This window comes from Dermochelys coriacea, chromosome 28, assembly GCF_009764565.3.
Source record: "Dermochelys coriacea isolate rDerCor1 chromosome 28, rDerCor1.pri.v4, whole genome shotgun sequence".
In the NCBI taxonomy this organism is placed as follows: domain Eukaryota; kingdom Metazoa; phylum Chordata; order Testudines; family Dermochelyidae; genus Dermochelys; species Dermochelys coriacea.
In genome coordinates, this window is record NC_050095.1 from 6,191,802 (window position 1) to 6,317,711 (window position 125,910).

General features: G+C 49.1%; 4 protein-coding genes, 6 non-coding genes and 1 pseudogene across 14 annotated transcripts in view; 5 read left to right on the forward strand and 6 right to left on the reverse strand.

The window, feature by feature from the left end:
* LOC119849388 (zinc finger protein OZF-like) overlaps positions 1–22,563 on the reverse strand; it is an 875,044-nt gene extending 852,481 nt beyond the window's left edge. The window contains exons 1-5 of the mRNA XM_043503847.1: positions 22,553–22,563; positions 21,124–21,239; positions 20,790–20,822; positions 18,643–18,725; positions 17,969–17,989 (exon numbers count right to left, since the gene is read on the reverse strand). Coding sequence (XP_043359782.1) covers positions 17,969–17,989; positions 18,643–18,666 — 45 coding nt within the window. The 5' untranslated portion in view covers positions 18,667–18,725; positions 20,790–20,822; positions 21,124–21,239; positions 22,553–22,563. The remainder of the gene's footprint in view (positions 1–17,968; positions 17,990–18,642; positions 18,726–20,789; positions 20,823–21,123; positions 21,240–22,552) is intronic.
* On the reverse strand, positions 5,867–21,350 carry LOC119849406 (zinc finger protein 551-like). The gene is made up of 4 exons (XM_038386490.2): positions 21,124–21,350; positions 20,790–20,822; positions 11,796–11,909; positions 5,867–7,129 (listed from the first exon to the last, which is right to left on the reverse strand). Exon 4 carries the CDS (start codon positions 6,876–6,878, stop codon positions 5,940–5,942), a length of 939 nt encoding a protein of 312 aa, XP_038242418.1. The 5' UTR covers positions 6,879–7,129; positions 11,796–11,909; positions 20,790–20,822; positions 21,124–21,350; the 3' UTR covers positions 5,867–5,939.
* A 20,489-nt stretch (positions 22,564–43,052) lies between the features above and the next one.
* Positions 43,053–43,134, reverse strand: TRNAS-GCU. Its single transcript has one exon. It is a non-coding gene; the product is annotated as a tRNA-Ser (tRNA).
* A 388-nt stretch (positions 43,135–43,522) lies between these two features.
* On the forward strand, positions 43,523–43,604 carry TRNAS-AGA. Its single transcript has one exon. It is a non-coding gene; the product is annotated as a tRNA-Ser (tRNA).
* Positions 43,605–52,520: 8,916 nt separating this feature from the next.
* On the reverse strand, positions 52,521–119,470 carry LOC119849409 (zinc finger protein 436-like). Of its 4 annotated transcripts, none has more exons than XM_043503864.1 (3): positions 119,432–119,470; positions 59,605–59,731; positions 52,521–54,371 (listed from the first exon to the last, which is right to left on the reverse strand). In XM_043503864.1, the coding sequence occupies exons 1-3, from the start codon at positions 119,453–119,455 to the stop codon at positions 53,158–53,160; spliced, it is 1,365 nt and encodes a 454-aa protein (XP_043359799.1). In that variant the 5' UTR covers positions 119,456–119,470; the 3' UTR covers positions 52,521–53,157. The 4 variants fall into 4 exon arrangements, with proteins under 4 accessions (XP_043359799.1, XP_043359801.1, XP_043359800.1 ...); XM_043503866.1 differs by lacking the exons at positions 59,605–59,731; positions 119,432–119,470 and adding an exon at positions 54,739–54,952 and having other exon boundaries at positions 52,521–54,133; positions 54,308–54,371; XM_043503865.1 differs by lacking the exons at positions 59,605–59,731; positions 119,432–119,470 and adding an exon at positions 59,920–60,702.
* LOC119849259 (zinc finger protein 251-like) lies at positions 70,382–82,321 on the forward strand. Of its 2 annotated transcripts, none has more exons than XM_043503885.1 (5): positions 70,382–70,482; positions 74,968–75,056; positions 77,193–77,319; positions 79,940–80,053; positions 80,384–82,321. In XM_043503885.1, the coding sequence occupies exons 2-5, from the start codon at positions 74,985–74,987 to the stop codon at positions 80,965–80,967; spliced, it is 897 nt and encodes a 298-aa protein (XP_043359820.1). In that variant the 5' UTR covers positions 70,382–70,482; positions 74,968–74,984; the 3' UTR covers positions 80,968–82,321. The 2 variants fall into 2 exon arrangements, with proteins under 2 accessions (XP_043359820.1, XP_043359821.1); XM_043503886.1 differs by having other exon boundaries at positions 80,387–82,321.
* Positions 82,094–82,228, reverse strand: LOC119849450 (annotated as a pseudogene).
* On the reverse strand, positions 84,126–84,207 carry TRNAS-GCU. Its single transcript has one exon. It is a non-coding gene; the product is annotated as a tRNA-Ser (tRNA).
* Positions 92,363–92,444, forward strand: TRNAS-GCU. Its single transcript has one exon. It is a non-coding gene; the product is annotated as a tRNA-Ser (tRNA).
* On the forward strand, positions 97,051–97,132 carry TRNAS-GCU. The gene has a single exon. It is a non-coding gene; the product is annotated as a tRNA-Ser (tRNA).
* TRNAS-GCU lies at positions 99,686–99,767 on the forward strand. The gene has a single exon. It is a non-coding gene; the product is annotated as a tRNA-Ser (tRNA).
* Positions 119,471–125,910: the final 6,440 nt, after the last annotated feature.

The window sequence follows — 125,910 nt, forward strand, 5'->3', positions numbered from 1 at the left end:
TCACTTTAAGTAAAATAAAAGGGTACAGCTTGTTTTTAGATTTACACAACCCCAGGTTGGTTCCTAATCCATTACACCCCATCCTTGACAGTCACTTAATTGTTCGTTTATCTGTGCGACGTCTTTTACGTTCACCTTGTCCGCTGGTGACTCCCACAAGATCCGGTCGCCTTCCTCCATAGGGGTACACAATGAGAGGCCATCATGCTCATCGGTCATCCTCATGAGCGCTTGGGTTTCAGGGTCTGGTTCTGGAGTATCCATCAACAGTTGAGCCAACGGGCTCCCTTTAGCTGCTCCCTCTTCGTCTCCTCCTCAGGACTGTCGCCGATGTAGCACTTTCTCCTCAGGCAATCCAAGGCCCTTGGAGTTAAAACAAATTCTGAACTTCTCATGGAGGTGGTGAAGGAATCCATGTTTCCCCTCACCGTTTCCATAAGTTTCTAAAACACGCCTTCTTGGAATGAGATGGCCTCTTCCACGCAGCACTGGGATGTACAGGGTGGTGGTGCTGTGCTCTGATTGGTAGAGGGCAGTAGGGGGAGCTTTTAGAGGGGTCACACGACCCCCTTCTGGGCAGGTTATCCCACCCCGAACCTGCCTTATTTGGTCAAATCTGCTCTCAGGGAGGTCCTCTGTAGCTGAAACCCATTCTGATTGGTAAAGGGCGGTGGGAGGAGTTCTTAGAGGGGTCACATGACTCACTACCAGATGGATTGCCCTGCCCTGGAACCTACCCCAGTTGGTGAAATCTGTCAGGGTGGTCCTACGGGGGCAAAACCCACCCTGATTGGCAGAGGGTGATGGGGGAAGTTCTTAGTAGGGTCACATGCTACCCCTTGCTTCTGGTCATGTGTCCATTTTGACCCCAGAAATAATACCCTATGGGGAGAATCTTGGGGACACAGGTAGGCAGGACCTGATAGGTCAGAAGGTGGGAGCAACGTTAGTTATTGGTAGACCCCTTGTACTACTTCTGTGCCTTGCTGTATTTTCCCTACAGATGTCTTGGGTAGTTGAAGTCCCCCATCACCACCAAGTCGTGTGCTTTGGATGATTTTTGGACCATCATGATCATCTCCTCTTTCTCCACATTGCAGGCCAAAGGACCCCACCCCTGTAGTAGACCCCAACCTCTGGCTGAGTTACTGAAGTCCTCAAATCATGCTTTACAGACTTCAAGCTACAGAGAATCCACCATTTACACTAGTTTAACCAGCAACTGACCCATGCCCCATGCTGCAGAGGAAGGTGAAACCCCTCCCAGGGTGTCTGACAATCTGATCCAGGGAAAAATTCCTTTGCAGCCCCAAATCTGGCCATCAGTTAGACCCTGAGCACATGAGCAAGACCCAACAGCTAGACACCTGGGACAGAATTGTGTGTAATAACTCAAAGCCCTGTGCATTTAGTGTTGAATCACAGGCCATTGGAGATATTTGGTACTAACAGTTGCAGATTGCCTACATGCCATTGTAGGCAACAACTTCATCATACTATCCCTTCCATAAACATATCAAACTTGAATCCACTTAGGTTTTTTCCCCCACTGCTCCCCCTGGGAGGCCAGTTGTTTCAGAAGAACTTCATCCTCTGATGGTTAGAAACCTTTATCTAATTTCAGGCCCAAACTTGTTGATAGCCAGTTTATAGCCATTTGTTCTTCTCTCCCCATTGCACTTAACTTAAATAACTCCTCTCCCGCCTTGGTATTTATCTCACTGATATATTGAGAGCAATCATATCTCCCCTCAGCCTGCATGTGGTTGGGTTAAACAAGACAAACTCTTTGAGTCTCCTCTCATAAGACAGGTTTTCTATTCCTCTGATCCTCCTAGTAGCCCTTCTCTGCACCTGTTCCAGGTTGAATTCATCTTTCTTAAACCTGGGAGAGAACTGAGCACAGTATTTCAGATGAGGCCTCACCAGTGCCTTGTATAACAGTATTAACACTTCCCTGTGTCTACTCAAAATACCTCACCTGATGCATCCTAGGGCTGCATTAGCGTTTTCCACAGTCACCTCACATTAGCGGCTCATAGATCAACCAATATGGTCCTGTAACAGGATGTGGCAGGGCTCCTTCACTCCTGCCTCTGCTCCAAAAACCACTCAGGTTCAGCAATCACCGGTGCAGTTTATTCACAGGGTGCAATCCCACCATCTACAGCTTGGGGGTTTCAGCCTTAAGGGCTTCTTGGGCTTTGCAGCCAGGAGGGAAGAGCTAGCACTCTCCTTCCCCTCTCTGGCTTCCCCCGTTTCCTTCCTCTGGGCCTGTCTATAACCCCAGGCTAATTAGGCTGGCAGCTGTTTCCCAATCAGCCAGGTTTTTCTAGCCAGCTCTATTTTACTTCCCTTAATTGGAGCTGGTGGGACAGAGAGTTGTTTTCAGGAGTCCCAGCCCCGATCTCTGTCACAGATCCCTACCTCTCTATTGTTTATCTGTCTGGTCTCTGATTGTTTCTCTCTGTGGTGTAACTAATTTTGCAAGATTTAAATTCACTAAGGTGTTGGGATATGATTGGTTAAAGAGCTGTTTTGTTATGGGCTAGGATTGGTAAAAAATACGGTGTTGTAGGACTTTAGTTTAAAGTGATTGGTTAAGGGACAGCTAAGCAGGACTCAAGTTTAACTATATAAACTGGGGTCCAAAAAGAAATTCTTTGGAACCTAACTCAGGACACAGCCCAAGATCAGAGCTGCCTCAACACCCTGCCAAGAATATCATGGAGGAGCCCCGCATGACCTGATCCTGACTGGCCACCAGGAAAAGTTAATCTGCCTTATTGGGAGTGGTGAGCATTTTATGCTTAGTGGGTTGTAACGATGCTGCCCTTGGTGGGACACAATTGAGAGTATCAATTCAGGACAAATTGCTTAGAGAAGAGCAGTTACAGCCCAAGGCTTGGGTTTCTCCACTTCTAAGGCACACCAAACCAGCCAGACAGAGAGGACTTCGGTTTTACCCCACTGGCTAACCATATGTCACACAAGTCATTCCCTTAGACACTCCAGTTTCCCAGTATCCCCAAAAGTGCCACTCATTATGGGGATGACGGGTTATGAAAATCAATACCCCTGTAAAAGAAAAAAAAGATTCTTTCGATCCCAAAGGACCAAGCCCCAGACCAAGGTCAATATACAAATCAGATCTTACCCACAAATCATGCTGTTGCCAATCCTTTAGAATCTAACATCTAAAGGTTTAGTCATAAAAGGAAAAAGATATAGATGAGAGCTAGAATTGGTTAATTGGAATCAATTACATACAGTATTTGCAAAATTCTTGGTTCAGGCTTGTAGCAGTGATAGAATAAACTGCAAGTTCAAATCAAGGCTCTGGAGAACATCCACAGCTGGGATGGGTCATTCAGCCCTTTGTTCAGAGCTTCAGTTTGTAGCAAAGTTCCTCCAAAGGTCAGAAGCAGGACTGAAGAAAAGATGAAGGGGTTTCCAGGGCCTTTTATATTCTCTGCCTGTGGAAGGACACCCCTTTGTTCTTACTGTGGAAAATCACAGCAGCAAGATGGAGTCTGAAGTCACATGGGCAAGTCACATGTCCATGCATGACTCGGTTTGCAGGCCGACACCATTGTTTATGTTAGTTTGAACGATCCCAGGAAAGCTCAGATGTGGATTGGCATCTCCCAAAGTTCATTGTCAGTTAAGTGTTTCTTGATTGGGCACTTACTGAGAATAGTCCCTCCTCAAGCAGCTGACCAAATGCTTCACTGAGGCTACTTGGAATCAAATACATTTGAGATACAAGTACATAGCCCATATTCATAATTTCAAATACAAAAATGATACATACAGCTAGCATAATTATAACCTGCAAATCATAATCTCTTCAGAGACACTGCACACAACAACCTTTGTATACTATTTGCTGCAAATATATAACAGTGGTTGCAACAATGATCTATACGGTCACAGTTTATGTCAATAAGGTCACACGCACAGTTTTAGATCCATTAAAAATTCTCCTTCCAGGTCTGTGACTCCTTCACATCCAGATGTAATGATTCTGATTTAGGATCAAAGAAATCAAACCATGATTCCCAAGCACTGAGAACTCAGAACACTGTGTTATGGGAAACTATGGTGGCGAAGGTATAAATGTGAAGAAGATAAACTCTATACAGCTGAGACAGAAGCTAACACAGTTGGGATGATGGGTGTGACGAAATGGGAATGTTCTTAATGTTTTCTCTGAAGACTGTGTGTGCCTCAGTTTCCCCTATGCATTTCTTAGGTATCTAGGTGGTAGGATAAGGGGGTGTGACTGTTGCAGAGCCCTAGAGGGCCAGTGTGAAGGTGTCTGCGCAGAGAATGGCCGACACCCTGTCTCCTGGCGATTGATGGCCTGGGCCCCTCCCCTACAAGGTGCCAACTGAAGGTGTTGGAGAGCAACGAGATCAGGTGACCTCCTGGCCCGGGAAAGAGACAAAGGCCAGAGGAGGGGCTAGAGAGTTTCAGTTTACAGCTGGCTGGGGAAATGGAGAGAGGCCCAGAACAGGGGTCTGGGTTCCCTACCCCCCCAAGATGCACCTGACTGAGGGATCCTTTTCTCTTTACCTACAAGCTCTGTTTTAGACCAGGTTCCTGTCATCTAATAAACCTTCTGTTGTCCCGGCTGGCTGAGAGTCACGTCTGACTGTGGAGTTGGGGGGCAGGGCCCTCTGGCTCCCCAGGACGCCGCCTGGGTGGACTCGCTGCAGGAAGCGCATGGTGTGGAAGGGGATGCTGAGTGGTCCGAGGTCAGACCCAGGAAGGTGGAAGCTGTGTAAGCATCTTGCCCTGGAGACAGTCTGCTCAGAGAAAAAAGAAAAGGAGTACTTGTGGCACCTTAGAGACTAACAAATTTATTAGAGCATAAGCTTTCGTGAGCTACAGTTCACTTCATCAGATGCATCCGATGAAGTGAGCTGTAGCTCACGAAAGCTTATGCTCTAATAAATTTGTTAGTCTCTAAGGTGCCACAAGTACTCCTTTTCTTTTTGCGAATACAGACTAACACGGCTGCTACTCTGAAACCTGCTCAGAGAGAGGAGGCTCCCCGAGGGTCCTGACTGGCTTTGTAGGGAGCAGTTCCAGAGCATCGCCCTGGGGACTCCATGACAATCCTTCTGACACACCCCATTGTCTTTGGGTGTCACAGAATTTGCTACAATTAAATATATTTTAAAGTGAGAAAATGGTACAAAAAATAACCGATGTTCAGTTCAACACACGGCAATGTGAGAACAAATGAGAATGAGGGAATTTGTGCCCAAAGGGGAAGTTGGTGACTCTAACAATCACTTTGCTATGGGAGAATGGTAGAAATGTGATGCTCCAGGATTGTTTAGACAAGGAAAACTGATGGAGCATAGGTGAAGTTATGAATAAACATGCTAGACAACTCCAACTACTCTACATAAGCCATGTCTTCACTGCAAGATAGTTGTGGTTTTACATCAAGCTAGCTAACGACACAGAAAATCCTAGGGGGGATGAGGCCCAGCTAATTTTACTTTGATGGAGCTAGTTGGGGTCACTCCTGTCCCCCTGCACCTGAACCTCATGGACATTCCTGGTAGGAGGGACTAGGGTGACCAGACAGCAAGTGTAAAAAATCAGGATGGGGGTGGGAGGTAATAGGAGCCTATATAAGAAAAAGACCCAAAAATTGGGACTGTCCCTATAACATCAGGACATCTGGTCACCCTACACGATTCACCCTAAAGAATGGTGTGCAAGCAACCCACCTGAGAGAGACCATGTGACACAAATAGTTCAACGAGCTTTTAAGAGGGAACTAGCCAAAAATAAATAAAACTTTGTCAGCCCCAGAGAAGGTTTTTGTGGTGTTTCTTTCCCTTGAAAAGTCTCTGATGATACGTTAGGGCTGAGTTCTGATACAATCTTTCCCCACATTTAGAGCTTCTAGAGTGTCTCTATGAGCTATGGAGCCTCTGATGTGTAATAAGGTTTGAGCTCCAAGTAAAGTTTTTCCCACACTCTCTGCATTCATAAGGTCTGGCTCCCGTGTGGATTCTCTGATGGCTCCGAAGTGATGAGCTGTCAATGAATTTTTTCCCACACTCGGAGCACGCATAGGGTCTTTCTCCTGTGTGGATTCGCTGATGTGAAATAAGGGATGAGCTCTGAGTGAAGCTTTTCCCGCACTCACTGCATTCATGGGGTCTTTCTCCCGTGTGGATTTTCTGATGTTTCCTAAGTGCTGAGCTGTAAGTGAAGTTTTTCCCACAGTCAGAACATCCATAGGGTCTCTCTCCTGTGTGGATTCTCTGATGCTTTATAAGGTCTGGGCTGTTGGTAAAGTTCTTCTTGCACTCACCGCATTCATAGGGTCTCTCTCCTGTGTGGATTCTCAGATGTGCAATGAGCTTTGAGCTGCTAATGAAGGTTTTCTGGCACTCACAGCATTCATGGGGTTTTTCTCCTGTGTGGATTCTCCGATGTGCCATAAGTGCTGAGCTGTTAGTGAAGTTTTTCCCACACTCACAGCATTCATAGGGTCTGTCCCCTGTGTGGATTCGTTGATGTGTAGTCAGGGAAAATCTCTGAGTGAAGCTTGTCCCACACTCACAGCATTTGTAGGGTCTTTCTCCTGTATGGATTCTCTGGTGCGTAATGAGGTTTGAGTGCCGAGTGAAGCTTTCTCCACACTCACGGCATTCATAGGGTCTCTCTCCTGTGTGGATTCTATGATGTCTAATAAAGGCTGACCTCCGAGTGAAGCTTTTCCCGCACTCACAGCATTCGTAGGGTCTTTCTCCCGTGTGGATTCTCTGATGTAATATAAGGGCAGAGCGGCTACTGAATTTTTTCCCACACTCAGCGCATGTCTTGTTTCTCTCTCCTGCCTGCATTTTCTGCCGGGCTGCAGTTTCTTTGAGGTGTGTGTGCGGTCCACAACTGTTAATGGGTTTATTCGTTTTCTCACTTGGTTTGTTTCTCTGTCTCCTCTCCAGCCTGTGCTGACTCTCACAACTTTTCCTCTGCTCATGACTCCTGGAAACATCCTCTGGAGATATTTTCAGTAATACCCCATGTGGTTTCACTTGCTCAGCATCTTTCTGCTGAGGTTTCTGCTCCTCATTCTCACTCAGCAACACACCTCCTGTTGGCAGAAACAGGAGTGGAGAAGGGGAGATGAACCCATGTTGGACACTGGCTGCAGTGAAGGGGTAATGGCAGAAGCTCCTCGTGTCCTGGGAATCCCTAAACCCTAGGGCTTCAATGACACCACTCACATGCTTTAAATTAAACTAGGGCTGTCAATTAATTGCAGTTCACTCACGCGATTAACTCAAAAAACCTAATCGTGATTAAAAAAATTAACGGCAATTAGTTACACTGTTAAACAACAGAATATCAGCTGATATGTATTGAACATTTTTGGATGCTTTTCTACATTTTCAAATATGTTGGTTTCAATTACAATACAGAATACAAAGTGTACACATGTCCTCTGGAATGGTGTTTGAAGCATGAAGGGAACATATGAATCTTTAGCGCATCTGGCACATAAATATCTTGTGATGCTGCCTACAACAGTGCCATGCGAACACCTGTTCTCACTTTCAGATGACACTGTAAACAAGAAGTGGGCAGCATTATCTCCTGTAAAAGTAAACAAACTTATTTGTCTGAGCGACTGGCAGAAGTAGGACTGAGTGGACTTGCAGGCTCTAAAATTTTACATTGTTTTATTTTTGAATGCAGTTCTTTTGATACATAATTCTACATTTGTAAGTTCAACTTTCATGATAAAGAGATTGCACTACAGTACTTGTATGAGGTGAATTGAAAAATACTACTTTTGGTTTTTTACAGTGCAAATACTTGTAATAAAAAATAAATAAAAAGCGAGCACTGTACACTTTGTATTCTGTGTTGTAATTGAAATAAATATATTTGAAAATATAGAAAACACCCAAAATATTTAAATAAATGGTATTCTATTATTGTTTAACAGTGTGATTAATCACATGATTAATCATGATTAATTTTTTTAATCTCACAATTAATTGCGATTAAATTTTTTAATCACTTGACAGCCCTAAATTAAACACATACTTTGATTGATTCAGATTGGTAGGCTTGAGAGGATGAGATTTTTATTGGTAAATATCAATTTCACCGTAAACACAGAAACAAACAAAAAATATTTCCATCAATAATCAGAATTTCAGACGGGCAAACTACGAAAAAGGCTACTTAGAACGTAGAGTTTGCTTTAAGAGTTCTTACTTTGTATATTTTGACATGTGATATTAACGGTTTGTTTTAACAGTTATAAAGTTTTAACTGGTTTCAGAGTAGCAGCAGTGTTAGTCTGTATTCGCAAAAAGAAAAGGAGTACTTGTGGCACCTTAGAGACTAACAAATTTATTAGAGCATAAGCTTTCGTGAGCTACAGCTGACTTCATCGGATGCACCTGAAACTTTAGCACATTTGTTAAGGGTGCTTCTGGGCTTCTTATCTCTTTATTTAAATTTCCTGCAGCAACAAAAAAAATAAAAATTGCCCCTCACAAGAGCATGAGTATGTTGCTCATTCTGGGCTTCTTTTGGGTCCAGAAGAAACCATCAGCACTTGGTTTCTTCTGGACCCAAAGGAAGCCCAGAATGAGAAACATACTCACGCTCTTGTGAGGGGCAATTTTTATTTTTTTTGTTGCTGCAGGAAGTTTAAATAAAGAGATAAGAAGCCCAGAAACACCCTTAACAAATGTGCTAAAGTTTCAGGTGCATCCGATGAAGTCAGCTGTAGCTCACGAAAGCTTATGCTCTAAAAAATTGGTTAGTCTCTAAGGTGCCACAGGTACTCCTTTTCTTTTTGAAAGTTTTAACTGTTCGAGTCTCAACAACTATGGCCGTTCAATAATTATTGTCTGATACCGCCCCCCGCCAGCATTTCCTGCAATTGAAAATTTAAATGGCTGAAAATTGAAAGCACGCTTAAAACCTGTAATTTCCCACAATTCTGAACACTGAAATCAATAAAAATGGGGGGAATCTAAAAAATACGTTGAAAGCATAAAATAAAATTTGAATTCTGCCAAGCCTACAAGCTGGTGACCTAAAGGTTAAGTGCCCTTACTCAATTTCTCTTCGTCTCAGCTGTCTAGCCCTGTACCATAAAAGGTTTTCCTCCTTTCCCCCCCCCGCTGCTGGTGATGGCTCATCTTAAGTGATCACTCTCCTTACAGTGTGTATGATAAAATCCATTGTTTCATGTTCTCTGTGTGTGTATATAAATCTTCCCTCTGTATTTTCCACCAAATGCATCCGATGAAGTGAGCTGTAGCTCACGAAAGTTTATGCTCTAATAAATTTGTTAGTCTCTAAGGTGCCACAAGTACTCCTTTTCTTTTTGCAAATACAGACTAACACGGCTGCTACTCTGAAATTTTAATACATTGTAATATGTGTTTTGTTCATCACATTAGAGACCAGACCCCACAGCTTACACGTATAAGGGAAGTGTGTGATTGTGACCAAAGAGACTCTCAATGCCATTTAGAATATCCTAAATCTGGTATGTACGTTCTGGTTCAACAGAGAACTGATGCAAGGTTGTAATGGGTGGACTAGGCCCAACAGCCCCCCGCTGGAAGCCTAAGGGTTCTACCACACCCATCCCAGGAAAGGAGCAGTGGAGAGGTCCTCCAATTGGCCTAGAGTGGTTGCAAGGAAGCCCAGAGGGGCTGCTGGAACAGCCAATCAGGGGCCAGGAGGGCCATATAAAAGGAGCTGCAGAATAGAGCAGCAGTTAGTTGCTGCTTGGAGCTGGAGAAGAAAGGATTGTGTGCCTGGGTGGAAGAGCAGCAGGATGACAGACAGGTAAATCTGCTTGCGGGGACCAGGGGAGCGAGAGGTGTTCCTGGCTGGCTGCTAGAACTAAGCCAAAAACAGTTCGCTAGCAGGGAGCGGGGGAGCAATGAAGCGCTATCATAGGCTAGTTTAATTAGCATCTAAATTTTAGGGTCACAGACCAGGGGAGTGAGAGTCTCCTGGCTGGCTGCTGGGAGTGAGTAGGGACTGAGCCTGGGGAAGGCCACAGGAAGATAATGTCTCCAGGGAGGAAGGTCTGGGGATACAGCCCCATACCAGGGCTGGACTGGTTTAAAGAATGCAGACAAGCCGAACCAGCGGGGGCGCTTGCGAGAGGTGGGTGCCGATCCCATTACAGAGCTCCTAAATGAAGCCGGGGTAATAAAAGCGGCCACACTGGATCAGAGAAAAATGGTCCATCTAGCCCAGTGTCCTGTCTTCCGACAGTGGCCAATGCCAGGTGCCCAGAGGCAATGACCAGAACAGGGAATCATCAAGTGATCCATCCCCTGTCGCCCATTGCCGGCTTCTGGCCGTCAGAGGCTAGGGACACCCAGGGCATTGGGTTGCATCCCTGCCCATCCTGGCTAATAACCATTGGTGGACCTATCCGCCATGAACTTATCTAGTTCTTTTTTGAACCCTGTTATGGTCTTGGCCTTCACAACATCCTCTGGCAAAGAGTTCCACAGGTTGACTGTGTGTTGTTTGTTTTAAACCTGATACCTATTAATTTCATTGGCTAACCCCTAGTTCTTGTGTCATGTGAAGGATTAAACAACATTTCTGTATTCACTTTCTACACTCCAGTCATGATTTTATAGACCTCTACAATATTCTTGCTTAGTCGTCTCTTTTCGAAGCTGAAAATTCCCAGTCTTTATAATCTCTCCTCATACAGAAGCCGTTCCATACTACTAATAATTTTTGTTGCCCTACTGTGCATCTCTTCCAATTCAAATGTATTTTTTTTGAGATGAGGGTAACAAGAACTGCACGCAGTATTCAAGATGTAGGCCTACCATGGATTTGTATAGAGGCAATATATTTTCTGTCCTATCATCTATCCCGTTCCTAATAAATCCCAACATTCTGTCAGCTTTTTTGGCTACTGCTGCACATTGACCAGATCTTTTCAGAGAACTATCCATAATGACTCCAAGACTTCCTTCTTGAGTTCATTTAAAAAGTTTCCATGCAGCTTGCAGGCATTTCACTTTTGAGATTGTACCTTTTAATTTTTGTTTAACTAATGTCCTCAGTTTTGTGTAGATCCCCTTTTGAAATGAAATGCTATGGTGGTGGGCTTCTTTGATATCACCAGGGATGTTAAATTTAATTCTATTATGGTCGCTATTACCAAGTGATTCAGCTATAGTCATCTCTTGGACCAGATCCTGTACTCCATTTAGGAGTAAATCAAGAATTGCCTCGCCTCTTTTGTGGGTTCAAGGATTAATTGCTCTAAGAAACAGTCATTCAGGTGTCCAGAAACTTTCTCTGGATCCTGTCCTGAAGTGACATGTTCCCAGACAATATGGATATAGTTGAAATCTCCCATTATTGTTGATTATTCATTTTTATGGCCTCTCTCATCTCCCTGAGAATTTCATGGTCACTATTCCCATCCTGGTCAACCAAAGAAGTGCTAGAGAGATGGAAATAAATAAGGGACTGAGTTTCCCCAAATCCTTTCCCACAGTTAGGAGGGGATCAATTCTGCCTGTAAATCCCATCCAATCACTCACAGGGAAGGGAGGTCAAGGAGGAAGCTACTGCCAGATGTCTCTCACAATGGGCAGGAAGTCATGAGCGACATCTGCCCTGAGGATACAAACCTGCTGGGGACAATCCTGAACTCTGAGAACTCACAAGGTCTCTGTCAGGAATCCCAGCTGTGTCCTTCAGACGCCGACAGCTTTTGAATTGATTTAATGATTCCTCACCTGTGCTGGCACCGCTCAGGATCTCTCTTTCCTCTGAATCATGGAGATCTGGGACCCATGGCTCTTTGTCTTGTTCCAGATGGGAGATCACATCAGGTGTGACAACTGGAAACTCTTCACAGGGAAAGGAAATCCAGTGGGTTCATGGGAGATTTCTCACACAAACAATTCTACTATTTTTAACCCCAACCCATTTTGAAACAGCAATAGGCTGGGGCTAGCTCCCCAGATACTCAAATAAGTAGGACACTCTGCTTAAAGAAGGATTGAACTAAGCCCATCTCTGCTGGGAAAACACACCACCTGACAATCCTCATCAAAGGGGGGCCTAAAACACAGACTGTAACTCCATGTCCTAGAAAGTGAAAATTGCAGCTGGCAAGGAAAAAACTATAGTCCAGGAGCAACAGACTCTAGGTCCTCTGGAAAAGGAGACTATGAAGAACAGGAATTGGGCCAGGTGACCTCAGGAGGGACTGACTCCAAGAAGCCTGCAGGGAAGAGAGATTGTGGATGCTGCAGATAGGGAGGCAAAAATATGATTTTTCTGAATCCCCAGGCTCACTCCCATCCCCAAGAAAGTCCACTTTTTGCCAGGGAAGGAGTCATCTTGTGGCTGGGAGGAAGGTGAGGAGGAGAAATCGTGGCTGGGGCCACGGTAGGCAGGGTGACGGTGGTGGTGGGGCACTCGGCAAGGGAGAGAGAGCAGTGAAAATGAGAATATTTGAAAAAAATTACAAAAAATAAAGAGCAAGTAGACAGTCCTAAGAGCGGAAACATGGAGTGCAGCCCCTAAATCAGCGACGGCTGTGTGGGGAGACTGTGATAATGGGGTGGGATCCAGGCAGCTCCAGATCCCCCAAATCTCCCCGCTGCTTCCTGCCAATGAACCTCCCCGCTTTCTCACTGTGACGGAGATGGAGCTGCTGTGTAACACTGAATCCTTTATGTTGACCTGGCCATTGGGATGTTTACTGTATGAATACATTGGGTACGTTTAATAGGGGGCTATAAGGAAAACAAGCAGGAAGGGAAGAGGAATAGCTCAAAATGAGCCACGCTTTGGCAAACATTTAAAAATGGTTGAGACAATGCCCGGACTGTCAGCATTTAATATTCTCTCCCCTAGCTCCAGCTAACACACAGGTGAGCAGGGCCAAAGTCTGGGCCAAACTGGAGCGGCGTAAAGACAAACCCCATCTCAAGAGGAGGATGGCTGCTCAGGTGATTGGTAAGGGGAGAGAGACAGACATCCGGGGGGCCCAATGGGGTGTCTGAAGAAGTTAGGTCTGCTCTCAGGGACGCACAGGGTCTGGTGTATGTCCCAGCCTGTAACCAGTCCCCTAGGAGTGACCCCTTTAACAGGCCATGTGCTGGAGATCCACAAATTTCCACTGGGGCAGGCCTCTGGCAGTTAAGTCTGTGAAATGGGAGCCTTTGTACACCAGCTAACCCTGTTTTGCCTCATGGCTTCCTGCAGTGACTCCAGCCTGCCCGCACTCCTGCTGGAGACCTGGACTGGACCCCTTCAGGGTGCAATGCTTTCCTTGAGTATTTGGGGTGACACCAGGCAGCCTTTCAAAACAGAGCAGGGTTTACACTTCAACTGGAGCGCCGCATCGGGCAGCCTTGCGTAGTTTAGCGCAGAGCAGCAAAAGTTATGGCAGGGTCCGTCCTGGCCGGGCCCATGCAAGCAGCCAGCCAGGCTGGGTCGGAACCCCGTTCAGTCTGTCTCTGTCAGTCCCCGGAGACAGCCGTGTGCCCATCCAAGGGGCAGCCCTTATTCCAGCCACCCTCCCTCGACTGCCACCAACAACCGCCCACCTGGGCCTCGCCCCGCCCCCTCCACCACCACGTGCAATTCACACAGGGGACCGGGAAGCACAAACAGTGAAATGTGCATTTTCAATGGAAGTTTGACTAGAAACTCGTATTCTTGCTACGATGCTTTGGGGTGTTAAAAAAAAAAAAAATTAAAACCTGATATTCGGCACTAGTGAGGCCACACCTGGAGTATTGCGTCCAGTTTTGGGGCCCCCACTACAGAAGGGATGTGGACAAATTGGAGAGAGTCCAGTGAAGGGCAACGAAAATGATTAGGGGGATGGGGCACATGACTTGCAAAGAGAGGCTGAGGGAACTGGGTTTATTTAATCTCCAGAAGAGAAGAATGAGGGAGGATTTGATAGCTGCTTTCAGCTACCTGAAAGGGGGTTCCAAAGAGGATGGACTTAGACTGTTCTCAGTGGTGGCAGATGACAGAACAAGGAGCAATGGTCTAGAGTTGCAGTGGGGGAGATTTAGGTTGGATATTAGGAAAAACTTTTTCACTAGGAGGGTGGTGAAGCACTGGAACGGAGGTGGTGGAATCTCCTTCCTTAGAGGTTTTTAAGTCCCGGCTTGACAAAGCCCTGGCTGGGATGATTTAGTTGGGAATTGGTCCTGCTTTGAGCAGGGGATTGAACTAGATACTTCCTGAGGTCTCTTCCAACCCTAATCTTTTATGATTGCCTTCTCTGTCAGTACACTGCTCAATCATTTGTCTGAAATATGGCTGTGTTAGGGTGCAGTCCAACAATAGAAACGACTGATTTCTGTCTAGTTCCTCATGAGTCCCCAGGATCTTGTATATTTGCAAGTAGTCATAAAAGCCTGTATCTGAAACCATGGGAAGGCCATACAGCAGTGGCTCTCACCATTTCCAGATTACCGTACCCCTTTCAGGAGTCTGATTTGTCTTGCGTACCCCCAAGTTTCAACTCACTTAAAAACGACTTGCTTACAAAATCAGAAGTAAAAATAGACAAGTATCCCAACGACACTATTACCGAAAAATGGCTGACTTTTTCATTTTTGCCATACAACTGTAAAATAAATCAATTGGAATATAAATATTGTACTCACATTTCAGGGTATAGGATGCAGAGCAGTATAAATAAATCATTATCTGTACGAAATCTTAGTTTCTACCAATTTCTGTTTTTTATGTCGCCTCTTGTAAAATTAGGCAAATATCTAGATGAGTTGATGTACCCCTTGGAAGGTCTCTGACTACCCCTAGGAGTACACGTACCCCTGGTTGAGAACCACTGCCGTAAGGCATGCGGATGCTAACACACATCCTGCTTATTCCTGCACAAAATTTTGCCCCAATCCCAGGTACTGCAAACGTTTCCAGTATCAGGAACTGAAGATAGGTAGCCACATTTCCGGGAAGGGTATATTTTTCTACAGCATCCTCAGTAGCTGATCAGCCCATTTCCCTTATAGATGTGCTGTTTGGCCCCCCTAAATTTGAATACTTTGGTGGCGTACACGGCTGGCTGGTCACCGAAGGCATGAGATGAAATCTCTCTTTGCCATTCAGGAGCCACAAGAATTGTTGTGTCCTCCAAAACGTGGAAGGCTTGAAAGGACAGAAGGCCTATGGAGTAGGTCATGGCCTTCCCCCAGAACCCACCAAGCAAAATCGTGATTTTTCACATTACCATTCTCTGTGCACCCTTTTCACCATGACTTACCCAGTTGTGTCCATGGATCTTTTGGGACCTGAAGCATTCTTCTCACAAAATAGTGAAGTTCAGTTTTGCAAAATACCCAATTTTTCTTTGAGATTCCAAAAGGCCTCTTTTTCTGAGCTTGTCCACTGAGCAGTTTTTGCATCACTGAGACAACAACGTCCTGTTTTATGTCTGCTTGCAGGTATCTCTAGACCTGTATTGGCAGTTTGTTGTACTTCAGCAGCTCGGGAACACTCCAGCAGAAGCTTGGGTCTCAGTACCGTGACAGACCAGTCCAAGAGGAAACGTTTCCACAATGAACTGATGGTTGGCATCCTGGAGAGGGCCAACAACCATGTGTAAGATCAAAGAGAAGGATTCAGGGCAAATGGAAAGGCATGGGCAGGCTGGGATGTGCTTGGTTGGACTCGGATCTGCAAAAAGCCTGGACTCAAATTCTTAACCTAGGGTCACCACTGAGTGTAGATGCTCCAGCCTGGGGTTTGAAATCCAGGATTGGAAGATTCGAGACGCACATGGCCTGGGATTACATGGCTCTGTTAAGGCTCCACTAAAAGACCGAGTGTTTCCAGCAGTCTCCTCTCAAACTAATTGAGCGGCTCAAGAGGACATATCGTGGCCCCTGCACCAGAAATTCACCGTGCATCTGAGCGTGAGCCCTCCCACTGATGGCTTTCTGACAATGTGTGTGACATGTTTTTCTTGCATTCTGCAGGAATTCCTCTTGGGAATTTTGCTCACTCATACTGGGCTACGAGCAATTTTTTTTTTTCAAGTGCTCTAATGTCCACATGCAGATTCTGGCCTGGTCTCTCTTTAAAATTTTGCAGCATGCCTCCTTCAGTCAGCACATGTCTGATGGTTGTGGGTGTGAAGAATCACACCCTTAACCAATAGAGTTATAATAGCAAAATCTCTAGTGTAGACACAGTTAATTAACTTCTTTAACACAGACTTAAGGTTGCCCCGTGATGCTGTGTGCCCTTCCAGAATGTGGACGGTGACTAAACTTAAAGCTCTGAATACCAGGAAATGACGAGTAAAAGTACATCCCACCCGTGCAAGGCAACCTTAACTCTACCCCTGCCTCCTAACCCTGGAGATACCATTAGCCACTGGCTATAGTGCAATAAGGGTGGTGCAAACATTAATAAACTCCCAAGGAAATGGGGGATTTTTCTTCTCTTGGAGTCTTCAAGTCAAGACTGGATTGTCTTTCTGGAAGCTGATTTTGTCCAATACAAGGTATTCAGCTCAACACAACAGTAACTGGATGATATTCTATGGTCTGTGATATAGGAGGTCAGAGTAGACAACCTGATAGTCCCTTCGGGTCATAAAATCCATGAATTTATAATAGAATCATAGATTATGGCTGGAAGAGACCTCAGGGGGTCATCTAGTCCAACCCCCTGCTCAAAGCAGGACCAACCCCAACTAAATCATCCCAGCCAGAACTTTGTCAAGCTGGGCCTTAAAAACCTCTAAGGATGGAGATTCCACCACCTCCCTAGGGAACCCATTCCAGTGTTTTCAAATATCCAACCTACTGCAATCCCACTGCAACTTGAGACCATTGCTCCTTGTTCTGTCATCTGCCACCACTGAAAACAGCCGACCTCCATCCTCTTTGGAACCCCCTTTCAGGTAGTTGAAAGCAGCTACCAAATCCCTCCTCACTCTTCTCTTCCGCAGACTAAATAACCCCAGTTCCCTCAGCCTCTCCTCGTAAGTCATGTGCCCCAGCCCTCTAATAATTTTCGTTGCCCTTCCTTGGACTCTCTCCAATTTGTCCACATCCCTTCTGTAGATGAGGAAGGACTAACAACATGCCATTGTTTGTGTTGTGTTTCACAGACTGGAATACCAGCATTTCTCTGCATGCCCTCCAGCTGTGTGCACTGGGTCAGCTGTAGCTGTAATCGGACGGTGGAGGGATTAGTTGGAGCAGCTTGGCAGAGCTGTGACTGTGATATGCAGAGAGTTGCAGGTGAATCTTGAAGAACCAAGTCTGCCTCACTTCAGTGCTCAGTGTTGTAGGCTGTGTCAGTGACAGCGCACCAGGGTGCGTTCTAGCCATGGGGATTGTCAGCACTCCGGTAACGAACCTGTCAGTTTGCAGGGCTCAGTGAGGGGTAAGTGAAGGCGATGATGCAGAAGGAATCTCAGGGAGAGGGTAAAGGTGTGGTAACGTTTGTACATCTGAGCTGGTTTGTGTGGAGAAGCTCAGTGTTTGAGGGCTGGCCAGGTGTAGTCAGCTTCTGTTCTTTATGCCAGACCTGAACCCAAGTTTTGCCTTAGCAAAGAGAAGACCTTAGACTTTCTGCTGTGTTGCTCCTGTGCTCTGTTCTCGCAGTGTTTAGCAGGGCAGGGCACAGTGCTGGGGTGTGTGTGTGTGTGTGTGTGTGTGTGTGTGTGTGTGTGTGTGTCACTGGCATGTCAGGGTGTTGCTGAGCCAGGGCAGTGTAAAGGTTACATTGCAGAGGAGACGTGAACCTTAACTCTGCATTTCCCCTTCTAGTAACTGTGGAGACAGGAATCCTTACCCAGCGAGGTCACATTCTCATAGGTCTCCTGCATGACATCTCTGTAGAGGGCTCTCTGAGCGGGGTCCAGCAGAGCCCACTCTTCCCTGGTGAAATACACAGCCACCTCCTCAAAGGTCACTGGCCCCTGAAAGAGCAAGAGCCCCCCACTCAGTACCTGCTACCCCAGACACAACCCCACTCTTCATGATGCAGCAAGGCCAGTTAATGAGAAGCTCTGGGAGGCCCAGAGTCTCACCCTGTTCAGAGCAGCCAGGAAGCATCAGGGTGAGGGGAGAAAGACCCTCACCCCTCCCAGCAGAGAGAGGGGGCAGGGATCTTCACTTTCATCACACACCTCCTAGTCAGAGGCTGATACAGGAGCTGGAGTCCCCAGCAAGGTCCAGGGAGAGCCCCTCCTTGTAGAAATCCCAACACCCTCCTCATGGCTAGCAGCTGGAGGGGAGGGGATGGGACATCTTCCCTAAGCCTCACTAGTGGGTGCCCCCTTCATAGCAACCTCTGCTTAGTGGGTTCACGCTCCAGAACTGGGAGTCTGGGAAGTTTTCCCAGCGCAGGCGGGTTTGTTCCCTGCCCCACAAATAGGGGAATTTCCACATGCAATGATGTATTGCTAGAATCCAGGCCCCAGATGCAGCCAGTTCATCACACCCTCCCCATTCACCACCCTGTCTACTGCCTGCACCCTCCCACCCTCGGATCGTCACTCCCACTTCCTGTGTATTCACCGTCCCTCTGGCTCCTGGGGGAACACCCCCAGCATTTCCTCAGCATCCCTACCTGAGCCAGCTCTGCCACATCCATTTCCCTTCCCCAGGCAGGCTGGGAGAATCTGGAGGGAGCCGGGGATGTTATTCTGCAGCCTGCCAGGGGGAGAAGGGTTATTGGGCGGGAGGGAGGGGGTGGATTTCAGAACAGACTTTACTTTAGGTCATTTCACATCACGTGTCTCACTGGTGCTTTCTCTGCAGAGACGTTCTAGACTCTCATGCTGGGAAAATGCAGACCCCTCCCTTCCCACCAGGACTAAACCCACTGAGACCCTTTAAACCTGCCATGGTTCCCCAGTACGGCACATTCCCCCAGCAGAGGGGGAACTACGCACAGCTAGGGACCAGGCAAAACCTGTCCAGTGCTGAGACAGGAATTGGATCTGAGCAGGTTTGGGAGCCTGTGACCTCCCTCCCCGCTTATTCCGCCTCAGTTTCTCTCTCCCCTCCTGGCTCAGAGATTTGGTTATTGTCTGTTCCTGGAGGCCTTCCCTATCCTGAAATGCCATTGTGGATCCACACGCTCTGCCTCATCCCCGTCTCTGCTAACCACTGAAGGGTTGGTCCGTATCTGCTCTAGCTGCTCCGTTCAGAGTTGGTCCATATGCAATGCTCTCTTTCCATTCATAGCCACTTGGGAGACAAAACTGTGTAGTGTTTCTCAGGTGATGGGTTGCAACACCAAGGGGTCCAGGACAGGCAATCAGATGGGCCGGGAGATATTGAAAGATTTAGAATCATAGAAGATCAGGGTTGGAAGGGACCTCAGGAGGTATCTAGTCCAACCCCCTGCTCAAAGCAGGACCAACCCCAACTAAATCATCCCAGCCAGGGCTTTGTCAAGCCTGACCTTAAAAACTTCCAAGGAAGGAGATTCCACCACCTCCCTCAGTAACCGTTCCAGTGCTTCACCACCCTCCTAGTGAAATAGTGTTTTGCTAATATCCAACCTAGACCTCCCACACTGCAACTTGAGACCATTACTCCTTCTTCTGTCATCTGCCACCACTGAGAACAGCCGAGCCCCATCCTCTTTGGAACTTCCCTTCTGGTAGTTGAAAGCAGCTATCAAATCTCCCCTCACTCTCTTCTCTTCTGCAAACTAAACAATCCCAGTTCCCTCAGCCCTTCCTCCGAAGCCATGTGCCCCAGCCCCATAATGATTTTTGGTGCCCTCCACTGGACTCTCTCCAATTTCTCCACATCCCTTCTGTAGTGGGGGGGGGATCAAAACTGGACACAGTACTCCAGATGTGGCCTCACCAATGTCGAATAGAGGGGAATAATCATGTCCCTCGATCTGCTGGCAATGCTTCTACTAATACAGCTCAATATGCTCTTAGCCTTCTTGGCAACAAGGGCACACTGACTCATATCCAGCTTCTCATCCACTGTAATCCCCAGGTCCTTTTCTGCAGAACTGCTGCCTAGCCACTCGGTCCCCAGCCTGTAGCAATGCATGAGTTTCTTCCGTCCTAAGTGCAGGACTCTGCACTTTACTAGCTTTACTGGCCTCTTAAGCAAAGAAAATCTCATTTCCCCTGACTTCCTGCACTTTTAGCCCCCAAGAACAACTGTTCTCGGTCAGCCTTCTGAAATGCACCCATGCAAGTTATATAGGATCAGCCTTGATCCGTGTTTTATTCTTGTTTCGCATTCAGCATAAGGGGATTGCAAAAAGAAGCCCGGGGTCACCAATGTGAAAAGTGTGAGAAACACGAACACGTGCAACAGCAATAATGACCATTTGCAGCCGGTCTGTATGCGATATGTATGGCTTCAGCCAGCGTTACTTTTAAATGGGGTACAGCTGGGCTCCACCCAACCTCACTCCTGAGGCTTGGCTGCCCACTTTCCCTCACTCATTAAAGCTGTCAGACTTCTTGGTGTATGGCTATTTTGTTCCTGTCTCATCCTATTTCACACCACTCAGGTTGTTGTTCCTTTCCCCAAAGGGAAACACCCCCCTGAGATCCAGATTCACTCTGAATCCCCATCAGATGTCACAGCAGGAGTGAATCAGTCACGGGGCTCACCCGGCTTCACATTGTTCCACCATTTCCAGGTGCACATGGGGACTGGAGGCGGCGCCCCCCTGCCGCTAACATGGTTATTGGTCTGAAATCTCCCCCCGGCCCGTCAGAGACAGACACGTACCTGTGTCGCTCCCCAGCTCCCGTCGCAGCGTCTCTAGGGGAAGGAGAGGACGGGAGAGGTGAGGATTCAGGCCCCCGCATCCCTGGGGAGGTTCCCACTGGTTATGAATGGAACTGCTGTTAACTACGGGACGGTGACCCAGACCGAGGCCCATAACGCAGCCGCTGCAGACGGAGCCAGCCCCACAGGACGACTCCCATGGGGAAGGGCGACGCGCGGAGCTGGGGCTGTGAGATGGAGCCCGGGGTCAGTGACATCACTAGAGTCCCCGACTCCTCCCCAGGGCCAGGGTCGCTCTAACCAGAGGAGACGCCACCCCCAGACTCCAACTCACCTTTGAATCCCAGCAGCACCTGCTTCAGGACGGCACTTTTCAGAGAGAAATGGCTGAGTCTCTTCTCCAGCTCCGCAAACCCTGAATCTGGCTTCCGAAACGCCCCATCCTCCCTGCTGGGGAAAGGAGGAGGAGTGAGAAACGGGCCCGGATCCCCAATCCCTGAGCCCAGCAACCCCCAAACTCCAGCAAACCTGGATCTGAGCTTTGTAGTCTGGGATGGTTGCTGTTATGGTGAGTCACCTTCAGCCCTGTGCTATCCATGGGCCCAGAGAGATGGGACGTGGGGAAACATTGGGGCAAGGAACCAAGACAGTTTCATGGGCTTTCTCCAGGATGCTCTGGTTCTGTGGGGAGCAGATCCACCTCCCCCACTGGGATATTCCAGCAACAAGGGACAGCAGCACTGGGATTATGTGCAAAGGGAAGAGACAGACCAAAGAGGGGGTGCATCCCACATGCTCAGTGTGGACACAGAAAGGCCAGGTCTTCAGCAGGGAATGAACCTGGGGCCTTAAACACCCGGAGCCCTTCAGTAAAAGCTGTAACCCTGGGGTGTCCAACTCATCAGGCCAAGACGGCCATATTCCACTGTCTGTTGCGATCATCGGGCCAGGGTATCGATTTAGGACTCTCCACCCCACCTCCATTCACAGCAGGGCACCCACTGCTCTGTGGGACACCCAGGCACAAAGAACAAGGGGAGATGCTGCCCTTTGGATAGGAAATAAAATTTTAGTGATTATTTATTAAGTCTTTTACTATCATAATCAATATCACACTGTGGGAATATCGCCTCTTCCCCTACACCCCTGCTCTTGCTACCCTTTGTTTCCGTTCCTTTCCCACCCTCCTTTCTCTATTGATCTCTTGCTTCCTCGTGTCTCTCCTCTGCTCTCCCCCCCACCCCGTGGCAATCCCCTATTCCCACCCTGCAAAGGCTTCGCTCCTGTTCCACCTGCTCAGCTCATCGGCCAGGGACTATGGAAGTGTCGTGTGTCCGATGGGATTAACAGAGGACAGGGCCATTCACGCCTCCCTGAGCCGCTGTTTCAGGCCATTGGCCGACTCCGAAAGGGAGGGTTTCCCATTTGGGAGGATTTCTTTGTAACCAGGAGGGCTAGAAACTTACTTTTAAAACAATGCAAACGGAGACCCTGCGCCATGTGAATACGTGATGGGGCCACATAAATGCCTCAGGCAGGCCGGGTCTGGCCCCTGGCCCATATGTCTGACAGCCCAGGTGGGACCGTATCAGCTGTCAGAGAGTAACAGGCTCTTCCCCTTGCTGAGGCAGCTGCGAGGGGACACAGAATCACAGGCTCTAAGCCAGCGTGTCACGCTGCAGGGGCCGGGGGACGCCCTGTATTCAGTGCCGTTACCAGACCTAACACACCATGAGAGGGGTGAGACAGAGCCCAGCACCTACCTGCCCCCAGAGCTCCCAGCACCCTGGAGAGGGAGAGAAAGGAGAGGCCATCAGAGGGGGTGTCCCAGACTGGGAAGCCTCCTGCTCTACAGGGGAATCACCATGGGACCCTCTGATATTTAGGGGAATTTCAGACCTTCGGGTTCTGGTGCAGAGAGCAGCTGCCGTCTCCCCCCATCCCCACAAGCAGGGACAGTTGCTCTCAGCTGCCCCAGCAATCCCTGGCCGTGGGGGAAAAGTTTCTCCCCAGGCACTTTACAGGAAGAAAATTCTCTGCCTTGAGACTGAAAGTCCCACTAGGGCTGAGAGCCCCCCAAGCCCCCTGGCCCCAGTAACCCATTAACCTGGGGTGAGTGGGGCCTTAGGCATGGGGGAGGATTTCGCCCTCCAAGTGCAAATGCAGACAGACGTTGACAGGGCAGGAGTGAAGGTTTTGGGGTTGTAGCATCAGGGACCAAAGTTCCCTGCAAGCTGTATGGCCATGAATCAGCCTATTTAGCGCCGAGGGCACCCTGCCCCCTGGGAACGTGCCGTGGCCAGAGGCAGGGTGCCCCTCCCTCAGCCCCAACTCACCCTGTAGCCCGGCCCCGAGCAGAGCCGGAGCAGGCTGGCCGGAGCGGCCCTCCCCCAGCCCGGACCTGCTGGGACCAGGGGAGAGGGTGCCTATCCTGCAGCCCCAGAGCTCCCCTCTCCCTGCCGTAGTCCCGGAGCCCCTCCTGCACCCCTAACCCCTCATCCCTGGCCCCACCCCAGAGCCTGCACCCCCAGCCAGAGCCCTCACCCCCTGTACCCCAACCCAGTCCCAGCCCTGAGCCCCACATCCCCAGCCCCACCCCAGAGCCAACACCCCCAGCTGGAGCCCTCACCCCCTGCACCCCAACCCTAACCCAGCTCTGAGCCCCACATCCCCAGCCCCACCCCAGAGCCCGCACCCCAGCTGGAGCTATCACTCCCTGTACTCCAACCCTATCCCAGCCTTGAGCCCCACATCCCCGGCCCCACACCAGAGCCCGCACCCCCAGCCGGAGCCTTCACCCCCCTGCACCCCAACCCTCTGCCCCAGTCCTGAGCCCCCTCCCACAAGAACCCCTCGGCTCTACCCCCACCACGTGAGTTTTGTTATGTGCCCCAGTATGGACCTTATGTGTCACAGTCACCTCCATGTTGGGGCACATCACAAAATTCATTCTGCACATGGGTGGGAACAGCGAGAGGGAAGGCTGGTCCCCAATCCCTGGCCCTGCCGCAGACTCGCTCTGTGACCTGGGCAGGGCTCTGCCCTGTTTTCCCCCTTGTCCCATAGGGATAATGCCCCCGGCCCCGCTTTGTAAAGCGCTTTGGGGTCTGGGGCTGAGAGGCTCCTATAGAAACGCCGGGTAGGATCATTGCAAGGACAGCCTGACCTGCAGGGAGTGGCTCAGGGACTGCAGCAGCTCCCCGCTTTGGTGGCTTCTCTCTCTTTCCCAGAGGGGTCAGACGCTCCCGTGGGGGCTCCTGGAAGAAGCGGTGGGGGAGGCGGGGGTTACAAAAGGCTGCAAACAACCTCCCTGCTGGCAGATTTCGGGGCCCCACTTCCCACCGCCAGCCACCCCCTAACAATTCAGATCCAGCATTGAAATTAACACAGCTACATAGCCCCAAACTCCCAGCTCTGCCCCTCCACTGACACCCCCAAACTCCCACCTCTGCCCCCTCACACTGATGCCCCCAAAACTCCCAACTCTGCCCCCCCACCGACACCCCCAAACTCCCACCTCTGCCCCCCACCCTGACACCCCAACTCCCAGCTCTGCCCCCCACACCAACACCCCCAAACTCCCAGCTCTGCCCCCTCACACTGATGCCCCCCAAACTCCCAGCTCTGCCCCCCAACGACACCCCCAAACTTCCAGCTCTGCCCCCTCACACTGATGCCCCCCAAACTCCCAGCTCTGCCCCCCACCGACACCCCCAAACTCCCAGCTCTGCCCCCTCACACTGATGCCCCCCAAACTCCCAGCTCTGCCCCCCACCGACACCCCCAAACTTCCAGCTCTGCCCCCTCACACTGATGCCCCCCAAACTCCCAGCTCTGCCCCCCACCGACACCCCCAAACTCCCAGCTCTGCCCCCTCACACTGATGCCCCCCAAACTCCCAGCTCTGCCCCCCCACCGGCACCCCCAAACTCCCAGCTCCAAGCAGCCCCACGACCCCCACTGTCAGCCCATCCCCCCCACCCCACAGCCCGGCTCTGACCCCCAGATATACCCCCCGGCGGCCCCCATCCCCTCGCTCCCGGGGTCCAGCCCGGGCTCCGAGCTCTGCAACCGAGCCGGCTCCGGGCCGCTCCCGGCAGGATCGTGTCCGCCCCACGCTGCCCCCGGGACCCGCCCGCTCCGCGCTGGGCTCCTCCGTACACACACAAAGGGCTCCCGGCCGGGCTGGGGGGGCAGGAAGGGGCGGCTCCTACCCGGCTCTGGCCCTGCCCCGCCGGGCCCATAGCAGGGGGTTTATGACACTCCTTAGATCCGAGAAAAAACAAAAAATAAACCCCAGCATCTCTCTGCCTGTGATCCCAGCCCGGGGACCCCAGTATCCCTGCCAGCAGCAAGCCAGGGGCATTGGCACAGCTCGGGAATAGGGGTACCAGATTTCAGGTTCCCCCGAAAGAGGACACGGGGGGAGGGGGTAGAGTTGGGGGACCTGGAGAAGGTACAGGTGGCGGGGGGGGGATCCCACATCCTCCCCAGGGCTGGGAGCAGGGCCTGGGGTAGGTGGGTGGCATCTCTCTGGGAGCTCAGAGTAGCAGCCGTGTTCGTCTGTATTCGCAAAAAAGAAAAGGAGGACTTGGGGCACCTTAGAGACTAACACATTTGCATCCGATGAAGTGAGCTGTAGCTCACGAAAGCTTATGCTCTAATAAATTTGTTAGTCTCTCTAAGGTGCCCCAAGTCCTCCTTTTCTTTTTCTCTGGGAGCTGTGGCTGTAGAGGAACCGGACCAATCAAGGCAGATGCCAGGGAGGGACCCATCGAGAAGTGGACCAATCGGGGCTTTTTCTGAGCTGCAGCGTCTGCTCTGTCCAAAAATTAGACCCTGGCTCTTGGTTGAAAAATCCTCCCAGACGGGCTCAAAAAAGAGGCAATGTCCAGAAAACCCTGACGTATAATAACTCTACCCAGGAGACCCCAGCATGCCACTAAAGGCAGCTCCAGGCCCTTTCTCCCTTCCTGGGAATCAAGGTCACTTTGTTAGAGAGAGAGAAAGAAGCCTGAACCCCCCAGGTCTGACGTAATATCATGATTTCCCAAGTTTCAGAGGGGCAGCCGTGTTAGTCTGTATCTGCAAAAACAACGAGGAGGCCTTGTGGCACCTTAGAGACTAACAAACTTATTTGGGCATCAGCTTTCGTGGGCTAAAACCCCAGTGTCTCCTTGGGAGAACCCAATGTCTCTTTAATCCCAGGTGAATGGAGTAATCCAGTTCTCCAGGGAGCCATTCTGAGGCCTTTATGCTCATTCCTTAATTTATGGTGCCACCGTGGGGCTGTTTCATTTCCCTCCTCAATTTCAGGCAGAAACACAATTTTCTTTGCATGGTTGCTTGAACACCAAAAGTTCTCTGTGTCTTCTGTGATCCAGGGCAGGGCTGTCCCTAGACCAAATGATGCCTCATGTGAGAACCATCTTTGGCTACCTCCCTCCATGTGTTAAACTTTTGAATGCCTTATTATTTATTGGTTTCAGAGTAGCAGCCGTGTTAGTCTGTATCCGCAAAAAGAACAGGAGGACTTGTGGCACGTTAGAGACTAACACATTTATTTAGTGAATAAATAAATTCATTGGATGCATGCAGTGGAAAATACAGTAGAGGGATTTTATATACACAGAGAACATGAAACAATGGGTGTTACCATACACACCGTAACGAGAGTGATCAGGTAGGGTGAGCGATTATCAGCAGGAGAGCGGGGGGGGGAAAAACCTTTGTAGTGATAATCAAGGTGGGCCATTTCCAGCAGTTGACAAGAACGTCTGAGGAACAGTGGGGGGTGGAGGGGGGGAAATAAACATGGGGAATCATAGAATCATAGAATATCAGGGTTGGAAGGGACCTCAGGAGGTATCTAGTCCAAACCCCTGCTCAAAACAGGACCAATCCCCAACTAAATCATCCCAGCCAGGGCTTTGTCAAGCCGGGCCTTTAAAATAGTTTTACTTTGTGTAATGACCCATCCACTCCCAATCTCTATTCAAGCCTAAGTTAATTGTATCCAGTTTGCAAATTAATTCCAATTCAGCCGTCTCTTGTTGGAGTCTGGTTTTGAAGTTTTTTTCTTGAAGAATTGCCACTTTTAGGTCTGTAATCGAGTAACCAAAGAGATTGAGGTGTTCTCCGACTGGTTTTTGAATGTTATAATTCCACGTCACAACATTGAGGCACAATTTGCATGCATAGTTTATCCCTGTCATATAAGGTGATATGTTTGCATGATAGGATCTGTAAATCTGTATTTATTCATTCCATAGATAAGCAAATAAAAAAAATGTGTTTCTTCTAAGTGTATAGAAACTTTTAAATTATAAGAATAACTGGAATGTACTAACATCCAGAAATTGAACTGGGCACCAACACTGGGTGGACCAGTATTAAATAATGTTAGAGCAGGTGACAGGGTCAGAATGTTAACCCTAGTCCAGTGATTCTCAAACTGTGGGTTGGGACCCCAAAGTGGGTCGGGATCCCATTTTAATGGAGTCGCCAGGGCTGTCGTTAAACTTACTGGGGCCCGGGGCTCAAACCAAAATCCAAGCCCCACTGCCCGGGAATGAAGCCCTCAAGCTTCAGCACCCCCCCCCCAGGGAGAGTGGGCTCAGGCTTTGGTTCCCTTTCTGGGATCTCGTAGTAATTTTTGTAGTCAGAAGGGGGTCTCGGGGCAATGACGTTTGAAGAACCCTGCCCTAGTCCTTTAGTTCAAAAGGTCACTTTTCTCGCCTTTGCCCTCGCGAACTGAAACACAGTGTCGGAGAGCTCCAAAGACTGGCCAATGGCTTTTCCAAGCAATAAAATAGCAAGCCATGTCAGTCTCTCATCAGCCATCATCAATCAAAGATATGTTTTAAGGAGCCTGAGCTTTAAAAAGCTGCACTCACCACTTGCGACTGTGACCGGCAAAGTGAGCAGAATCCTCAAAGCTATCCACACATTAGGGAAAGTGTCCTCCAGCTCTGCATCATGAATGAAGTGGAGAACGTGGAGTGGAGAGAGCTCCCTGCGTTTCAAAATGTGACGGATGTTGTCCAGTTCGACATAGAGGTCTTTATCATTGACGTCCGAACATTCCCCATGTATCAGCATCCGGTGAAGGTCTGTACAATTATTGAAGAACGTTTTCCTGTCTGCCGGCAGGTTATTAAGGTCAGACAAAACCTCCCAGGTCCTTTTGTGGTGCTTCATTTGTCCGAACCTTTCTTCGATGGACACTTGAGCGGTGTCAACAAGAGAACAAAAAAAAATCCCTCTTGAAAATTTTTCTTCTGAGCTTTCCATCACCTCATCTCTACCCTCATAACCAAACTGTCTCTTCTTCCAATGAATACGAGTTTCCTTGAAGACAGGCTCAACTCCTAAGTTTTCCACCATTTCTTTGGCACTAGTGATGGCATCTTCAAATCCATGGTCTCTGTAGGCCACAGCGAAATCAAGGCAGCTTCTCATCAAAGTAGTAGTGGTCATGAAGTCCATCAACTGAGTTTGTAATGCCTTGCTTACAACATTTACTTGGAACAGTCTATCATGCCAGACCATAACAGAGACCAGACATTTGAAGTCAGTGATCTGCTTTGCCAGGTTTTGTGCCTCCTTTTGGATTCTGTCCTCGGCTTTACTCGACTGCACCAGTTCCATCAGGGCGTCGTAAACCTCAGTCACTTGGTACCTCACTGGCCTTTCGCTGTCAATGCGGCTTTCCCAGCGAGTGTCACTTGGCAGCTTCACAGTCAGATTTGTAACATTGTCAATGAGAATCTTCCACCTGATAGCTGATGCTGAGAACAGGACGGGAAGGGCAGTCACAAGGCATGAAGAAAGCTCTTGTATTCAGATCCTCGCCTGGATGCCACTGTTTCTTCCCGTCATGTTCGCACGGTTGTCATAGCCTTGGCCACAGCAGTCCTGAAGCTTTATTTTATTCTCCTTCAAAACATTCATAAACAGTTTTGTTAGGCCTTTCTGAGGATTTCCGTGGGAACTTCCTTTTCTGAGGAATATAATACCATATAACGGCAGCTTGCATGAGTTCATGGAACTTCTTAATGGGCTTTTCTTTCAACCTCCTCTTCACTTCATGGCAGAGGGAGTCATCCCGGAGCCCCAACACTAACTGCTCTTTCAGGACCATATCTGCATTGTGAGTCCTGGCGCTCCACCTTGCTCATTCTCTCCTGGAGGATGTATGCAGAGATCCAAATGGCCCCACCTGGATTCTGGGTCCACTCACTGAATTCCTTGAGTCTGGTTCCAAGGGGCACTTTGTCTCCATCCACTTCTAAGCGAAGCTGAAATGTCTTCTCTACTTCTGCCTTGTCAGCTGTTGCCATGAACTTCACTGTGGATCTGGCCTGGTCTTTGTGATGCTCTTCCACAAAATCCACATGATCTTCAGCTACTCTCAGCATCTATAGAGCTGCCTTCACTGACTTAATCCATTCCTCTATCGTGATGTCCCCTGGCTTTGCTGGGAAGCCGCTGAACTCAGATATCTTCCAGTCTCATGGAGCATAAATTGTAAGAGGCTTCTTAGCTGCAGCAGCTGGTCTATCACCACTTTGGCCAAAGATAAAACTTTTGCCTGCTCTGATCTAGCTTGTCATAATGCCTCAGCATTGTCCAATAATTTGAACTGAAGTTCAGCAAACTGGGCCCATAGTTTTTCAATTCCAGCCATTGTAGGGTTCTCAACCAGACATTGCTACCAGAACGCAACCAATCAACCAATCGAGTGGATCCTACGGTTAGGATCCTGTTTGTGATGCCAATTATGGAAAGGGGGCAATGGTCCCGTTATTGTGGGGGACTTTCCTGGCTTTTGCACTGCCCTGGTGGAATTGGACAGCGAAAGGATCTGAGTCCTCGCTCCAGTTCCCTTTACCCAGAGTTGTAAAAGACAACCGTCTGTAACCCACTAACTCACCATCGATGAGAGAGGTGCTCACCGGCCACATAACATGGAATGTTAACTACTTTTGATGAACAGATCTATTCCATTTGTATTTAGTCGAGGTCTCTGACTGACCGGTGACAAGCTTGAATTGGTTGTCGCTGTGTCCCCCAGCAATCTGTTCTGCACAGAATCATCCTTTCTCCCACATCTATTCTCGCGGCTCTGAAAATACTGCAGGATTGTGCGCCCTGGACTTGCAACGTTCGTAACAATAATGCAGAGCTGTGTGGGCTCCATGCTCCTCTTAGAATCTCTTAGAGATGGCAGCCAGCGAGAAAGGTCACACAGGTCTGTGGGACTTAGGAAAAAAGGTGTGAAAATGATGGCAGATGTATAAAATGATGGGACGGTGAACATTGCATTATGGGAAGTTGATCCCATGCTCCCAGTCACTCCTGTGCAACCTGTTTGGGCCCTGGCATGCGTTGCTAAAATTTTCCAAAATACAGTGCAGTGGACAGTGGGGAGTTGCACAGTGGGTTACCTAACCACAATGCACCACATTCTGCATCAGTACAAATGCTCCTGGTGAGTACACTCACAAGGAGTCAAGTAGGCACATGCACAAGTGACATACTCACTGCAGAGACTGTACGCTGACGTAACCTGAGTTAACATAAGTCTGTCGTGTAGACATGGCCTGAGGTGTATGAATTGTTCAGGAGAGGTAACAGGAAAAGTACGAGGCTAGGCCAAGACTCACTCTTGTCCCTGCCCATCCCATACTGCCAGGGGGCCTTCCTGCTCCAGACCCCCCCCCCCATGGCCTTCTTAAAACACCTTCACAAAGGGCTCCCTGCTGCCCATGGGAATGGCGGAGGTGATGTGGGGGGGGGAACCGTTACTTTCTGGTGGTTTATTGTACAATCCGATACAATCCTTTCCCCTCTAATGACTGAATTTCCCTCTGATCTTGGTGTTTTTATCTTATCTAAAACCCCTCATGTTTTTTAGCTTTTCTTTCAAATGTGTGACCATTGAGCCCAAACACCTCCGATTTCCACCCTTCTCTGTCAGTACTGGACATGAATACCAAATCTCGGATTTTGCTTTTTTCTATGTAAATATGAAATATCAGTTAAAAATCCCCTCAAGTCTGGAGGCATTCCCATGTTTAATTGCCATAACTTCTCCTTTTATTGGGGGGAACCTGTTGCTCTGTGTCAGTCTCTATATTGGAAATTACCAGGGGGATAAATTCTCCCATAATCACCTTTCCCCTCATTTGAGAATCATTTGTTTCCCCTGTCTCAGCTAAAACGTTTACTGATGAAAGTGGCTGGCCCCATATTTATTATACACCAAATCTAGATGTTGCTCCCTGATTGGGAAACGGTATCTCCTAGCTGCTAACAGGAAAAGTCGGCTGGACCCTTTTCCCCAGATGCCCTGGGATGAGGGTTCACTCCCCTTCATGGGCAAACAACTCAGTTTGTTTTAAGAGAGATGGACACATTTCCGATGGTGACGTATGATTGGAGTTGTTTGTGACAGTGGGGGCAGGGCTCAGCAGCCCCCCGGCTCCCTTCCAGTTCATGTCTGGTGTTCCTAAAAGCTCCCGCTTTCAGAGCTTTATCGGCCAGCTGCGGGGTCGGGAACACGCACACTATAGTTTGTGGGGGGTTTATTTTTCATCTCTTTCCACTGAAGTGTCCGATTCGGCTATGGCTGGAGACAGGACATTGGACAGGGAGGGCCAGTGCCCTGATGTGGCTCCGACCTTTCTCTCTCTCAGGCTGGCCGGTTCTTGCTCGCATGCTCTGGGTGTAAATGATTTGCCATCTGTGGGGTCGGGAAGACATTTCCCCCCAGGTGAGATTGGCACATTGATGGAGGGGGGAGGTCACCTGGGTCTGCAGCTTGGGGTCTGGGGCACTTGCTAGGATTGTCTGCATGTCTCTCACTTAACTCTTTCCCTGCCAATGCAGGTGCCTCAGGCCTTGGTGCACTTCAATCCCTTCTGTTCTCTCCCCGTGATACACATTAATCTCGCCTCCCTCGGGCTGTTGTACTTGGGTCTAATTTTTGGCTGTTGGGTTTAATGTGTTGGTGCTGGGCGGTGTTGGTTTTGTAGCCTCATTTGATTGACTGGAATAATTAATTGGTATTTCAAACTGCAGTGATTTGCGATAAGGATTTGACCTCCCTATTGGTACCATTCGCAGGGTGTCACCAGGTCTCTGTGTGTCACAACTGAGAATACCAAACTCAGGACAAACTGCTGAGAAATAGGGAGGACTCTCCCCAAACTGGTGGTTATTCTATCATAAGATATACCAAGTCAGACACAAAAGTAAACTTCTGTCTTACCGCACTGGTTAACAAGAAGTCAGAAATGCAGTCTCCTTAGGTATTCCAGCACTCATTTCACCCCCTAGACATTGAACTCTATGAGTGACTATTTAAAACCAATTTCGTCAAACAAAAGCTCCTTGAAATCCCAGGAGATCAGCCACATGGCCAGGTCAATATAAAACTCCAGTCTTACCCAACAATCACATCGTTGCCAGTCATTTATATCTAACATATAAAGGTCTATTTATACGAGAAAAGAAAGAGGAGAGAGTTAAAATTATTAAGGAAATCAAATACATACAATCATTGCAAAGTTCTTGGAGCAGGTCTGGAGCACTGATGGAATAAACTGCTGGTTTGTAATGTCTCAAGTAACTTCCAAAAAATTGGAAGGTCCTCAGTCCAGTGCTCCTTTTGGGTGCAAGTCCAAAGATCAGAGCAGGAAAGAGGCAAAGTGGAGATGCTTCCAGGATCTTTTGTACCTTCACCCACGTGGAAGGAGGGAATGCTGTTAGCCTTAGTTTGTGCTAAATTATAGGCACAAGATGAAGTCCAGGGTCACATGAGCAAGTCACATGCCCTTGCTTGCTTTGATGACACATAGGAGCAGCCGATACCCATATTTTGTCTAAAGCGTCCATAGAAAGGCTCACTGGGTGGGGAATACTTCTTCTATATCCACTCTGAGAGCTTTAATGGGCCACTGACAATATACTGGCCAGACTGGATACAAACTACCTCGTTGGTGTTACCCCAGGATCAAACACATTTGAAATACATTTGTATAGTCAATATTCATAATTTCAGAAACAAAAATGATACATGCATATAAATATGATAATCATACTCAGAAAATCATAACTTTTGCATGAACACCTTACGTGATCTACTTTGCGCAAGATTTGTTGCGGAGGTCTAACAACAGTGTCCATACCAGTGATCAGAGTAGCAGCCGTGTTAGTCTGTATTCGCAAAAAGAAAAGGAGTACTTGTGGCACCTTAGAGACTAACAAATTTATTAGAGCATAAGCTTTCGTGAGCTACAGCTCACTTCATCGGATGCATTTGGTGGAAAAAACAGAGGAGAGATTCATTACGTTTCTATCATACAACATCACACAGGCTGAGAACCACTGCTGTGTATATCACTAGATGGAGAGACTCTAGGTAGACACGAGGAACAACTCTTACAGGGGATACAATACAGGTTATCACGCATCTGTTTATTCATCATTTCCCCGAGCAGATAAAGAAAGCACAAAGCATGGGAATGTAACAGAAGATGGAGGGAAAGTACATAATGTCCAGCATCGTTACGTTCCCACTCACATCCCCTTGGGGAACGCTGGAATAGGTAAGGATGTGTCATCCACCACCCCCCGCCACGCACAAGCTGGGTGTTTACGCCCACTAAAGCTAATACATATGTATAAGGGCACCACCCCATTTTCCTTATCTGTATTTCCACACCCCACTGAGTTTTGGGTGCCCATTTTCCATAGGCAAATTCTTTAGTTCCTCTTACCCTCGTTAACATTGACATCAATCAGTTACTAAGGTAACTTGTGGCTATTTTAGGATTCCCCTAAATATTTATGACTGTGATTGAGGTGTTAACGGGTACACTGCGGCAGGTTTTCCTAAGCGTCAGCAATTAACACATTTTTACTGTAACACTGCAATGTACAGGTGCAGGGTCATTGCTTGGGTAATGGATCATGTCAACATATCTTGGGCCTAAGGCCTTGTCTGGCTAAGCTCCGGATCTTACATAATGACAGGTTTCATAGTAGCAGCCGTGTTAGTCTGTATCTGCAAAAATAAAAGGAGGACTTGTGGCACCTTAGAGACGAACAAATTTATTTGAGCATAAGCTTTCGTGAGCTACAGCTCATGCATCCGATGAAGTGAACTGTAGCTCACGAAAGCTTATGCTCAAATAAATTTGTTCGTCTCTAAGGTGCCACAAGTACTCATTTTCTTTCTCCGGATCTTACAGGCCTTAAGCAGGCAGGCCCATCCCCCCAGGTTTTGCTTCTCTCCCCCCTTCACGGCTGCAGGAAGTTTGGGCTTGGGGGGGGGACAGAAACAGGGGCAATGGAGCCAGCTCAGGTAGGGATCCTGGTCAAGAGAGAGGAGCAGCAACTACCCAGGAGGGAGGAACTTGTGGGGAGTTTGGTGTGGAGATGGGAGAGGGCAGGAAACACCCAGGGTGGATAAAAGGAGGGGACCAGGGTGAGACACACCTGCAAGGACTTGTTTCACCCGGGCCCGTGAGTCCAGGAACAGATCCATGAGGTTTGGGGGGGTGGAAGTTCCCAAATTTGTGGCACAGGAAACAACCCCCCTGGAGAAGGTTGGGAAAAATTACCAGCTCCCCAGTGCTGGAGCCACTAGCCAGAGTGTAAACGGGTCCCGCTCGCTGCAGGGGAGTCTCCTCGTGGCTGGGTCTGGGAATTCGCTTTCACCCCATCTGCCACCCCCTTGCATGACTTGCCTGGGCTGTGGCCCCTCTTGGCTCTCCAGCCAGGTCTCTCCGTAGTGCCCCCGCTTCCGGGGTGGGGGGAAGTCCCACTGGAGAAGCCACCCTGATAGCACCTCAGATGATTTCCTGTTCCATGTCCCCAGATCCTGTGCTACTGTCCCCGTGGCTGTTAGGGGACCCCAGGTAACCTGCTGGTCTGGGTTCTAGCCCAGGGGCCCTCTGACAAGCAATCCAGGTCTGGGGCTGTCTCCCTGGGCTCCTTCCTACCCTACCTCTCCATCTCCTTGTCTAGTCTGGTTTCCCTCCAGCTCCTTCACCCTTCGCAGTGTCCTGTTGGACTCCCCAGTGCAGGGCAGGACCCCAGGCTTTACCCTTCCCCTGGATCTCTTACTTGTCTCTGGCCAACTCCCTCTCCCTCCAGGGAGGGACTGCAGAGCTCTTCCTGCTCTCGCTTCCTGGCTTAGACTCCTTACCAGCCCCTCTCCCAGCTGAGCTTCAGCTGCAGATACACTTCATCAATCTCTGGCTGCTTTGAGCAGGGTGGGGGTGGGACTTTGCTGACTGTGAACCTCCCAGAGTTTGCATTGAGTTGGCCCTGCTCCCCGGTGAATAGTGGGGCAGCAGATACTGAGTGGGGGGCAGAACTCAAACCTTGGCTCACGTCTGACGTGGGGAGCAGAAGCTGCCTTTGCTCTAACACTGAGCCTGTTCCACGCACACTGCCACAGATGTGCAAAATGTTCCTATAGTAGAAAGTGCCTGGAGCACTAGGCCTGGTGCAAGACCGGAACCCGGAAGCAAAGTTCAGCAAAAGCCCATCCTATAAACCAAAGTCAGGCCCTGTCACAAAGCAGGTGCTTGCTTACGAGTTCACTGTCTGATGCAGGAACTTGGCCAAGGCATGGCTAGCATTGCAAAAACACAGGCACTGCTAGGTACTAGATATTCATGTGAACACATTCCCGGGAGATGGGTCAGGAACACACCGACCCCGAGTAAGAGAAGGGTGGGAGGACAGAATGATGGGTAGGGATGTTTTGTGCGAAGCAGCAGGTACAAGGTGCAGGGTTGTTAATTAACCATGTCAGGAGTGTTACATGAAACTTGTTTATATCACTGTAGAAAAAAGACATCAGAGGAGAGGGGCACCTTTGTCCAGCCCAGGGGACAGCAGAAAGTCCGGCAGCTGACTGCGCTGGTCCATTGTCACGGGCGTGCGTGTACCTGTACCTGTACCTCCTCTGGGACGCTGGTGCCGTGCATTGTTGGCAATAAACTTCTTCGAGCGCCTTCGTCACTGAACTGAGCCTGTGGTCTTTCTGGGTAGTGCTATTGGTCTCTGCTGGGCCAGTGATCTGTGCGGGGCTGGTGCAGCGTATGGAGAGAGACACACACGCACACACCAGCTGACAACAGTTACCAGCCCTTCACCCTCTCCCTAAGGATTCCTTCTGAGTCATTCCTTCACTCCCCGCCGCTGAGCCCTGGAGCCACGAGCATGTCTGCCACCAGACGTCTGACCGTGCCCCAGGTGAGACCACACCCACGTGCTCCTTCTCTGGCACAACCTGCAACACTCAGCAGTGACACGAGGCAGACGAGGGCTCTCAAGTGTCCAGGCACCTCTCTGCATCTCCTAGCCCCATGGTTCTCAAACTGTTTATGATTATGGGCCGCACATGGCCTGATGCTTCTTTCTCCTTTCCCAAAGGAATTAAAGGTCTCAGTGACAGAATCTAATTCAGTGGAGCTATCCACACGCTGAGGGATAGTCATACTCCCTTTCATTACCCCTGACTCACTAGAGTCCCTATTTCCTCAAAATGAGCTTTCCTGACATGTTATACCCCTGAGATACTGCATTCTGGGGCCTCTGCACTCCCTCTTACTCCATACTGTGTTGAACCCCACCAGCGAATGCTCCCCTGTTCCAGCTCTCCTATGGCTCATAGTCTCTGGTCCTTTCTCTGCCAAAGAAGCATCTCTAGGGGGACTTACCTGCTGTCTGGAGTCTTCACTGTCTGAGACATGGAATTACCATTGCTGTGTTTTAGGAGGCCGTTTGATGAGTGTCTGGCTCTGTGTGCTCACAGGAGAGATGGGGACTGTTAAATCCCCCAAAAGCAGAGCGTCCAGCACTTTCGAGCAACTTGGGAGCTGGTCCTGGTGTTTTACTGCCTTAAAATGGGCTGGGGTTAAAATACTAGAACATTGTTTTCGGACAAGTGTCCCATGAATTCTCAAGATGTCCCATGTTTTCTTTCCCCTGAGCAGGGTTTCCAGTTTCCAAGCCTGATGTGATCTCCCAGCTGGAGAAAGGGGAAGAGCCGTGGGTCTCAGGAATCCAGGACTCAGAAGAACCAGGGATTCTGAGAGGTGCCTGCCCAAGTGAGGAACAATTAAATCAACTCAAAAACTGTGGGTGCCTGAAGGAAAGAGCTGGTTCCTCAGAAAGACCTTGTGAACTCTCTCAGTTCAGGATTGTTCCCAGCATGTGTGATACCTTCAGGGCAGAGCTCATGACTTCCTGCCCATCCTGACTGACACCTGAGAGTATCTCCCTCCCTGTCATCCTGAGTGTTTGGATAGGATGTAGAAGCAGAATTGATCCCTTTTCTCTCCCTTATGGGGGAAAGTTTGGGGAAAAAATAGGAACTAAAATTTCCCAGTCTCCCCAGCACTTACTCTGTTTTCCTCTCCCATTTTCCATTCCTGTTCCTGAGGTTTCTCTCTCTATCCCAGCAGGTGGTGGGACAGTGAGTGAAAATGGGAAGTGAACTCTTCAGCAGAGAGTTGCTGAGGAAATGGAACCACACAGGATGGTATTGCGAAGATCCAAAGGGAATGTGTCCATAAGTCTTGAGCAAGAAAAATCTTGTGAGAGTCAGCACAGGTCAGAGAGGCAGCAGACAGAGCAGCCAGCAGAGAAAGTGGATGGATACATTAATTGTCAGGCAACTCACAAAGACCTCAAGGGAACCACAGGCGAGCACAGAATCCTCACTGGAGAGAGAAAAAACACCTGCACTGAGTGTGGGAAAAACTTCCGTAGATGTTCAACCCTTATTAGACATCAGAAAATCCATAGGCCAAAGAGATCATATGAATGCAGTGAGTGTGGGAAAAGATTTACGTATCACTCAGAACTTGTCACTCATCAGAGAATCCACACAGGAGAGAGGCCCTATAAATGCAGTGAGTGCGGGAAAACCTGTCGCTTGCGGGAAAATCTTACTAGACATCAGAGAATCCACACTGGGGAGAGTCCCTACGAATGCTGTGAGTGCGGGAAAACCTTCATTTCTCACTCACGCCTTACTCAACATCAGAAAATCCACGCAGGGGAGAGGCCTTATCAATGCAGCGAGTGTGGGAAAAATTTCAGTCAGCTCTCAAACCTTATTAGACACCTGAAAATCCACATAGGAGAGCAACCCTACACATGCTGTGAGTGTGGGAAAACGTTTTCTCGGCAATCACCTTATTATTCATCAGATAACCCATGTGGGAGAGAAGCCCCATGAATGCCGTGAGTGCGGGAAAACCTTTGCAAGGCACCCACACCTCATGAGACATCATAGAATTCATACAGGGGGAAAACCCTACAAATGCAGTGAGTGTGGGAAATCCTTTACTCAGAACTCAAACCTTATTGTCCATCAGAGAATTCACACCGGGAAGAGGCCCTATGAATGCGGTGAGTGCAGGAAAAGCTTCAATCACAGCTTAACCCTTCTTGCACATCAGAAAATCCACACCGGGGAGAGGCCTTACAAATGCTGTGAGTGCGGGAAAAGCTTCAATCACAGCTCAAACCTTAATATGCATCAGAAAATCCACAGGGGAAATGATCAACCATAAAATCCTTAGCTCGGGCTGACAACATTTTTTTTCCCTTTAATACTTTTCCTAATTCCGCCATCAAGCCCTTTAGCCTGTGTGCACCATTTGCTTCACCGTGAGCCCTCAGCTCCCAATGTAGCTGCCCATTTCTGTCTTTTGCAGTGAATATGTCTAAAGTGTGGGGGAATCTGCTCAGATTACAAAGACTGTGTGTGTCCATTACCCTCTGATGGAGTGGTGAACTGATTACTGAGTTTACACCTAGTACATTTCTAGGGAGCAAGGATGGAGCGGGGGGATTTGCTGGTGTCATAGAATCATAGAAGATCAGGGTTGGAAGGGACTTCAGGAGTTGTCTAGTCCAACCCCCTGCACAAAGCAGGACCAATCCCCAACTAAATCATCCCAGCCAGGGCTCAAGCTGGGCCTTAAAAACCTCTAAGATTCCACCACCTCCGTAGGTAACCCATTCCAGTGTTTCATCACCCTCCTAGTGAAAAAGTTTTTCCTAATATCCAACCTAAACCTCCCCCACTGCAACTTGAGACCATTACTCCTTGTTCTGTCATCTGCTACCACTGAGAACAGTCTAGATCCATCCTCTTTGGACCCCCCTTTCAGGTAGTTGAAAGCAGCTATCAAATCCCCCCTCACTCTTCTCTGCTGCAGACTAAACAATCCCAGTTCCCTCAGCCTCTCCTCGTAAATCATGTCTTCCAGTCCCCTTATCATTTTTGTTGCCCTCCGCTGGACGTTTTCCAATTTTTCCACATCCTTCTTGTAGTGTGGAGCCCAAAACTGGACACGATACTCCAGCTGAGGCCTCACCAATGTCGAATAGAGGGGAATGATCACGTCCCTCGATCTGCTGGCAATGCCCCTACTTATACAGCCCAAAATGCCATTGGCCTTCTTGGCAACAAGGGCACACTGTTGACTCATATCCAGCTTCTCCTCCACTGTAAACCCTAGGTCCTTTTCTGCAGAACTGCTGCTTAGCCACTCGGTCCCTAGTCTGTAGCAGTGCCTGGGATCACCCTGTATATCATTCATGAGTGGCTGTGATAGTGGATACGGCAGTCCCATGGTCCACGTTGTACACCGGGAGATGTCACAGCCAGTTTATATCCATTTGCTCTTGTTCCCACACTGGGCCCTAACTTAAATAGTTCCCTCCCTGGTGTTTATGCCTCTGATGTATTTACAGAGAGCAATATATCTCCCCTCAGCCTTTGTTTTGTTAGGCTGAACAAGCCAAGCTCCTTCAGTTTCCTCTCATCAGGTAGGGTCTCCATTCCTCTGATCATCCTAGTAGCCCTTGTGTTTTGATTTCTTTGTCCTAAATCAGACTCCTTAGGGCTAGAGATGAAAATGGCACAGAGCTGGAAGGGGAATTTGAATGGATCCCAAACACAGTGTGATCATTCAGAGTTTAAATCCCAGTTTCCGTCTTTTGACAAACATATTTCTGAGCTTTTCCCCGGCAGGGTTGGGACTGTTTGCAGGTAGAAACATGGGCAGTTGTTTCCATTATGATGATTCTAAACTTTTAGTAAATAACACAAGTAATAATAATAATGAGGCTTCACTGCGTGAACAGATTTGAACAGATTAGAGGAGAATGCAATGGGAGAATCTCTTGCCCTGATTCTGAGTCATCAGATATAACCTGAGGAGAGATTAATAAAACTGGGACTTTTCAGCTTGGAAAAGAGACGACTAAGGGGGGGGGTATGATTGAGGTCTATAAAATCATGACTGGTGTAGAGAAAGGAGATAAGGAAGTGTTGTTTACTCCTTCTCATAACACAAGAACTAGGGGTCACCAAATGAAATTAATAGGCAGCAAGTTTAAAACAAATGAAAATAAGTATTTTTTCACACAATGCACAGTCAACCTGTGGAACTCCTCGCCAGAGGATGTTGTGAAGGCCAAGACTATAACAGGGTTCAAAAAAGAGCTAAATAAGTTCATGGAGGATAGGTCCATCCATGGCTATTAGTCAGGATGGGCAGGGATGGTGTCCCTAGCCTCTGTTTGCCAGAAGCTGGGAAGGGGCGATAGGGAACGGATCACTGGATGATTCCCTGTTCTAGTCATTCCCTCTGGGGCACCTGGCACTGGCCACTGTTGGAAGACAGCACACTAGGCTAGATGGACCTTTGGTCTGACCCAGTATGGCCGTTCTTATGAAGCGCACACAGTCTAAAAATTCAAACCATTTTTAAGCTGCTGAGCACTCTGGCACTGATCCAGGAAAGTGATTAAAATTATGCTTGACTTTAAGAACAAGTCGTCCTGCTGAATGTGCTTAAAGATAGGCTGTGAGCTAATAAAACTGGCACAAACTGGGACAGGTACTACCTACTCTGATGAAAAAAAAATAAAGTAAAAAATAAACCCAGGAAAGAGTTATTGAAAAAGACCGTCAATGAGAAGCTGGCCCGAACAGAAAGGTGTTGTACTAATGCCTGGAGACAGCCACTGAAAGACTCCAGTTAGGTTTCAGGGAATGAGTTCCAAGAATGAGGGTCTTCTCACAGCAGTGCCAAAAGCAGCCAAGAAATGGGGAGTCCACTGGCATCTGAACCAGGTCCCTACTCCATTTCCCTCAAGGCCCCATCCCCGCTCTACCTCGTCCCCCGAGGCCCTGCCCACCCCCTCGCTCACCCTTAAAGCAGGAAAAAACAGGGAAGGCATTGCCACCCTTATATCTATCCTGCAGCAGCACTGCCTTCACAGCTGGGGACCTGGCCAGCAGCCACCAATCTCATAACCCCCCTACAATCGTCTTGGGACCCCCTTTTGGGTTGGGACCCCCCACTGTGAGAACATTGCATATGCTGGAATCAACTCTTCTCTCCGACTTGAGCAATGCCATTAACTTTAATTATTTCATGGTTGTAACGGATGGTATAATTTGGCCTTCCAGGATACAGAATAAACAATTAAAGGGTAGATCAGACAGAAGAATTGTTTCCCTTCAGTTTAAGTTGTCAAACAAATTATAGGCCGTTTCATTTATTCTCTCAAGCCTTAGAAAGCCTGACTAGGGAAGTAGCTGGATTAGAGTCTGGTAGTGACAGTCCTGTGTGTGCTCATCACTTTCTATACTACATATGAAATTAACATGGGCAATGGGAGGCTTTATATTGAAGTCAATTGGCATTGGATCAGATATAGATTTAATACAGATTTAGGCTTGAACAAACTACGGCTAATGGGTCAATTAGGCACTAGGGTCATCTGAAAATCTAATTGATTTAAACAGTATTTTCCCCAGTTATCTTGGTCAACTTTATTGCAATAACCAGTTCTGCTAACATGAGGAAAGCTGGCTCTTGTCTATCACATCTCCGTTATTTACTAATACCTTTTAAGGCTATGTCTACACCATAGCTGGATCGGTGCTCCAGTGATCAATGCATGGGGGTGGGGGTGCATTTAGTGGGTCTAGTGAAGACCCACCAAATCGACCACAGATCAACCTCTGCTTGACCCCAGTACTGCACCTTGAACAAGGAGAGTAAGGTAAGTCGATGAGAGAGTGTCTCCCGTCGACCCAGTGAAGGGTAGACACCGCAGTAAGTCGACCTAAGCTACGTCAACTCCAGCTACATTATTCACGTATCTGGAGTAGCGTAACTTAGGTCAACTTCATCCTGTAGTGTAGACCTAGCCTAAATAAAAGGAACATTTGGCAATTCCTCATAAATAGTCACCGATTAGGGTTAGTCACCAAAGTAGAAGCTGGTTGTTCCTGGCAAAACCTGGCTTTCAGAGAAAGAAATGGCAGAAGTCATGGGAGGAGGGGAGTTTACAATTTCCTGACCAAGTATTCAGTAAAGGAAGGGGAAAATGGCTAATGGCCCAAGAAGGGACTTGAGAGAACTGGGGAAGCTGCTGGCACCAAGAACCCCTCATGAGGCAGACTCCTTCAGGGAGCTTTTCTTGCAAGGTTTTTGTGTGTCAATCGCCTTGTGGATTTTACAGCATGTTGGAAATTTCCATATTAAATAGAAAGCTCTGCTCACCTTCCCCCTCCCCTTCTGTTTTCTCTTCATAACCAGAGCGGGGAGCATTTCATTTCTTAATTCCCCGGGGATTTCCTGTAGATGTGTAGTTCAACAGAATTTTTTCACGGTGTGCTTAGAAATTGAAAACTGATTTTTTTTTTGCCAACCAAAACATGAACTTAAACCAGAAGAGAAGAACAATGATACATTCAAATCAAAGTGCCAGAACAGAGCAGGACTGGGTTTTCAGCAGAGAAAATTTTCCATTTGGGGGATTTTGTTTTCCCAGGCTAACAAACCTCTCCAAGGGAAGTGTAGAGAAAAATGTTTCACTTGCCTGCTTCAGAACAGTGTGGCCCAGATGCTCTGGTTGTGTTTCCACTGTCAGGGGCTTGCTGAGAACTGGGGCATTTTAATAACTGGGGGGGGGGGGTTCCCAGGATGTTTGAGGGAGGTTCTGAGTATGTTAAGTTTTGAGATAAAAAACTACAGAATTCTTTTAGAAATCTCATATTTTGATAGGTTTTATTTCAAGCAGGTGAGTCTGACACTTTGGGACGGGTTTTGTGTGCAGGAAGCAACATGGGTCGGTCTGTCACTGCACCAAAGGGGTAGATAGATGGGTGTTTGGAAGGGAAGGGAGAAGAATAAACACCTCCGACGAGGATGGGATTCGAACCCACGCGTGCAGAGCACAATGGATTAGCAGTCCATCGCCTTAACCACTCGGCCACCTCATCTGAGCTGTTCAGGAGCAGATGGAAAGTCCAGCCGACGTCAGGACAATGCGGCGTTTCTAACTATGTTAGTAGAAGCAGGGTCTGAATGAGTGATGAGCTGGGGGAAAAGACATCAGGAACAGACCGTGTTTGCACAGCCCCATCTACTCCACCTAGGTACCCCCTCGTTCCCCCAGAATGTTTCTGACTTGCTCACCCCTATCCCAGGCAGCTGGGGTGACAGAGCCCATAGGGTGACCGGATGTCCCGATTTTATAGGGGCAGTCCCGATATTTGGGGCTTTTTCTGATATAGGCACCGATTACCCCCCACCCCCTGTCCCGATTTTTCACATTTGCTGTCTGGTCACCCTAGAGCCCCAGTGCAGCAAGCCAAGCAGTGAACTCAAGTAGTTGTGGCCGAGTGGTTAAGGCGATGGACTAGAAATCCATTGGGGTCTCCCCGCGCAGGTTCGAATCCTGCCAACTACGGGAAGGCTAGCATTCGGGCTGCTATGGTTTTTACTGCCTGAGCATCCATGGTGCCAACCAGAGCCAGGGCTGGTGTCACTTGTCTACACTTAAAATGCTACAGTATCCTCGCACTTGAGGGTAGACACTGACTGCAGCAAGAGGAGGGGTGATCCTGTCACTGTAGCTAATCCACCTCCCCACGATGGGGTAGTGAGGTTAACAGAGGAATTCTTCCATCCACCTAGCGCTGTCTACACCAGGGCTTAGGTCAGTTTAACTATGTTGCCCACACCCCGCGAGACAGCGCTATGCCAAGGGAAGTTCCCGGTGTGGACAAGCCCTTAGCGCCCGCCTATTATTTCAATGTGTGCACAGAACTGTGAGGGTAAAACATGGACTCACAAATACAGAGACCGAATTTCCCCAATTTAATCTCACTGCACTTTCCCGAAAGCCTCAAAATTCATTGCATTTTTGTGATGGGCAGGAAACTAAAGGTAATGCTATTTTGCATCTTGGCAGGTGGTTCGACAAGAAGCCCCTTGTGGTCCCTTTTAATGCTTTGATTCTAAATAAAGTTTAGAGATTAGTTATTTACATTAAAATTAGTTACTGGTGCCTCTAAACAGCACCGTATCATGAAATAAGAACAGAGACAAACCTTGTGACAAAAGGCGAATTTCCCAAATGATCCACAAAATAGTATTAATTTCCAAGCCTCCCCCCGTAGGTCAGCTGGGCAACTCCAGTTTAACTGCTCTGAATCCACTTTGCTATTAGAAATGCCGTTCTTGGACATTCCCAGACTTGGACGTCTGTGAAATTCAGACTATGAGTAGCAAACCTGGCTCCCCACGCAAGGGGTGACCTCCCAGCACCGGTACTGTGACTACACAAGCCACATTAAAGCGCTACCGTGGCAGCACTTTAATGCTGCTAGTAAAGATGTGCCCTCTGTCTCTCTCACACTCACACACACACACACTCTCCCCCGCCCTTCATTTGAAAAGCAGCTGGAAATCTAGTAGGATGCCCATGGAATGAAGGGATTGAGAAACCTTCATCAGTGCTGAAACTTGCTGCACTCGGGGGTGGGGTGGGGTGTTTTTCGTGAGAAAGTTGCAGCGCTGTAAAGTGCCAGTGTCGACAAGCCCTGAATTAGTATCTCAGACCTGAAGAAGAGCGCTGTGTAAGCTTGAAAGATTGTCTCACTCACCAACAGAAGTTGGCCCAATCAAAGATATTACCTCACCCACCTTGTGTGTCTGCTTTCTAAGACTAAACTAGAAAATCAAGCCTGTCCTAAGAAGACTAGTTTGTGGCATCATCCATATGCATGCCTTTCAATACCTTTCCCAGTAACAGAATATGTGAGCATTTTACATGTGAAAAGTAATTTCCGATGAAGTGAGCTGTAGCTCACGAAAGCTTATGCCCAAATACATTTGTTAGTCTCTAAGGTGCCACAAGTCCTCCTTTTCTTTCTGCGGATACAGAGTAACACGGCTGCTACTCTGAAACCTGTCATATGAAAGAGATCGTAAAAAACTGCGATCTGATGTAATTTGCTACCAGTAGCAGCTACTGATACCTATGGTTGTTCTTATTTGGTGACTTTTCCTAATTTGCTAAAACTTGGCAGTGGTGGGGGATGGAAGCAGAAAGCCTTCTGCTTCCAAACGACCCTGGCTGGTATACGTCTGTATCAATTGTCTCTTAATACAGGAGTGTAAATGTAGACACAGTTAGTCTCTAAGGTGCCCCAAGTCCTCCTTTTCTTTTTTGCGGATACAGACTAACACGGCTGCTCCTCTGAAACCCGTAATTTCCAAAGTCAGTTTTGCTCAGTACTGAAACAGATGAAAGACTGTCAGTATCTTCGGGTAGGTCAGGACTCCCTGACATTTATGCCAAGACGTGGCATGTCTAAAAATCAAAGGCATTTATAGCACAATCAGTTCTATGGGAACTGGCGATTCATTTTCGGAGACACGGGGATAACAAGATAAGGGACGTTTGATTAATTTTATTTTAAGGCCCTTTTTTCCCCCAATATTCCTACAGCATCTTCTGTAAATTAATCTTGAAAATGGTCAGTAATGCGGGGTCTCCAAAGTGAGCTGCATGTGCTGAAAAGCTGGTGTATGTGATTTGAAAATCGGATCAGGCAGGCAATGCACCAGTGGTGTCGGAAATCCCCCACCAGGCTCTCTGTGGCAGAGAACATGCTTTGTATGTAAGCGGCTGTGAGATCAATCGGTTTCATCTCCAGGGGATTCTTCTGGATCATTTCCCAGGACCGGGATGGGGGTCATCCCAGGATAAGGTGGAAACTCTTGGAGCTCCAGACCACTGTTGCCACCAGCATCGGGCATGGAGACTCTTCCCTCCCCCACAATGCCTAATGGCATGGGGTGATGGCCCTGCCCCCATGCATGGTGAAGGCCGATTGTGCCATGGATGCCGAGACACAAACTAGCTCTCTTCCCAAACCTCTGCTGTTCAGGACCTGGCCCTTCCCCAAAGTGTCCCTTACAAGCCAGAAACCTCCTGGATAGAATGACTGGCTTCAGGGAAGGGGAGGGGACATCTGCTTTCAGGTGACAGGATGCTCTGGGCATGGAAGGGGCTGTGGGTGTAACGCATGGCAATTGCTGTATTTGTGGGAACATAGCTCAGGGTCCACCGTGCTCACAGGGACAGGCAAGCGCCAGTCCCATGGAAGGAAGAATCCCAGGCACCGCTACAGACTAGGACCGAGCAGCTAGGCAGCAGTTCTGCAGAAAAGGACCTAGGGGTTACAGTGGACAAGAAGCTGGATATGAGTCAGCAGGGTGCCCTTGTTGCCAAGAAGGCTAACGGCATTTTGGGATGTATAAGTAGGGGCATTGCCAGCACATCAAGGGATGTGATCGTTCCCCTCTATTCGGCGCTGGTGAGGCCACACCTGGAGTATCGTGTCCAGTTTGGGATCATCCACTTCAGAAGGGATGTGGACAAATTGGAGAGAGTCCAGCGGAGGGCAACAAAAATGATTAGGGGATTGGAACACATGACTTACGAGGAGAGGCTGAGGGAACTGGGGTTATTTAGTCTGCAGAAGAGAAGAGTGAGGGGGGATTTGATAGCTGCTTTCAACTACCTGAAGGGGGGTTCCAAAGAGGATGGAGCTCGGCTGTTCTCAGTGGTGGCAGATGACAGAACAGGGAGCAACGGTCTCAAGTTGCAGTGGGGGAGGTCTAGGTTGGATATTAGGAAACACTATATCACTAGGAAGGTGGTGACACACTGGAATGGGTTCCCTAGGAAGGTGGTGGAATCTCCATCCTTAGAGGTTTTTAAGGTCAGGCTTGAGAAAGCCCTGGCTGGGATGATTTAGTTGGGGTTGGTCCTGCTTTGAGCAGGGGGTTGGACTAGATACCTCCTGAGGTCACTTCCAACCCTGATCTTCTATGATTCTATGAACTCTGGATGTTCTTGCATCACCCTCTCTAGTCAGGAACGTGCTTACTTGGTTAGCCAACGCCTAATGAGTTACATTGCCAAGGCCAGGCCTACCCTGGTTCACAGCCTTTGGTTCACACTCTTAGTTATGCCTAGGGCTCCAGCAAGGCCTACGCTTTTGTGAATCCATCCCGCTGTGCTTCTTGGGATGATGGCTGATGATGAATGGGAAGGGGAAATCCTTGAGTAGTGGCAGGAAAGGTCCCATCAGCACAGACTGGATGGTGAGGAAATGGAGGGACCACCCGTGCTTAGAGAACAGAGTGGTCCGTCATTAACACACCACAGGGACCCTGTCTCCTGGAGGGAACCGGAGGCAAGTGCAGCGTGTTTGGGATGATGATGATGATGGATAGAAAAAAACGCTCGGGTCAGTAAAAGATGAGACCAAATGCGGAGAAGGTGAATTTTAGTTTGCTCCACACAGGGCCATGGTCTCAGACACCCTGGAGTATCCTATAGAGAGAGAGAGAAAAGGCAAACAGGGACCCAGCCCCCTGTAATGTTGCCCTCCAGGAAAAGACCCTCAGGAACAAGTAGGAACTGGGTTGGGAGTGGGGTGGAGGGTCCCACAGGACAGAGGGGTGCTGACGTTCCTCAGAGCTGTGGAAACTAGGCAGTGCAGAGAGATGTGGCTTCACCCCCTGAGGGCCATCAGCAGTGATCTCATTTCTATGGCCAATAAAATACAAAGCAATTCCAATGATTTTGACACTGGGTTTGAGGTCACTTGAACCGCATTTCCAAAGGAATAATGATTTTATCCCTGAGTGATTAAAGGCAGCTTCCTAAAGGTAATTCCAATCTGTTCTTCCCTGCAATTGGTGATATTGGGCAACTGGGAATCTCCATAATTGGTGGGGAATCTCTCTGGGCACACACACACTCTCTCTCTCTCAGTTACAGATGCTCTGCGAGTCAGAGTGGGTTCGTCTCTGCATCTGCCCAGCTGGGAAGGGGAGAGGCTGAAGGCTCAAAGGAGATACACGGAGCTAGCCAGGAATGGAAGAGACTTTCCTCTTTTTTTTAAAATTCACCTTAATCTCCTCCATGAAAAGCTCCACCCCTGTGTGGATTTGAACCACCAACCAACCCACCCACCGTCCCATAACCAGCTAACTGCCCTTTGCAAGACAGAGGGCCACCCAATACCAATGCCTTTGCCCCGGGGACTTGAACATTTATTTATTTTGGCTCATGCACAGCCCAGAGCCATCCACGGGGATTGGAGGGGGAACGTAGCAGTGTTTGTTCCAGTGGCCCCATTAGTTGACCACACAGAAGTTCAAGCCTCATCCAAAGCGCCAATGACCAAGTAGCTTCCCCCACTCACTTTGCCCTGTAGAACACAGAATTACATACCCAAGAGACCCCGAAGAGTCAAGACCTGCGTCCCTTCCTCGTTACCTCCCCTACAGAGGGAAGGTCAAAATCCACAGATCTACAGTCCTATCTGCCCTGATTCCTCAAACAGAGTCCTGGGAACCTTGACACCTCTGGCTTCCCCTCCATTGGTGCTTCCCCAAATCACCCTCTTGCACTCTCCATGGCTGATGCACCCAAACACTGCCTTGTTTTCTGTATGTTGATGTGTGGTTTATGTTGTGTCTTGCTTGAGGTGCATATGGGGCCTGTGTGACTTTTGTGGATGCAGCGTATGGTTTTTGCATGTGTATTATTTTTGCATGGTGTGGCTTTGTTATTTTCTTTTGTGGTTTTTTGTTGCGTGCTTTTGTGATGTGTGTCTGTGTGTGTGTGTTACCCCAAGCACAGACTTAGGGATCCCAGAGTAGCCCTCCTATTGCTGACTTCTGGCTTCCCAAGCTGTGGACCTATTAATCTGTCCCTGCGGGGTGAAAGGAAGGGGCCCACCTTAGAATTGCCAGGGCTTACCAAAGATCTCCCTATGGCCTTCAGGAAACTTCTCCGAACAGATCCAGCCCTCCGCTCAAAGGACTGACACCCTGGCAGCACTTTCCAACACAAAGTATTTTCTTTATTTAGTGTAATCAGCCTGTTCTAATACAATTAATCTAAACTTAAAATAAAACATAAACAGAACTCCCTTAGCGCAAGTATGTGAGTGAAAGTACCCAAGACTACAATGTCATACAGTATAACTCTCAGTTTTCTGAGGTAATTTGTGTTTTAACCTCAGACTTTTATTCTTCAACTAATCATTAATTTCCAGTTTACTTTCATTCGCATTGGTAACAGTCACATATTCAAAATCTTATCATATATGTTCATCTCTAATTCCACTTAGTGAAGACTTCTATAGAGTTGTGGTTTAGATGCTTTCCACTTCAATGAGTGCATGTATATATCTATATCTATATCTAAATATATCTGTCTTCTCCCACAAATGTTGGTGGAAGGGGGTCTCACACTCGGTGGGAAGGTCTGTACCATGAGAAAAAGCACCTCTACTTGATTTTCACGTTTTTTAAATCTTTCAGAGAAGCCGGAGATGGAGGGAAAATGATGTAACTACATAATACAGAAGAGCAAACCTAAGAGAAAAAAGCATGGATTCAGGACTCCACATTTGAGTAATTTGGAACACGTCAAGCAGGCAGCCAGATTGGGATCCAGGGGGAAGGAATGTCCTCTAAAGGCATCAACTGTTTCTTTCTTTGCTTCATGAAACTCTGGATCCAAATGGTAAAGGACAATTGTTCCCAATCTAACTATGGGATTGTAATCAGGGCCACTGAACTAGAGAATGTTGTTCTAAAAATAGTTTGAGTTGCACATAGTTCTTCATAGCTTCCTTCACTGGTGTGAAAGCCAACCAGTGGGTGCCTGCTACTTCTACCTGAATTCTTCCCAAATCTTTGACCTTTGTCAGGGTAAATTCACACTTCTCCAGAGTAGAACTGTCTACCAAGCCACCCAAAATCTCAGCTGTGCTAGTGAGGAATGGCTTCCCCAAACATGCCCAGTTCATTTCTTTAATCTGGTGGCACAGGTCTAAATTAGAAAACTCGATACACGCCTGGGATCAGAATCTCGGTCAGCTAACATTCAACTGTGACTTCATTTTATACACATTTTCAGCAACTACAAAGCGTGAGTTCATTGAAAATACCACTTCTATTGCCTCCTTATCTGCATAGTTAAGGAGAGCATTTTCCAAATTATAGGATTAGATCAGAGATATCTTCAGGAGTAATTTCCTGTAGGGCCCAGATCACAACTGTCTGGGAAATACAGGTTCATTTTGCCTAGTTCTAGGTCACTTACTATGGAATTCTCTCTCCAGATCATCTGAGAAAATACTGACCTAAACAACTGAACAAAGCATGATCATATCTGTTTACTTCAGTTAGTTACGCAATTTGGATTCTGCTGCTGTTCACAATTTGAAAGTAGAGATTTAAAAACATTACTGTTTCCTTGGTAGCATGTCCAATAGCTTAGAGTATCCTCTCCTATTGACGGAACTTTCTCCAGATGATCATGAAGAAGAGTGGAAAAAGCAACAAATTAAGTAAGAAATGACTTTTAGCAAATGGTCACATGTCTCTAAGCCCCAATAATTCTGAGCTATACTCAGCCAAACAAAATTAATATCCAGTTATGTGACCAAACAGCCTTTGGTAAAGAGAAGAAAAATCCACATCACAGAGAGGAATACAACATTTTCAGTTTCATATTAATAGGGTGACCAGAAGTCCCATTTTGAAAGGGCCAGTCCCATATTTTGGGACTTTTTCTTATATAGGCACCTATTACCCCCACCCCCTGTCCTGTTTTTTCAGAGTTGCTATCTGGTCACCCTACATATTAAGTAAAATTCCAGAGCAGGTTACATCTGATGACTCAGAATCAGGACAACTGATTCTCTCACCACATTCTCCTCTGGTCCGTTCAAACTTACTTCACTCAGTGCTGTCTCATTATTATTGAGTCAAGTTCTTTACAAAAGTTTCAGCATCATAATACAAATGTTCCCACCTGCAAACAATCCCAATTCAGGAGGGGAAACGCCCAGAAGTGGAAAACTGGGATATAAACTTTGCATGATCACACTTTGTTTGAGGTCAATTCAAATTGCCCTTTAAAGTCTGTGACACTTTCATCTCCAGGCCTAAGAGTCCGATTTGGCATCAAAGAAATCAAAGCACAGAGACCTGGGAACATTGCATCACCTCACACGTTGGGAGGTGGGCAAGCAGCATGTGAAGAAGATACCTTCTGTATAAGCCGTGCAGAGTTTAACCCTGCTGGGATAGTAGGGAAGGAGGGTTTCAGAGTAGCAGACGTGTTAGTCTTTATTCGCAAAAAGAAAAGGAATACTTGTGGCACCTTAGAGACTAACAAATTTATTTGAGCATAAGCTTTCGTGAGCTACAGCTCACTTCATCGGATGCATTTGGTAATGCATCCGATGAAGTGAGCTGTAGCTCACGAAAGCTTACGCTCAAATAAATTTGTTAGTCTCTAAGGTGCCACAAGTCCTCCTTTTCTTTTTAGGGAAGGAGGGAATTCGTTTGATCCATCCCATTTCCCTCTGGTGTTAGAGAGGCAGAAATGACATTTTTACATGCCTCTGCCCCTGCTTAAATCTATTTTAAATGAGAAAAATGGTACTATAAATAACTGCTGGTTCATTAACCAACAGGGCAACGTGAGAACAACTGGGAATGAGACAATTTTTCCCTAAAGGGGGAACTTAGTGACTCTAGTGATTTCTTTGCAGTGGGAGGAAGAGTAGAAATACGTGCTCCATGTCTGTTTAGTTAGACTAGTCAAAGTGATAGAGGTTAGGTCAAGTCATGAGGAAATGTGCTACACAACCCTGGCCACTATACATGGGCTGTGTCTTCACTGCAAGAATAGTTGTGTTTTTACATCAGGACAGCTAACTCGAGCTAGCTAACTCCGTGGAAAAGCGGAGTGGAGATGAGGCCCCGACAGATTTTAACTCGATGTAGCTAGTCAAGATTACCCCTCTCTCTCCCACCTGGGATTGATGGTAGCAGGGACACACGCTCCCATGACACATAGGTAGGGCCCTTTGTTTTCGGTTGTTATTTTATTTAATTTTTCCCGGGAATTTATCGGAGTTTATTTCTACAACAACAAAAACAGGTGAAAAATCAGTGGAAAAAACTATTAATTTTTCCGGGTAAATACTGGGGTTTATTTTGGTGGACAGAAGGACGGGAGTGGGGGTGGGGAGTATTCAGTAGATTAATGCTTTGATGAATGGAATTCAAGATGGTTTGCTGCACAACTGAAACAGAGCTCAAAAGACAATGCCACCTCTGAGTTTAAGACAATAATATCTCTAGTCCCCAAATAAAACTTGTCATTTGAATAAACAGCTTATTGTTGTAGACTAATAACTATCAGCTGATAAATATTTACATGTAATAATTGGGCCCCACCATTTGGAGCACATACACTTAACTTCATCCTCTCCTCCTGTTTCTGTTTTTTTTAAATATTTGAATACGTACTTGGGTCCTGAAACATATTCTGACGCAGACTTTCATTTTCTTCCAATTTTAGTGTGTCAGATCTTTACACCATCATCTGCTAACAGCTTGAAATGTGTACGTGATGGGCGTGAGATTCATCTGTATGTTCAGATGCGTGCGCACTTCAGAGTTTGTGTGCGCGCACCTGTTTGTTTGTTGTGTGTATCTTCTAGACGAATACAGAGCCTTACTTCACCAGGCAGCTTTGCATATACACACAGGCTCATGTATTATCGTAATACATCTAGCTCACACCATGCCTTGTATTTCCCTAATAAAACAAGTTATTTTTTATACATTTGAATGATACAAAAGTAGGGCGAAAATCAGAAGAAAAAAACAAATAATTCTTTTTGTAGAACCCAAGATTTTTTCGGTAAAAATTGGTTTAAACTGAAAACGAAGGGGCTTACTCTTAGGAAAAAGGGGCTGAAAGAAAGGACCATGGGATTAACCCCAAAGGTTGAGCTGCAAAAGGCAAAAGCAGGTAAATCTGGGATAGTTCAGGGAACACAGTGAATCAAATGGTGCCAATGGCCACTAAGTGGGAATTAGGCAAAAAATATATTTTGTCAGCCCTAGAGAAGGTTTCCAGGGTGTTTATTGCCCTTGCAGATTCTATGATGGCTAGTTAGAGTTGAGCTCTGATGGAAGCCTTTTCCACAGTCAGTGCATCTATAGGGTCTCTCTTCTGTATGGATCCTCTGATGTCTAATAAGGGCGGAGCTGTCAGCAAAGGTTTTTCCGCACTCACAGCATTTATAGGGTCTCTCACCCGTGTGGATTCTCTGATGCGTAATAAGGACTGAACTGTCAGCAAAGCTTTTCCCGCACTCATAGCATTTATAAGGTCTCTCTCCTGTGTGGATTTTCTGATGTCGAATGCGGTGTGAGCTCTGCCTGAAGCCTTTCCCGCACTCGCTGCATTTATAGGGTCGCTCTCCGGTGTGGGTTCTCTGATGCGTAGTAAGGTCTGAGCGGTAACTGAAGCTTTTCCCACACTCACGGCATTCATAGGGTCTCTCTCCCACATGAATTCTCTGATGATTAATAAGGGCTGATCTATCAGCGAAGTTTTTCCCGCACTCACAGCATTCATAAGGTCTCTCTCCTGTGTGGGCTTTCTGATGTCTAATCAGATCGGAGTGGTAACTGAAGGTTTTCTTGCACTCATAGCATTCATAAGGTCTTTCCCCCGTGTGGATTCGCTGATGTTCAATCAGGGCTAAGCGGTAGCTGAAGGTTTTCTGACACTCACTGCATTCATAGGGCCGCTCACCTGTGTGAGTTCTCTGATGTCGAATAAGGTCTGAGTGGTTACTGAAGGTTTTCCCACACTCACTGCATTCATAGGGGCGCTCTCCTGTGTGCATTCTCTGATGTATTATAAGGTGTGAGCTCCGAGGGAAGTTTTTCCCGCACTCCCTGCATTCATACGGTCTCTCCCCTGTGTGGATTCTCTCATGGTTAATGAGGCCTGAGCGGTTACTGAAGTTTTTCCCACACTCAGTACATGTGTTTTTCCTCTCTTCCGTGAGGATTCTCTGCTGGGCTGGGGTTTCAGTGAAGCCTTTGTGCGTTTTCCAACAATTGATGGATTTAGCTCCTCTCTTCCCTGGCTTATTTCCCTTCTGACTCTCTGGTCTAAGCTGTTCCTCATAGTCATTTCCCTGGTCACGACTCATGGACACCTTCCCTTTGGATTTTTGCAATGATACCCCGTGTGCTTCCACTTGCTCAGCATCTTCCTCCTGAGGATTCTGCTTCTCGTTCTCATTCTCCATCCCAACACCTAGTGGGGGAAAGAGACAGAAACCTCAGAAACAGGAATGGAAAAGGGAAGAACAAACCCAAGTAATATCTGGAGACATGGGACGGAAATCAGGATCTGAATTCCCCCAACATTTCCTTGTAGGGGAGAGAGGAGGGATCAGTTCTGCCTCCTAAACCTATCAACATACTCAGTGGGAAGAGAGGTCAGGAGGGAGCCATTGCCAGGTGTCAGTCAGGGTGAGTAGGAGCGACATCTGCCCTGAGGATCCATCACCTGCTGGGAACAATCCTGAATGTTGAGAGCTCAGAAGGTCTTTGTAGGGAATCCCTACAGTTTCCCTCAGACACTGACAGTTTTTGACTTGGATGAATAATTGATTCCTCACCCACGCAGTCAACTTTCATGATCTCTCTTTCTTCTGGATTCGGAGACGTGGGACCCATGGCTCCTCCCCTCATTCTAGCTGGGGTGATCACATCAGTTTTGGAAACCGGAAACCCTGGGGTTCAAAAGGGAGCTAGATAAATTCATGGAGGATAGGTCCATCAATGGCTATTAGCCAGGATGAGCAGGGATGGTGTCCCTAGCCTCAGTTTGCCAGAAGCTGGGATTAGGTGACAGGGGATGGATCACTTGATGATTCCCTGTTCTGTTCATTCCCTTTGGGGCACCTGCCAATGGCCACTGTCAGAGAACAGGATATTGGGCTTGATGGACCTTTGGTCTGACCCAGTCTGGCTGTTCTTATGCTCAAGGGAAAGAAAACAGGTGAATTCATAATACGTCCTGCAAATTTTTAGTGTGTGTGTAGTGGAAACCTTTCTGATTCAGAAAGTTGAGGCCGCAACTAGCGGATTAACCACTTTGGATCTGGTTTTGAACCACAGGGATGAATTAGTTACAAGTGTGAAGGTGGTTGGGAACTTGGGAGGAAGGAGTCATGATCTGATCGAATTCAAGGTCCTATGGACAGGAGAACACAAGACCAGCAAAACAAGGACACTGGACTTCAGAAAGGCAGATTTCAGCTGGCTCAGAGAAATAGCAGGCCAGGTCCCATGGAAAGACCAGTTAGGAGGAAAAGGAGTTGAAGGAAACTGACGGTTCCTAAAAGATGTAATATTAGAGGCTCAACATTAAGCTATTCTGACACAGAGGAAAGATAAGAAGAGCCACAGGAGGTCAAAATGGCTGCACAAGGAGATTTTTACTTGTGGCACCTTAAAGACTAACAAATTTATTTGAGCATAAGCTTTCGTGAGCTACAGTTCACGTCATCAGATGCATCCGATGAAGTGAGCTGTAGCTCACGAAAGCTTATGCTCAAATAAATTTGTTAGTCTCTAAGGTGCCACAAGTTCTCCTTTTCTTTTTTGCGAATACAGACTAACACGCTACTCTGAAAGGAGATTTTTAGCTCTCTAAAACCCAAAAGGGACACATCAAGGACAGGAAAGGAGGGACATGTCACCAGGGAAGTCTACATGGGAATAGCACGAGCGTACAGGGACAGAAATCAGGGAAGCCAAGCCAAAGAATGCGTTACGGCTGGCAAGCCACATTAGACACAACGGCTTCTTCAAATATGTCAGACAAAAAAGCTCGATCAGGGACGGGGCGGGTCCGCTGCTTAACGGAGAAGGTGGGCTGGTAATGGAAGATGAGAGGAAGGCAGAGCTGCTCAGTGCTAACTTGGCTTCAGTCTTCTCACAAAAAATAACCTGCGACTGGTAGACTGGCGAAGTTACCATGGACAATAAAGGGGAAGGGATGCCGATCGGGATAAGCAAAGAACATGTCAGAGATTTTCCGATCAGTTTGAAAGAATTCATATTTAGCTGAATTACCTGAAGAAATCTCGGAGCCACTGGCAATAATATTTGCAAACTCGTGGATGACGGGAGATGGGAAGAGTGGAGAAGGGCTCACATGGTGGCCTATCTTTAAAAAGGGGGGGAAAAGGAGGAGCTGGAGAATTAGAAACCAGCCAGCCGCCCTTCAATAGCTGCGAAGCTACTAGAACCATGTATAAAACATTCAATTTGTAAGTACCTGGAGGACGAAGGGGTGATCACTAGCAGCCAGCATGGATTTACTAAGAACAAATCATGCCAAACCAGCTTGATTTCCTTCTTTGACAGGGTAACTGGTTTGGTGCATGGGGGAATACAGTGGATATAATATACCTGGACTTCAGCAAGGCTTTTGTCACAGTCCCACATGACATTCTGATAGGTAAGCTGGCAAAATGCAGGTTCAGTAGAATTACCATTAAGTGGATAAAGAATTGATTAAACAACCACAAACAAAGAGTAGCTATTAATGGAATGATGTCAGATTGGAGGGAGGTCTGAAGTGAGGTTCCACAGGAATCTGATCTGGGTTCAGTGTAGTTTAACATCTTTATTAATGACCTGGATGTAGGAATAGAGAGCATACTGATCAAATTTTCAGACGACACAAAGCTAGAAGGGGTTGCCAACACTTTGGAGGATACAGCTAAAATTCAATTGGATCTTGATAAATTGGAGACCTGGGCTACAGATGACAAAATAAAATTCAACAAAGACAAATATAAAGTGCTACACTTAGAGAAGAAAATGCACAGATACAGAATGGGGGGGGGGTGGATAACTGGCTTGGAAGCACCACGGCTGAGAAGGATCTGGGAGTTGTGGTGGATCACAACCTCCACATGAGTCAGCAATGCGATGCTGTTGCAAAAAAAGCAAATGTAATTTTAGGTTGCACTAAAAGAGGCATAGCCTGCATGTCAAGGGAGGTGCTAGTACCACTGGTTAGACACATTATTCCAGCTGAGGTCTAATTTTGGTCACCACTGTAGAGAAAGGATGAAGAGACACTGGAACGGATCCAGAGGCGAGCGACAAAGATGATCAGAGGGATGGAACGCAAGCCATGTGAGCAAAGGCTGAAGGGGAACTTGGTATGTTTAGTTTGGAAAAGAGCAGATTAAAGAGGGATGTGATAGCGGTCTTCAGATACTTGAAAGGCTGCCATAACAAAGATGGAGAAAAGTTCTCTCTGGCCCCAGAGGGCAGGACCAGAGGCAATGGGTTCAAACTACAGCCTAGCAGATTTAGATTAAATCTCAGGAAAGACTTCCTAACTGTGAGAACAGCAGGACCAGGGAACAGACGCCTCAGGAGGTCGTGGAAGTTCTTTCACGGGAGCTTTTCGAAAGGAGGCTGGCGAGCATCTGTCTTGGATGGTTTAGCCACAACACATCCTGCATCGTGGCAGGGGGTCAGACTAGGTGACCCTTGTGGTCCCTTCTAACCCTGTGGTTCTATGACATTTCTCACGAGGAACATTCCATTATTTTAACCTGAGCCCGTTTTAAAATAGTAACCTCCTGAGGCCGGCTCTGCGGGTGCCCAGATGTGCTTCCCACTCTGCTACGATCCACACGTCTGCTGGGAACACACACACACACACAGAGTCAGACATGCCTCATCAAAGGTGCTCCTGAACAACAGAGCAGGTAACTCCATGTCCCAGAAAGGGAAGACTCCAGCCAGAGGGAAAGTCTCCCTGGAACAGACAGCAAAAGAGCCCCAGAAAAGCCGGGACGGCTGAGCATGAACTGGTGGGGTTCAGAGTTGAGGAAGAAGAAGTCACTGAGTGCAGTATGCCAGGGGTGTTAGGTGTCAGGAAAGTACGTGTTAATGAATTAGGTTATTTAGCAATTCCAGAGTAGCTGGAGAGAGTATGAAAATCCCCCCCCCCCCCCGGTATGTGGAGAAGGCTGGGGATTTACATGCTGTAATTCACAAGCAAAAAGACTAGCTCCTCTGGAACAGGAGAATGTGAAAAATACATCTTCTGCCATGCGATCTTGGTGGGGGCTGACTCAAAGATCCCAGGAGCCTGCAGGGAAGAGAGCTTGTGGCTGCTGCAGAAGAGGATGGGGAAGCAAGACCATACGAATCAACAGATGTTTCACTACCGACCTACGACATCTCCAAGAAAGTGCACATTTCTGACAGGGAAGGGATCGCTTTGTGACTGGGAAGAATGTAAGGACTTAGGAATGATAAACTGGGATCCATATGAATAGGGAAGATGTGTGTGTATGGGGTGGGGGGTGGGAGGGTAGGGGATGGAGGTACTGAGCAGTGCCGGAAAGGAAGGAGTGAGAATACGAATATTTTAAAAGTAAGTAAACTAATGTGAAACTGGACTGGAAGAAGAGTGAAGAGCAGGCTCTATATCAATGGGGTCTGGGCAGGAATTGTGTGTGAATGGGCTGGGATCCCCCACAGCTCTACCCCACCCCCCAAACCTCCCTCCCCTTTTCCCAGGTATCCCGGCATCTCTCTGGGTGCAGGAGCCCTGTTAGTTCTCGGTCTCGTGAATTCAGGCTCAGGAGAACCCCTGCTGGTCTAGCTTGAAGCTTTAGGTAAGCTGAGGCAAACCCCCATTCCTTTGTCTAGGATGCACCTGAGTGTCACCGTTCCCTAGGCGAGGCTGTCTTTGTATTAGACATGTTCTAGTGACAGCAGACAGAGGAAATTCAGAATGTCGCGTCTAAGGTTAACACGGGCATTTTACAGTGACATTAATAACCAGCGTGTAGTTAGCTTCCACATGATACCTCATGGGCATATTTTGTACAATCATGACTGCAGTAGTGTGTACATGAATACAGGGGTGCTAGGATCACACCTGATCCTTGTGTTTTCTCCCCCTCCCTCCCATTGCCTGCAGCCGGTCTTGCTACCCCTTGCCCCGGATTTCCTGTCCCCCAATCATGTTCAACCCCCCCACTCCAACTGTCCCCACTGTTCCTTGTTCCTGACTCCCAGAAGCTCCAGCCAAAAAGTGTCCCCTTCCCTCCCACCCATGGCTAGCACCCCTACTTCCTGGAGCACCTGCTACCTAGCACCCACCTCCCTTTACTCCCACCACCAACCTGGCCTGACCCAGACCCTACCATTGCTCTCAGCCCTGCATAGCAAACCACCTTCCTAGAGCCCCGGCTCCAAGGAATCCCGCTTCCCCCAGCCCCCCGCAGCTCACAGAAGATTTTTGTCCCAAACCTTCCACACCACAGCCTGCCCCCATCCGTCCCCTCCCATCTCTCCGACTCCCTCCCTTCCACGCCCCACATCCTCCCATGTTGGGGTGTCGCTGAAACAGGGCAGAGTTGAGGTTGCATTGTAGGGGTGACGTGAACCTTAACTCTTCGTTTCCCCCTTCTAAGAACCGAGGGAACGGGAACCCTTACCCAGCGAGGTCACATTCTCGTAGTTCTCCTGCATGACGTCTCTGTAGAGGGCTCTCTGAGCGGGGTCCAGCAGAGCCCCCTCTTCCCTGGTGAAATGCACAGCCACCTCCTCGAAGGTCACCGGCCCCTGAAAGAGCAAGAGTCCAGCACTCAGAACCGGCTGCCCCACTATTCCTGGGGGAAAGAAGCCAATCACATGGAAACTCTGGGAGGCTCCCAGTCAGAAGAGTCCCATCTACACCATGCTCAGAGCAGCCAGAAGGCATCAAGGTGAGGGGAGAGACAGAGGACAGGGCCTTCACATTCATCATATACCTAGTAGCCAAAAGGTGATGCAGGAGATGGAGCCTCCGGCGTGGTGCATGAGAATCGCCCCCGGTAGGACTCTCAACAACTTTCCCTTTGCTAGCAGCTTCCTGTGAAGGGATGGGGCATCTCCCCTAAGCCTCACTGCTGGGTTCCCCCTTCGTATCTCACAGCAGCCGCTGGTTAGTGAGGTCAGGCTCCAGCACTGGGAGTCTGGGGAGTTTTCCCAGCCCTGTCCAAGGAGTTGGTTTCCTTTCCACAAATTAGGGAATTTACACACACACACACCCAGGCCCCAAGGGTCCGTTCTTAGAATTTAGCCCCAGGGTAACCCAGTCCCAGTAGCTTAATAATCCCGTGTCCCCCTCGCTTTCTCCAACCTGTGTATTTCCTGCCACCTGCCCATCTCCAGACCAAACCCTCAAAAGCTCCCAACTCCAGTGTATTTACTGCTCCTCTCCCTCCAGCAACTCCCTGACCATCCCATACCTCAACTGGCTTCACTGCAGCCATTTGCCTTCCCTGTCCCATGGGAGGACGAAGGGCATTTGGGGAGATTTCAGAACAGGCTTTGGTTTATGTCACATCCCAATTCCCCGCCCCCAGGCTTTTCCCCTGCTGACAGATGTTCCAGACTCTGCTCTGCACAACACCGAAATATCGAGAACACAAGACCGGGTAGCCAGGGAGTGACGTTAGCGACCCAGAACGTGGTCAAACGCACAATGTCCAATAAGCCTTTGGAATCTACTGGGGACAACTTTGGATTTCAGAAAATGGGAAAAGTAACCATTTAGACTTAGGGGGCTCAGGGCAGGGGGTCAGGGTGCAGGAGGGATGTGGGGTGCAGGAAGGGGCTTAGGGAAGGGGGTTCGGCTGCAGGAAGGTTTCGGGGGGGCGGGTCCGGCCCAGTGCACACCGGGGGCAGGGCAGGCTCCCTGCCTGCCTGCCCTGCCCCCGTGCCACTCCGGGAAGTGGCCAGGACCTGGGGGGGGGACGGGACGGGTACAGGGGTCTGTGTGTTGCCCTGGCCGCGCCTCCAGGTACCTCCCCCGAAGCTCCCATTGGCCATGGTTTCTCATTCCCGGCCAACGGGAGCTTTGGGGGAGGTACCTGGAGGAGCGGCCAGGGCAATACACAGACCCCTGTACCCCCCCCAGGTCCCGGCTGCTTCCCGGAGGGAGCCTGCCCTGCCCCCAGTGCGTGCCGGGCCAGAGCTGCTCTAGGTAAATGCTGGGGGGGTGGGGGGGAGGAGCTGGTGGGCCGCAGAAAATAACCCCATGGGCTGCGTGTTTGAGACCCCCTACTATAAAGGATGAGAAAAATTTGATTCTCAAACCAGAGGGAAAAGTTGATCACTGGGGAATCTAATCCCCTGCAACTTCCAATCTGGAAAATGACTTGGGGCAACGGGTTCCCTCCAAACAGAGGAAGTTGCTGGGATTGCAACACATGGGGAACACCTCCATGGGGAGGATTTTCAGCCAATATTTAATAACTGCATAGAAAATGGCAAAAGCTGAGATTTGATACCAGTGTTCACAAATTAACGGGAGAAGAGGGAAATTTTAGGATTTTGCCATCAATTTTCACAAAGTAGAGAAGAAAACGTGAGGGATTTTAGATCACTAATTGATAATAGGCAGAGGTAAAATGTGAGTGAAATTCTTATGAATATTTTATATTTCGAAAAAAGGGGCAACACATGGAAGGATTTTAGATCAATAGTCAAGAATCTGAGACAAACAAAATTGGAGGATATTTTATGTTACCATTTTATAATTAAAGAGAAAGGGAAGAATCTCTGGGCCTATTCAATTAGTCATCTATAACTAGAGAGAAAATGGGACAAATTTTAGGGGGGGGCTATATCAATCTTTAAGAATTGGAAAGAAAATGGGTCAAAAATGAAGTATTTGAAAAGAGAAGAGAAAAACACCAAGAGCAGAGGGAGATTCAACAGGAGGAGGGGAAAACTGAGACAGTCTGTACATGAATGTTCAAATAAATTTGTTAGTCTCTAAGGTGCCACAAGTCCTCCTTTTCTTTTTTGTGAATACAGACTAACACGGCTGCTACTCTGACATCTGATGAAGTGAGCGGTAGCCCACGAAAGCTTATGCTCAAATAAAGTTGTTCGTCTCTAAGGTGCGACAAGTCCTCCTGTTCTTTTTGCGGATAGCGACTAACACGGCTGCTACTCTGAAACCAATAAACACACAGACAGTGATGGTTCTCCTCCTCCACCATCACCATGGGGGCAGCAGGGAACCCTTTGGGACGCTGCTTTAAGAGAGCAAGGGTGGAATACGGATCGGGAAGGCTGCTGGGGAGGGGGCAGCAGCAGGAAATGGGCAGGTGACTGGCAGCTGGTGGCTTGTGGGTCTTGCACTGGGCAGACTGGAAGGCAACAGCTGGGACTGGTTACTCCACTGGTGACACTTGCTCCTGCCTTCCACTGTTCTGCCCCTTCCAGGCCCTGTTGCTGGCAGAGACCGGCCGCCCTGTCCCCACCCCAGAGCCAGCCGCATCTCAGGGCTTTCCCAGGGTGTGCCCCCTACAGCCGCCTACCCCTCGAGGGGATGAGTCCCATTGGCTGCAGGTAAAACGGGTGGGGAAATATCCCAAAGCTAAGGAGATTTTAAACTGACCTTTGAGAATTGAGAGAGAAAATGGGGTAAAATCTGAGGCCAATCATTGGAGAGAAAAACGGGGGGGGGATCTACATGGATTTTATCCCCGTATTTTATAATTGGAGAGAAAAGGGGAAGAATTCAGGGGAAATGAATCAGTCTTTGAGACTGAAGTGACAAAACCAGAGAGAAACCCCCCTCCCCACCCTGCGATCTCCGGCCTGCCCAGAGCCAGCTCTCTCCCCCCCCCCCCCCCGTTCACACGGTCTGTCCCCTCCCTCCCCGGCCCCTGCACCCCCAGACAGGCCGAGAGTCACTTGCCTGCCCGTCCCCTGCACTTTCCCACGGTCTCTGTCCATTACCTGCGGCCAGGGGCTGGTCCCAGCTGGAGAAATCCCCCCCACCCCGGCCAGGGAGGGGTTAATGGCGCCCCCCCAGCACAGACCCCGGGGAGCAGCAGCAACCTCTGGTCTGGGCCAGGAGCTGCCCCCCGTGCCCGGGCTCTGGGCTTTGTTCTCCCGGCTCCTTCCTCCAGCCCCCAGCGGCTCCAGCCCCTTCCTGTGTCTGCAAAAAGCAACCCGGGCGGCAGCGGCTTTCTCCGGCGGCTCCCCGGCTCTCCGGCAGCCCCGGAGCCGCTGCACGGACGCCCGCTGGCCAGGGCCTGGCTCCTGGGCTGGGAGGAGGCCAGGGAGAGGAAGGGCAGAGGGGGGAGGTTGAGAAAGGGAAGGGGGAGACTGAAAGGAGCAGAAGGAGGAATTAGCGGGGCAAAGAATGTCCCAGCTCCCAATTCCCTTTGCCCCTGCCTCACTCCTGGGTAGATACGCTGGATACAGAGGGCCCTAGACAAATTAGAGGATTGGGCCAAAGGAAATCTTGGTGAGGTTCAACAGGGACGAGGGCAGAGTCCTGCATTTAGGATGGAAGAATCCCATGAACTGCTTCAGGCTAAAAGAACAGGAGGACTTGTGGCACCTTAGAGACTTAACAAATTTATTTGAGCATAAGCTTTCGCGAGCTAGGGGACTTGTCCCACGTCCCGACCTTACATTGGTCAGGGTGCCCTTTGTCCCGATATCGGGACCGTCTGCCGCTCACCGCTTCCCCATCCCCCCTGTGATGACCCTCCCCTGTGGAAAGACCCTCATGCACAAGTCTGAGACAGGTTAGGAGTGGGGTGGAAGGTCCCTTGGGACAGAGGAGAGTGGAGGCCCCTCAGAGTTAAGAAAACTAAGTGATGCAGAGTGAGTGGCCTTCTTGATTATCACTACAAAAGTTTTTTTTCCCTGCTAATAGCTCATCTTAATTAATTCGCCTCTTACAGTTTGTATGGCATACCTACATACACCTTCTCTGTATGTGTGTATATATCTTCTTACTATATGTTTCATTCTATGCATCCGATGAAGTGAGCTGTAGCTCACGAAAGCTTATGCTCAAATAAATTTGTTCGTCTCTAAGGTGCCACAAGTCCTCCTGTTCTTTTTGCGGATACCGACTAACACGGCTGCTACTCTGAAACCCTTCACAAAAGAGTTAGTAGCAGAATTTTTGCCCCAGTTTTTAAAGAATTAATTTGCTGGTAATACCAAATTCCATTTTTTGAAAGCACAAATTTTAACAACCACTATGTCCCCTTAGCATAACATGAAAGAAAAAAGTATTAAATTGAAGCAAAATGAATTTTTAATACAGGTCTAGGCAAACCCTTTGACTGTATTAAACTTTTATGACACTTGGTTGTGTTTGAGAGGCAAAGAAGGAAACCTGTTGAAATTGTTTGGTTAGCATTAATACTTTGCCACATAACCAGACATCGTATATATTGTTACTTTTTTAACAAACATTTTTATAACTGTATGTTAATATTTAATAAAAGAGCAATCACATTTATAAAGAAACTGACATTTTACTAATATTACCCAGGCACTAATGTTACAGTTTTCCCTGTGACTAAAAAACCCCAAATGTGATTAATAAAAGGCAATTATTTTTGTTTGCAATCGCATTATTTGTTGAGACAAAAATACATGCACACATATTTATAAATGAGGCCTTTTGGAATTTTCCAAACAAAGTATGAATTGGTATTATGGTGCAATATTAAAATAGTGCAATGCCACATATATTTTAAAAATTGGCTTTTGTTACAACAAAATAAAAAACAAAGGAAGGAGTCATGTGACACACACAACCTACAGCACAAGATGACATACGAAACAAACGTACAATTATTTAAAGGATGCTATTCAATGGAAATAAGAAAAGCCCATATTTCAAATACTAGGCAGTGGTTAGAATTAGAAGCAAAGTTAATGCTTCTTTTGCTTGGCAACCACGTCTTCAAGAAAGCATAGGAACTCCTCACTTAACGTTGTAGTTCTGTTCCTGAAAAATGCGACTTTAAGCGAAACGATATTAAGCGAATCCAATTTCCCCATAAGAATGAATGTAAATAGGGGAGATTAGGTTCCAGGTAAATTTTTTTCACCAGACAGAAGACTATATTTCATATACACATACACACAGTATAAGTTTTAAACAATTTAAGTTTCTTTAATGCATCTGAAGAAGTGGGGTTTTTACCCACAAAACCTTATGCCCAAATAAATGTGTTAGTCTTTAAGGTGCCACCGGACTCCTCTTTGTTTTAATTTAATACTGGTACACGGCAATGATGATTGTGAAGCTTGGCTGAGGTGGTGAAGTCAGAGGGTGGGATATTTCCCAGGGAATGCCTTGCTGCTAAATGATGAATTTGCACTCGGCTGAGTCCTCAAGGGTTAACATGTTGTTGTTAATGTAGTGTCACACTCCACAGGGCAGCACGAATGGGGGGGGGGGAAGACAGCATGGCAGAGGGAGACAGAGACACAAACCCTGTGTGTAAAAAGAAAAGGAGTACTTGCGGCACCTTAGAGACTAACAAATTTATTAGAGCATAAGGTTTCGTGAGCTACAGCTCACTTCATCGGATGCATTTGGGTTTTTTTTGTTTTTTTTTTCCACCAAATGCATCCGATGAAGTGAGCTGTAGCTCACGAAACCTTATGCTCTAATAAATTTGTTAGTCTCTAAGGTGCCACAAGTACTCCTTTTCTTTTTGCGAATACAGACTAACACGGCTGCTACTCTGAAACCCTGTGTGTGAGATAGACACGTATTGCCCCTTTAAGTATGATGACGCAACTCTAAGTACATTGCCTTTTTAAGGAGATCAGCAAGTTGAGACAGCAGCTGCTGCCAGCAAGCTCCCTCCGTCTTGAGCCCTGTTGTATCCCACCCCCCACTCTGCAGGAGTGGGGGACACCCTGCCATCAGCACCCCTCTTCCCCGCCCCCACTTCTGCATAGCAAGCAGGAGGCTCTGGGGAGCAGCTCCAAGGCAGAGGGCAGGAGCAGCACAGGGCAGTGTGGGGAGGGACAATTCAACTGCTGGCAATTGGTAGCCTAATTAATTTTGCACAGGGAACTTAGGGGAGCGGGGAGCTGATAGGGGGTCTGCCAGTCCACCCTGGTTCCAAGCCCCCACAAGCTCGCTGCAACGGGCTGCTCTTCCTGCAAACGACATTAGAAGGGAGCCTTGCACAGCTTTAAACGAGCATGTTCCCTAATTGATCAGCAAGGAGACAACCTGAACCCGGAGGCCATTAAGTGAGGAGTCCCTGTAAGTATTTCCAGCTGTTGCATCCCTGAAGCAGGGGTCACATAATCTATTCACTGGACTTATTTACAGTTATGTGTTCAACTTGTTTTCTCTTTGTTTTGTTTTCAGTTGCTTCCTCTTTTTTAGCAGTGAAGGTTTCTGTAATAACTATAACTTTTAAAACAAAGAGAAAGCAGATGGGGGGGGGGGAGCAAACCAGGAAGGGAGGGAGGCCTTAGCCAAGAGAAATGAATTAACTTTGTCAAAAAGAAAAGGAGGACTTGTGGCACCTTAGAGACTAACAAATTTATTTGAGCATAAGCTTTCGTGAGCTACAGCCCACTTCATCGGATGCATTTGGTGGAAAAAACAGGGGAGATTGATATACACACACACACAATCTCCCCTCTGTTTTTTCCACCAAATGCATCCGATGAAGTGGGCTGTAGCTCACGAAAGCTTATGCTCTAATAAATTTGTTAGTCTCTAAGGTGCCAAAAGTCCTCCTTTTCTTTTTGCGAATACAGACTAACACGGCTGCTACTCTGAAACCTAACTTTGTCAAGTTATACAGGCAACAGCTGCGAATTTAGCAACTCAAAGAAGATGTACAGGAAAACTTAACCTGTATTTAAAAATATTTGAGACAGGAGGTTATCTTATTAGCTCTGAGTGAGGGTCCGTGGGTTAAAGCTGTTGGGAACCTGTATCCCCAGTTTTTATCCTGGCTCTGAGAGGAGTATTCTGGCTAACCCTGAATTTGTTCCCCCAGTGTCTGTTGCTTTTGTGTTGCCTCGATTGTTATTTTCTAACTTTTTCTTTGTGTCTGTTACTCGCCCTGACAAATTCCCATCCGTGTTTCCCCACTGAGTTTTTTACCACTCCACTTTTACTTGTTACCCAAACTTTGTGGGGATTTGAAGGGAGGGGAAAAGGGGGTTCCTAGCTCAGAGTTTTCTGTCATGTTAGATTGCGATTCCCACACAAGACAGCTCACCACTTACCGGATCCGTGGTTGGGGAATCAGTGTGGTCAGTTGGCGTGTGTGTGTGTGTGTTTTTGGAGTGTGCTGTTCAGCAGACCTCGAGAGTCCGACCCAGTGGTGTTAAGTGCTGGAGGCTGGAATGTCAGTACCTTGGTAGAGCCGCTCAGAGCTTCTGTCCTTGGAGCGCCGATGTTATTAGTAGGTCATGTAGCACGTTCATTCAGCAGACCTCCGTGTTATGCTTGGCCAGGCTGATTGTCAATGAAGTACCGTATTAGCTCCCTGGATCAATGTCTGCAGTGACAGTAACACATGTATGCTCGTGACAATGGCCTCAGCTCAGTCAGCGGTGGGATTTTCCACGGTCCCGTAGGCTGGACAAAGGGCAAAGGCGAGGTACCCAGACATTTATAGGCTGAGACAAGTAACTGGAATATACAACTTACGTTCCTCCTTATCTACATAGAATATCAGGGTTGGAAGGGCCCTCAGGAGGCATCTAGTCCAGCCCCCTGCTCAAAGCAGGACCAATCCCAAATTTTTGCCCCACATCCCTAAATGGCCCCCTCAAGGATTGAACTCATAACCCTGGGTTTAGCAGGCCAATGCTCAAACCACCAAGCTATCCCTCCCCTAAAATGTCTGTATGATATGCTTACTGCTGTAAACGTAGAATAGAAGATCAGGGTTAGAAGGGACCTCAGGAGGTCATCTAGTCCAGCCCCCTGCTCAAAGCAGGGCCAATCTCCAATTTTTGCCCCAGATCCCTAAATGGCCCCCTCAGGGATTGAACTCACCACCCTGGGTTTAGCAGGGCAATGCTCAAACCATTGAGCTATCCTTCCCATTTCATTACATCCATTTGTCACCTCGCCTTGTGCCTAATATCTTTGACAAAACATCCCTAGGCACTGTTTTGTCAAACCATTTTATGATGTAGACTGGGATTATCTTTACTAGCTGGAATATATTTACATACATCTCTAGTGCCTAGGACACTAGCCACAACTTTGCCAAGTTCACGTACTGGATAGTAAATTTGTAAACATCTGATTTTACACATGGCCTAATTTTGGTTCACAGCCTCTGGGTTCAGGCCTCAGACCTTGCTCCAGGCTCTTTCTATAATACCAGAACTAGGGGCTGACCAAGACTATGATTCTTCAGGGCACGTGTCCTCTGAAAAGTGGTTTTATTGTCTCTTTGACGCCCATTTTCCCCCTGTTCTGACTCTGCATCCCTCCCGCAGCCAGGGACAGAACCCAGGAGTCCTGACTCCCAGGCCCTTTGATTCACCCCACTTCCTGGTGTAGAACTGCAGCTCAGACCCCCCTGCCCTCCGTGCAGTCCCCCTGCCTTTCTGCAGCGGGGTGGGGGGTGGGGGTAGCTGGGCTTTGTTACACGCCAGCCAAACCATGGGGCCTGGCAAAGCTCCCACCTTCTTCTGTTTCCCTTTCGCAACATCCTGAGGGTGGAGAAGAGAACTCAGCTCGGCCTCCAGACCCTGTGAGCAGCTCAGCCCTGCTCCCCAGGGGATGTGATATGGGGCCTTAGGGAACCGTGGTGTCCATCTGATTCCCAGTGCAAACCTCCTGTAACCCCTTAGATCCCACTTCCCTCCCGGAGCCAGGAGAGACCCAGGAGTCCTGGCTCCCAGCCCTTCCCTCACCCCACTATGTTCTAGCCGCTATGTGCCACTTTCCTCCCACAAGACAAGATACAACCCCGGAGTCCCAATTTCCATTTCCCCCCAGCTCCAACCACTAGACCCCACTCCCCTCACAGAATAGGAGGTTATATCCCCGTTGCTGGGAGAGGTTCACGGTCATGCTCACCAGAAGTGGACTCCAGTCCCCGGGCAGCTCTTGGGAGGCTTCTCCTTGTACGGCATCTCCCCACTTGTCCTTTTAGGAAATGCATCCTAAATGTGTCTCCCGCAAATCCAGCCTCGACCCCCCCCCAACCCCAGCCCAGGCCCCTTAACCCAGGAGTGAGCAAAGAACGGCAGAGGGGCCATGGGAAAAAGTGAACGCTTGCGCACCACTTGCCACCTTCTGCAATTTCTCTGTTCCCAGCTGGTCCGTACTGGGCAGGTCAGATGTGGGGGTGCAGGATACCCACATCATCTGCTCCCCACATGCAAGGGACCATTGACAGCTCTGGGAGAAAGAGCGAGGAGTCCTTGTGGCACCTTAGAGACTAAACAAATTTATTTGAGCATAAGCTTTTGTGGGCTGAAACCCACTTCATCAGAAGCATGGAGTGGAAAATACAGTAGGAAGATAGACATATACACACAGAGAACATGAAACAATGGGTGTTGCCAAACCAACTGTAACGAGAGTGATCAGTTAAGGTTGGCTATTATTAGCAGGAGGAAAGAAAACATTTGTAGTGATAATCAGGATGGCCCATTTCCAACAATTGACAAGAAGGTGTGAGTAACAGTAGGATGGGTCATTATACAAAGTAAAACTATTTCCCCGTGCTAATTTCCCCCCTACTGTTACTCACGCCTTCTTAAAAAAGGAGTACTTGTGGCACCTTAGACTAACAAATTTATTTGTTAGTCTCTAAGGTGCCACAAGTCCTCCTTTTCTTTTTTGCGAATACAGACTAACACGGCTGCTACTCTGAAACCTCTCACACCTTCTTATCAACTGTTGGAAATGGGCCATCCCATTCATTTAGGGAAGGCAGGGGGCTTTTCCCCCTGAATTTCATACCATCTTTGAGTGATTTTTGAAGCAGGAGGAAAGATGCTGCTCCTCCCACCCCACCCCCGCTGCCCTCTGCAGCCATCCACAGCCCCTAGCTACCCCTTCCCTGCACCCTGAGCCACCCCCCACCCGCACCCAGCCCCCTGAGCTATCCCCCTCCCTGCCCCCTGAACTACAATCTCCCTGCACCCTGAGTGGTTTTGCACATTTTTGAGCTGAGCTCCCTCCTTTGAGTTATAATTTTTGGTTGACCCCCCTCCCCTATTATCTGGAAGAAAAACCGAAGAGTTTTCAGGTGCTTAAGTAGCCCCTGGAATCACAATTAAAGTTAACCCCCTCCCAAATCTGAAATCTGATGGGGGGGGGGCAGGGGCCTGAGATGGGGTGTGTGACTATAGGGGGCTGGCGGGAGAGGGGATCTGAGACCAGGGATGTGCTCTCTGGGCAAGGGGGGAGTCAGCAACCAGGACATGAGCTTCTGTGAGGAAGTGACTCATTTCCCCCTGGGAGCTCACCCTTCGCAGACCAGCCCGGGCCTGGCTGCTGAGACCGAGCAGAGAAAGTCCCTGTCCCAGTGCGTGCTGCCGTCGCTGTAGGTATTGGGGGGGGGCCACAAGATGGGGGGGCTGGAGCAGCTGAGAGTGGGGGGCTGCGGGGAGGGGGAGGCAGGGATCCGGAGAACAGAGATTGGACCCTGTGCACGTCCTAGAGTAATGTCCAAGCCCCTGCTGCTTCCCTCACCACGTCCGAGCTGGGGAGAGACTTCCCCTGGGCCCAGCTGGGGTGGGGAATTTCTCTGGCTAGGATGAGCCCCCCTAGGGCAGCTGGTGATTCCAGCTGACGGAGAGACCTCGGGGAAAGTGCAGGAATTGGTGGCTCTCATAGACGCCTAGAAGATTAGGGTTGGAAGAGGGGTATCTAGTCCAACACTCCTGCTCAAAGCAGGACCAATCCCCAACTAAATCATCCCAGCCAGGGCTTTGTCAAGTGTTACTTGGGGGGGCCTCAGATCTGACAGCCCCTGGGAATCTGCTCCCGGCGCCTGCCTGCGTCTGCAGGGGGAATGGGAGCTGGGTTTCATGCTGGTGCCAGGATCTGCTCCAGAAGCAACATAGGCGTGTGTGTGGGGGGGGGCGTTTGTGGGGCTGGTGGGCAGACCCGTCCCTGCTGGGGTTTCCCCTCTGGGGGCCTGAAGGTGTCCGGGAGGGAAGGGGTGTGCAAGAAGAAAGGGAGGGAAGAGACAGAGTGAAATGTGGTAGATTGAAACCGTCTCCACGGAGTCAGGAAATTGCAGGGAGAGGAGAAGAGAGAGGTTCCCAAAGCAGCAGGAAGGGGGGTGGTGATGAAATCACCTCTGAATTTGACAAGGAAGGGAATGGTTTTGCTGTTTCTCTCTCCAATATTGATAAAATTCTCCCCACATCTTCCCCCATTTCTCTCTGTCACATAGGGCTATAAAATGCACATGGATCTCCCCCCCCCCTTCTTTCCAATTATTGGCTCTTTCTCTGCTCCCTGTGGAAGATTTTGCCTCATTTTCTCTCTCTGCTTCTCCAATGTCAATTTCAACTCTTGTCAGATCTGGGGTGTTTCCCTGCCCATTCTAGCTGCAGAAAAATTCTCCTTCTTTCCGTGGGAAATCGGGGCCCTGAGTCATTCCCCAAAGGGGAATGCAGACCATTGGGGATGCTGCGATCTGACAGAAGTGGCGAGCAGCAGCAGTTACTGATATGTTTCAGAGGGGTAGCCGTGTTAGTCTGTACCAGCAAAACCAACGAGGACAATTTGTGTCACCTTAGAGACTAACAAATTTATTTGGACGTAAGCTGTTGTGGGCTAAAACCAACTTCATCAGATGCATGCAGTGGAAAAATCTGATGCAGTGGGTTTTAGCCCACGAAAGCTTATGCCCAAATAAATTTGTTAGTCTCTAAGGTGCCACAAGTCCTCCTTTTCTTTTTGCGAATACAGACTAACACGGCTGCTACTCAGAGTCCTTGGTAACGTTCCCCTCTCTTTCTCTTTATAAAAGATTGATAATAAATTAGCTCACGTTTTACCTCCACTGATTGTCAATTATTGATATAAAATCCCTGACACTATCCCAATTTCCTCTCTCATTAGTGAAAATTGATCCAAAATTCCTTAATTTCCACCTTTTCCTTTCATTAGTAACCACTGATATCAAACCGCAGGTTTTGCTATTTTCGATGTAATGATCAAGGATCAGTTAAAAATCTGCCCAGGTTTGGAGTTGTTTCCCCCCCCCCCTCCCCACATGTCCTTTAATGGCAGCTCTTTCCCCTTTTGGGAGGAAATCTGTCACCCTGAGTCATTCTCCACAGGAGAGGTGGCAGGGGGCTGGATTCCCCAGTGATCAGCTGTGCTCTCTTGTTTGACACTCATTTATGTCCCCTTTTGTCTCCATTAAAATGTTGGCTGATTAGAATGACTTGTCGTATATTTAGTAGACCTCAAAACTAGAGGCCAGAGGCCTAACCATATTTGGGGGAACAGTGTCTCCCAGCTGCTAACCGGACAGCTGGCTGGACCCTTTCCTTTTCCCCCCTATGGGGCAGGAGGAGAGGGTCACTCCCCTTGGGGCAGGGCGGCAGACCAAGTAACTACTTCTAAGTGAGAGCTGGACAGATTTCGGAGTTACGTTCCCCAAAGCTCCAACTTCAGGACTTCAGCCGGGCCCTGCAGGTGTGAAGAAGGGATTGCCTCCCTGCCCAAATAGATTTGGGCTTTTTGTCTCCTTCCTCTGAAGCATCGGAGACGGCCATGGCTGGAGACGGGACACGGGGTGCGGTGGGGTCAGGGCTCTGGGGTGACACCAAACATTCCCTCTCGCGGGTGCATGGCTGGCACGTTCGCTGTGTGTGGGGTCTGGAGGGAATTTCCCCCCACATCAGACTGGCAGTGACCATGGGGGGGTCTGGCCTTGCTCTGCCATGTGTGGGTCACTCACCACGATTAATGGGGTGTATCTCACTCACTCATTTCCCTGCCGTGCCAGGGGCCATCAGCACCCCACAGTCCCTCCTCATTCTCCCTGCAGCACAGAATCGTTTAGGTTCCTGTGGGCTGTGAGACTTTGGTCTCAGGTCAGTTGTTGGGTTTAGTGTGCGATGCTGGGTGTTGCTGGTGGTCTGTGATATACAGGAGGTCAGGCCAGAAGACCAGGTGGTCCCTTCTGGCCTTAAACCGTATGACTATGGCTCAGTGACTCTGACCAGAGTATCCCCAAACCCCATGACAAATGGTCTCCATGAAGGGTTCCTTCCTCCAGCCCTGAGATGCAGCCCCCTCTGGGGTGGGTCAGTGGCCGTTATTGGCCAGTGACAGGGCATGGAAATTTCTTAACCGTTGTGGCTCCTCCGTGCCCTCCATTGTCCTGTGAAAGCATCGCCCAGGGCTCCCTCTGCCTGTGTGAATGGCTGGCAGGGGTGCAGGTACTGGTATCAAATCTGTGTCACAGCTCAGGGAACTGCACCTGTGGTCCCCCTCCTCGGGCCAGCAAGGGCCCATGCTTAGGCTTCTGGCTCCTTGCTGTCACCTCACTTGGACAGAGACCCGCTGCTTTCTCCCTCCGGATCGGCCCTGCCTATATAGTGATATTCCCAGCAAGCCAGACTGTCCGAACAGACCAGTGTCTGTACCCGGCTTTTTCTCCAGCTGCTGTGAACAGCATCACGGTCTGCAGTTATATAGTGCCACACAAAGCTTTCTGAGCAAACACTTGTTCTTAAGGTGAAAACATTTAAACAGTAAAAGAACCTACAGGCCTGCTAAAAAGCTTACCAGAGCTCCTCTCCCCGCCAACACACACACACACAATGCTCCCCCAGGGCCTAGCAGGAGTCAGCCCTTCAAACCCCACCAAGGTTTGTGGTTACCAGTTGAGAACAGCCTTAGCTCATAACCAGAGCAGCCGCAAACAGTTCAGTCTTTTCTATACTCAGCTGGGGCCTTTGATCTCGGCCTCGTGGAACAGGTGATAAGCAGGCAAAGGCCTGCTCCTCTGGGCAGAGCTCCAAAACAGGGGTGGATTACCAGAGGTGTCCATGGGACCCATGCCCAGTGGCCCTGGCATGTTTCCCCTCCCCCTCCGTGTGGAACTGGCCCAAGCCCCCCTAAACCCCGCTGCTCACCCTTCCCCCCCCCCAGGCTTTTTTGGGCAAAACTTGGCATTTGTCCTGTTTGCTCAAATGCCTACTTTTGCCAAAAAAAGTCAAGACACCCGAGGCCAAAATGGGACATCTGGTCACCCTCCAGGGATTCATACAACAAATGTTTTGGTGGCCACAGAATGCGGCCACCAATTCTTGCATAGCAATTTTTCCTGAAAATACTTAATTAACTTTAGAGGGGGAAAAAAACCAAATAAATATGCACATGTCCATGTCCAAATCATAGCAATTTATTTAGGCTGGGGCTTTTTTGTAGATTCAATAATAAAAAATAATATATAGTTGTCTGTATTCTTTACTGGACCCAAGCAGACTAGAAACACAGATAAGGTGCTTTGTATGTTCTTGTCTTTTTTTTGTTGTTTCTTTTGATTTTTTTGGTTACATTTTTTTTTTTTTAGTCTGGCTAGCTAGTCAATCTGCATCTGTGAAAAGTGATATTTGTCCGTTGGTTAATATCACCCTTCACAGCAGCCGACTTGTTAGCTAGCTGGGAGGCTGTCAAAAGTGATATTAACCAACATACAAGTATCACTTTTCACAGCAAGTTTACTCAGCCCTGGCAACCCCGGGGACAAATTAAGCCTTGGATGGGTGATGGGTAGGGAGGGGCCAGGTCTGGGGAAATCCCCCCAAATGATTCCTTTGGTTCTGCTCTGTTCTACCATTTGGTCCAGAGTCAGTATTACTGGGAGAGTTTAAAAATCTCTGTAGGTTTAGTGTTGGTGGGAGGGGCTGGAGTTGTGCAATAAAAACAGGACCAAGCATTTTCTCAGCCTGGCACAAACTACAAGGTTTGTCTGCAGGGAAAAGCCCCTGGGGGAACCTCTGCTGTGACCTGAACTCAACCCTACTCTGAATGCCTCCCCTTTCCCCCCTCCCAGGTTGCAGAGCCCTGGCCATGGCTTGCTCCAGCTCCTCCCGGCCTCCCCTGGGACGGGGAACGGAAACAGGGGCAATGGAGCCAGCTCAGGTAGGGATCCTGGTCAAGAGAGAGGAGCAGCAACTACCCAGGAGGGAGGAACTTGTGGGGAGTTTGGTGTGGAGATGGGAGAGGGCAGGAAACACCCAGGGTGGATAAAAGGAGGGGGCCAGGGTGAGACACACCTGCAAGGACTTGTTTCACCCGGGCCTGTGATTCCAGGAACAGATCCATGAGGTTTGGGGGGGTGGAAGTTGCCAAATTTGTGGCACAGGAAACAACCCCCTCCAGAAAAGATTGGGAAAAATTACCAGCTCCCCAGCCAGTAGCCAGAGTGTAAAGGAGTCCCTGTGTATTTAACGCAGTTTTATTAACCAGGAGGTAAATAGCACGTATCAGGGTAAAACCCTATAGTCAGGGTCACTGCTGCCCACACCCGATAATCCCCACGAATTTCTCCAGTCATGTGTCCTGACGTAGCAAATGCAAGTCCCGTTGGTACGCGGACTTCCTAGGAGCCTTGACGGCCAGTGACGACGGTACCTTCTGAGCAGCAGTTAGCAACTTGGCTGACAGCTCGAGCGACTCACACAGGGGAGCACGTGGCAAGTCTGTCCACAGATTTAATAGGCAGCAGGTAATAAAACCCCCAAACCCTGACCCCCTGGCTTGAGGACACAGCTCAGGGAGCTGGAGGGCTAACTCAGGCTGGCTGGGAGGAAGGGGGAAGTTTCCCCAGAAAAGCTGTACAACCCATTAGGGTTGCCAGGTGTCCTGTTTTCAACCCGAACATCTGGTTGAAAAGAGACCCAGGCGGCTCTGACTGGGCCGTTAGTCAGGTTGGCGGGGCTGGCAGGCTCCCTACCTGGCTCTGCACAACTCCCGGAAGCGGTGACATGTCCCTGCGGCTCTGAGGGGCAAGGTGGACAGGGAGGCTTCGCGCACTGACCCCACCCTGTGCGCCGGCTCCACAGTTCCCATTGGCCGGGAATCGCCTGTGGGTGGAAGCAGTGCACACTGTGCAGAGCCACCTGGCTGCACCTCCGCCTAGGAACCAAGGGATGTGTCGCCACCTCTGGGGAGCCCCCTGAGGTAAGTGCCACCCAGAGCCTGCTCCCCTCTGCCCCAGCCTGGAGCCCCCTCCCACACCCTAACTCCCTCTTGGAGCCCGCATCCCCTCCTGCACCCGAACCCCCTGCCCAAGCTCAGAACCCCATCCCACACCCAAACTTCCTCCTGGAGCCTGCACCCCATACCCGCTCCTGCACCCCTATGCCAGCTCTGAGCCCCCTCCCACAGCCAAACCTCCTCCCGGAGCCTGCCAGGACTCTGGGGGAGCCTCCTCTCTCGGAGCAGCCTGTCTTCAGGGCAAGAAGCTTCCACCTTCCTGGGTCTGACCTCAGAGCCTTCAGCCTCCCCTGCTCCACCGTGTGCTTCCCACAATGAGTCCACCCAGGCTGGGCCGTGGGGAAGCCAGAGGGTCCTGCCCTCCAACTCCGCAGTTAGAGTGACTCTCAGCCAGCCGGGAAAACAGAAGGTTTATTAGGCGACAGGAACACAGCGTAGAACAGAGCTTGTTAGCACAGAGATCAGTGACTTTCAGCCAAGTCCATCTTAGGAGTCCTGGGCCAGATGCCCTGGACTCCCCCTCTTCCAGTCCCCGCACACAGACTGCTCGCTTCCAGGGACCCGACCTTCAACACCCCTTTCATGCCCCTTCTCCTTCTCTTTGTCTCACTTCCCAGGGCAAAAGGTGTCACCTGGTCACATCCCTGTCCTGGGTCTCAGGTTGTGAAGGGCACCGAGCTGGGCAAACTCACCAGCCCTGAGGGCCTCAGCAAAAACCACACACCCAATTCCCACCACCGAAGTATTGGTGCAATACACAAGGGAAACTGAGGAACGCAGAGTATTAGTATAGGACAGTAAGACTCTCATGCAACGTAACCAGATGAATAAACCCCCACTTTGTCACATCCTATTTCTCTCTCTCTGCTAGGAGGGGTGAGGGTCTCTCTCTTTCTCCCCTTACCCTGATGCCTCCTGGCTGCTCTGAGCAGGGTGGGGGTGGGACTTTGCTGACTGTGAACCTCCCAGAGTTTGCATTGAGTTGGCCCTGCTCCCCGGTGAATAGTGGGGTTGTCACTGGGGCAGCAGGTACTGAGTGGGGGGCTCTTGCTCTTTCAGGGGCCGGTGACCTTCGAGGAGGTGGCTGTGTATTTCACCAGGGAAGAGGGGGCTCTGCTGGACCCCGCTCAGAGAGCCCTCTACAGACACGTCATGCAGGAGAATTATGAGACTGTGACCTCGCTGGGTAAGGATTCCCGTCCCCGCGGTTCTTGGAAGGTGGAAATGAAGAGTTAAGGTTCACGTCACCCCCACAATGCACCCCCTCTACTCTGCCCTGTCTCAGCGTCACCCCGACATGCCAGTGAGACGCACCCCAGCACTGTGCCCTGCCCTGCCCCAGAACACTGGGAACAGAGCCCAGGAGCAGAATAGCACAAAGTCTCATACCTTGGCTCACGTCTGACGTGGGGAGCAGAAGCTGCCTTTGCTCTAACACTGAGCCTGTTCCACGCACACTGCCACAGACATGCAAAATGTTACCCTCCCTTCACCTTCCTTCTGAGTCATTCCTTCACCACCGCTCCCTGAGCCCTGGAGACCCCTAGCGTGTGTCCCACCAGACGGCTGACCGTGCCCGAAGTGAGACCATCACGGGCACAACCTGCAACACTCAGCAGTGACAGGAGGCAGGGTGGCTCTTTAGCTATCAATGGGTCCGTGTCTGTGCCGGTGCCTTACTCCCTAAGACCATGACAGCGGTATACCCAGCTCTTTACTTAACCCTTACATACCCCAACGGGGGCGAGCCGAAGAGATGAGGCATCTAACGCCCCTATCAATCCAGCACAGAGCCCTCTCTTTGAATCCCTCCACTGGCTCTCTGAGTCTCTGGCACATCAAACAAGCTGCTTATCTGTACTGTCCAGGCCCTTCACAGCCTATCTCCACCTGACCTGTCCTCTCTTGTTCTGACTCCCACCTCCAGACAGCCCATGATGCCAGCCTCCATCACCCACTCTTTACCTTTTCAAACAATTCCCTTCATGCCTTCTCCCCTGTTGCTCCTTGTGCTTTGGGTGGAGCTGCCCATGCACATCCCCCAAACTACTTCAGTCTCCTCCTTCCCATCCCTCCTTAACACTCTTCTTCTCCATGCTGCCCACAAAAACATAACAATGGCTAGACTATTGGCATGCCAAGACCACTGCCCGTCATGGTGACCAACATTGTCCCAGTGTTTTCTTGCACTCCCTCATCTGTCCATACCCACCTATCCCTCGTCTCATTCTCAGATTGTCAGCCTTTGCGGGCAGGGAGTGTCTTTGTGCTCTATGTTTGTAAAATGTCTGGCACCCTGGGGCCCTGATCCACAGCTGGGACTACAAGGAGCTACTGGAAGAGAAATTGATAGTCAGTAATAATGGGAAGCGTCTGGGCACTGAGTCTGCGTGGCCCGGCAGAGGGAGGTTTGGGACAAGAGTTGGCAGGGCTGTGGGTAACGGGAAGGAAGGAAGGAACACAAGGAGTCTCAGGAGGTGGGAGGGCTGAGATTGGTGGGAAGAAGGGGACCTGGTATCATAGCTGCACATCTGTCTCCTTCCAGCTCTTTCCGGGCACTGTCACTTAACAAGGGACCACCACAGTGTGTCTCAGCGTGAGCCATTCACCTTCCCTTTCTGCTAGTTTTTCCTAAACCGAATTATTCACACAATTAATATACTAATATCCAGGTCAACATACAGTATTCATCAACATTACGGAGCAGCTCCAACTCTGTCTCAGTGGGGGGTTGGGGAAATTGGACCAAGGGAGACCTGGGAAGTTTGTGGCGGGGGTCAGTGGGACATAGGGGAGGTGAGGTTTGGGGATGCGGAGCTATGGGGGATCCCAGACCATAAACACAGAATCCCTGCCCAGGCCACATTGATAGAGAGCCTGCAGCCCCTTCTTACAACAGTCCAGGTTCACTTTGGTGTACGTGCTTTTTTCAAATGTTATGTTCTCTTCTCCTCGCTCTACGGCTCGATGCCTCCCCCTACCACACACACACATCTCTTCCCTATGCCCTGTGACCCAGCCACATTTGTTGAAATCTCGTGTTCCTCGCAAAGACAATACACTCCATCCCTGCCACAAACGTGTGCTTTCTAGTGATGTCCTCGGTTGGTAGGGAAACTTCAGGGGACTGAAAGGGTCTCACTTCACCCACTCTCCATCTGCAGCAACCACAATCTGTCTTCCCTGCAGGTTCCTGGGATCTCTGAGTTGCTCCCTCCTGAAGTTGCAGGGCCTGATTCTTCTTTCTCGCTTTCTCCTTTTCCAGAGGAATGAGAGTCTGTTGCTCCTAAAATATAGAATCTAATTCACTGGCGTTATCCACACATTGGGGGATATTTATACTCCCTTCCATTTCTCCTGACTTACTAGAGTCACTATTTCCTCAGAATGAGCTTTCCTGACATACAATATCTCTGACATACTGTAATCTGGGGCCTCTGCGCTCCCTCTTCTTCCTTACTGTGCTGAACCCCACCAGCCAATGCTCACCAGTTCCAGCTCTCCTAGTCATTGGTCCTCTCTCTGTCAGAAAAAAGCCTTTCTAGGGGGGACTTGCCCACAGTCTGGAGTCATCACTGTCTGGGACATGGAATTACCTTTGCTGTGTTTTAGGAGTTGGATGAGTGTCTGGCCCTGTGTGGTCACAGGAGAGGTGGGGATGGTTAAATCCCCCAAAAGCAGAGTGTCCAGCACCTTTGTGCAACCTTTTTACTGCTTTAAAATGGGCGGGGGTTAAAATAATATTTTTTCTCACAAGTGTCCCATGAATTCACCTGATGTCCCTTGTTTTCTTTCCCCCTGAGCAGGGTTTCCAGTTTCCAAACCTGATGTGATTTCCCAGCTGGAACAAGGGGAAGAGCCCTGGGTCCTAGATATCCAGAACTCAGAAACCCAAAGGATCCTGAGAGGTGCCTGCCCAGGTGAGGAACAATTAAATCTTCTGAGATTCCCTACAAAGACCTTGTAATCTCTCTCAGTTCAGGATTGTCCCCAGCATGTGTCATATCCTCAGGGCAGACATCGCTCATGAGCTTCCTGCCCATCCTGACTGACACCTGGCAGTATCTCCCTCCCTGTCATCCTGAGTGTTTGGATAGGATGTGGGAGCAGAATTGATCCCTTTTCTCTCCCCTATGGAGGAAAGTTTGGGGGATTCATTTCCTGATTTTTTTCCCCATCTCCACAACACTTACTCTGTTTTCCTCTCCCATTTTCTGTTCCTGTTCCTGAGGTTTCTCTCTCTATCCCAGCAGGTGGTCGGACGGTGAGTGAGAACGGGAAGCAGAATCTTCAGCAGACGGATGCTGAGCAAGTGGAACCACACAGGATGGTATTGCAACGAGCCAAAGGGAATGTGCCCAGAGGTCTTGAGCAAGGTCAATCTTGTGAGAGTCAGCCCAGGCCAGCAAGGCAGCAGCTAGAGCAGCCAGGGGAGAAAGCGGGTAAATCCGTTAATTGTCGGGCAATTCACAAAGACCTCAAGGGAACCGCAGGCCAGCACAGAATCCACACCGGCGAGAGAAACACCTGCGCTGAGTGTGGGAAAAACTTCCGTAGACATTCGACCCTTATTAGACATCAGAAAATCCACACCAGAGAGCGACCCTATAAGTGCCGTGAGTGCGGGAAAACCTTCGTGCGGCGCCCACACCTCATTAGACATAAAATAATCCACACATGGAAGAGACCCTATGAATGCTGTGAGTGCAAGAAAAGCTTCAGCCAGAACTCAAACATTATTAGTCACATACTGGTCCCAGTATATACCCCAGTGCTGGTCCCAGTGCTGGTCCCAGGGCTGGTCCCAGTAAGACCCCTCTATTGGTCCCAGTAAGACCCCCAGACTGGTAACAGTTAGACCCCAATACTGGTCCCAGCAAGATGCCCATACTCGTCCCAGTACATGCTGTGACACATTGGGAATGTTCTTAATGTTTTCTCAGACTACTGTGTGTGTGCCTCAGTTTCCCCTATGCGTCACTCAAGTATTTGGGTGGCGGTGTAAGAATGTATGATCATGGCAGCGACCCCAGAGGGCAGGTGTGACTGGCTGCCTGGGACAGAGAACGGCCAGCGCTCTGTAGCCTGGCAACTGATAGCCAGGCCCCAACCGCTGCAAGGCACAGGAGAACCGGGTGGGTGGGGATGGGGCAGGGCAAGCCCCTGTGCCCCAACTCCATTTCCCTGGCAGGAGCACTGGGGGATGGAAAGAGGGGGGGACTGCAGGCAGAAGGGGTGGGGAAAGGCCCCCACTTGCTCTGGCCCAGGGCCCCACAAACCCCTAATTCTCCTCTGGGAAGAATAAGCTACAAGCGGCCTGGGACGGGCCCTTTAAGGTCGTCAAACAGTTAAATGAGGAGAACTATGTAGTAAAACGGTCCAGCTGGGCTCACAGCCTCTGAGTGGACCACCTCACCATGATGGAGCCGTACTGTGACAGAGAGTAGGAACGTCTGGCCATGGGGTGGGCTCTTAAAAAAAGTGCAGCCGTTATCTATTTGGGCGGCGCTTTACTGTGTACATGGACCACTTGCCTCGGATGTGGTTGCACCAAATGAAAGGGGCCAATGCCAAGCTGCTGAGATGGAGTCTGGCCCTCCAGGATTACGAGAGGGAGGTGGCCCATGTTAAGGGGAGGGCCAATGTTCTAGCCGATGCTTTGTCATAGAGAGGGGGGCCTGACCTTCCCCAGGTCACCGGTTAAGTGACCCCACTCAGTTTGGTCTCAAAGGCGGGGAGAGATATGACAAAGTGGGAATGTTCTTAATGTTTTTTCTGACTCCTGTGTATATGTGCCTCAGTATCCCTATGTATTTAGGTGGTGGGGTAAGAGTGTGTGATCATTGCAGCGACCTTTAGAAGGGAGGTGTGACTCTCTGTCTGGGGCAGAGACTGGCCAACGCTCTGTAGCCTGGCAACTGGTGGCCAGGCCCCAATCTCTGCAAGAATCAGCCAGTGGTGTTAATTATGCAGTCGAGTTTCCCGCATTTGGGGAAATCGCAGGGGTCAGCACAGCCGCTGTGCAATGGACGAACCTCACCCTGGGAAAACCACCTTGATGAGCCTAGGTTTCAGAGTGGTAGCCATGTTAGTCTGTATCAGCAAAAAGAACAGGAGGACTTGTGGCACCTTAGAGACTAACACATTTATTTGAGCATAAGCTTTTGTGGGCTAAAACCCACTTCATCAGATGCATGCAGTGGAAAATACAGTAGGAAGATTTTATATACACAGAGAACATGAAACAATGGGTGTTGCCATACCCACTCTAATGAGAGTGATCAGTTAAGGTGAGCTATTACGGACCTAAAAGTGGCAATACTACAACAAAAAAAACTTCAAAAACAGACTCCAACGAGAAACTGCTGAATTGGAATTAATTTGCAAACTGGACACCATTAAATTAGGCTTGAATAAAGACTGGGAGTGGATGGGTCATTACACAAAGTAAAACTATTTCCCCATGCTTATTTTCCCCCCTACTGTTACTCACACCTTCTTGTCAACTGTTGGAAATAGGCCATCCTGATTATGACTTAAAAAGGTTTTTTTTTTCCTACTAATAATAGCTCACCTTAACTCATCACTCTCATTAAGAGTTGGTATGGCAACACCCATTGTTTCATGTTCTTTGTGTGTGTATATATATTATATATATATATATTCCTCATGTATTTTCCACTGCATGCATCTGATGAAGTGGGATTTAGCCCACGGAAGCTTATGCTCAAATAAATATGTTAGTCTCTAAGGTGCCACAAGTCCTCCTCGTTCTTTTTTCTTAATGATCATAGTATCTCCCCTGCCAGGTGTTAATGCAGAGTAGGTAACCTGCTGGCCCGGGAAACAGAAAAAGGAAGGAGGAAGGGCAACAGTGTGACTGAGGCCAGGCAGCTGGAACTGGTTCAGTCTGGGGTTTGGGGACTTTGGGGGGCAGGGCTGGGGCTTTGCACCTTCTGCCCCCCAAGATGGGCTTTGCTGAAAGTTCCTGATTTCTGTGCTGGCAAGATGTGTCCTATGCTGTGTTCCCGTCGACTAATACACCTTCTGTTTTGCAATGCTGGCTGAGAGTCACGTCTGACGGTGAAGTGGGGGTGCAGGGCCTCCTTGGCTCTCCCTTCCTGGTGAACTCGCAGTGTGGAGCTTACGGGGTGAACAGGGGTGGGCTGATGATTACTCCAGGGTCAAACCCAGGAGAAGCCAAAGATGAGCAGGCTCCTTGCCCTGGTGACAGCGTGGCCAGAGGGGAAGTCACCAGACTCCTGGCAGAGCCTCAGACAGAGCAGTTCCCGAGCACGTAAACCTGGGAACTCCGTGACACAGACCCCAGCGCTGGTCCCAGTAAGATGCACATACAAGTCCCAGGGCCGGTCCCAGAACATACCGCAGAAACAGTCCCAATAAGACATGCATGCTGGTCCCAGTACAGGGACCAGTTCTGCTGTATGCACTGGGACCAGCGCCAGACCGGTATGGGGGGGTCCTACTGGGACCAGTACGGGTGTCTCACTGACCTAAATGCACTGAAGGGAACCAACTGCTTCAACTTCTTACCCCCCACAACCTGGACCCCCAAACCAGGATGCTTTTCAGCTTCAACCCAGGGCCTTCCTATTCCCAGTGCCCCTCAATCCCAACCCACAAGACTGGGGCATTTTAATAATTGGAGGAGGTCCCAGGTGTTGGGGGGAGATTATGAAGATGTTACTTTTTGAGATAAAAACTAAGACATACAGAAGTAGAAAAGAAAAGGAGGACTTGTGGCACCTTAGAGACTAACAAATTTATTTGAGCATAAGCTTTTGTGAGCTACAGCTCACTTCAGAAATCTCATATTTTGGTTGGTTTTATTTAAAGTAGGGATCCCAGCAGGCCAGTCTGACACCTCGGGAAGGTTTTCATGTGCGGGAAGCAACATGGGTCGGTCTGTCACTGCACCAAAGGGGTAGATAGATGGGTGTTTGGAAGGGAAGGGAGAAGAATAAACACCTCCGACGAGGATGGGATTCGAACCCACGCGTGCAGAGCACAATGGATTAGCAGTCCATCGCCTTAACCACTCGGCCACCTCATCTGAGCTGCTCCGGGATGGACAGAAGGAGAAATCTGGGTCCAGCAGAGGTAGGGCCAATGAGTTTTAAACTATGTTAGTGGGTGCAGGGTCTGAATGAGTTGCCCTCTCCAATCTAGTGAGGAGCTGGGGGAAAGACTTCAGGAACAGATCATGTTTGCAAAGACTCACCAGCTACGCAGCACGGTGGAGCTGCTTTGCCAAAATGGCCAGTTTTGGCTGGTGCTGGGTTACAAATCACTGAGATGTTGTTATCCTTATCGCATGAGTAAAGGGCGGCAGAGATTACTTACCCTGCCCTGATTGAGGGGCTAGGGGGGTGAGGTTCTGTCTTTTACTGGACTGAAGACAACTGATTGAGGGGGGTCGCCCTAAACTGAACCTGACTCACTGAACAGGGGGAGAGGGATGCCAAATGCCAGGGAAAAGGTGGGGGGATGACAGGTGTTTCTGTTTGCTGAGTTGGCTTGTGCCTGAAGATATGCTCTGACCTTTCCCTGTTCGGTGTTTGAAGGCAAAGCTAATTACCCTCCAGGGAGAGTTGTTGTTTCTGTTCAGTGATTAGCAGAGCGGAATTACTGATACGTGCCTCTCGGGGTTCTGTCTCAGACCCGGTGTCAGGACAGGGGTGCGAGGAAAGCCAAGGCAGCGGCTGTACTGGCAGTGAGGTTCCCTGCTACCCAGTGCGATCGCAGAGAGTTGAAATCACTGAACCCCTGGGTTAAGCAGGGTGTAAGGGACTGCGGAAGACTTTGTTATGGCCTAGCTAGGGGATTTCTGCTTTCTCAAGCTGAGAGGTTATTGTAGGACATAGAAAGTTACTGCAGGACACAGAAACCCAGCTGGAACCAGCCGTTGATCAGTTCCAGCTGCTTTGCATGGCCTTTTGCCAGGTAGCGGAAAGCCCCTTTGGGAAGTACCTAATTCTATATTCATGAGCTGTTTTTGAGTAGTGCTTATTAACGCTGATCGTCTGCCCCTCCGTCGGACTCTTGTGTTTACCGATCACAATCGTGTACATGATCACTAACAGTTCACTACCAACATTGCAATTAGTTTCAGAGTAGCAGCCGTATTAGTCTGTATTCGCAAAAAGAAAAGGAGGACTTGTGGCACCTTAGAGACTAACAAATTTATTAGAGCATAAGCTTTCGTGAGCTACAGCTCACTTCATCGGATGCTGGAATTAGCCTACCTTGCTTGTCACCATGAAAGGTTTTCCTCCTTTTCCCCCCCTGCTGCTGGTGATGGCTTATCTTAAATGATCACTCTCCCTTATGCTCTAATAAATTTGTTAGTCTCTAAGGTGCCACAAGTACTCCTTTTCTTTCTCCTTACAGTGTGTATGATAAACCCATTGTTTCATGTTCTCTGTGTGTGTATATAAATCTCTCCTCTGTTTTTTCCACCAAATGCATCCGATGAAGTGAGCTGTAGCTCACGAAAGCTTATGCTCTAATAAATGTGTTAGTCTCTAAGGTGGCACAAGTACTCCTTTTCTTATTGCAATTAGTAGCATACTTGGAACTGCATTTACTTTTGTTAGAAGAAGAGCAGGGGGACCAGAGGCGGATTGAGTAAACGGGCTTCTTTATTGCGGTTCTTGTTCCCCTCGACCCAGTTGTGGAGTAAGCCCTGAGTTAATTACATTACACTTTTTTATTTAAGTTAATATATAAATATTTACATTCGCTACAACACTCCCCAAACCCTTATTGAATAATATGAATGCCCATATAATGAATATTCATAGCTGTAAGTTGAATATGATTCCATGAGCCCCTGTTAGGGGGAGGGATAGCTCAATGGTTTGAGCATTGCCCTGCTAAACCCAGGGTGGTGAGTTCAATCCCTGAGGGGGCCATTTAGGGATCTGGGGCAAAAATTGGAGATTGGCCCTGCTTTGAGCAGGGGGCTGGACTAGATGACCTCCTGAGGTCCCTTCTAACCCTGATCTTCTATTCTACAGCAGGTTTCAGAGTAGCAGCCGTGTTAGTCTGTATTCGCAAAAAGAAAAGGAGTACTTGTGGCACCTTAGAGACTAACAAATTTATTAGAGCATAAGCTTTCGTGAGCTACAGCTCACTTCATCGGATGCATTTGGTGCATTTCCACCAAATGCATCCGATGAAGTGAGCTGTAGCTCACGAAAGCTTATGCTCTAATAAATTTGTTAGTCTCTAAGGTGCCACAAGTACTCCTTTTCTTTATTCTACAGCAGTAAGCATATCATACAGACATTTTTACCTTGAAGACGCATTTCTTTGCAGTAATTGCAGCCACAGTTTCCCTTTATCTAGCAGTTCACAGGGAAGGGGCCATGACCCCGAGCTGATTTATGTAGCTGGGAAAGGAAGGGAGGGGGAGATAACACTTCTTTACACAAAGGGTGTCCTTTAGACCACCACATTCCTTTTGCAGCTGCAACGCTTATCTATCCTTAACAAGCTGAAGGAGCGGGCAAGGGATGACACCCTACCTTCACTCCCTAATACCATACCAGCACACCAGTGGTTTCCCAGGTCTCTATTAACCCTTACACATCACAACAACTTTCATACAAATTTTAAGTTAAGCTACTTTACAGATATACCTAAAAATACAATTTGAAAATAAGGGACCTTCATCTGTTTAGTGTCTACAGTTCCGTGTTTAGCTATTTTTTTTTTAAACTGGCACTGCTAAGGTGAGTACGAGCTAAAGTTAGTCTAGAAGGATATGATTATTTGTACCATTTTAAATAATGAATGACAAAGAACAATACAGTAATAACGATAATTACTCCAGCCAGGACAAGTTAGGCATTTTAGCACTCACCACTCAAAGAATTAAATTTGAAGCATAAGAGGGAAATAAAATTATGAAATGCACAGACCAGTCAAAAAATGAAAATAACTGCACTGCAATCCTTAACGGACTTGGAAAGACTAAAATTACAGAAAATGTATGTGCCTTGTGCATTTCGACAGGAACTACCAAGAAGTAATACCACCACCACCAACAACAATAATTCATGTGTGTGTTGGGGGGAGAGTGTGTGTGTGTGTGTGAGACAGAGAGAGAGAGACAGTGTGTAGTGGGGGAGTGTGAGAGTGTGTGTGAGAGAGTGACAGGGTGTATGTTGGGGGAGTGTGCACCTGTGTGTATGAGGGAGAGAGAGAGAGTTGGGGGAGAGACAGAGTGTGTGTTGGGGACAGTGTGTGCATGAGAGAGAGAGTGAGAGTGTATTAGGGAGTGTGAGAGAGAGTGCGTGTGTTTCTGTGTGTGTGAGAGAGAGTGTGTGATGGGGAAGTGTGAGACACTGTGTGTGGGGGGGAGACAGAGGTTGTGTTGAGGGAGTGTGAGAGACAGTGGGTGTATATGTGTGGGGGGGAGAGACAGTGTATATGTGTGGGTGGGTGTGTGCTGGGGGAGTGTGAGACAGTGGGTGTGGGTGCATATGTATGTTTGGGGGACAGTGTGTGTGTTGGGGGAATGTGAGACACAGTGGGTGTGGGTGCGTGTGTGGGGGTGTGTGTGCTGGGGGAGTGTTACACAAAGCGTGCTGTCACTTTAAGCTCCGTACTCACCTGTCTGAGGCTTGCCCAGTCCAGCCCTAGCCGCCAGTAGCCCCCCCATTCCCGACCCCCACGGAGCAGCACAGACTCCTGCCCCCCCAGCTCAGCAGAAACCAGGGTACAAAGGTGGGGGGATGGGGATCCCCCGACACACACTCTGCACTGCAGACAGGAGGCTCCTGGGTTCAGCTTGGCTGGGGCGGCGCCAGGCCGGGGGGGGGAGAGGGGGCAGGAGCAGGGGCAGCCGCAGGCCACTGCAGGACAGTGGGGCGGGGCGGGGCGGGGGGGAGGACAGGGCCCCCTGCTCTAGAGGTGCCCCTCACTCAGCAGGGCGCCCTGGGCAGTCGCCCTGGCCCCCACCCCTCAGGCTGCCCTGGCTGTAACCTCGATCAGAGGTGGCACCCAGAGATGGGGTCACATTTCCCCGGGTTACTGGGTGCTCCAGCACTGTGTCTGGCGGAGAACAGAGCATTGGGGGTGGGGGGTGTTTTTCTCGCTGGAATTGTCCTTCCTCAGTTTGGTGGCCAAAATGTTTGTCCCAGACCAAGTAAAAGGAAGAAAACAGCAAACTCTGCCTGGGGGGCCAGGGGGTCTCCGAGCGCCATGGCAGGGGTGCAGATTTTTGTGCAGGGGGAGGGTTAAGTGGGGTCTTTTACTGGAGCAAAGGGACAATTTTTTGCTGATGAATTTCAGTGACACCCCACTATCTTGCCCCCCCGCCACTGTCCCAGCTCTGACCCCACGGCCACCCCACCATCTGCTGGCAAAGACACTCCCTGGTCTGGCTCTGCTCTCTGCTGCAAACCCCCCACAGATCTCAGACCCACCCCACGTCCCAGCTGGGTCCCTGGCAGCCACAGCTCATTGAGCAGGTTCCCTGGCTGGTTCCCCTCAGTGCCTGTGCAAAAGCAGCCCCTAATTTCTTCCTCGTTTGTATAGGGGTGAGTGTCCCTGCCTGTCACGTTAGGACCCTTGAGCCAGGTCTCCGTGCTGCAAATTATTCCAGCATCCAGGAAGGAAACCACAGCAGCCCACACCTCCAGCTCTGGCGGTCTTTGCTCTCACTGGGAAAAGATGTCACAAGTCTGTCCCTGCTCAGTGCGTGCGACATCTGTGTGTTTTCGCTGCTGTTCATGGTGGGGAGTTTTCCCAGTTATAATATTTCTTGCAGGGAGGGGAAGGGCAGAGAGAAGAGGGGTTTTCTCTCTGTTTCTTTCCTCTCTTTCTGTCCCTTCCTTTCCTTCCAGGGTCCCCCCTGGCACTGCAGGTTGTGCAGTGACCCCCTCCCTCCACCCAGGACTCTGGAGCCTTTGCAACAAAAGGATCCCCTGAGATCAGCAGGGAATAAGGGACTTTCCCACCACCCAGGAGACCCCAGCTGGGGACTAAAGGCAGCTCTGGGCTTTGCCTCTCTCCCTTCCTGGGAATCAAGGTCATGTCTTTACAAAGAGCTAAAGAAGCCTCAGCCCGATCTGAATTAATGTCCCATTCACTATTTACTCAAAAGCAACAAAAATTCTATGATTTGAAATGTTTCTAACCCAGGTGAGTGGAGTTAATTCAGTTCTCAGCCTGAGTCCTTCACCCTCATTCCTTAGGGCATTGCACCACCATGTGGGTGTTTCATGTCCTGCCTCAATTTCACACAGAGACACAATTTCCTTTGCACAGATCCATGAACAGCAAAACCTCCCTGTGTCTCGTGTCTGAGCCCGGGCATTCAACTCCATTGAAACCTCTTCTGCAATGGCACTGGGCAAACAGAGGGGACGTGGCCACCTGCATCCCTGGTGGTGAGACCTTCGCTCTCCGCTTTCTTCATGCTGCTGCTATTTTGTGATATGTCAAGGATGGAACAAAAGGCTGAGTTCACTCCAGGGCGGGGAAAGAAAGGAACCTCCAATCCCCTGAAAAAGCTCAGTGCCCCAGAGAAAACCTGACCCCTGCCCTTGGAATCACTGATGTGCTGGCAATATGATGGGGAAAGGGACTGTCTGAATTATCAAGGGGGGGAATCAATAACAACCTACAGCCATGGCATTAACCACAGACACACGCTCATCATGCTCCAGCCAGAAGGAAAACCGGCAGGAATCTCTGCTGGTCAGCCCTGGACCCACTTACACACCCGCCCAACAGTGAGGGTGCCGGGGAAACTGGTCTGAGCAAACCATTGGAAATGATCATTCAGTGAGAACAGAGCCACAGCGCAGTGAGACAAGCCAGGGAGACAAGTAGTTGTGGCTGAGCGGTTAAAGCAATAGACTGTCAATCCATCGGGATCTCCCTGCATGGCTTTGAACCCTGCCAGCTATGGAAGCGCTAGAGTTGTGCTTGTTGCAGTTCTACGGCCTGTGCATCTTTCAGGCCAACCCGCGCCAGGTTGGGTCTGACTCTTAGGCTATCTACACTTAAAATATTACAGTATCACAGTACTTAACAGTTGCCACTCACTACTGGGATGGGAGGAGTGATCTTGTTCCTCTAGTTAATTCACTTCCCTGTGAGGTTAACAGAAATTCTTCCATCCACCTAGCGCTGTCTATACCAGGGCTTAGGTCAGTTTAACTACATAGCTCAGGGGTGTGGATTTTTCACACCCTGCAAGAGATGAGCTTTGCCAGTGTAAGTTCCCGGTGGAGACCAGCCCTTAGATCATCTTCTAGAAAGTCACAAAATTCAGTTCATTCTTGTATAGGGAGGGAAAATAAAGGTGATGCTATTTTTATGATTGATTAAATAAAGTTTAGAGATTAGTTATTTACATTAAAATTAATTACTGATTCCTCGAAACAACACCATATCTTTAAATAAGAACAAAGACAAACCTTGTCACTAAAGGCGAATTTCCCAAATGATCTGCAAAATATTATTAATTTGTAATCCACCCCTTAGGAGGTCGGGACATCTCCAGTTTAACTGCTCTTCATCCACCTTCCCATGAGAAATGCTCTTCTTGGACATTCCCAGACTCGGAAATCTGTGAAATTCAGACTATGAGCAGCACACCTGGCTGCCTGCACCAGGACGGATTTGGGAGTTTTGTTCCTTTCACTTAGTCCTTTCCAATAGCACAGAGAAATGTTTATAAACTGTAGGATTGTCAAAGGATTACAAAAATTAATTGTGATCAATCTCAAGATTAAAAAAATAATCACGATTACATTTTAAATCGCATTGTTAAGCAATGTCACCAGAAAGTGAGAACAGGTGTTCGCATGGCAGTGTTGTAGCCAGCATTGCAAGGTATTTATGTGCCAGATACGCTAAACATTTGTATGCCCCTTCATGCTTCGGCCACCATTCCACTGTACGCTTTGAATTTTGTGCCGTAATTGAAATCAATATATTTGAAAATGTAGAAAAATATCCAAAAATATTTATAATAAAGTTACATTGCTATTCTGTTATTGTTTAAAAGTGTGGTTAAAACTCTGATTCATCATGATTCATTTTTTAATTAAGTTAATTTGTTTGTTCTGAGTTAATCGCTTGAATTAACTGAGATGAATTGACAGCCCTAATAAAAAGCCAAGCCCTACCCTCCTCAGCCAGCCAACAAGCTGGGGGGGAATGTTCCAGACAGCAGAGACGACGGAAAAAAATTAAATAACAGAAAGCCTTCACTGCAAGTTTATAGCCCCTTAGCCCAAGCCTGGTGAGCCAGAGTCAGGTGAAACATGCCAGCTGTAGTGGTGTTTTATTGCAGTGTAGACGTATCGTACCATTATATCTACACTGCCATGAGAACACCCAGGGCACCTGTCTCAAAGCCCGGGGCAGCTGGCTCAGGCTTCTGGGGCTGGGGCTGCAGGGCTATAAATTGACAGTGGAGACGTACGGGCTTGAACCCAGCCTCTGAGCCCCCATGAGGGGTGAGGGTCTCCAGCCTGAGCCCAAATATCTGCACCCCAGTTTTGAGCCCCACAGCTTGAGCTCCAGGACCCCACATCAGATGAGCCAGGCCGCAGGGCTTTTATCATAGTATAGATGCACTCTCAGGGTGTGTCTCCATTGCAATGTCAGCCCAGGGTGAGCGGAACTGAGTTAGCAGCCTCTAGATTTGCTAATTTACACCTTGAGTATCTGCAATACCCTGCTTCAGAATTGTTGACCCTGGGTCCTGAATCGGGGGATTCCCATGTCTACTACATTTGTTAGTCTCTAAGGTGCCACAAGTACTCCTTTTCTTTTTATTATTTCACCAGATGGCGAAATCAGAACAGAGACAAATTTTGTCAGTAAAAGCTAATCTCTGAAACGATCCTCCAAATATTGTGCATTCCCACCCCCCACCAGAGCTCTGTGTATATGCAGTTTAACTACTCCACATGCATCTTTCCACTAGAAATAATGCTCTGGGACATCCTCAGACGTGGCCATTTCTGAAATAGAGACTTTGAACAGCAAAGCCCTCTCTGCTCATCCAATGGGTCTTTTGGGTTTTATTCATCGCATTTAGTCTTGTACAATAGCACAGAGAACTTTTTTTGAATAGCCAAACTTTCCTGTCCTGTCCCTCCCTGGCCAGCCAGTGAGCTGGCAAAAAGTTTCCCAGCAGCACTGATTTTGGGAAGTGTTAAATCTAAACAAACAGCTCAGATGAGGTGGCCGAGTGGTTAAGGCGATGGATTGCTAATCCGTTGTGCTCTGCACGTGTGGGTTCGAATCCCACCCTCATCGGATGATTTTAGTTTCCTTCCCATACACCTATCTTCAGTTCAGTGACAGCCTCCACACACACACCAAACTTCACCAGCAAGCCTGCTGCATCTCGACTCCAAACACAAGCCAACCTTATCAGGCTCAGGTCGGGGGCTGGCAGAGGCAATTGTTGGATGGTTTAAATTACACTGACAGGCACCAGGCTTCATACCTGGGCCAGCCTGCGTGTGACAATCCAGCCTTAGGCAGGACCTTGCAGGGGGCAGAAATCCATGGTGGTCTATCCATCCAGCTTCAAATCTTGCCAACTACAGAAGAATTAGATTTCTGTTTTCTGCAGATTTGGTGCTTGAGCATCCTTGGTGCCAACTAGAGCCAGCTGTGGGCTCGGTCTTAGGGTAAGCCAACACTAAAAATTAGGGCTGCCAAGTAACCACAGTTAATTCAACCCATTAACTCAAAAGAAACGTACTCCATTTTAATCGCACTGTTAAACAGTAATAGAATACCAATTGAAATGTATTATTAATACTTTTGGATGTTTTTCTACATTTTCAAATACATTGATTTCAATTACAACACAGAATACAAAGGGTCCAATGCTCACTTTATATTATTATATTTCATTACAAAGATTTACACTGTAAAAAAGATAAATAAAAGAAATTTTTTTTTCAATTCACCCCAGACAACTACTGTTGTTCAATTTCTTTATTGTGAAAGTGCAACTTATAGATGTAGTTTTTTTGTTACATAACTGCATTCAAAAACAAAACAATGTAAAACTTTAGAGCCTTCAAGTCCACTCAGTCCTACTTCTTGTTCAGCCAGTTGCTCAGACAAACAAGTTTGTTTGCATTTATGGGAGATAATGCTGCCAGCTTCTTATTTACAATGTCACTTGAAAGTGAGAACAAGCATTCGCATGGCACTGTTGTGGCTGGCATTGCAAAGCATTGCGTGCTAGCTATGCTCAATGTTTGTGTGCCCTTTCATGCTTCGGCCACCATCCCAGAGGACATGCATCCATGCTGATGACACTCATTTAAAAATAATGCCTTAATTACATTTGTGACTGAACTCCTTGGGGGAGAATTGTATGTGTCCCGCTCTGTAGTTTTACCCGCATTCTGCCATATATTTCATGTTATAGCAGTCTCAGATGATGACCAAGCACATGTTCCTTTTAAGAACACTTTCACTGCAGATTTGACAAAACACAAAGGAGGTACCAACATGAGATTTCTAAAGATAGCTATAGCGCTCGACCCAAGGTTTAAGAAATACCTTCCAAAATCTGAGAGGGACGAGGCGTGGCGCATGCTGTCAGAAGTCTTAAAAGAGCAACGCTCCGATGCGGAAAGTACAGAACCCGAACCACAAAAAAAGAAAATCAACCTTCTGCTGGTGGCATCTGACTCAGATGATGAAAATGAACGTGTGTCCGTCTGCACTGCTTTGGGTCGTTATCGAGCAGAACCCGTCATCAGCAGGTGTGTGTGTGGATAGTTTGGTCCCATCACTGCAAGACTCCAGCAGCAGCAGCCTCTGTCCCATTGGGGGGAGTTGAACCCCAATGTGATACCCCCCCTCAACCTGTCCTATGACCGTCCCCTCCCCTCACATACCCTGGAGTCAGAGTGAGGGAAGAGAGAGTCACACATTGGCACAGACGCTTTGCAGAGTCAGGGTGCTGAGACGTTACTTCCTCCCGTTTCCCACTGCGGCTGAGCACAGCTGCCTGCCATCAACCTCCTGTTACTCAGGTTCAACAAGGAGAAGTGCAGAGTCATAGAATATCATAGAATATCAGGGTTGGAAGGGACCCCAGAAGGTCATCTAGTCCAACCCCCCTAAGTCCTGCACTTAGGATGGAAAAATCCCATTCACTGCTACAGACTAGGGCGAAAAGAAAAGGAGTACTTGTGGCACCTCAGAGACTAACAAATTTATTAGAGCATAAGCTTTCGTGAGCTACAGCTCACTTCATCGGATGCTCGGCAGCAGTTCTGCAGAAAAGGACCTAGGGGTTACAGTGGATGACAAGCTGGATATGAGTCAACAGTGTGCCCTTGTTGCCAAGAAGGCAAACGGCATTTTGGGCTGTATAAGGAGGGCAACACAAATGATTAGGGGGCTGGGGCACATGACTTACAAGAAGAGGCTGAGGGAACTGGGATTGTTTAGTCTGCAGAAGAGAATAATGAGGGGGGATTTGAAGCTGCTTTCAACTACCTGAAGGGGGGTTCCAAAGAGGATGGAGGTCGGCTGTTTTCAGTGGTGGCAGATGACAGAACAAGGAGCAATGGTCTCAAGTTGCAGTGGGGGAGGTCTAGGTTGGATATTAGGAAACACTGTTTCACTAGGAGGGTGGTGAAGCACTGGAATGGGTTACCTAGCGAGGTGGTGGAATCTCCTTCCTTAGAGGTTTTCAAGGTCAGGCTTGACAAAGCCCTGGCTGGGATGATTTAATTGGGGATTGGTCCTGCTTTGAGCAGGGAGGTGAACTAGATACCTCCTGAGGTCCCTTCCCACCCTGATCTTCTATGAGTCTATTCTACATCCGCCTTGTATCTCACTCTCCCAGCCTGCGTTCCTCCCCAACCCAGCCAGCCTATCCCACAGAGACCTGGCTTGCCGGGCTGCTGCCTGCCCCCTCTGCCTTAGCCAACCCCGGCACCTTGCAGGCCCTACCCGCTCCTGGTGCCACTTTTTTTTGGCGTCAAACTCCAGATTTTTCAGCCTCAGCCCTGAGCTTTTCCAAGTCACCCCCACGGCTCTCAGAGCACCCAGCCTAAAGTGCTGGGCTCCTGTCTCTGGCTGCGACCATGATTTCCATTGACCTCTGTGATGTTTTCTGCCAGCCCCTGTCCCGCAGCTCCCAGCCCCCGCCCTGGCGGGGGGTCCCTGCAGGGGCCCCGCCACCGTGGGGGGAAGGGGACCCTACAGCTGCCCAGCTGCCTCCAACAGCTGGGAGATCCTGCAGCTCCCCCAGCTGCCCCGGGGGCTAGGGGACCCTGCAGCAACCCATCCCCATAGGCAGGGGGACCCCAGAGTTCCCATGCACTGCAGCATTGGGGGACCCAGGACCCCCAGCAGCCATGGGTGTGAACCCACCTACTCCCTTTTATCAGGGATATTTTTCGTGAAAGCCAGGGACAGGTCACAGGCTTCCATGAGTTTTTGTCTGTTGCCCGTGACCTGTCTGTGATTTTTACGAAAAATATTTGTCACAAAACCTTAGCTGCACATAACTCATTTTTCTGGTGGAGCCATGAGTTTGAGTCCTTTCTGACAACAAGCTGAGCTTTCTTTAAATTCAGTCTCAGAGGAAAACATTTATTCGAACAGAGTGAAATGTGTACCGAGGTATCACATCCTCCCTCCCATTAACAGGTCTCCCTCTCTCTCTTGCTCAAGGTCCCTGTCCCCACAGCTCCTGGAGAGTCGGGCCAAGGAGGGCGGGAGCTGGACAGAATCCCAGATCCGTGTGAATGAAGAGAGAAAACGGGAACGGTTCGCCCACAAACTGCCCAGCTGAGGACTCTGCTCCTGGTGGGGTGACAGAAGGCAGGAGAGGGGCAGGAGGGTTTTCCTGCTAGGAAGGGATGAATCATGCATGGCGCTCTGTGTGTACGTACCTCGGGGTAACGTGTGCATGCGCTTTGCAGGCAGGAAGGCTGGATTCAGTCTCCACGGGCTGGTTCCTTGGCTGCAGCTGCATGGCGGTGTTGGACTTCAACATCAATCAACGCAATGAGCAAGATAGAGGGGACAGTGCACCCCATGCAGGAGCAAAGGGCTGTCAGCTGGAGGGGTTCGGGTGCAGCAGAGAGCACAGGATAATGGGTTTGGGGTTGGAGTTGGGGTTGGGGTTGGGGTTGGGGGGCGGTGCCGCAGCCCAGGGGGTTAGTGGGTCTGGAGGCCCGGCTCCCCGTGTCCCTTTAAAAAACCAGGGTCTTTCTCTGCATGGAGCTCAGGAGAGAAAATTGAGACAGACCCAGTCTGGATTGCTTGGTAAGCTGGGTGCAAGCAAACAATCCATGTGTAATAAGGGTAAATTCATACATCTAGGAACAACGAATGCAGGCCATACTCAGAGGATGGGGGAGTCTACCCTGGGAAGCAGTGACTCTGAAAAATAACCTAATGACATCAAATGTAGCTATTATTTTCTCTTGTAAAAAAAGTGCAGTAAACATTCCTCAAAATAGCTATGCAGAACAGAGACAACTTTTCCCAGTAAAGGCTAATTTCCCAAACAATCCTCCAACTGTTCTGAATTCCCTCCACACCTCTGCAGGAGCTCTGGGCACCTGCACTTTAATTGTTCCCTGTCCATCTTCCCATTAGAAATGCTGATGTTGGACACTGACGGATAGGGCCATTTCTGAAATACAGACGATGAATAGCGAACTAGCGAACCCGTCTCTGCGCCTCCAAGGGGTATTTTGCGGGGGGGGGGGGGAATGGAGGGTGGTGTTCATTGCACTTAGACTTCTACAATAGCACCAAGAACTTTTTTTAATAGCCAAACGTTCCCGTCCTGGCCAGCCGGTGATCTGGCAAAAAGTTTCCCAGCAGCACTGATTTTGGGAAGTGTTAAATCTAAACAAACAGCTCAGATGAGGTGGCCGAGTGGTTAAGGCGATGGACTGCTAATCCATTGTGCTCTGCACGCGTGGGTTCGAATCCCACCCTCATCGGACGCTTTTAGACTCCTCTCCCATATGACCCTCTTCAGTTCAGTGACAGGCCCCCACACGCGCACACACAAAAACCTTCACAAAACAACAAACCTCATCAGCGAACCTGCTGGATCCCTGCTCCTCTGACTTGGAAAACAAGCCAGCCTTGGCAGGCCCAGGTGGGGGCTGGCTTAATTTGCACTGACAGGCCCCAAGCTGACACCTGGGCCAGCCCAGCCTTGCTGCACTGAACCCTCTCCCACCCCGGCTTTGGTCTCTCACACCTGGTGGGCTCGGCAGCACGCACCTGGGAAAGGGGCAGAAACATGCCCAGTGGGAATTAATGTCACACTTTCCTCTCTCTGCCACTGATAGCCTAAGGGGACTGTTGGCCCTTTACTAAAACTCAGTGTGGGGGTTTTGCTTGGCTAGCTCCCAGTAACAAAAGAACGGGGAAGGGTTGATGGGAAATCAGGACCCTGAGACTGACAGTCCCCGAGGGTCCAGGTGGAGAGGCCAATGCTTCCAGTCAGCGTGATTGACAGGGCGGGCAGGCTAACCCGAGACCTTTGCAATATTTTCCCTTATTTTTTAATTGGTTGTTGTTGAATAAATTGTCTTTGCTTCCAGCTATATGCAATGATCAGTGGGTCAGAGAAGCGTCCAGCGTGGAGAGCACATCCCGGAGTGGGCACACTCTAGCCTCTGTCCTATGACAAGATGGGGGGGGGGTTGAGCCCCCCCACCCAGGAATCCTGGGCCCCAGCCATGTTGGGGTTACAAGGGACTCTGCCACACGGGGGGCCTCCTCGAGGTCAGGCCGGCCTCTGGGTAAAGGGAGTGGGAGTGAGGACTCAGAGCCTTTCGCCAGCCCGTTGCACCGGGGTCGTGTATAAGCCAGTTCAGTAGCAGAAGATCTATTTCCCGCACAAGCCGCAGGCCTGGGTCAGTCTGGGTCGAGGCGAGTCGTCCCATCCCCTGAGCCCCGCGGGGCCACTGCTGCACAGAGAACGGCGATTTTCTTTCCACCGAACCAGGAACAGGAAATGATCCAGCTCTTTCTCCTGGGCAAAGGAAACCACTTGCAAAGACCCTCTGGGGCTCAGCCAGGCTGATTCCCCTGAGCTGCTCGGCATCCCCCAGCTCCGATTGCAGCCACTGATGGGGCTGGGCCCTCTGACAATGGAAGCGCTAGAGTTGTGCTTGTTGCAGTTTTACTGCCTGAGCATCCTTCAGGCCAACCCGCGCCAGGTTGGGTCTGACTCTTAGGCTGTTTACACTTAAAACATTACAGCACACAGCACTTCAGAGTAGCTGCTGGTGGGAGGGCTGATCCTGCCCCTCTAGTTAATTCACTTCCCCACGAGGTGGTAGTGAGGTTAACAGAGGAATTCTTCCATCCACTTAGCGCTGTCTATACCAGGGCTTAGGTCAGTTTAACTACGTTGCTCAGGGTTGTGAATTTTTCACACCCCGCAAGAGACAGACCTTTACCAATGTAAGTTCCTGGTGGAGATCAGCCCTTAGATCCCTTTGAGTATTTCAGTGTGTGCAGGGAACTGTGAGAGTAAAACATCGACTCACAAATACAGAGCCTGAATTCCCCAGATTTAATCTTGGTGCACTTTCCAGACAGCCACAAAATTCAGTTCACTCTTGCATTGGGAAGGGAAATAAAGGCAATGCTATTTTTATGATTAAATAAAGTTTAGAGATGAGTTATTTACATTTAAATTAATTTTGGATTCCTCTAAATAACATCGTATTATGACATAAGAACAGAGACAAACCTTCTCACTAAAGGCAAATTTCCAAGATGATCTGCAAAATATTATTAATTTCCAATCCTGACCCCAAGGGAGGTCTGGACATCTCCAGTTTAACTCCTCTGAATCCACCTTGCTATTAGAAATGCCGTTCTTGGACATTCCCAGTTTTGCACGTCTGTGAAATTCAGACTATGAGCAGCAAACCTGGCTCTCCGCACCAGGAGGGATTTGGGAGTTTCATTACTTTCACTTAGTCTTTTCCAATAGCACAGAGGCAGTTTTATAAAAAGCCAAACCCTCCCCTCCTCAGTCAGCCAAGGAGTTGGGGAAAATGTTACGGGCAGCAGAGACCATGGAAACAATTAAATAACAGCAAACACATCAGCAAGGTGCCTGAGTAGACAAAGCGATGGGTTGGTTCTCTCTGGTGTCATATTTGTTGGCCACTTTTATGCTTCTCGCTTTTCTCCCCAACAACCGCCTCCCTCCTTCAGTTCAACGACAGCCCCGCACGCATTTCTTCCTTCTCACAAAAAGCAGGCCTACACTGTGCTGGGCGCAGAGCCGCACCAGAGAGAACCAGAGAAGCACCCTGAGGTGGAGGCAGAGCCTAGGGTGACCAGACAGCAAACGTGAAAAATCAGGACATGGGGTGGGGGGTAATAGGAGCCAATATAAAGACCCAAAAATCGGGACTCTCCCTAGAAAATTGGGACATCTGGTCACCCTAGCAGAGCCGCAGCAGCAAGGGGCAGAGGGGCGAGAGGCACAGCCCAGGAAGCTGAAGTGGGTGCACTGCTCAGACGAGGTGGCCGAGTGGTTAAGGCGATGGATTGCTAATCCATTGCGCTCTGCATGCGTGGGTTCGAACCCCATCCTCGTCGGATGATTTTAGTCTCCTGCCCATACGCCCATCTTCGGTCCAGGGACAGGCCCCTACACGCGCAAAACAACAAACCTCCCCAGCGAGCCTGCTGGATCCCTGCTTCGGAGACTCAAAAGACAGGCCAGCCTTGGCAGGACCGGTGCAGGGCTGGCCAGGACAGGTGATGGATGGCTTAAATTACCCTGACAGGCACGGGCTTGATACCTGGACCCGTCTGGCTCCCCACACCCTTCAATATTGCTAAACGCTACAGCATTGGGCAGGCATGGCATTCTGCTGATTATTCACCAAGACCCCCCAAATCTTTTTCAGTCATTGCTTCCCGGTATAGCATCCTCTGTCCTTCAGTAGGCCCGACAGTCCTTCTTCCTACATATATCCATTTTCATTTAGCTTCATTAAAACACCTACTGTTTGCTTGCACCCAGCTAACCAAAGGACCCAGATCAGTCGGTATCACTGGCTGGATTTTCTCGCCTGAGCTGAGAAAGACCTTGTTTTCTAAAGAGACTCGGGGAACCCAGAGTGGAGGAGCTGGGACTCCAGAAACATTCACTCCCGAAATACCACGTGTTGGGGGGGCAGGGGCTGCGGGTCAGGAGTGAGGGGCACCGGCAGAGCTGAGGGGGGCAGGGCTAGGCTGGCAGAGGGCTGTGGGTCGGGAGTGAGGGGCACCGGCAGAGCTGGGGGGGGCAGGGCTGGGCTAGCAGGGGCTGCGGATCAGGAATGAGGGGTACTGACACAGCTGGGGGGCCAGGGCTGGGCTGGCAGGGGCTGTGGGTCGGGAGTGAGGGGCACCGGCAGAGCTGGGGGGGCAGGGCTGGGCTAGGGGGGCTGCGGGTCAGGACTGAGGGGCACCGGCAGGGCTGGGGGGGCAGGGCTGGGCTAGGGGGGCTGCGGGTCGGGAGTGAGGGGCACCGGCAGAGCTGGGGGAAGCAGGGCCGGGCTGGCAGGGGCTGCGGGTCGGGAATGGGGGGCACCGGCAGAGCTGGGGGGACAGGGGGCTGTGGTCGGGAGTGAGGGGCACCGGCAGAGCTGGGGGGAGCAGGGGGCATAAGGCGTCTGCCTCGGGGGTGCATTACACTGAAATTGACCCCCAAGAAAGAGACAGGAATGGGGAGTCTCACCCATTCGAACGTGATTTCTTGGTACTCCATCTCCCCCTCCGTCCTGTTCCCCTAGAGAGAATGGGTGGGGAGACGCTGTTAGTCTCTAAGGTGCCACAAGTACTCCTTTTCTTTTTGCGTGGGAATTGGGCCCCCACACGGCAGAACGAAGGACAAAGTGCGAAAGAAAGAATGAAAAGCCACAAGATCTATTTGCCTGCATCATGCTAGACCTCTCCCCCTGGATTCATCCTCCCCCAATTTCCCAGGGGGGGGTCTTCCACCCCACAGACCGCCCCCCCCAACCTGGGAAACGGGGTAAGAACTAAAAGCAGGACTCTCTATTGAACAGAAGCAGAAGTGGGGGCCAGAGGTGAATTGCGGGGGGAAGGTTCGGGTGCTGGGGGTGTTTGGGGGGAGGGGAAGATTCGGAGCGGAGATTGGGGGAGGTCAAGGTGGGTTGGGGGAGATTTGGGGATCAGAGATGAGTTTGGGGGGGTCAAATCAGGGGTGAGCTTGGGGGGAAGGCTGGGGGCAGGGGAGAGTTTGGGGAGAGGGTTTGGGGGCTGTGGGGAGTAGAAGATTCAGAGGGGAGTTTGGGGGGAGGTCAGGGTGGGTTGGGGGAGATTTGGGGGGAAGGTTTGGGGAGTCAGATCAAGGGGCGAGTTTGGGGGGAAGGTTGGGTCGGGGGAAGGTTTGGGGGGTCAGATCAGGGGTGAGTTTGCAGGGAAGGCTTGATGGCAGGGGAGAGTTTTGGGGGAAGGTTGGGGGGCTGGAGGACCTGGGGAGAGGAGAAGATTTGGACGGGAGTTTGGGGAGAGGTCAGGGTGGGTTGGCGGAGATTTGGGGGGTCAGAGATGAGATTTGGGGGGAAGGTTTGGAGAGTCAGATCAAGAGGTGAGCATGGGGGTAAGTTTGGGGGCAGGGGGAGGTTGGGGGGAAGGTTGGGTGGCTGGGGGGAGTTTGGGGGAGGGAAAGATTGGGGGCGGGGAGTGAGGGTGGTGGGAACGGTTCCCAGAGATCAACATGCATCTGGGAGGAAGCTGTAACGGTCCGGAAACTAGCGCCCCTCCCTGCCCCCCGCCTTCGCTACTCACATATGCTAGTGCCTCCAGGGTGTTGGTATTGGCGATGACCGGAGGAGAACTCGCTTGCAGGAGAGAAGGTGCCACCAGTCCCCCAAGATACCAGATCCCCTCCCCCCCAGGGCTGAGACACCCGCAGACCGGAGCCACGTATCCCACCCAGTGCTCCCCGCACAGGCCTGCCACCCCAAGGAGCATCTGGCTAGAGAATACCCAGCTCCCACTGGAGCAGACAAGGGCAAAGCCAGCTCTGTAACAGAGACACGGAATTGGGGGTGACCCACTGAGTGGGCTCCGGGCCAAGGAGCGGCCAGGGCGGGCGCTGGGGTGGAGCCCATGCGGCGGGTGCGGGGTTCATGGTGGAAGCCCCCCGTCACCACGAGAAACAGGCTGGACCCGCACTGGGGAAGCTGCCTGCACTAACATGGGGGTGAAATCATTGTCACGAGGGTAAAGAACCCACAAACCCAGCATCACAACCACTGACAGTGGGTCGTCCTCGTTTTGCACCAGCCCTCACGAGAACTCCCTTTGTCAATGCCCGTGGAAGAACTGGGTTGTTTCTTTCCTTTGGGGCTGGCGCCATCATGGGCCCATTTCATTTTACTCATTTCTATTCAAATTGCCCAGAAATGCTAATTCCTTGGGCGAGGCCCAGGAGCGGAGGCTGAGCCAATAAATAGACCAGGGTTGAAATATTTCCCAGGCACTGGCACGTTTTTACAGCTGGAAAACATTCATTAGCCACTTGCTGCCTCTGTCTCTGTTTACCGCTGCGTCCCGACAGAGCAGGCAAAGCCCCTGGCTCTTTCACTTTTCACTGCTTCTTTTCACTTTTCCACGTCTGGCGGCGTCTCTGACTAGGCAGTTCATGGGAGATGCCCTCCAATGTTCGCTTTGTTCACACAGCTCCAGGCGTCTCTACAGGACCTACACGCCATGGCCTCGCTTGGAAATATTTTGCCAGAGGAAATTCAGAGGGAACCACCCCCTGCCTCAAATTGCTCCCGGTTAACGAGCTGAGTGGACAGGAACCTTTATAGCCAAAAACCGTCTGTGAATGGTGAGCCGAATGTGCCCCCTCATTAAACATTTGACTCTGTTACGGTGCATGGCGACTATTTCCCTCAGAGCATATCTCTGCAGCGTGGGATTCAAACTCCTGCTTCCAGCAGGAAACGTGACACAAACACAGCACCTTGTCTACATGGCTATCCCGAGACGGGGGCCGTGCTGCAGCTGACAAATCTGGAGCTTGGAGCACCACCTGAGCGGCCGTGGTAATGGGGAGCTGCCCTGAGGGTGAGCCCCAGTTCTGCGCCTGGGGAATGGTGGATCAACTGTTGAGTGAGGAAACTAGATGGGGGTGGCATTCCACTGGGGCTCCTCTCACCCACCCACAAGCTGGAAATTGCTACTGGAGTTTTGCAGTCCCAGATCCGTCTCAGCGGGGCTGCTGCCAAGCCAGTTGTCCCCCATTCTGCATTTGTGCATTTGGTTTTTCTTCCCTAAGTGTGGCACCTGACATTTGTCCTTGTTGAATTTTATTGGGTGGTCTATAGCCTAGTCCTCCAATTTATCAAGATCCCTCTGAATTTTAGCTCTGTCCTCCAAAGTGTTGGCAAGCACCCATTAGCTTTTGACAATTTGGAAATAATGAGAAGGCTGTGGAGCCCGTGGGGTATGGAGTTAAAATCCCTGCGAGATTTCAGCAACAGGCAGAATGCATTAGAGACAGGCTATGTGGTGTATTGCTAAAGAATCCCAAGAACAACCCGGAGCTCCCTGCTTCAGACAGAAGAAGGCTTCTTGTGGACTTCTTCATATCCCCTTCCCTTGCATTTGGGACTTGATTGGCTTAAAGGAGTCCTGGCTGATGTGTGTTTCCATTGTTTTCTTTCTAAGAGTTTTACCCAGGAGTCACCCTAGCAAGATGGTTAATATCTAGTGGGCAGCCAGGGCCTCCATCCTTTATGTTAATGAAAGGGCAAAACACTTCATTAATGCAAAATTAAGGTTGCCTAGTGGGATATCATCCCCTGGCAGAACCTCAACTTCAGCAAAACTCCAATATCTGCAAACCAGGAAATGTACTGTTAAGGTTGCCCACACAACCTTAACTCTGCCTCTTAGAGCAATGTCCCAGTATGGCCTGTTAACACACGTACATTTACTCTGCCAACACCAAAGTTACTGAAAAGGACAAATTCTTCACCTGCCTTTACCACCCTTCAAACCAGAGCCCACCATCTGAGCTGGGCCTGATCAAGCACAAGCCCAGGGCAAGCCAGACAGTGTCACAGGTTGGTCCTGGCTACGACAGCGATTGCAGAGTGAGGCACCCCCACATACACACACCTACTCAGAAAGATGCCCCCACCTCACTGGCTCTGCTTCACCCTGCCACACTGCCCCCCTTTTCCTCTTCCCAAAAGCCTGTCTGGGGGGACACATTTTCCCTTGTGGTGCCCCCCCGTCAGCTGTTCTCATCTGAGAACCAAAGGGTTGATTCAGAGAGAGATGATTAGGCCCTAAGTTGGACCAGCTGATCTCCCCCCAAGATTTTCTACGGTTCTGGTCCATGTTGCTGATTGAAAGATGAGTTGACCTCCCTTTTACATATTTTATTAAAACGAGCAAACAAATAAAAGCAAGAACACACAACACTAATGCTAAAGTACTATCAATATGACTAAACTGACTAAGGGTTGAACACAGAGCTATCAAGTTAAGGTCAGATCAATAAGTCAATTTGTTAATAATGATATTGCTTTGGAATCAAGTCATCAATTTAGTCAAATCATCAGATTAATACAACAGATAATAAACTGTTATAGTTTGCAAGTTGCAGTGGGGGAGGTTTAGGTTGGATATTAGGAAAAACTTTTTCACTAGGAGGGTGGTGAAGCACTGGAATAGGTTACCTAGGGAAGTGGTGGAATCTCCTTCCTTAGAGGTTTTTAAGGTCAGGCTTGACAAAGCCCTGGCTGGGATGATTTAGTTGGGGATTGGTCCTGCTTTGAGCAGCAGTTTGGACTAGACACCTCCTGAGGTCCCTTCCAACCCTGATATTCTATGATTCTATGATAAATCCCCAAATAGTAATCCAGCGACACGACCGTCCATTTAGAATCCACACTGAAACAGCGAATATTTCAATCCTGAAACCAAATGATTGTTCTGGTTTAAGATACAACCTTAAAACCAATTAAAAATCTACCTCCTTAGATGTTACCATTGTGTGGCTAATCCTTCTGCTTCCCTTTCCAACTTACATACAGATGTTATTGAGGCATTAATCAACAGAATTTTAACAGCTCTCCTTGAACGTTTTTATAACTGACAGATTTGTTTCTTTAGATGGTTTCACAGAACGAGGAGCACACATTCAGTGATTTCAGGGGGCAGATTTTTAAGGCTATTTAGATTTGGGGAACTATTCTACCTCGCACCTTCCCTGTGTGGATTTCACATCTGATCTAGACATGCAATGAATGTAATAAAAAGGGCAGGACATCCCCAGTTAAAAAATGAAAGACAAAAAACAGATGCACATTGGAAAACAGAATCCCAACTATACATATAAAATGTTGGGGTCTGAATTAGCTGTTACCACTCGAAAGAGAGATTTTGGAGACATTGTGGATAGTTCTCTGCAAACATCCACTCAATGGGCAGCGGCAGTCAAAAAAGTGAACAGAATGTTGGGAATCATTAAGAAAGGGATAGAAAATAAGACAGAAAATATCATATTGCCTCTATATAAATCCATGGTACGCCCGCATCTTGAATACTGCATGCAGATGTGGTTGCCCCATCTCAAAAAAAGATATATTAGAATTGGAAAAGGTTGAGAAAAGGGCAACACAAATGATGAGGTGTATGGAACGGCTTCTGTATGAGGAGAGATTGATAAGACTGGGAGTTTTCAGCTGGGAAAAGAGATGACTAAGGGGGGGATATGATAGAGGTCTATAAAATTATGATGGGTGTGGAGAAAGTAAATAAGGAAATTTTATTTACTCCTTCTCATAACACAAGAAGCAGGGGTTAAAACAAACACAAGGAAGTATTTCTTCACACAATGCACAGTAACCTGTGGAACTCTTTGCCAGAGGATGTTGTGAAGGCCAAGAGTATAACAGGGCTCAAAAAAGAACTAGGTAAGTTTAGGGGGAATAGGTCCCTCAATGGCTATTAGCCAGGATGGGCATGGATGGTGTCCCTAGCCTCTGTTTGCCAGAAGCTGGGAATGAGCGACAGGGGATGGATCACTTGATAATTGCCCTGTTCCGTTCATTCCCTCTGGGGCACCTGGCACTGGCCACTGCAGGAAGACAGGACACTGGGCTAGATGGACCTTTGGTCTCACCCAGAGTGGCCGTTTTTATGATGGGACAGGAGGGAATTTCTACCAGTCTTCAGGTGTCACAAAGACTGAAATGATACCTTTTCCTGACCCTACTCCTGCTTTTTGTTATATTTAAACATATTCTCACTGGAAAAAAGGGAACAAAATATAACTGCTGCTCAGCACATCCTAAGGCAACGTGAAAGCAGCTGGGAATGAAACAATCAGAGCCAAAATGGGGAAGTGGGCAACTCTAACACTCACTAGAGGAAGAGTATAAAAGTGATACATCAGATTTGTTTAGACAAGGAAAAGTGATGGGGGTTAGGTCATGCCATGAGGCAATGCCCTAAATAACCCCAGCCATACTCTGTGGGTTCTGTTTTTACTACAAGAATAGTTGTGTTTTTACAAAAGGCTAGCTAGCTCCATGGAAAATTGTAGTGGAGATGCGTGCCAGATAGATTTCCCCTTATACAGCTAGTTGAAGTCATCCCCATGTTCCCCACCTGGGGGTGATGAACATTTTTGGTGGAAGGAACACACACTCCAATTATTCATAGGACAAAGGAGTTGATAGACAGGACCATCGGATTCACCCTGGAGCAGAGCAGGCTACAAAAGGCATGAGCGCGCAACTCACCTGGGGGACATGAAAACAACACTGATGCAAATGGTAGAAACAGCCTCACAATTTACTGTGAGGGAATTAGCAAAAGTAATAAAGAAAATAAATCTTTTGTCAACCCTAGACAAGGTTTTATGGTGTTTCTCTCTCTTGTGGATTCTCAGAGATAAATAAGGGCTAAGCTCTGATGGAACGTTTTCCCAGACTCAAAGCACCTGTAGGGTCTCTATCCTTTGTGGGTCCTCTGATGACTCGTAAGGGTTGAGCTCTGTGTGAAGCTTTTCCCGCACTCACAGCATTCATAAGGTCTCTCTCCCGTGTGAATTCTCTGATGTTTCATAAGGGATGAGCTGTCAATGAAGTTTTTCCGGCACTCACAGCATTCATAGGGTCTCTCTCCCGTGTGAATTCTCTGATGTTTCATAAGGGATGAGCTGTCAATGAAGTTTTTCCGGCACTCACAGCATTCATAAGGCCTCTCCCCTGTGTGGATCCTCTGATGTCTAATAAAGGCTGAACGGTAACTGAAGGTTTTCCCACACTCACAGCATTCATAGGGCCTCTCCCCTGTGTGGATTCTCTGATGCGTAATAAGGTCTGAGCGGTAACTGAAGTTTTTTCCACACTCAAAACATTCATATGGTCTCTCCCCTGTGTGGATCCTCTGATGTCTTATGAGGTGTGAGCTGTGGCTAAAGCTTTTTCCACACTCACAGCATTTATAGGGTCTCTCACCCGTGTGGGTTCTCTGGTGTTTAATAAGGTTTGAGCTCAAAGCAAAGGTTTTTCCACACTCACCACATTCGTAGGGCTTCTCTCCTGTGTGGATTCTCTGATGTCGAATAAGGTGTGACTGTCTACTGAAGTTCTTCCCACACTCAGGGCAAATGTTGTTTCTTTCTCTCATGGGGATTCTCTCCTGGGCTCTGGTTTCCTTGAGGTGCTTGTGAGTTCCCTGACAATCAATAGTTTTACCCACTTCCTCCCCTTGCTGGTTTTCCTGCTGCTTCTCTGGCTTGTGCTGACTCTGACAGACTTTTCCCTGCTCTCGACTCATGGACAAATTCCCTTGAGATCTTTGTAATAATGCCCCAGGCGGTTCCATTTCCTCGATATCTTCCTGCTCAGGATGCTGCTCTTTGTTCCCACACGCCATCCCACCACCTGCTGGGATAGGAAGAGCAAAGCTTCAGGCATAGGAACAGAAAAGGGAAGAGCAAATCTAAATAATAACGAGAGAGCGAGAGATGCATGTGCGCACACACACACACAATCAGGAACTGAATTTCCCCAAGTTCTTCCCAATAAGGGAGAGAGGAGGAGATCAATTCTGCCTCCACATCCCATCCTAACATCAGGATAGGGAAGAAGCCATGAGTAATATCTGCCGTGAGGTTATGACATCCGCTGGGGACAATCCTGAAACTGGCGTGCTCACAGTCTTCCTAGGGAACCTCAGCTGCTTCCTTCAGGCACTGACAGTGTTTTGAGTTAGTCGAATGATTCCTTACCTTTGCGGTTGCCTCTCACGACCTCTCCTTCCTCTGAGCCCTGGAGGTCTGGGACCCATGGCTCTTCCCCCCCACTTTCCAACTGGTTCCCAAGCTGCCTGCACTCAGCCTGACCTGCTGGAAAGCACAGTCAACACTCAGACTATTGTATCCAGGGCTCGGTCTAGGAGCAGGACAACTGAAGAATTTCACTCCAGGAGAGGAAAAGGCAGGAGGCCTGACACCTGAGGGGTGGGGATGGGGGTCAATTCAGAGAGTACAGAAAGGGAACTGAGGTGCAGCTGGCTCTGTCACCCATTATGACACCCACTGCTCTCTGCACTTCCCAGCTCCCAGGACCCCAGCAGCACCTCCTTGTGTTTTCTCTTCTCCTCCTATGGCCTGCAGCCCTATACTCTACCAGTTCCCCCACATTTCCTGGGTCTAAACTACTTTCCCAATGTGCCTGTGACACTCTCTACCCCAAATTCCCCAACTTTTATAAGGTTATGATATATTTTGTACAAAGTATGCCTTCTGAGGTATCACCTGAAAACTCATAATCTGCTGAACATCATTGTCCCATTAAGATGTATGTAACAACACTAAGTGTAAAGTGATGAGATTTTATTGTATGCTTGTTACTGAAATATGTTGTAATTCCAGCTAACACCCTCAGGCAGTTTCTCAGAGACAGACACACTGGCACACCAGCAAGGTGTTAAACAGCCATCATCTGCTTAAGCAGCTAGCAGGAAAGAAGGTGTAAATAAGAAATTTACTTTTCATCTCAGAGATGTTTCAAACCTCACGTACACGAGAGGCTGCTTGTCTGCACCCCAGCGATGGGTAATCTTCAAAGAGGGGAGTGGGATGTAAGAATGACAGACAGTGACCTTCAAACCACCTCTCTCCACCTCCCATCTCTTGGCTCATGACAACAATGAACACCTAAGGACACTGAACTAATGGGGAGGTGTCCCAGACTGGGAGGAAGCCCAGCCTGAGAAAATAACTGCAGCTTTTGCTAAGACAAACCTTTTGCTTTTTAAGTGCTATTAGTTTGTTAAAATTTAGGAATTATAGAATCATAGAAGATTAGGGTTGGAAGAGACCTTGGGAGGACATCTAGTCCAGCCCATTGCTGAAAGCAGAGAATCATAAAATGTAGGGCTAGAAAGGACCACAAGAGGTTATCTAATCCATTCCCCTGCCTAGAATCAGGACCAAGTATACCTAGACCATCCCTGACAGGTGTTTGTCCAACCCATTCTTAAAAACCTATAATGATGAGCATTTCACAGCATACCTTGGTAAACTATTCCAGCAGTTATGTCGCCTTACAGTTGAATAGTTTTTCCTAATGTCCAACCTAAACCTCCCATGTTGCAATTCAAGCCAACTACAACTTCTCCTACTGTTGCCCTGGATTTGAGGGGTGTGTATACCCCAGAATGCGATCAAGCTATTTGCAACCATATTATGTGCATTCAGTCCCCCTGAATTAATGAAATAGAACACCACATAATTAAGGGTTAATTTGCAAACAGGTTTTCAGAGGCAAGGTCAAAACTAGCTACAGTTTCTGCTAATCAGAATGGGAGGAAGGGAAAGAAAAGTAAATAACAGACTAAAAGAAGGTAAGTGGATGAAAACACATTGAGTCTAGACACCTTTAATGTTAGAAATGTATTGAAAGTCAAGAAAAGTGATGATCCAGTAGGTGTCATTATGACCTATGGGTTTTGTAGAAGTTAGTTATAAAAAAATCTAGATAATAGCGTGTACTTTGGAGCAGTCCTCGGGAGCTATCCTTGGAGAGAAGTTAGTTCCTGACACCTTTACTCCCCAGCAGGGAGGCGTTTGGCCAGCGCTGACGCATTGTTGATTACTCAATACCATCTCAGAATTGAGGCAATATGATATTTTCTGTCTTATTATCTATCCCCATCATTAAGAAACGGATAGATAATAAGACAGAAAATATCATGTTGCCGCTATATAAATCCATGGTACGCCCACACCTTAAATACTGCCTGCAGATGTGGTCGCCCCATCTCAAAAAGATATATTGGGATTGGAAAAGGTTCAGAGAAGGGCAACAAAAATGATGAGGGGGATGGAACGGCTTCCGTATGAGGCAAGATTAATTAGACCGGGACTTTTCAGCTTGGAAAAGAGGCGACTAAGGGGGGATAATGATAGAGGTTTATAAATCATGAGTGGTGTAGAGAAAGTGAATAAGGACGTGTTATTTACTCCTTCTCATAACACAAGAGCTAGGGGTCACCCAATAAAAACTTTTCTGAGGTCCCCCCTCAATCTTCTTTTCTTAAGACGAAACATGCCCAGTTCTTTCGTCCTTTGAAATTGTGGCTTTGATAACGAGGTGGCTTTGTGGGTGTTTACTTCTGAACGGATACGAGCAAGGCAAGACTGCATTTGTCAAGGTCAGAGAAAAGGTTGTTGCAGTAATTGAGATGAGAGCCTGGACAAGAGTTTGAGCTGGGTGGATAGATAGGAGAGGCTGTATCTCAGGGAAGTTATGCAGCAAGCTGTAGGCATGGCCCGAAAACCTAGAGTGGGGTCCGTGTCAAAGATGATGCCCAGCTTACAGGATTGCATGACAGGCAGGTTGGTGGAGCTCATTGGCTTGGGGGAAATATTAGGAGCTCTGTTTTAGCCATTGTAGCTGTTAAGCTTGGGCTGATGGCTAGACGTGCATAAGTAAATGTCAGAGAGACAGGCTGAGATTTTAGTTTGGACAGAAGGAGACGGGTCTGCAGTAGAGAGGTAGATCTGTGAGTCACCAGCATAGAGACAGTAGCTGAATTCGTGTTTGTAGATGAGATTCCCAGAGATAAGGTACAGAGAAAGAAGAGAAGGGGACCAAAGACAGATTCCTTTGGATTCCCCATAGGAAGTTGGAGGGGGAAAGGAGGTCCCTCCAAAAGACATGCTAAAGGAAAGACTAGAGAGGTAGGAGGATGTGACCCAGGGATCTCTTGATGCCAACTGGCAGAGGGAGTGTCTAGGGTTTTGCAGGGATCCTGTGGGTCAGCTATGCACAGATTAGTTCACCAAAGGACGGAATGCAAGTCTCTACAGAGACAAGTAGCTTGCTGGTCGTTATCATCCTTCCAAAATGTGTGGAAGGATAATGCAGGAGAAGTTAAGTGTATCTATACCTGGAAGTTACGTTCTTAAAGCCCTGAAGTGAAAAGAGGTCACCAGGAGGTGGCATGCCTCAAACAGGTTCCTTTCCAACAGGAGGTAACCAATCGTATCTCTCTCTTTCTGGTCATTTGTGTCTTGGGCACTGTGTTTGATGATGGGTCGCTGTATACCGAGCCTCATGCTAATGAGGAGATTGTGAAACAGAGGAAATTTACAGAGAAAAATAAACAGCAGGATCCAGTTTATGAGTAAAGACAATGGACTGCCAGGGTAAAGTTTTGGGTCCATTGTGCATCTTCCAAAGTGTGACTCGTCTCATGAATGGAAGGTCAGACAAGCCTGGCTATAAAATGCTGGAAGGCCTTTGGGTGAACATTGCTCTGTAAGACATTGTGAAATGTATGTATGGCTGGTAGTATCCATAGTGGAAATTATGTACTGTACAGTGTGACCAGACTTGGATGTGTTCCTTTCAGGCAGGAGGTAACAGATGCTTATCTCTCTGTCTGGCCATGTTTGTAGAGTATTGTTCACAGGAGATAGCTATTTGCATGCTGAGTCCAATATTAATCAAGAGATTGCAAAATCTTCAAGACAGGAAATTCACAGGTAGAAGTAACCCACAGGAGGGAATACTGTTTACATGCGAAGACAATGGATCGTTGGGGTGTATCTGGGGATGCATGGATCCTACACAAAGTAGGCAAGCCAATAGCGTGCTTGTCTTATGAATGGGGCGGTAGGGAGGGGTTCACAGCCAGTCTTGCTGCAAAGCCCTGTGAGAAGGATATTCGGATAAGCAATGCTCCACAAGACAGGAAAGTATCTTGTTATGTAAGTCTAGGTTCTAGAATCATAGAATCATAGAATATCAGGGTTGGAAGGGACCCCAGAAGGTCATCTAGTCCAACCCCCTGCTCAAAGCAGGACCAAGTCCCAGTTAAATCATCCCAGCTAGGGCTTTGTCAAGCCTGACCTTAAAAACCTCTAAGGAAGGAGATTCTACCACCTCCCTAGGTAACGCATTCCAGTGTTTCACCACCCTCTTAGTGAAAAAGTTTTTCCTAATATCCAATCTAAACCTCCCCCATTGCAACTTGAGACCATTACTCCTCGTTCTGTCATCTGCTACCATTGAGAACAGTCTAGAGCCATCCTCTTTGAAACCCCCTTTCAGGTAGTTGAAAGCAGCTATCAAATCCCCCCTCATTCTTCTCTTCTGCAGACTAAACAATCCCAGCTCCCTCAGCCTCTCCTCATAAGTCATGTGCTCTAGACCCCTAATCATTTTCGTTGCCCTTCGTTGTACTCTTTCCAATTTATCCACATCCTTCCTGTAGTGTGGGGCCCAAAACTGGACACAGTACTCCAGATGAGGCCTCACCAGTGTCGAATAGAGGGGAACGATCACGTCCCTCGATCTGCTCGCTATGCCCCTACTTATACAACCCAAAATGCCATTGGCCTTCTTGGCAACAAGGGCACACTGCTGACTCATATCCAGCTTCTCGTCCACTGTCACCCCTAGGTCCTTTTCCGCAGAACTGCTGCCGAGCCATTCGGTCCCTAGTCTGTAGCGGTGCATTGGATTCTTCCATCCTAAGTGCAGGACCCTGCATTTATCCTTATTGAACCTCATTAGATTTCTTTTGGCCCAATCCTCCAATTTGTCTAGGTCCTTCTGTATCCTATCCCTCCCCTCCAGCGTATCTACCACTCCTCCCAGTTTAGTATCATCCGCAAATTTGCTGAGAGTGCAATCCACACCATCCTCCAGATCATTTATGAAGATATTGAACAAAACGGGCCCCAGGACCGACCCCTGGGGCACTCCACTTGACACCGGCTGCCAACTAGACATGGAGCCATTGATCACTACCCGTTGAGCCCGACAATCTAGCCAGCTTTCTACCCACCTTATAGTGCATTCATCCAGCCCATACTTCCTTAACTTGCTGACAAGAATGCTGTGGGAGACCGTGTCAAAAGCTTTGCTAAAGTCAAGAAACAATACATCCACTGCTTTCCCTTCATCCACAGAACCAGTAATCTCATCATAAAAGGCGATTAGATTAGTCAGGCATGACCTTCCCTTGGTGAATCCATGCTGACTGTTCCTGATCACTTTCCTCTCCTCTAAGTGCTTCAGGATTGATTCTTTGAGGACCTGCTCCATGATTTTTCCAGGGACTGAGGTGAGGCTGACCGGCCTGTAGTTCCCAGGATCCTCCTTCTTCCCTTTTTTAAAGATGGGCACTACATTAGCCTTTTTCCAGTCATCCGGGACTTCCCCCGTTCGCCACGAGTTTTCAAAGATAATGGCCAAGGGCTCTGCAATCACAGCCGCCAATTCCTTCAGCACTCTCGGATGCAATTCGTCCGGCCCCATGGACTTGTGCACGTCCAGCTTTTCTAAATAGTCCCTAACCACCTCTGTCTCTACAGAGGGCTGGCCATCTCTTCCCCATTTTGTGTTGCCCAGCACAGCAGTCTGGGAGCTGACCTTGTTAGTGAAAACAGAGGCAAAAAAGCATTGAGTACATTAGCTTTTTCCACATCCTCTGTCACTAGCTTGCCTCCCTCATTCAGTAAGGGGCCCACACTTTCCTTGGCTTTCTTCTTGTTGCCAACATACCTGAAGAAACCCTTCTTGTTACTCTTGACATCTCTTGCTAGCTGCAGCTCCAGGTGCGATTTGGCCCTCCTGATATCTTTCCTACATGCCCGAGCAATATTTTTATACTCTTCCCTGGTCATATGTCCAAGCTTCCACTTCTTGTAAGCTTCTTTTTTATGTTTAAGATCCGCTAGGATTTCACCATTAAGCCAAGCTGGTCGCCTGCCATATTTACTATTCTTTCGACTCATCGGGATGGTTTGTCCCTGTAACCTCAACAGGGATTCCTTGAAATACAGCCAGCTCTCCTGGACTCCCTTCCCTTTCATGTTAGTCCCCCAGGGGATCCTGGCCATCTGTTCCCTGAGGGAGTCAAAGTCTGCTTTCCTGAAGTCCAGGGTCCGTATCCTGCTGCTTACCTTTCTTCCCTGCGTCAGGATCCTGAACTCAACCAACTCATGGTCACTGCCTCCCAGATTCCCATCCACTTTTGCTTCCCCCACTAATTCTACCCGGTTTGTGAGCAGCAGGTCAAGAAAAGCGCTCCCCCTAGTTGGCTCCCCTAGCACTTGCACCAGGAAATTGTCCCCTACGCTTTCCAAAAACTTCCTGGATTGTCTATGCACCGCTGTATTGCTCTCCCAGCAGATATCAGGAAAATTAAAGTCACCCATGAGAATCAGGGCATGCGATCTAGTAGCTTCCTTGAGTTGCCGGAAGAAAGCCTCATCCACCTCATCCCCCTGGTCCGGTGGTCTATAGCAGACTCCCACCATGACATCACTCTTGTTGCACACACTTCTAAACTTAATCCAGAGACACTCAGGTTTTTCCACAGTTTCGTACCGGAGCTCTGAGCAGTCATACTGCTCCCTTACATACAGTGCTACTCCCCCACCTTTTCTGCCCTGCCTGTCCTTCCTGAACAGTTTATAACCATCCATGACTGTACTCCAGTCATGTGAGTTATCCCACCAAGTCTCTGTTATTCCAATCACGTCATAATTCCTTGACATCACCAGGACCTCCAGTTCTCCCTGCTTGTTTCCAAGGCTTTGTGCATTTGTATATAAGCACTTGAGATAACCTGTTGATCGCCCCTCATTCCCAGTATGAGGCAGGAGCCCTCCCCTCACAGACCTTCCTGCCTGTGCTTCCTCCCGGTATCCCGCTTTCCCACTTACCTCAGGGCTTTGGTCTCCTTCCCCCGGTGAACCTAGTTTAAAGCCCTCCTCACTAGGTTAGCCAGCCTGCTGGCAAAGATGTTCTTCCCTCTCTTCGTAAGATGGAGCCCGTCTCTGCCCAGCACTCCTCCTTCATGGAACACCATCCCATGGTCAAAGAATCCAAAGCCTTCTCTCCGACACCACCTGCGTAGCCATTCGTTGACCTCCACGATTCGACGGTCCCTACCCAGGCCTTTTCCTTCCACGGGGAGGATGGACGAGAACACCACTTGCGCCTCCAACTCCTTTATCCTTCTTCCCAGAGCCACGTAGTCCGCAGTGATCCGCTCAAGGTCATTCTTGGCAGTATCATTGGTGCCCACGTGGAGAAGCAGGAAGGGGTAGCGATCCGAGGGCTTGATGAGTCTCGGCAGTCTCTCCGTCACATCACGAATCTTAGCCCCTGGCAAGCAGCAGACTTCTCGGTTTTCCCGGTCAGGGCGGCAGATAGATGACTCAGTCCCCCGGAGGAGAGAGTCCCCGACCACCACCACCCGCCTTCTCCTCTTGGGAGTGGTGGTCGTGGAACCCCCAACCTCAGGACATCGCATCTCATGCCTCCCAACCAGCGGAGTCTCCTTCCGCTTTCTCCCCCCAGACATATCATCTGGTCCACTCTCCGCATTGGTACCTGTGGAGAGAACATGAAAGCGGTTAGTTACCTGTGTCTGTGTTACTGGAACCCGGACATTCCGCTTACCTCTTCTGGAGGTCACATGTTGCCAAGCTTCTTCACTGGCCTCTTGGCTCCTCTGTGCAACCTGCTCTACATCTTTAGAGCTTTGTGCCCCTAGAAGCCTATCCTGAGTTTGGTCCAGAAAATCCTCAGTCTCTCGTATACAACGCAGGGTCGTTACCTGTTGCTCCAGACCTTCAATCTTCTCTTCCAATATGGAGACCAGCTTGCACTTTGTACAGACAAAGTCGCTTCTGTCCTGTGGAAGAAAGACAAACATGGCACATCCAGTGCAGGTCACAACAGCTGAATTCCCCCCTTCCATATCACCTACCTACTACGGAGCTTCCTCAGAGACGTTGGCAAGATGTAAGCCTCAATGGGCTCACTCCAGGCGAACTCCCAGGCAAACTCCTGCTGTGAGCTGCTCTGCTGTCCCCGCTGCTCCGCTGCCGCTCAGCTGGTTCGCGAGGCTCCGGCTATTTTTAAACAGCCAGGCTTCCCTGACGCAAACACACAGACACCCTAATGCCCGCCCCCTGCAGGCTAGCAGCCAATCAGACACTCACTCAGGCTCCCTGAGTATGCAGGCTCAGAATGCAGGTTCTGACTTGATTTTATCTATAACCACACATTCCACATGTTTTCATTGGATGTTAGTTGAATCTCTGCCCTTCGTTAAATAAACTGTTACTTGTTTTTACTCTAAGCACGTTGGAGTGTCGTGCGTTCAGTGGCACAGACATCTGAGGTGTAACTGGTAAGCTGGGGTGCACTGCTTCTGGGGGAGCAGCAAGCCTGTTAACGCCATGAGGGGCGAGTGGAAGAGGGACTGGTCGCTCCAGAGGGATGCTCCATGGGCTCAAGGGTAGGAGAATCTCAAGAAGCATTACAGAGAAGAACAAGGAGAGGACAAAGGAAGGCAGGAAGAAGACCATAGTTTGTGGCGTCAAAGGCGGCTGACAGACCAAGGAAGATGGGGATGGAGGGCGGGTTCTGAGCTGTGCCTAGGGACAGGGCATTAAAGAGTCTGGCAAAAGCAGATTTAATGGAGTGCCCCAAATCTCTGCTCTGAAACCTGCTCTTCCCACTCACATCAAATCCTCCCTGCTCCCTAGACCAACCACCTTTCCTCTCCCCATTGCTTCCCACATGCAGGTAACCCAGATCTCCTACCCAATCCTCCCCCTTCAATAGCACCACTGCTGGGTCCTCCATCCCCTTTCTCTCCATTCCCAGTCTGCCCACTCCCCCAGCCCATCACACTGCCAGTTCCCAGTCCTATCCCTGACCCCCTCCCACTGTACCCAACCCTCCCCGATTCCCTCTCGTCCTAATCCTCCACACAGCTCTTCCCCTTCCTCCCACTGCTCTGAGCCCTCCCTGCTTTGGGACACCCCACGAGCATCAGCTCCCCATCATCTTCCCCTCTCCCACTGCTCCCTGCTCTCCCTTCTCCCCAAGGACTCCTGGAGAGGAACCTCACCCTGTCTCCTGGCAGCAGATGGGCCCACCTGGCTGTCACACCCTCCCCACCTCTGGGAAGTTAATATAGTGGCAGGCCAACTCTACTGGAGTTAAGGTTCAGCATTACCGAACCTAATTTCTCTAAGATACACACACTTACTTGGAAAGTCTTGAATTTAGCTGCTTTTCATGTGGGTGTGGGGAGAGGTTAAGTGTCCAAATTTGGGGTTATTTGATCGAGGGGGTTCCTTGATTTTATAACAATAGTTTTGCACATACCTGGGACTGAAACTTTGGTTCCAACTGTCCCTGAACCATGTCAGTCCCTTGGCATTTATCTCAGCTCATACATGGCCCATACAGAGTCTCTTTGGCGAAGCAGTAATGAAAAAAAGTTAAGTGTAGCTGAACGGTGGAGGGAATAGTGGAGCATCTTGGCAGAGCTGTGTCTGTGGTATGCAGAGGGGTGCATGTGAACCCTGAGGGACCTAGTCTGCCCCATTTCAGTGCTCAGTGTTGTAAGTTGTGTCAGTGACAGTGCACAAGGCTGTGTTTTAGCCATGGGGATCATCAGCACTCTGGTGGCAGATATGCTAGTGGTGTCCAGGACTTAGTGAGGGGCAAGTGAAGGCAACGACTCAGAAGGAATCTCAGGGAGAGGGTAAAGGGCTGGTAACATTTTGCAAGTCTGAGACGGTTTGCATGGAGTAGGCTCAGTGTTTGACCAGTGGCCAGGTGCAGGAGGATTCTGTTGCTATGCTGGACCTAAACCCAAGTTTTGCCTTAGCAAAGAGAAGACGTTAGAATTTGTGCTATACAGTTCCTGGGCTCTGTTCCCTCAGTGTTGTGTAGCAGGGCAGGGCACAGTGCTGGTGTGTGTGTTACTGGCATGTCAGGGTGTTGCTGAAATAGGGCAGAGTTAAGGTTACATTGTGGGGGTGATGTGAACCTTAACTCTGCATTTCCCCTGATAAGAACTGAGGGGACGGGAATCCTTACCCAGCGATGTCACATTCTCATAGTTCTCCTGCATGACATCTCTGTAGAGGGCTCTCTGAGCGGGGTCCAGCAGAGCCCACTCTTCCTCGGTGAAATACACAGCCACCTCCTCAAAGGTCACCGGCCCCTGAAAGAGCAAGAGCCCCCCACTCAGTACCTGCTGCCCCACTCACAATCCCACTATTTATGGGGGAACAGGACCAATCACATGGATGCTCTGGCAGGCCCAGTCAGCAAAGTCCCCCCCACTACACACACATACCCTGTTCAGAGCACTCAGAGGCATTGGGGTAAGGAGAGAAAGAAAGAGCCCCTCATCCCTCCCAGCAGAGAGATGGGGCAGGGGTCCTCATACTCATCACCCCCCCTACAAGCCAGAGGCTGATACAGGAGATAGAGCCCCCAAGCAGGAACTAGGGACAACTCCCTGTTGGGAGTCCCAGCCCCCTCTCCATTGCCAGCAGCTGAATGTGAGAGGACAGGACATCTTTCCTAAACCTCATCGGTGGGTGTCCCCTTTCATATCTCATAGTAGCCTCTGGTTAGTAGCCTCTGACCCTGAAAGTCTGGAAAGATTTCCCAGCCCTGTTCAGGGGGGTTGTTTCCTATTCCACAGATAATGAAATTTCCATCACAACCCCCTTGGGTTCACTGCTATAATCCAGGCTCCAGATTAAACAAATCCCAGCAGGACTCTGTCCACTTCCCGTTCTAAACCTTGTATGTTTCCTGCCGCACTCCCACTTCCCACCAAACTTCCTAGACAGTCCCAACTCCTCGGTATTTACTGCCCCTCTTCCTCCTGCAGGAGCCCACGAGCAACTCCCCCATAATCCCTACCTGAACCAGGTCCACAGCAACCATTTCTCTTCCCTGTCCCATGGGAGGCTGGGACGTGCTGTGGCAAAATAGGGACATCATTCTGCAGAAGGGTAACGGGGGAGATTTCAGAAGAGGTTTGAGTTAATTTCACATCACGATTCCCTCCCGCCTCAGGTTCTTTCCTTGCTGACAGACGTTCTAGACTCTGCTATGCAAATAACAGAAATAATCAGCACATAAGATCAGGTACTTAATACAATTATTATTATCAACAGGGGGAAGGAACCAAGCCAAAACAGGGAAATAGAAGGTTAAAGAACATAGATAAGGAAGATGTATTCAAGTTAACAGGACCTGATGAAATTCAACCTACGGTATTTCAGAAACTAGCTGTCGCAATCTCAGAGCCATTAGCAATTGTCTCTGAGAACTAAGGGAGGATGGGTGAGGGTCCACAGGACTCGAGACAGGCAAATATAGTACCTATCTTTAAAAAGGGAAACAAAGAGCACCTGGAGACTTCGGGCAAGTCTATACTACAAAATTACTTTGGTATAACTATGTCACTCAGGGGGGTGAGAAATCCACACCCCTGAGCGAGGTACGTGATATTGACCTAAGCCCTGGTGTAGACAGAGCTCTGTTGACAGAAGAGCTTGTCTAACTGACACAGCTACCTCCTCTCACAGAGGTGGATTAACTATGCCAATGGGAGAGCTCTCTCCTGTCAGCGTAGAGCAGCATTGATGCAGCATCTTCACTGTCGATCTGCCCGTACTAACCAGTAAGCCTAACTTCAATACCTGGAAAGATATTGGAACAAATAATTAAAGAATCAGTTTGTAAACACCCTGTAGAATAATAGGTTTAAGCAAGAGCCTGCATGGGCTTGTTATGAACAAACTATTGGCAAACCAACCTCATTTCATTCTTTGACAGGGTTACTGGTCTGGTGGAGAGGGGGAAGCAGTAGCTGTGATATATCTTGATTTTAGTAAGTTTTTTTGACACAGTCCCACATGACAGTCTCATAATTAAATGATGAAAATATGGTTAGATTAAATTACTGTAAGGTGGGTGTATAAATCATAGAAATGCCATACTCAAAGAGTAATGATCAATGGTTCACTCTCAAATTGGAGGGCACATCAACTGGAGTCCTGAGGGCATCTGTCCTGGATCCAATTCTATTCTATATTTTCATGAATGACTTGGATAATGGAGTGGAGAATATGCTTATACAATGTATGGATCATACCAAACTGGGAGGGGTTGCAAAGCACTTTGGAAGGCAGGATGAGGATTCAAAATAACTTTAATGAATTAGAGAACCGGTCTGAGATCAATGAGATGAAATTCAATGAAGACAAGTGCTACATTAGGAAGCATGCACAGCTACAGAATGGGGAATAGCTGGCAAGGCAGTAATACCACTGAAAAGGATCTGGAATTTACAGTGGATAGTAAAGCAGTGGAACGGGTTACCAAGGGAGGTTGTGGAATCCCCAATGTTGGAGGATTTTTAGAATGGGTTGGACAAACACCTGCCAACAGTGGTCTAGGTTTACTTGGTCCTACCTCAGTCCAGGGGACTGAACTGAACGATCTCACACTAGGTCACTTCCAGCCCTACATGTCTGTTATTCGATGATTTTGGTGCTGGGAAAATGCTTGGCCACATTGGGGGATGTCTACGCTGCTATAGGAAGTGAGCTGTAGCTCACGAAAGCTTATGCTCAAATAAATTTGTTAGTCTCTAAGTTGCCACAAGTCCTCCTTTCCTTTTTTGCGAATACAGGCTAACACGGCTGCTACTCTGAAACTTTTTAATAAAAGACTCAACAAAATAAATAAATAAATAAAAGCAGCGAGACTCAGAGCCCAGGTCAATTCACTCGGCTCACACGACTCAAGCTGCGGGGCTAAAGGTAGAGGTGTAGACATCAGCCTGGATGCTGGGCTCTGGGACCTTCCCACCTCTCCGGGTCATTGCCCATCCCCAGCACTTCCCTCCAGGTCTCTCTCAGCAGAGCCTAGGGCTGCCCCAGGTTGCTAATCACGGAGGATGAAAGTCCTCACCGTGGCTGCACACGGAGGTCAGTTCCCCAGCACAGACCCCAACCAGGGGGGCAGCAGCTGCTCAGTCTCGATTCCCAGCTGGCAATGGAGGCAGCAGTGCCTGACCAGGGAAGCTCAACTCCAGTATCCTGAGCAAAGAGACAGAGACAGAGAGAGACTGAGTGGTTTCCCCTCAGCAACACTCGGAGGTCTCTGGTGACAGCAGTTACAGAAAGCAAGTCCCCACTGGGACAGCTGCTGATCTCATTCACCCCCTTGTTAATCTGAAGTCACTCCTTGTTCTTCCTTGCAGTGACTCTGGATTAACTCTTGTCTCAGTGAGACCAGAACCAGGGCTTAGGAGGTATGAGGCCAGAATCTTCAAAATGATCATTGCAGGGGGTGGGAGAATGAACTGCCTTCTCCCGTCCCTCCATCCCCATTTCTAGGAAGGGACTCAGGACAACGGCCCCCCCACCTCCCATAAACCTGAAGTTCCTGCCGCTCTGAAGGGGGGGAAAGCAGCAAAATCTGGGGTGATTTCATGTCAGCATTTGATAAATGGATAGAAAGTTAGCAGCAGCCCCCGCCAGCCACGCACACAGGCAAAGGGAACCCAGGGGTGATGCTTCTTCAACAGGAGAATGGGAGGCCTGGAGGAGCTGAAATATTTAAGAATGCCCAGGCCCTGTCACTGGCCAATAATAACCACCATGGACCCAGCCCAAAGGTGGCATCATCTTACAGCTGGGGGAAGCAACCTCTCCTGGGGACCATTTGTCACGGGTTTTGGACATTCTTCTGGTGATAGGATGGTGAAGGGGAGATACAGGAGCATGGAGATACCCAGCCAGTCTGGGCACTGCCCTGGGAACAGGACCTGGCCACACACAAAGTAGCTTTCTGAGGGGAATGAACCCTTCCTCCAGCCCTGTCTGGGGGAAAAGAAAAAGTTCCATCCAACTGTCCTGTAAGCAGCTGGGAGACATTGTTCGACCAAGTAGCTCCGGCTTTGATGTGTATTAAATATGGGGTGAGTCAGTTAAAGGGAGAAAGACATGATTCTCTAATGAGGGGGAAATCATTGCATCATTTAGCTCCCTGCAAGCTCCAATATGGAGAGTGATTCAGGACAACAGGTTCCCTCCAAAAACGAAGAAGTTGCTGCAATTCAAATAATATGGGGAACAACTCCTAGCCTGAGAGGATTTGTAATTGACACTTGATAATTACATGTAAAAAGGCCAAATCTGAGCATTGGGATCAATGTTCGGCCATCAAAGAGAAACAGTTGGAAATCTGAGAAATGTGGATGAATTTTTACAAGTTAGACAGGAAAGAGGAAAAATGCCAGGGGTGTTTTATATCATTAGCTGATCTTTGAAAAAAGAGGTAAAATTTGAGTGAATTTCTTATCACTATTTGATAAACAGAGAAAAGAGGCGACATTTGCAAAGATTTTACATCCAAATTCAAGAACCTGAGAAAAGGCAAACTCTGAGGCGATTGTGCATTAATATTGTATAATTAGAGAGACAGGGGAAAATCTCAGGGCCTACTGAATTAGTAATAAATAACTGGAGTAGAAATGGAGCATTCGGGTTATTTCATATCAGCCTTTGATACCTGGGGAGAAAATGGGTCAAAACATGCCTGTCCATGATCTGTTGCTGGCGGAGAATCCCCACCCCAGAGGCAGCTGCTTCTCAGGGCTCTTCCAAGGTCTGCCCGTTAACCCCCTGACTTGGGGGGCTACAATTTCCCACCTAAATAAGGACAATTGGGTGCAGATAAAATGGGCAGGGAAACCCCCCTACTCTGAGAAGATTTTCAACCAGGATATGCAGTGCTGTTGTAGCCTTGTTGGTCCCAGGATATTGGCTAGAAAAGGTGGGGGTGGGAACATCTTGTATTGGACCAACTTTTGCTGGGGAAAGAGACAGCATGCTTTGGAGCTCTGGCTCTCTGCCCGACAGGAGCTGGTCCGAGAAAAGCCATAACCTCCTCCACCTTGTCTGGGGGAGATTTTAAAGGGGCACTTGAGAATTAGAGAGACATGTGGCAAAACCTGAGAAGACTAGATAACTTCTCCGTGACTTGAGAGAGGGAAACGGCCAGAGATTTGTCTATCCCTGCTTGAGAATTAAAGAGAAAACGGGGAAGAACTAGAGATAATTTTATGAATAGTTTAAAGGAAAGTGGGAAACCATCGCGACTTCTGTCACCTGCTTTCCCCCTGCGATCTCCTGCCTGCCCAGAGCCAGGTCCGTCTCCCCCAGTTCACACGGTCTGTCCCCTCCCTCCATCTCTGGCTCATTTTCCATCCATCCCTCCCTCCCCTGCTCTTCTCCCCCTGCGATCTCCTGCCTGCCCAGAGCCAGGTCCATCTCCCCCAGTTCACACGGTCTCCATCTCTGGCTCATTTCTCCTCCCTCCCTTCCCTGCCCCTCCTCCCCCAGACACACCAAGGGGAACCCCACTGGGGCCGGGTCTCTTGCCCCATCGGAATCGGAAACCTCCAGTTTTGCCCCTGGCAGATGCTGCCCTGAGCCGGAGGCAGGGAGGGAGCTGCTACCCCAGCTCACGCTCTGCCCAGAGCCGCATGTTCCGGACAAGGGACCAGCTCCCCGGGCTGCAGGATTGACGGCGCCCAACGCCCCTGGTGCAGCGAGTCCCTGTCCCCGGGGCTCTCTCTGAGTTACCTGAAGGCTCCGGAGTTGCCTGCAGATCCTGGAGCGGCCCCAGGGGGCTGGTCCCAGCTGGAGAAAGTCCCCCCCCGGCTGGGCAGGGAGGGGCTAATGCCGGCTCCCCCCAGCACAGACCCCGGGCAGCAGCCCAGCTCCCGGATCACAGGGTATTTCACCGACTCCCCGCCGGGAGCTGTGCAAGCCCCTGACCCCCGTCCCTTTGTTCTGCCGGATTCCTGCTTCCTTCCTCCCAGCACCCACCGCTGCCGGCCGCCTCCAGCCCTTTCGGTGTCCGTCCAAACCACCCCCGGGCTGCAACAATGCATGGGGGCCGGGGGGCTTTCTCCGGCCGGCTCCGACCCCCTCCCTGCGCCCCGCAGAGCCGCCGCGATCTGGCTCCAGCCCCGGCGGCAGCATCCCCAGGGGCCGATCCAACCGCGGGAGAGACCCACGCCGGGGTACAGGAAGGTGACCAAGGCTCCAAGCCCGGGGGGCTGGGCAGGGAAGGAGGAGACCCTGAAACGGGCAGAAGGAGAAGGGGAGAGGGGAGAGGGGTTCGCAGGTCCCAGGTCTTTTTGCAGCATCCTCCCTGGACTGATTCCTCCCCAGCGCTGGGTAAATCTCCCCCCACACCCGTGTCTAGCCAGTCCCGAAGCCCCCCTGCCTCCCACGCCGGTAGCTGTCTCCTTCAGGCCAGGCCCCAGCCTCCCTGCATCTCCCTGCTGCTGTTACCCCTCCCTTGGGTCACATCTGGAACTCACATCTGGAGTCAGGCCTCTGAAGAAGTGGGTTTTTTACCCACGCCGAAAGCTCAGGCCCAAATAAATCGGTTCGTCTTTAAGGTGCCACCGGACTCCTCGTTGTTTTTGTGGGTATAGACTAACACGGCGACCCCCCTGATATCTGGAATTAGTTCCTCTGCTTCCAGAGGCAGGAATTGAGTCACACAACTGTGTGTGGGAGAACCAGGGGCACTTGCTCGCACACTCCCGGGCACTGCTCAGCTCATAACTAAATCATGGGTCTTGTCGTGTCCTTATGATGCCTGATTATGTTATCCCCGATCCCAGGGCTGTCCCTCAGGTGAGTAAAGAATGACTGGCCTTGTTCGGCTTCCCAAGGGAGAAGAAACCAGTGAAGAGTTGGGGTTAATTCTGTTTACACGGACACCAGCCTCTGGCAGCAATCCTGAAGTGAGTTGGGGAAGGGATTTCCCTCACTTTGGGGGCCTGACTTGGAGTAAAACAGGTGAGTTCCTCCCTCCACCCCCTGCTCTCAGCCAGAGTCCAGATTTCCCATTCAACTTGAGCAGTGTGTGGACAAGCCCCAGCTGGAGGATTAACTATCAGGAGTCCAGATTCTCTTCAGCAATATCCCCCAACCCCCCCAGTCGAGAGAGATCAGAGCTTGGGATTTCCTTGGGATCAGACGGGGAATGAGTAGAAATCGCTGGGCCCCCGGCAGAGTCACTGAGAAATGAACAAGCTTTGGGAGCTAATATTCCTGCCCCCCTCTCCGGGGCCAGGTGCTGATCCGCTGGGGTTGAGCTGTGTGACACCTGGGGTGACTGTCTCGGGTGATGGCCCCCACTAAGGGGATCAGATCTCTCTCCTGTCTGAACCCCAAAGAGGGCCCATCACCCCCTTGCTGAGTCGGTCACTGTCTCTGGCAGTGCCTGGAGGTCTCAGAAATCGCCCACACCGGGCCAGTGCCCGGGAGATCAGGTCACCCTGAGCTGCAGCACTGTGCGGT

Coding starts and splice junctions, on each gene's coding strand:
- LOC119849406 (XM_038386490.2), bottom strand. CDS start 6,878: ATGCAGGCAGGAGAGAGAAACAAGACATGCGCTGAGTGTGGGAAAAAA.
- LOC119849259 (XM_043503885.1), top strand. CDS start 74,985: ATGGCTTGCTCCAGCTCCTCCCGGCCTCCCCTGGGACGGGGAACGGAA. Junction 75,057..77,192: donor GGGCAATGGAGCCAGCTCAG/GTAGGGATCCTG, acceptor TTGCTCTTTCAG/GGGCCGGTGACCTTCGAGGA. Junction 80,054..80,383: donor CCTGAGAGGTGCCTGCCCAG/GTGAGGAACAAT, acceptor TCTCTATCCCAG/CAGGTGGTCGGACGGTGAGT.
- LOC119849409 (XM_043503864.1), bottom strand. CDS start 119,455: ATGGTTGCTGTGGACCTGGTTCAG. Junction 59,732..119,431: donor TTGCTGTGGACCTGGTTCAG/GTAGGGATTATG, acceptor TTGCTCTTTCAG/GGGCCGGTGACCTTCGAGGA. Junction 54,372..59,604: donor CGAGAATGTGACCTCGCTGG/GTAAGGGTTCCC, acceptor TTCCCCCACTAG/GTGTTGGGATGGAGAATGAG.